This window comes from Polyodon spathula, chromosome 3 (genome assembly GCF_017654505.1).
Source record: "Polyodon spathula isolate WHYD16114869_AA chromosome 3, ASM1765450v1, whole genome shotgun sequence".
NCBI lineage: Eukaryota > Metazoa > Chordata > Actinopteri > Acipenseriformes > Polyodontidae > Polyodon > Polyodon spathula.
Window position 1 is genome coordinate 21,917,830 of NC_054536.1, and position 144,179 is coordinate 22,062,008.

A 144,179-nucleotide genomic window follows, 5' to 3' on the forward strand; every position below is an offset into this window, starting at 1 on the left:
TCAACTTGATTTGATTCCCCTGTCTAATGACACTCTTTCCAGGTGTATTCACACAGTGTGGCTGTTGATGTGTACATGTAAGTGCTGCTCAGATGCTGACCTACATTAGATCTGAGAATGATGGAAAAATCGAAGAGGAATTTCTGTTACTTTCCATTACTTCAATGTTCTATGGGAATAGCTCTTCGCTGTTTTGCATGGTTTTGTCTTCCATGCTGGTTTGGAATGGCTGTGCTGTGTAGGTATTTGCAGTGACAGTGCTCGTGCAGTAACTGGAAAAAAACAGCAGGTTGTTGAAAAAACACCAGAGTGCAGGCTGTTACACCACAAGCTGTTTGGACTCACTGAACACAGGCAAGCCCTTGTTGCAAAAATAATGCCACCTGTTCCTAAACAAAGTTCTCGATGCTGTTCACATTGTCAACTTCATCAAGAGTCGTCCAACAAATGCAAACCTATTTGGAGTTTTACGTGATGAGATGGAAGCAGATCATCGACAGCTACTTTACCACACAAGTTAGCTGGCTGTCTCGAGGTAAGGTGCTCAGATAATTTGTTGGTGCTAAGAGAGAAAGTGATAATTTCTCTTTTTGACAATGAATCTCCACTGGCTGAAAAGTGTGTACATGCTAAATGGCTTGCTTTGCTAGCCTACCTAGGAGATACCTTTGATCACTTAAATGTTCTTAAAACTTTTTTACTCTCACTGACAAAATCGAAAGCTGGATAAAGAAGCTGTTCTTGTGGTATTTTCATGTGAACCGTGGCAGTTTGGAAATATTTTTTGCACTGGATGACTTTTTGGATGACAGTGCCTTGCAAAAGAATGACTTACAACTAGGGATTCACTGATAATCAGTAGCCTACTGACATGGCACTGATTCAAGGAAAAAAACATAAACGGCTTTCGACAGTTTCTGTTATTTTAGCCGATAATGTACACCGATATTCACTCTTGAATTTCTTCCAGCACAGAATTGGTCATGCGTGCTTACTAATGATGCAAGACCACAGAGACAGTAATTTTCCCAGTGCTGTGTAACGTACAATCATCCTGCAGGAAATAAGTCTAAAAAGAGAGGCGTTTGGATTTTTTTAAAATATCTGAAGACAATAGGAAAGCGAGATGTGTGCAGCAGAACAGACTTGATGCTACATTAAATCCAAAGTTGAACTGTGAGTAAACTATTATTCTGATGCTTTTTAAAAATAAATAGGTTGATTCCTAAATAATATTGATGGTTTAAGCTGCTATTATTATTATTATTATTATTACTTAATGTACTTCAAAATTACCTTTTGTAATTTTTGTTTATCTTGCTTACTCTGCATTGGTTGTGGATGTGTTCTGCGGCATTTTGAAGCAGGAATGGATTACTGTGCCGTCTTTTGTTAAGTACCCAGATATTTGTATGAGATCTTTTTTTGTTTTTGATGAAGTCGAAAAATTTAAGTTGTGCTGCATTTTTAAGCAGTGTGTGTTTAAAACAAGAATTTAACGAAACGTTGTTGTAGTTGACATTGCGAAGGCTACATTTTTCTTTTCTACTGTACAGTACAGGTCGAAGTTATAATATGAAATGTTTGACAGCAAGTGGCTACAAAAGTTAATGTTACATCATATATATATATTTATTTTTTCTACAGAAGTGTTTTTAGTAGAACAAACGTAAAATGTTAGTTGGTGTGACTATGTTGTAAAACAAATGTATAAATTGCTGTCAAGCACAAAAATATAATACTACGTTATTCTCTGTATTCATTTTACAAATGATAATAACAATAATAATAATAACAATAATAATAACAATAATAATAATAATTTTCTGAAGTAAATGCAACAAGTAAACAATACCTGTTCATTATTGTCAAAGTAAACAGTATCTGTTTATTTTTAACATTTATAATTAGTTTAGTTATAGGCCCTATGTCTTGTTCTAGTTCAGAAAATTGCTAGTCATATTTTTATGCATTAAATTTAAAATGAGTGCATATTTAGGATTATTTAATGCGTAATAACGGTAGGTACGCAGCTTATCTGGACTGCTGGACTACCCTGGAAAGGATCGAAAAGCAGAGGGGTGGATTAGAAATTATTTTATTGCAGAAATTACTTTATGTGCTAATTTGCCACTTCCAACAGAAATCGCATTGGTGGATCTTTCTGTGACAAGACATTGACGCTCAGATTTTCTCAACAATCTTGCTAACTTTTGGATTTCTTTTCCTAGACTAGCCAGAGCTATCATCTGCAGCACTGAAAACACCCATACCGTTTTCATCTACCTAACTTTGTTCACTGAAAAACAGGTATAGGGCCTGCCTCACCAATGAAGATGACAATTGCCTTTACCTCAGCAGCAGAGCCCCATTTGCACTTTCCACAGTATTTAATGTACTATTTCATGTATGATGCTACTATCATGTACTAAACACTTTTTTTTCTAACTGTATAGCATGTATTATGCATTTCTCTGTATTTAAAGTATTATGGATTTTCTTGATGTTACCGCATCTTGTAAAGCACTTTGTGATGGTGGTCCACTATGAAAGGCGCTATATAAAATAGAGATCGACTGATTGATTGAAGGTCTTCTGTTCATCCAAACAAGCGCACCGCTCTCATTAAGTAATGTAAAATGTTTTATTTTTACTGCTGTCTATAAAAAATAGTCAATTATACTGTGTATTAAGAATAACCAATAAATAAATATTAGTTTGGTTAATACTGCCTTGTAAGTGATGTTTTATTATCAGCACTAACTATTCTGCAATAACACAAGATAGAGGGTCCTGTAGTATTTTTTGTTGTTAAAAGGGGGGTCGCAGTGCAATGAAGTTTGAGAACTACTGTTTTTTTTTTTTTGTTTGTTTTACTTTCTTTTGCTTCTGATCCTTCTGTTTGTCTTGGTAGACTGTGAGCAGAATAATATTGTTTTTCTTTTGCTCACATTTATAATACAGTTAATATGTAACATATTGTTGAGTCTATAGATATTAAGAGAACAAATGTGTAGTTTTATTAAAAGTTTTCTTTGATTTGTTTTATATTTTATTCTTGAAGTTCCCCCATGAAAATTTCTGCAGCTTATTAAATTGTATTTTGGATTTTTTTTTTGTCATAATAAAATAACCACAAATAAACTGATAATGTTAAACATACAAAATCAAACCGCCTTTATCAATCATGCTTTAAATCATTAGCATATATGCACAGCACATGGGGGTGTGCTGATCGGTCCTACAAATGTACACTATTTTAAAGAATGTCCATTGTGTAGAACAGTGGGTTCCACTTACAGTGCCTACAGAAAGTCTACACCCTAATTTTCACCTTTTGTTGCCTTATAGCCTGGAATTAAAATGCATTAAAATAGTTTTATTTTTTTCATTTATCCACACATCCTGTGTGTGTGTGTGTGTGTGTGTATATATATATATATATATATATATATATATATATATATATATAAACTATATATATCTAGATATACACACACACACACACACACACACACACACACACACACACAATAAACACACACTTAAACTTTTTTTCCCTTAACAGTGTGGAGTTTGGTGTGTAGATAAGCAAAAAAAAAAAGCCTCATTGAATGCATGAAACTCTGAGGCACTGACACAACAAAATGTGAAAAAAAGTTCAAGGGGGTTTAGACTTTCTATAGGCACTACATTTTAAATGTCTGATTATATTACGTATAGTCGATGTTAAAAAACACAATAAAAAAACGAAGAATGTATACATTTTCTTTAAAAAGAGGAGGGGAATAAATTGTCTATGATTCTGCTTTATATTTTCTATATACAGTACTAGGTCTTGGAGCTGGTTCCCATGATCAGTCTAACTTGTCCACTTGGTCAGAGATAAACTAATTAACTGGGTCGTCTGATTAGTATAATGCAATTAAATTTTGTTCAGTTCATTGGGATTTTCAAGTTCAGAAGTTAGTCCACTTGAATGGAATATGATGCACAGCAGTTCTGGTTTCTGATTAAGTTTAATGTCCATAGCACATATGATGAAACACATTTTCCCAAGTTAGCTGCTACTTTGTGAACGCCTGGGCAATCACTGTGCTGATGGAAACAGTATTTGCAGAAGATATGAACATGACATCAGCACAAAACAAGCCAGATTTATTCCCCAATCAGAGAGACACAAAAATCACACTGGACATTTCCATCAGTGTGTTCCATAAGTTTACCAACTAAAGCAACGAGATTGTTGGCATTAGGCAGTGTTTTAGCTGATTGGACAGTACTGTCGCACCAAGTAGCCAATACACACCTCTCAGCAATAAACAGACTGTCTAGCAAAGCAGAGCTCTCTGACAAACTGATTAACACAGTCATTCTGCACTCTCTTTTATTAAGGTGTGTGAAAGCCGTACAAATGGATTGCTTGTCTCAATTCGCTTTCTTGTTTTAGTTTAATGTGTCGCTTACTTTCAGTATGTTCTTTTATTCTGTCAGCGCGAGCATGTACCTCAATGCAGCAGTATTTGCAACACTATGCGTCCTCTGCCTCATATGGGCAATTTCTGCATTTGGCTTTTTGTATACTTCGAAACATTTGTTTTCTTTTCAATATTTATAAACTGATTTACATGTTCTCCTCATTCCTTGTCCAATCAAAATATTATATTTTTGTGCAAGTATTTCAATTTAGTTTTTGATCAAGCTAGTTACTACGCCCAGCACTTGTAACAATAATCAGACTGATTGGCCAACAGAATCAGGTGATAATGTGTGTGCATAGAATCAGGTGATAATGTGTGTGAACAGAGAACCAATGTGGAACGTTTGAACAACATTTGAGGGTCCTACTAATTACCAAACTACCACAAACAATCCTTAAAAATAAACAATGCATTTACTATTTGACAATCATCAATGCTAAATAAATAACAGATACAAAACATATACATAATTTGATGCAATATACTTTATTGCCTTGCAGTGAAGTACTTTACGATAAGATGTTTACACATAAATTACACCAAAGTTCCTGACACAGCCAGAAGGCTGGTTTACTGCAGGTTCCTGTCATGAAGGGGAGATACAGGTGAGAAGAGAGAAAAAACACAGGAAAAAAGGGTACAATCAATGATAAAAGGCATTTACACATAGATCACACCAGGGGTCCCGACACAGGCAGAAGGCGGGTTTACAGTGGGTTCCTGTCATGCAGGGGGCATAATGTGGAAGGAGGATAGATTAGAAATTGATGAAATAGGTTCTCAAGGATTATGTCCATTACCTGTGTTGTATAAAAATTAAGTAAGTTACGTTTTGTTATTCTCATTTATATAAACATTGAAGAGTGAAGTACTGCCCTGAAACACAATAAAGTATCGGCTCAAATGATTTTAATGCATTGATGTTTATGATATTGTTTGTGGTAATTAGGAGGACCATCATTTGATCCTCTGACATCTAAACATACTGTACACTGGGATGCAATGTAAGGCTGCTTATTACAATGTCCATGTAAAAATAACAGCATTTTTTAAAATAATTTAGTAGTCGGCAATTCTTTTTTTTATTATTTTCTCCTAATTTAGAATATCTAATTACTATTTAAGCTTGGCTCACCGCTACCACCCCTGCGCTGACTCGGGAGCGGGGAAGACGAAAATACGCTGTCCTCGGTTGTTTGCACTCCGGGCACTCCCGTCCACGGTCGGCAAGAGGAATAGCTTGGCCTCGAGGCCATAGGGTGGATCCTGCACTCCATGCGGAGGGCCTTTACTGGATGCACCACTCGGGAGCGCCCGAAAAAAAAACAGCATTTTAATCAAAATATTGTGTATTTCCAGAAAATACTGAATAGTATTGGAAAAGTCAGGTATAAATCAGTAAACACCGAGGTTCAGTTAAAAAAAAATAAAAATAAATCTGTATTTCAGTAAAATTCTGAATAAACCAGAAATGCTGAACACTAGTTATATTGCATTATTATATGTAAATACACCATTACTAACTGCATAGTGCTTGGAACAGCTCAATATTGTTATTGTGAACAGAAATTGATTAAATTGCTCAAATGCGTTATAAGTAAAGACAGTAAGGCCAAGAACTAGAAAATAATCACCACCATGACCCTGCCCATTAGGTTTAGAAAAGGAAAAATTGGTACTCATAGCAAGCGATTTTATTATTACACTGAATTATGCACAAACAACAGAATTAGAACGGAAAGTTGTTAAATTATTTGTATATACAGAATGCTCAAAATAGGAGTGGCTCTCTTCTAGACTGTTTAATTGAACTGTTAAATCTCCATCCAGACCCTAAAATAGTTAATTACAGTGGCATTTCAGAGTTACGTAAATCTAAAGTAGTCCTAACACTGAAAATGAGTGTTCAACGGTTAATACATGTGTACATCTGCTATTAAGACCCTTAACCTGGCGAAAAATAGTACAAAGACACAGCACACCAATACAACATTGAGTTTGACAGGCTAAACAAAATTCAGTCATGCAGCTTGCTCAGGTCCACTAAAATTGTCCGTACTAGCTTTGAAATCGGTCCAGCCTTTGTCTCAACACAAAAACAAACTAGCAAAACGTCGACATAAAATAGACGTGAATTCCTTATACAGGTGATTGGTAACTAGAAAATAGTGTAAATCCTAGTGTTTTACATAAAGGCAAATATATAGTCTGAACATTTTATTTAAAAAAGTCATCTTTATGAAGTTACACCAGTACTCAGTTCTAAACCCCGTACTTGACATAAACTGAGAAGGAATATTGAGAAGTAAGGCTGTGAATGTATGTACTAATTTATAAAGTGTGTTTACCTACCTGCTGTAATGCAGTACAGTTCTGACAAATTCCTATCGTTGCGTCCAAAGCGATTCCCGCTGTTTGAGAGTGAGTCTCCCCGGGCATCATGATAACAGATGACAAGATACAAACCAGACAAAGTAAAATTTAATGAAACAATATTAATTAACACTTGTCAATACTTAAACTGTAAAAAAATTCAACATCATCCCACAAACGCAACACACAACGCACACCACATTGACTCAGGACCCCAAACAAGATGCGGGTGCTCTTAAAATGCCTGTTTTGCAAAAATTGTTCGCCTTACACATTTCAGCAAATAAAACAAATAACTGATTTTTTATTTTAACTAGTGTTCATTGATGATAATGTATTTAAATTGTATATATTTGTTATTGTGTTATTTACATTAGGGAAAAGTTTATTAAAATTAGGAAAGCATTAAGGCAACTAACAACAAGGCCCCAGATGTGTCAATTTTTGGTTTGTAACGAAATACGTATACATTATGAGAGGCCTGAACCGCAGCGGGCCGGGAGAGGGGGCTTCTGTCATGGTTCGTGACAGTTCTTACATACGTGTAGTTTCACGTACGTAAGGGATGCTTTTTTCATATGTTCGTGATAATATCTATGGAAAGATATTTACGGATTTCCATATTATTATCATTATTACTTATTCATATTAGCAGACGCCTTTATCCAAGGTGATTTACACTTTCACTGTGCATTAAGTAACAAATACAATAAATAAAATACATATGTTAGAATTACAATAAATGAATAACAAAGCAGTATTATAATAAGAAGTTTGCAGAAGCCATCAGTCCAGTGGGTTGGCATGTTGCTGGTGATGCAGTGCTGGAATCGAGGGTGCTGAGTGTAAATCAGTGCGCAGTACTAGAGTGAGATCGGTGGGGTCTACAGCGCAGCATGTGATTGGTGATATAGCAGATAAATGTATCACAAGCGATGTGGCAACCTTGGATTGGAGGAGAAACAGTTGCACTCGTTAACCAAGAGGTATTGACTGATGGTATATAAGGGGACATAGCAAGGTGATCTGTTCCTTTGTTTATGGTTAAGCTGAACCAGAAGGAGTACTGTGAATTACAGTGAGTGTTTTGTTTGTTTGTTTTGTCATGTCTAAAAATTTACTTGTTTGTTATTATTAGATGGCTAACACAATCTGGAGCTGACGCTTAAGGCCAGCACTAAACCCGGACAATACTGCACTATTGTACACTTAAAAATTCTATTTCATCACAAGCACTATAAAACTCACTCTTGTAATTGTGTGTGTGTGTCTATGTGTTCTACTGTGTTTATTATTTACAGACTGTGTCTTATTTTGGGACTGCAACCCATTGTTTTGGAACAGTGCAATATACATTGCTGTGTATTGCCTGTGATTATTCTTTGTGGTCTCCAGATGAGGATTATAAAAATCAAACCCATTTGGATTGTGAACTTTGTTTGTCTTCTGTTTCATAATCACATCACCACTACACCTGCACACTGCAAACCCAGAAAAAACCCTGTAAACTGGGGTAAATGGTTTGTGAATACAGCCTTACATCTTTGAAAATGGTGACGCACTTGTGTTAAATGTTAAATCCAGATGTTTCACTTTAATTTTGTCAGATAAACCTGTTTGCCTGGATTCCAGCCAGTGCATTGAAACATTAACAAATGCATCTCTGCAGGTTCCCAGCCCAGAAAAATGAAATCATTCCAGGGTGCCTCGCTTTAATTAAAGGAGAATGAGAAGGAACTGAAAAGAGGCCAGGAATCATCAGTAGCTAATATTACATTCCACTTCAGGTTTTTTTTTTTATTTTAATTGCTTTGTTTTTATTCTGGACTAAGCTCATGTTAATTGAACAGACTTGGTAAAGTTTTATTAAATCAGTTGTAACAGATCTAAAAGGGTAAAAAGTAATTAGTACGCTGAGGATGTTGTAAAAGAAAGCTACTGTATAGCCTTATTCAGAGCACTGTGAAATCAGTACATGTTCATTTTGTTAGCACTACATTGATATACAACCCAGACAGTGACATTTTATAAGGGCACCTGGTGTGTTTGATTTAAGTTCTCTCACAAATATTTTCTCAGTTCACTAGTCCTTCCATTTCCCTCAGAACAGGTTTAGCATGGGCAGCAGTAATATGATCTTCCCCACACTAAACCAAACCACCAGAAAGTGCCTGAACTCTGCCTAGGACAGACCATGCTTTTATATGTTGTAAACAGTCTGATGGCTAACCGCTCACTGGCCTCCCTGTAAATGTGCCCATTAGTTAAGGTGACCATATGGCTCTGTTTTCAGCAGGACAGGTTGGAGGAGTTCAGGCTTTTCAACACACAACTGCATTCTGGTACGTTTTACCTGTCAACCCAATGCATTCTGGTACGTTTTGCCCGTCTCAGGTACCATTCATTCCTTTGAGAGAAGCAGGACTATGCTTATTAGAATACATTGGGTTGTGGGTTGAAAAGCCTGAACTGTCCAGCTGAACCTAGAGCTATATGGTCACCTTACCATTACTTCCCATTGTGATTGTGTTTTTAAGGCCACTTACACCAATGAATGTCATTGCTACTATCTTACCACCGACAATATTACAACAATAATCTATGAACATTTTCACAAAACAGTCTGAAACTTAGTAGAAATCATGTTCTGGACTATCCAGCTGACCAACCAGCTGCTTCTCATATTGACGGACATGTTTTCAGCCAGGAATATGCTTTGCCCCAGAAGACACGTCCTTATTCTCAGGAAATCTGCTTCAGTTGCACTTCCTGGTTCATTCCCCCCTCAGCTGTGTCTTCAGGATCAAAAGATCTTACTGGCTGAAAGCATGTCAATCAATAGGGGATGCAGCTGGTTGGTTAATGAATAAAGTGTGGGGACAATAAGGCTTGGAATCTGCTAATTTTCTTTAAGTTAATGTAATAACAGCTATCATGTTTTAAAGTTATATAATGTTTTAAAATTGCTAATTTAGAAAATATGCAGCTAATGGATGAGCAAAACAGGTAAGATTTCTGGAATTATATTGGTATCTACAGTTACTTTCATGTTCTGTTAAGAGACAGCAACCTGACCTGATACGAATATGGTATTTTGATTACAGAGATAGCACGCCAGCTGTGTTGAATGAGTTTCTTTCCCTCATTTGATCAAACATGTAGTGTTTATGTAGGGGAGAGGATGGTTTATTAAAAAGATATGATATATGTATATTATACTGTATATTTTACTGAGTACAAAAGAAACACAACACTTTTGCATGTAGTTTGCCATCACCCCTAAACAAGTCTCAGCTGTGCATCGCTGCTGAAATATGTGAAGGGTCAGATACAGAGAAGGAATGCACCAATTGTAAATTGTCCTATGTAATAAAAACCTATCAGGAATTGCTATATATATTCATTTAGATTTTTCTAAGGATGCAGTTTTAACTATGGCTATTTGATAGCACCATATTTAAAATGTAATCCAAGGGTATGTGTTGCAAATCTGTACATAGCTGCGATGCACACATTCCAACCACTGGCAGTTGGGCATTTGCTGTCTCAGCACCTACGGGATTAAGTGCCCTCCCTTTTTTGTTAAAAACAACTGCAAAGCTAACACATTTTAGAACAGATATTTGTAGCACAGAATTGTACTTAACCTCACAGTTTACATGTTGAACATTGCTCTTGTAATCAAATATATTTACTGATACTTATTACAATAATGAAAAATAGATTCAGGATGTTTGTTTTTTTTTCTCAGCATATTGGATGGCATTTTTTTAGTTAATTGAATAAGCATTTAAAAGACACTTTTTCCCTTTAATTAGCTGCAATATAGTTTAACTCTAACCAGAGGAATTTACATTTTCATACGTAATATTTTAAAATTAGGTCCGGCATTTAGGTGTTGGCAGAGTAGAGCAAACGTTGACCGAAAAATCAACCTTCTCAACGCCTTAAATGAAATAGAGTAAAAGAGTCTTAAACGGGTTCACAATTGTCAAAGAAATAGAACTGAAAATATGTGTAAATGTTCAGCCAATTCAAGCTTAGTTTTCAAGCAGGTTGAGAAGAAAACTGATTTTAATTAATAAAAATAAATAAATAAATAACAATAATATTTTGAAACACAATTATTTTTAAACACGACGCACTGCAGGAAGATGTGACAGTGTGTATGCTTACTTTTTGTTACACTGTGTACTTTTATGGTTTATTCTGTTTATATAATACACTCTAAATTTATAATAAAATGTATAATCAGATTTGAAATTAGAAATTCCCTTTAAAGACATGCTGAGGCTGTTTTGTGTTATTTATTTATTTATTTTTTGTTAATGTAACAAGCTCAGTGGGCCCTTTTGAAGGACACGTGAAACGTAGGAATTTTCTAAAAAAACTACATTAAATGCAAATGTAAACCAACATAGTTTTTAGTCTAATTATTAAACAAATTATTACACAGACCTGGTGTATAATAATTATTAAATAATGCAATTTTTTTACATTGCACTAAATATCTGCATTATTTACTTGTACAATTCATAAAATGAAAGTAAAAATGAACAGAACTAGCAACTTTTTTGGTACATTTAAGGACCTGTGACTCTTTCACTGTATTAGTTCTGGTATGCTGTAGTGTAAACACAGATTTCAGCTTTTGTGGTGGTAAGAGGGAAAGTAACAGTTTTCAGCCTTTTGTACTTTTCTGTTTGCTTCTTTTTCTAAAAGTTTACTGTCATAAATGTCATGGACAACTTTTAAATGTAATGTTTGGAATAATCACGTCATCAGAATACTGTATATTGTGCAATGTGTTGAAACCAAAGGTTGTTCTGTAAATATGAAGAACAACAAATGTCCCTTAACCCGATCACCATTTTGTTTTTAAATTCACTGTACAGGTGATAGCATACTCCACTTTGTAAAAAAAAAAAAAAATTTTTGACCGATTATGGGGGTTTCTCTGAAGGTTCATTGTATGAATTAAAGACAAACAGCAGAGGGCACTCTTGCACATTAAATTAAATGGGATGTGTACCATTCATTTAAATGTCTTTTTATTTTTGCAATTCTGTGAAAGTTATTTTATACTTATTTTTGTTATATGTGGGGATTTGTATATAACAAAGTATAGTCAACTATGGTTGTTAAGATAGACATTGTGTTGGACTAATGTACTTTGTCAACTTTATATTAATAGATAATTTCTTCTTATTTTGTGTAATAAATTATTATGAAAAATTCAGTACATACTACAGTGCAATCCATGGTTATACCCATAGTACATACTACAGTGGTCACCATGATTATAACAACAATAATAACTATAGTAAAACTACAGTTTGTGCCAAAAAACATAGTTATAAAAAAGTTTTTTATAGTAAAAACCATAGGATATTTTCATAAGGATTGTAAAGTAAGGGATAACACAGGCTAGGGTGTACATTGTGTTTCATTAACCTCCAACTGTAGTTGAGTTGGAGGCATGAAGCAAAGTAACACAACTCACAAGCCCTGGAGTTCCTTTTCAAGTAGACTGACAACCATTACCGAATGACAGTCAATCACTGAGCACATATAAAAAAGCTGCCCTATCAGGGCCCTGCTGTGAGGAGGAAGTCCCTCCCACCTCCTGCTGAAGAGGGTCATCCTCACAGTAGCATATTGTCATTTTCTCTCTCAACCCACTGGTCAGGTCACAGGTCACAGACATGTTTCTTTGTTCTGGAAATTGGCTGATTTGTTTGCTTCTTCAAGCCTACAGATTTACTCACATGGTAAGTGTAACTTTGAGATTGCTCTATGAGTCTTGTGTCAGTATTACTGATTAGAGCTGGTTTCGACCCCTCTTTTGAGATTGGCAAGCAGCTGTAATTCTCTTTTTACTACTTTGTGTAGTTAAAATTACCTTTGTGTGAGCTATTGTGGTGCTGTAGGGTGACTCCGAGGACTCGCAGCATCGTCCCCTATGCAGATTTACTCGGCCTCGACCTCGACACCGATAGACTTGGCACGACTGCTCAGCACCGACCGCGTTTCTCTGCACCGAAGCCAATGCACCTGGCACCGATTACCAGCCCGGCTTCGTCCATGCTCTTTGTGCACCGATACCGACGCCGATTACTTAGCGCCAGTTAACATCACTCGGCACCAACTCGTTGCTCGGCACCGACGTTCCACGCCATGTCAGTGCGCTCCACTGGGTCCTCCACTGGGTTCCACCAGTGTGACCAGTGAGCAGCAAAGCTCCCCAGGCAGTACGAACATTCATCCTGCTCCAGATGCCTAGGGCCAGATCACACGACCAGGGCGCTTGCAGGTAAGTTGGACTGCTCTCCCTGCCACAAGTTCTCCAAACGAACCAAGCGCAGGAGGGCAGCCCTCTCCCCAGCAGAGTCTCTCTCCCCAGGGCAGGGGAGAATGAGATCAGTGGTCCAGGGCCCTTCCCAAAGGTCCTCAAGAACCCCACCTGCCACTGTGACCAAAGATCTCCCTCATACCCCTGGATCACCTTCACCCTCTCCACCACAGGTGCAGAGGCGTAGGCATCCATCTGTGGAGGCGAGATGGTTGCCGCCTAGGTGATACTGCTCAAGGGGACATTCCCCAGGACTACTCTCCTTCCCCAAGGAGGCGCAGGCACTCTCCGTCGGGATCGCCAGAGGCACGAAAGCTCGGCTGAGCGGTGCTTCCAAGAGCTAGTGGAGATGGTGTGGGCTCAGCGGGCCATGCTGGAGACCCTCTTAAAGTCACAGGGCAGCCCCAGGTTTCCCACTCCCGCTCTCAATCCCTGGCCCTACATAGACCCCCAAGCCCAGAAGAGCCTTCCTTTACAGCATCGAGGTAGGACTGTCTGACCCACCATTTCAGTTGGGCAGGCCACAGTGGTGGGCTCCATACCGCCCCTACCGCATGTATCACAGAGGGAGGAGTTCCGGGCCTTGATGCAAGGTGCAGCTGCTGCCATTGACATTCCTTGGGCGGCAGAACAGGAAGGGAAAGGGAACCGCTTCCTGAAGCAAAATGGGCACCCACAGCAAGCTAAGACTTGCTGGAGCTGGTTCACTCCTCTTGGGGCAACCCAGCATCTGCTCCCTCAATCTCCAGAATGGCAGAATCCCTGCTTCACACCGCAGGAGCCCAAGAAGCTGGCCTAGGGACGTTCCCCACCACTGGGGACACGGTCACGGTACTGGAGCAAGGTTCCTCCTTTACCAGAGGGGACAAAGACCCCACTTGCCCATCCAAGCCCTGTAGGACTACTGACGCTATGCTCAAGAAAGCATATGCATCAGTGGCGTTATCAGTCCAGACAGCCAATGCAATGGCCATACTGGCGCTGTACCAGTTGCAGCTGGCAGAGAGGCTGCAGGAACGGGCAACTGAAGTGGATGCGGGGGAGCTACAGGCGAGAACAAGGGCAATGACCGACCTAATGGGGGAGTTAGGTCAGGCATCAGGCAGGTCTCTAGCGGTGCTCGTAGCCGCCACCGAGAAGGTGGCGTTATTAGATGCCCCTATTACACTGTGGCACACCTTTGGAGAGACCATTGATGTGAGCCTTGGGTGGTCCCACAAGGCCACGGAGGTCACTTTGAAATTCTCTCGCCTACCTGCCTACCACTAGCGTCCAAGGTGGTCTTCACAGCCTACAGGGACAACTGGGCCTGAATGCCTCCCTCCACCTCCAGAACAAGCATGCAGGAGAGCCGGCGGGAAGGGACCATCGCCGGCCAGTGGGAACAGGATCTCTGGCTGGAGACCAAGGCCGGGGCCTAAGAAAGCCGTGCCCCCTCCCAAGCCCAAGGGAGACCGCCCCTGAGGGGCTCAGCTGCCACCCCCCACCACAACCAGACTGACAACTGGACATGAACCATGGCAAGGCTGCACCCAGGACTCTGATGCACAGGCAGTGCTTATTGCGACCCTCATTATCATGATTGCAGCTCATTATTTGTGCGTGTTGAGTAATTGAATTGCTCTTAAGCTTACATAGGCCACAGTGCAAAATAATTGCTTGTCCACAAGGCAATTTGGATTTTGCAGCCGCAATTGTTTGCACTATGCCTATCTTTACATCAGCCCCTCAGTGTCTCTAACTGCACTATAATTACAGAGTAAATACATGTGTGGTTACATGGTAATTACATTGTAAATACACATTCACGTTTGTATTAATATAGTGTAATTACAAAAGAAGCTGGCCACTGATCTTTTCTTTTGTATTAAAGCAGGGTTTTTTTTTTACATTGCAATTACAAAACCCTATATGTGATTTATGTGTTGCTGCAGTGTAATTACAGTGCAGTTAGAGACTCATGTAAAGTGTTGGACAATGTTCTGTCATAAACGTGATCTATACAAATATGCTTTTTTTGGTTTTCGGAGCACTGAAAAAGAACATGTAAAATGTGATACTGTATTTGATGACATTCAGAGATACATTTTACCACAGGCATCCTGACAAATTGGCCTGATTTCATCAGCTGAATTGGATGACCACAAATTCACTTACTAAACTATTTTCCATATACTAGTAATTGTTACCCTTGGTAGCACTTAATTTAATGTCCACTTAAAAAAACATTTATTTTTTTTTGTCTTATCTTAAAATTTTAAACAAGCAAAATGTAAGTGATGGTCCAATGAACCAATTTTTTTTTTTTGTTTGTTATTTTTGCATGGTTTGGAAACATTCACCTCATCTTTATAAATCTGCTCCTGACAACTGTGGGTAACTTGTTCCTATTAGATATTTATGTGACTTGTGTAACATTGTGTATATGAATCCTGACAAAGCATATGTAATAGGTGGAAATGATCTTCCAGTTTTGTTTGATGATGACAAATAATAAAAGACTGTGCTGCTGGTGACTGACAGCACTCCTTCACTAGGGCCTTGCCCAAAGCTGACCCTAGTGAATGTTTCTACTAATTTTTTTAAACAAATACTATATATATATATATATATATATATATAAACACAGTAAAGTAGATGGCAAAGTGATGATGTCCTGACAATAATTCAAGCCTGTATGAAGGAGATGGGACCACTCACCCTGTCACAGGTACATTACTCTAAAATTGCCTCACATTAGCATAACAACATTCTTGAAAGGCCCTCATTTTCTTTATATCGTTTCATTTTCCAGACTTTATTTCAACTTTGAATTGGGTGATTTATATTATCCCGTCACAACACTCTACATTTTTGCTCAGTGCATTATAATTACCCCACTTGACTGCAACAGAGAGAGGTTATCCATTTCTGGTGGGTTCCTAATATATGTTGCATAGAGAGTGAGTCTGTAGTGCTAGAAAAACTAAATGATCAACAGAAGACTGATAGGGGACTTGGAAGGAAGTTGCAAAGCTAATGAAATGTAAGAAAATGCATTTATTGGTTATTAGAACATAAGAACATAAGAAAGTTTACAAACGAGAGGAGGCCATTCGGGCCATCTTGCTCGTTTGGTTGTTAGCAGCTTATTGATCCCAGAATCTCATCAAGCAGCTTCTTGAAGGATCCCAGGGTGTCAGCTTCAACAACATTACTGGGGAGTTGATTCCAGACCCTCACAATTCTCTGTGTAAAAAAGTGCCTATTTTCTGTTCTGAATGCCCCTTTGTCTAACCTCCATTTGTGACCCCTGGTCCTTGTTTCTTTTTTCAGGCTGAAAAAGTCCCTTGGGTCGACACTGTCAATACCTTTTAGAATTTTGAATGCTTGAATTAGGTCGCCACGTAGTCTTCTTTGTTCAAGACTGAACAGATTCAATTCTTTTAGCCTGTCTGCATATTAAGTGCTTTGGATTAACTGTTTAGTAATCCACTGAGGTTTCTTTCAGACTATCTTGTGCCTGTTGAAGCAAAGGCTAACATGAATTTTTTGTTTCCAGGTTTATTACACTGAGATAAGGTACACATTAAATACAACACTGGAACAATTGCATGTCATACTGATGTGATATGTGAATTTTTTATTTTTTTTAACTTTCAAACTGGTGTGCCTCCTCTTTACCTTTCAAGAATATACACCAGGCTTTCAGTAACATTAAAAACACAAACCAAGAATATATACATTTAAAGATCTGAGCATGGTGTGAGATTGGAAATGTTTTTTTTTAATCATTCTGACTTAGACTTTAAAGATTTAAAAATATGCCAAGTCAACGTATGTAATGGAAGACACATGTGCAAATAAAAAATATATATTTATATAGCAAGAACAGCCTCTTACTGTATGTGCACTTATTGACATGTGTAATGTGTGGCTTTGTTTTTCAAATGTAAATGAAGGCTAGGGGGAACCTCGGAGCCACACAAAAATGAAAAAAATGTGAAATACTTTAAAAACACATTGAAAAACACCAGTGCATCTGCCTGAAGTAATCTAAGAACTAGCAACACAATGGGTTTGGATTAAACATTGCACACTGCACTGATATGGCACCAAAGTGACTTGGATGATGTGCAATTACATTTTTATACCACAATACTGTAGAGTAGAGCCAATACCTGTGCAGCAGATGTTAGTCTTATATTTTAAAGACTTTGTAAAAAAACGTTGATTATACAATCATTTGTCAACAGCATTCAAGCTACAACAAAATGGTGCAACAAAACATTTTTCAAAGTCTACCTTTTCATAATTTTTTCTTTATTAAACCGAGATGCTCAAAAAAAGCTGTATAAAGTAGCAGTATTCATGGCTTTACAGCACATTTCCCAACTCTTTAATATTTAATGTCCCAAAACCCCTTGAGTGGCACCCATCTACAATTTCAATATTGTGTGAAGTTTTAGCGTGTCTAATTGCTGAAAACTTTCCAAAATGAAAAGGGAAGCTATGACAGTTTCTGCTAGGAGATCATAAAAAAGGATTTGTGTCAGTCGAGATAAGGCCCCAATTTCAGGACCCAGAATACCCCACTAAAGTATCATGACCTTACATAAAATGTTCTGAATGCTCCTAATGGTGACCTGTCAGACTAAACATTGCTTACATCACTGTTTTAAACTTCGTGGATTTACAGCCCTGACGAACAACACTTAGCCTAAGGGATGTTGTTGACTACTTGATTCTGCTTTAGATTGTGCTTGCCAATTAGTTCAGGATTTGTTTTACATAGTCAGCAGTTTGGTGGTATTATATACATAAAATAATTCATTTTAAAAGGCCACAAATCAAAAGCCATAATTCAGCTATTTCCAGCATTTTATTTATCAGAGAACTTGCTTTACTATTAATGCTTATAACAGTATTTTCAGTATGTCTTCCGTCATTTAGAAATACTAAAAGAAACAGAAAAAAAGTAGATGATAAATGTTTTGAGAAAGACTTTTCGAAACATTTGTCACTGAATTTATATATGATAATAAATGCCCAGTTTTTGCTAATTGCAAGTCTAACACTTAACATATTCATAACTACAGCATATCAGAAATATAATCAAATATATACACATTATATTGCAGGTATATTTATTGTTGGAATCCCACCCCACCCCCTTTTCGGAAAAAAAAAAAAAAAAAGTTTAATAAAAGCGATTAAACATCTATATTAGGCTATGTTTGAAAGTGTTTGTATGCACAAAGAGAGTAAGATGATTGTTTAAGTATTCATGTACAGCACATAATGTATATACATTTCACTCCTGCATTTTGATTTTGACTTTCATTTTCTAAATCAAATATAAATTAGTCAATATAAGTCTTATGTAGACCCATAAGGATTTACGTATTATTTTGTATCTTAACTTACCTAGGTTCTTTATATAGTTTAAGTCTTATATAAGATATAAGAACCATTTTTCTTTTTTTAGATCGAAACTGAAAACACTTAACCACTAAGCCATCAGAGGTTTTAGTTTGTCAATTGGAGTCCAAGCGACCATCTCCTCGTCCCCACGTTGTCTGAAGGAGGGTTACAATTACAATAGTTACAATAGTTTATTTTATCATTTATATTCAGAATACATTAGGTAGCTAAATGCATAATAAAACATAGATTTAATGGATCCAAAAATATATCATAGATATATCATATAATTTGTAAAAGTAAAAAAATAGCTTGTGGTTTGAATTGGTGGATTGGTGCAAAATCAAAACAGTTACCATGTTCAGCTGGTACAGTGCAACAGACAGATGGATGGATAAACAATTAGTGTATTCTCATTTTTTGAAAGACAACCATTAAAAAAAATGCTAATTACAATTTGGTATACACTCTGTGACTAAAGCCTTGAAGTACATTTCTTGTTTAAAAAAGGTTTTGGAAATGCTGATTTAAAAATACATGGCAACAGTTTATAAACTGAGAAACCCCATTCTATTTAGACAAACGTTTTCAACTAGAAACTTAGCACAGACATCTGTATGTTAAAAAAAAAAGAATGTAACCCTGTGGTCATGAACAAGGGAAGACAGATCATTTCTCAAGTCTCCCATGGTCCCGCCTATAGAAATTCCACATATCCCTGGCCAAACTGGTAGTCTTGGGAACAGAACCCTGGGTTTAATGGAAAGTGCTTTCCTTCCTCTCACACCTCTCATGGGGGCAAGAGTTTACTGTCGCATGGATTGTTATCTGTATGAAGGCCTTTACTGTATGTACAATACATAAATACATCTACTGTACATTGTGGTACAGGTGCTTATGTCCTACTTCATCTTCTTTGCTAATGGTCAATATGTGGGAGGTTGTCTCATGCGCTTTCATTTACAAGATGTATTAGCAAAATAAACCTCTAGACGTTACATCCATTATGATGATCCTGCAGATGAGACCCTGTCACTTTAATAGCTGGTTTCACAAATGCCAAATTAGCACTAGGACTACTGAACCTAAGTTAGCATTAGATACAGTAGTTCAAGGTTTGTGATAGTCGAGGTCTGTAGAGCAAACAGTAAGAGCATATTCATAAGCTTGGGTGTGCAACCCCTCTGGTTATTACAGTTGGCCCTTTACCCAGAGTTCCAGTTGTCAATACTAGGGTGAGAGGTATGAGTAAATCTGAAACCGAGCTGGGTACAGGCCCAAATATAATCTGACCCTGGACACTGCACTTACAAGAATACTGTAAAGTGTATTTTGTGAACTGTTTGTAGTTGTGTTTGCCCAAATAAGAAGAATGCTTGGAAGTGTTGAGTGTTGTGTGTTTTCAGCCTGCTAGCTGGAGACATTTAGGGAAATCATGAAGGACAATTATAACAATAGTTCTGTGGATCATCTGCAGTCAAGATTCATTTTTTTTTTGTTTTAGCACATTGCAAAAAGTGTAACACATGGCTAAATCTGTTGCTGTTTCTATGGAGAACATAAGACCCCCAGAATGCTCTTTTGAGGAACTCAAAAGATTTCAAAATGATTTTGAAAATGAAGATTTTCACAAAGTCTGGTATCCGTAGGATTTGTTCTGTTGCTAAAAAAATAAAATATCGTAATGCTTTTAAATTAAAACCGATCTCTCAAAGTGGTATTTCCAAACAATCAAATCTAATTATGTCTATCCTTTCAGACTAATCCTGCCTGTTTTTTCTAATATTTTTAGACATGGAATAACTCATAAACTAGTTTATGAAATGTAAAGCATGTGGGTTGAGGGTTTTTTCTCTAGACACCTGGAGGAGGTGGGGTCTTTACTAACACCATTCATTATTAATATTGAGTGGAACATTTAATTAAAATCAATTTTATTCTGCAGTACTATATTTTATATTCTACAGAAGGGCTATATACAGTGCAACTACTATACTACAAATAGCGATTAAGTTATATGAGAACAAAATTATGTTTACTAATCAGAGGAAGCCATTTGGCCCATCAGTGCTAGTCTGGTTCCAAGTAACTAATTGATCGCAAAGCTTTGTCAAGCTGGGTCTTAAATGATCCCAGTGATTCATTATAAGCAATGTGGCTTGGTAACCCATTCAATACCCTCACCACTTTCTGTTAATTTAACTGGCTGTTTATGTATTTCAAAACAATACAAGCATACATTTGAGTTTAGTATGTGTGACCAGGATGACTGTAGTGGTGACGTCAGACCCGGAAGAACAACACACAGGACAGAGAAGTGGAGTTTTGGTTAAGCTAAGTGCTTGGTTGCGCTCAGCATTTAATAAACAAAATAAAAGATTTAAACAGAAAAACAGCACACCTAAACAGGACATGGCACTTGAGACCACAATAAACAGACAAACAAAACGAATTAACACTAAACGAAACAGACACTAACACACAGCGGACAAACAGACACACACGGTGAGTGAAATCAATGAATTACTTTTCCTTCTCTGTTTTTAATTCTCTCCTCTCCACACCCATTCTCCACTCACCGAACACACAACCCAGAGTGAGTGAAAACATGCAGCTTTTATAAAACTGTACAGAGACTTGATTGCTAATCAATCATTCAATTGGAGTCTCGGTACAACTGTACGTGAATTAATGAAGTGCAATTCCCAGTGCTCACATATTATTACATTTTACCTGCACGTTAAGTGCTGCACAATCCTCGTGCCTAAATACAAATATACATTTTAAACACTCGTGCTCATAACCCATATTTATATCCCATGTATTTTATACATAAACACCAACGTTAACACACTATATTCAACATAAAACACAAAGGGGTGGGACACTCCGCCACAGTCTGCAAAAGAGAAATCTTTTTCATCAGTTTCTTTGCTACTATTTTGTCACACTTTTAGTTTTAGTAAAATAAACCTAATTACTATTATAGAAGTTTACCACATTATTTTTGCTTGCTATTTTTGCAGTTTTACTATGCTTTTCTCAGGGTTATACTATTGTATGCATTTACTATAGTTTACCCTAGTTTGGCATTTGTTTTACCATACCTCGCTTTTCCATATAATGCTTATCTATCAGCAATTTATCTATGTTTTTGTTATGGGAAACTTTTCTAAGTGTAAAGTTGCATTCTTAAATGCTTAAACTTTTTTATATTTGTGTATGGTTATTGGCATGGCTCTTCTAGCCAAAATAGTTTTGTTAAACTATATCTGTATTTCACAAGTATATTATTAGAGCCTTGAAGAAAATATGGGTAAACAGTAAAAATACAATTCCAAAGGAATATACATTACAATACTCTGTACATTGCTAGATCAAACCACAAATACTAATTTCCTTTTCCATTTGTCAAATCAGAAGGAGAGAGAAAGCCTAGAAGAGGAAGCATACCCCGATTACACTCATTTTACAAACCCTGGGGTAAGGGCATATTTATGGCTTTATATCTCTATTATGCACACCCTAATCCCCCAACTGAATCCTTAATAGAGAGATATGATACAATGCTGTGTTCGGTTCATGATGAGGTTTGTATCATAAACAAGATACAGATCATAAAAGGGAAAGGGGTATAGATAAATATAATAATTGGTTATATATGGATCATTGGACCTATATGGTTAATTGCTCAGAGACAATAGACAGTCCATGGCCATTCATCCATTCGCCTCATGCTCATAAATCAGAGGCAGTAGCTGTATCAGGTTAAAATCAATCATAATCAAACTATAGTGTGGCTGCTTCACAATCCGAACTATTGCAGCTTCTGAAAAGTAACACATTCACTGGGCAGTACTATTAGGTGGTGCCGGCTGCAGTGTCAGTTTAGGGTTAGGTTTTACGGCAGTGTCAAACTGGAAGGCTGAATAAGACCAGCAGGTGAGCCGATGTACAGTATGTGATTAATTACATTTTTTATCAAGTCATGATGGGTCTTGATATAAGATTTGAGTCTGCTGTTGAGATGGTTAAAATCAAGCAAATGAAGGAGTTTTTTGCAAATAACTTCAGTGTGCAGAGATTAAAACTTCATAGAGACATGTTTTTTGGATATAACTCAGCAGAAAAGTATCCCAAAATCCAGTGTTCATGATGTCACCTCATTTCTAAAAACTGAAGGAAATAAATTCTTGCGGAATATGCTGCCCAAGTACTGCAAATCCTTCTGATTGCACCTGTTTCATTCTATGTTACAGAATGCTCATCGTCCGCCTCAGAAGACTTAAAAACTGTCTTTGGTCATCAATGGGACAGATGAGGCTGAATCCTGTTATTGTCTTTAATGTTCATCAAGACCTTACCAGTGATCTGAATAAGATTGCAGACAGTTTCATCCAGAGTTACAGTGAGAGGTAATGTCTTTAAATTAGGACATTATTGAAGACATGTGTGTGCGTGAGTACATTTATTATTAAAGTAATTCATAGTTGTTTAATCTGATGCTGTAACTCCCAAACCTATACATAATTACTGACCACCAGACTATTTAAATTTTTATTAGAAGGAATTTAATTATTTCAAAGAACAGGCCCACTAATATATACAGAATGAGTAAACTGCCAATATATAATTACAGTAAATTAAAACAAAATTCAGATTTCAATTACAAATAAATCGTGTGAAATTGTGGTGTAAAGAATAGTTAATCAGACAAAATGCCAGTATTAAAGACAGCTCAAAGCATATTAGGAACTCTGGAGAATAGGCTGGAGAAAAAGATTAATGGTGATGCTTAACATATGCTGTGAAAACTGTCACTCTTCATTCCCAGAAAAAAAGCAGCTGATGACAGTACTATCTTGAGTGTTAACAGGCTTGGGGAGAGCTGAAACCAGTCCAGCATGCTTTTAGCAAGACACTGCTGATATCAGCCCTATTTCAGAGAGGGTACATCTGGGGTAAGTGAATAATCCAACTTCATGGGAACAAATAAACTTTCAGGCAAAGATGACCTTCACAACCTTAACTGACCAGCCATAAACCAGACCTTACCACCACTCTGTCTGGGTTAAGTTGTCAAGACGGGATGTATCTGCTTTTTCTTTAACTTTCCAGACATCTTATCAGCTTTCCCAGACAATTTTGTTTTTAAAAGATGTTAAGTTTTGTTATTTGAATGACTCTCAGGGAGTCAATGCCAGTGCAGGAGTATTATTTGACTTACTCACTCACATTAAATTGTGGTGACCCCCAGAAGGCTAAATTACCAGCCTAGATCTTAACCACATACACTAAGTCCTTGAAAAGCTCACTGTTTAGCCTCGCAGTGACTCTCATTGTATTCTATTTTACATTTTGATGTATTTTAGGTTTTGTATTTTTCCACTGAGGGATTCAATGTCAGAATCATGACTACTTGTTTTGAGTATGGGTGATGGTAGTGATTATTGATTAGTGATTATTTAGCCGCTGGTCCCGCCTCCCAAGGGGAGAAAGAAGCCACCGCCCTGTGAAAGACCGATGAAGCCATGCACTTCCTTCCCCCATCAAGGTGACTGCCTGCAATAAAGTGGTGGTTGGGAAGGTGGAGGATAGGATTGCACCTGGGATTCCTACAGCAACAGCAGCAAACTGAGTTTACCAGAGGTTTAAAACACATATTGGAGAGGGAACGAAGGAGGGAGCAAGCAATTATAACCCCTCCCCTAAATTTCAGCATAGGTCTCCAAAAGGTTGTTATTTTTTCCCTTGTTGTCTTGTTTGTTCCTAGGGATATTACTTCCCTCTTCTGGTGATGTGGTCTTAGAGAGGTTATCAGGGATTACAGGACACTTGCAAGCTATTGGCATTTTGCTTATTGTTCGGGGAATCCAGTAGATTAAAAAAAAAAAACAAAACATATACATAATGATTTGCATCAATAAACAATGCATTTGATGTATTTTAACTACCAACAAATTATCAGTAGGACTACAGGCAAGGAAAAAGCATTAGTTCTTCGAGAAGACACTAAATAAATAAAAAAATTACCAATTTGTTTTAATAATAAAGTTAAAATTGATCTGACAGCAGTGGCTCAGAGCCAAACAATATCACTTTGTAGAATTACTGTCATAAAGTATGCTACTGAAATACATTATTATCTTGAATAAGGGTTTCATTATATTTATTTAATCCTACTCTAGTACAGATAGAAACAGTTACTTTTAATTCTGGGATCAATGATAACTGTCTAGCAAGAACATGCCTGAACACATACTGCACCTGAGCAGGACAACAGTGTGGAAACACAGCATAGCAGTCTGGATCTGATGCAACAAGTTCAGGAAGAGTCCTCAAAGCTCTCTTTAAAATGGCCAAATCCTTAAAATATAACTTATTGGGCTTTTCCCCAAAAAAAGCTTTTCATTATGATCGTCTGTGATGAGGTTAGCTTTAGAATGAAGCCTGGCTATCAATTAGCAGTGAAAAAAACCTCTAGTATTACACTTTCATTTATTTTATATTTTTGGAAAATCAGTATCGGAAGTAACCAACAGCTGTCAAGTTAACCTGTGTTAGTAGGGGAAGGTTGCCTAAAACAGGATAATCAGGTAAAACGGGACACCAATGTTTTCACTCCTGCAAACTGCAGCCATCTGTTGGCAGCGAGTGTAAATGATACAGCCACCCCACATGACCATTCCCTCATGGCGGCATGCTTGTTAAACGAGGTGAGTTTGTTTGATTTTTGCAGGGTCTACTATAAAAAGATGGGTCTGCAAACATAGTGTCTGTGTCTATAAATAGTGAGAGAATATGATACAACCTTTTTTTAGGCATTACAAACAAGTTAATAAATAGTGTTAAGGTGGTGTTTGGGCGTAGGTTTACACAGTTGCGTTGTAGTATCTCTTGGAATACGATGGCATGGAAACAGGTAAAACGAGATATAGGTATACCATGTTACATGCACGCTGTGCTGAAGCAATCGCTGATGCAGCCAGTGCAACTGCACAGGGTCCCAAGCTCTCAGAGAGCTCCGGAGAGGTTCGAGAGTTTTGAAAAATATATATTTAACAGTGATAATGTGCAGATGTTACACTTTTTCCTCTAGCTATAACTACAAATAAAGGTTATGCATTGTTGTTCATTAATATGTGTATCCAATTTTACAAACATAGTGTGGGTAAAATGAGAAATGGCAAGGGTTTGAAAAAAAGTTTTTTTTGCCCACTTAATATTTACATTTTTTTTTATTTTGCAATTTTCTTAAGGTAGTACAATACCCTCTTGAGTTTTATGAACAATTGCAAAGCGATTGGTGTTTTAGGATGACCTACAGAAATGTCCAAACCTTAAATATCTCGTTTTACCCAGCCTTCCCCTACTTCATGAATATTCAGTACAATTTATGTTTTTGGTTTGTAAAATGTGGCATTGTTTCTGTTTTATTAAAACATGAGAAACACATGGAATATTAAAATTAAGTAAATGGAATCAAAAATGTTTCTCCGTATTGAACTATATCCAGATGGCACACAATCTGGAAACAATAGTGTAAAAAAAAAGTACATTTCTGAGTCACCATGCAATGTGCATAGGTGGGCAGGCATGGCTACTGCATATCTAATGAAGGCAAACGTGTTTCCAAGGCTGCGGCTCTGGGAAAAGATAATTGTAAGACTGGGACTTTTGGAGCTGTCCCAAAGGGGAGACAGAAAAGGATTCTTCATTCTGTCAGCAGGTGTCAATTTAAATAAATCATTTTACATTAAAGGCATTCTTGTTCTGCAGAAATGTAACTTTACATCTGAGCACATTAACTAGAAACATTTAAACATTCAATATGTACTATAAGGAATTAAACACACAGCAAACAGTGTATTTAAAACATGTGTTGTCATTAACTAACAATAAAAGGTACAGTTTCACATGCCTGCAGGTATTTTGGTGGTGTTTTTGCTTGAGCAAGAAACATGCTGGTTTTATAACTAAACACACATTTTGCAAAACTGTACTGCATTATTTTTTTTCACTGTTTCGCTTCTATGAAAAAAGATTAGAAACTAACATTCCTTGAACACTGGACCACATTCTACAACAAGGATTATCTATACAGACGGGATGGACTGCACATAAAAAGGAACCAATCTACGCAGAGCAAGGAACTTTGAAGAATTTTCAACACATTTAAAAGGGGGGGGGGGGGGGGAAAAAAAAAAAAAACAGGAGAGACTACATCAAAACAAGGGCAACAACTCAGGTATGATATCTATTAAATGTATTTACTAAACAAAAACAAAATGTTAGCACTTGAAGCTACTGCACTAACAAGTAACTACAATGTGGTAAGTGTTATTGTGGTAGTGATGGAGACGAATATAATATTACTGGGTAAAAACCTAGTGGGCAGCACAACAGCCAAAATTTAAATGGTAGAAATGACAAATGACTGCTTCATATTGCAATTTGTTATTTAGATTTCCAGAAAGCTTTTGACAAAGTCCTGCATAAAAGATAAATTCTGAAATTGAACATAGTAGAAAACAGAAAGAACTGATTGAGGACAAACCTCAAAATGAAGCGAGGTAACCAGTGGAGTACCACAGGGACCAATATCTCCTTGGGGATCCCTACTCTAGCCATAATCTGTAATAGTTCTTTGGCAATTGCATCTGCACTAGTGGACCTCAAAGGAACTGCCTCCGGGTATTGCGTTGCATAATCTGTCATCACTAATATATGCACATACCCGGAGTCAGAAGGTAGAAAAGTGTCCACTATGTCCATTGCAATGCGTTCAAAAGGAGTGGAAATAATTGGCAGTGGGACCAAAGGGGTGGGTCGAACTCAACCTACATATCTCTCCCATTGCTGGTATGGCAACGGTACAGGAGCAGCAGCTCTACCCCAGCTAGGGGCCAAACTTGAACTCCATGGAGAGGAGACAAGGATGTCCATTGGGGCCGGTGAGCTAGAAGGTCTCAGTCCAGGTGTTGTGGGTGGAGCAGAGAGAGGAGAATTTGAACCTTTCGACAAGGAGACAAGGTAATGCAATTGCTTACCTCCTCAGAATCGAAATTATGTGCTAAATGGCAGGGGCCATATGAAGTGATTCAGGCTATAGGAAATGTGAATTATGAAATTACACAGTACTGAACGCCGTAATGAATGTGAAATTTATCATGTCAATTTATTAAAGCCCTGGCAGGCAAGGGAGACCTTATGTATAGCCCCAGACAAAGTAGAGGATGATTTAGGCCCCTGTCTAGAGACCCCTAACACTAAAGTCATTTCGATGGGGGAACAGTTGTTTCCAGATCAGCAACGAGAGCTGCATAAGCTTATTGAGGAGTTCAGCAATGTTTTTTCTGACTTGCCCGGTAGAACTAACCTTGTTGAATATGACAATATCTCTCCCTCAGGTATCACAGTACGAGAGAGACCCTACCGTATCCCAGAAAGTTGACAAAGTGGTGTTAGCAAAGAGGTATGGGCGATGCTCAAACTTGGGGTGATTGAGCCTTCCAGGAGCGAGTGGTGCAGTCCAACTGTGATAGTGGCCAAAAAGGACAGTACCAACCAATTCTGCGTCAATTTCCGTAAGGTCAACGCTATTGCCAAGTTCGATGCTGTCCCCATGCCTCAGGTCAACGAGCTTCTAGATAGACTGTGAACGGCAAAGCTTATCTCCGCTCTGGACCTGCCAAGGGGATACTGGCAGATCCCCTTAACCCGCAGTTTTAGAGAGAAAACCGCATTTTCAACACCTGAAGTCTGAAGGACCACCAAAATGCGAATTATTTTTCCCGGGAGGGGGAGTAAATTTAGCCGAGTGTTCCTTTGGCTCCACTAAGTGGTGGTATATGTGACAGAGATCAAATGATTATTGGTGTTAGCTCTCCTTCCCGACCTGTGAGGGCACGATACTATGATTATTACCATGAGTACTTTGTTTGTTTTGTCTGTCTGTCTAAAATGTACTGTTTGTTTGTTTATTAAGAGTAGATGGCTAACATCTGGAGCTGTCGCCCATGGTCAGCACTAAACCCGGACAAACCTGCACATTGTATCACGTATAAATTTCACCTGTACTTTGTTGTCTATCTTTTCTTGTTGGATTACTGCACCTGCACTTCACCTGCTCTGCTAATTACCTCTTTGCTACAGCCATCTATGAAGGTTCTAGAATCTTGTTGCCCATCATTTGGTCCTCCACCTGCCAATTTTCATTACTCTGCAAAATGGCCAAGTGACTTTATAGCCATCCACAATATTTTCAACACAATGTGCCTGATTTATCAAGTTCTTTACAGCAAAATTCAATAATAATAAAAGACACTGCAGTAGTTTCAATAAAAATTTATTATACAATTTCTGAAAACATAAATATTTGAGAAATGTTTACAGTACAGCTGCATAATAATAATAAAAAAACCCTTTATTGTGAAACGACAGAAATGTACAGTAGTGTGAAAGTTTGCTGCTTTTCCAGTTTTTAAGTTTTCTTCTAAGGTTTCAGTGGCTTAGTTGTGTACTGATTAGGGATGAATTCAGAGTATCACTTCTAAGTATGACCCTTATATAGCAGGGACATAGCTGAATGAATATGTCTGCTTTAAGCAACCAGAGCATGAAGAAGCCTTGATAAAGCAAGCCACTGTTAACTTCACCTCTAGCACTTTGGTCACAGACTTCGCTGCTAAGAGGTTAGAGCACTTACATGAATACAAAGCAAAAATAGTAAACCATTTTTTTTCAGCTGTAGATTTCTGCAAGCATGACTATTCAGTAACAGAAATATCTGAGAGCTCAAGGGCTCAAAGTTTTGTTTTCTCTGACATATCAAACAGTAGCACCATAGTATCCACCAGCTGCTGCTGGAAGTTCTCCACAACAGTTTGTGGGGTAGAGTAATCTCTACTGGGTAGTGTAGCAAGACTGATTCAGTGGTAAATGAGGTAAAATAAATATGAAACTATTTTTTGTGTTTATTTGTAGACCCCATAAAATTCCTCATTGTCTGTGAAAATCTCCACTGTTCCCTTCACATAGAGAAAAGTCATTAAATGTTAAAATCCCCAAACACAATACAATGAACATGTTAATACTTAATGTGTGTTCCTAAAGGAGAGATGTTCTCCTGCTGCTTTCTTTAGAACAGATGCCCCCAGATGCTTGTCTATGGTTATTAGTAAGATTTACATTGAGGACTAGTATGCCTTCCAATGTCATTTAACGCCAATGTCTTTGGGTATTTTTTTTTATCCTTCCAAAGTCATACTATGTTTTCCAATGAGAAAAAAAAAGTCATGTTTAATCTTCCAAGCCTTGGGCAATAACTTCTCTAAGACTTAATCATGGTCAATGCCAGCAATAATACCAAAGTTGTTGGAGCTGTAACGTTTCAATAAGGCACTTATTTGTATTCTAGTCTGATCAAAATGTCAGTGAGTTCAGTGTTATGTGCAGGAGCTTCAATGGAAAATTTGTCTTCATGGTCGACCATGATGGGATGTTTGTTAGAGGCTTACAAATTTGACTGAGAGCAGGATTTGCAGCACTGCTTGCCATACAGCTTGTGGTTGCAAACTCCATGCTGGGGGACCAGGTAACACCAATTGAAGTAATCCTTGCATGGCACATCTAGAGATGAAAGACAAATAGGGAAATTATTTGTCAACCTCCAAAGGGAATTCATATCAAGGGACACTGATTGGTTTCCATTACAGTCAGCAGTAAAGTACCAATTACACAGAGAGACAAAGAATTGGCTGGGCATGAGGATTAAACACCTCCCTAACGCCAAGTGTGGGTACATACCTTTTTTTTCAGGCTCAGGGCAGAAATTGGTGTTACAGGCCTGAGACATAGCTGGCTTTTGATGAAGGAGGCAACCTGAGGAGGGCATTCCATGTGCCAAGCACTGCACTGAACGTGCCTGAACTCCACCTCCACAGGCCACTGTGCACTGTTGTGGAAAAGATTAAATAATGTTAGACTCCTCCTAGTATCACCATTAAAATAATGTATGTATGTATGTATGTATTTATTTATTTATTTAAATGAAGATATCTAATTCAGTTTAAACAAGATGAAGTACAATGCAAGCATACATAAAAAATCAACAACATGAAAGATGAACACATTTTTATAGCTAAAGATTTTTTAAGATGTACAGCAAATGCAATAGTACTTAAGAGGAGTACACATTCTTCTTAGTAGTGTCTTTCTAGTTTTATACTATTAGAAAATAGTATATTTAGCTTTTACAATAGAGTGGTGAAGCTAATTTTAAGCCGTTTTAAATAAGTTATTTAAATAAGTTAAATTCACCTTTAATAAGTAAACAAAACACATTTTTACTAAATTAGTTTTCCAAACCTATTCAGCTTTACAATGTTAAGATACAGAGTTTTAAAAAACATGAGGAATTGGAGTTGAGGTCAGCCCTTTTTGAACGAGTGCCCTACCTGAGACCAGGGTGAGGAGTACCATCTGGCCCGGGCACTGTTGGTGACAGTGTGAGTGACTAGCCTGGGACAGGCAGCCAGGTTGCATTCCCTCTCCAGCTGTACATCAGGCTTCTGCACAAGTTGGCATCTCTTGGGAACCAGCTCTTTGTGTTTCCCTGCAACATCCTTCTCTGCACACGTCAACAGCCTCTTCTGTATTCCTTTGCCACATGTTACAGAACACTAGGAAGAAAACAAAAACATAAGTCAAATTTAACAAGATCTAGTTATCGGAAATAAATGGAGACATCTTCAGAATGGCTTTGGACCAGAAACTGAGCCTTAGCCTTTTTTTCTTTTTGGTACATCCCCAGCTAGCGGAGAAGAGTAGAGGTTACATGTGGGAGCAGAGTAGGCAGCTCTGTATCAAATCGGCTACTGTGGAGAGGTGCAACCAACAATATAAACCTCTTTGAAGTAAATAAAGCTCTTGCACTCAAACATGAAATCCCAAAATGGCAAAATAAAACGCACATAAAACAAAACCATACAAAGATAGTCAAGGAACAGTAAATTATGTCACCTAAGTTTAGCAAACTTTTTAGAATTTTGATGTTAAAAGAGACATGTATATAAAAGCATAGATTTTACCATGGTCGGAAGCCAGTCAGCCAGGAAGTAATCGCCCTAAAGCGGCATGCGATGCGTCAGTCATGAATTGGAGGAGATGTGACTGGACTAGCTACTGCAGGGAGGGTGATTAAGGGTATAATTGTGATTGTGGTGATGTAATCTGTTCCTTTGATGTGGTTACTGCTAGAAAACAACCTGTTAGTACTCGTGAGTGAAGTGTTTTGTTGGTTTTGTAACTGTCTGTATTTGTTTTTTGTCAGATGACTAATACGAACCCGGGAGCTGCCGCTTCAAACCAGCGCTAAAACAATGACTGCGCTGCAGCAGTACTTACAACACTACTGTTAAACCATGCACCTGCACCTAGAGCACTTAATGCAAACCATTCGTTCACATAGGTCAATTATGTAACTAAGGGTCTGGTTATAACGTTAGAATGGTACAAAAGAGCCAGCATTGCCTACACATGATAATAAATACATAAAAGCTGATTTTTCCTCCCCAATTAAATAATACAATTAATTGTAAAACCTTGGTTATCACTTATTTAATTTAACTGTATTAAGATTTTCAAGACACCAACCAACTTTATAGCAAAATATCTCTTAAATGAATGATAACCATAAAGTCCCTAATAAATAAACTGCAGAGACCCCTGAATACATTATCAAAAATATATTCAAATTAACAAAATGATTAAATAGATATTTAATTTCTCAATCCATTACCTAGCAATTATTCAAAATTACAATATGCACACAGAACATTAACTCCAAAAGTAATCGGATTTACAAAGCATCATTTATGCAGAATGCAGCCCTTGTTTAAATACAGTAGATGGATTAAGGTCTTAAGTGCCTTTCCTAATAGTTAATTACATTACTGCCACTGCATAAGGTACTTTTAAATTATTTTACTGAAATGGTGTATCTGGCAGAAGCATTCCCAGTATTTAATCTAGTTGTTAAGTAAATTAATGAAACCCCTCAAGGAATCCCTAGCCTTCAATGCAATGAAAAAAAAAAAAAGATAATCTATCATGTAAACAAATGACTGAGATGCACAAAGCATCTCTAATGCATTAGCTGGTAATTAATTGTATCAAAAAATAAACCCCCAATGGATACATCAGTCAAACTAAGTAATGTGATGCATATGACAACCTCCATTTTTACAGTAGTTTTTCATTTACATAAAGACGACTTTACATTACCAAGGGACATATTTTGAAGACTGGAGTAAATGCATTGAAGACTGGAGTAAATGCATTGGAACACGTTAATAACACACCCATAGACAGCTACTCTAACTACTACTTAGTGGTATGCACAATGCACAATTCAGGATACATGTGCAAAAGACGCACATCATTCATAAACAGGTAATAACAAAGAGGCAGGATTTCCTTAGAGCTCATTTGTCAACCAAGTGCCTAATAATACTGGGCATTTAGGCAAGTCTAAATTACCAGAGTAAATCCCAGTCTTTACCTGATGAATTTTAATTACTTGAGCATTTAAAGGTAACAATTTGAACTCTTAAACTATTTTCGGACTTATTGTAACTTGTCTAGTTCTGCATGTGGAAGGGCGATGCTTAATTCCCGTGAATAATGACATATCAGATTTAATTTCAGTATTGCCTATATCTTGACATCCCCTGAGAAATAACAGAAAAACTGCTAATCTACCCAATCTGGCAGCTGTAAAGAGAGCATGAGAAATGAAAGAATGGGGTAGCATAGAGACAACTTTACTGATTCATCTTCTACAATCTGGCTTAATTTGGGAGAGGAAAGAACCAAACCGTAGTACAAAAAAGAGCTTACCTCTCTCCACGTGGAAACAAACCACAGGAGTTTGCGATTCTTCTGGCAGAGTTTCACCATGCAGGCCTCCTGGGATTTGGGTTTGAGCTCAGCTAAGCAGGAGCTGTCTGGAAGTACCTGAGCCCTTGGAGTGGAGTTAGTACTCTTGCAGACCACTGTCCTCTTCTTCAGTCCTTTACCACATTTACGAGAGCACTGCACAAAAGGAGAATTAAGTATTTATAAATATAAAAAAATATGGGAGCAAATGAATTTAGATTAGACTAAACTGTATATGAGTTACTGAAGAATAAAATGTACATCAAATGCAAAGTTATGAAATCATATATTTCAAAATCATGAAGTATGAATACATATAAAATAAAATGTAACGAAAGGAATTAAACTAAAAAAGGACAGAATTCGAACACAGCAGTATTACTTTATCTGAATTCAAGGGTTCTTCAAATTCAAGGCAGTGTTTGGTGTCTGGCAAAACACTGACATTTTCTAGACTACTGAAAATTATTAAATTCAACTGATCTTGGAAAAGGATTCATCAGATCAATAGGTGTTGGTCAATAGGTATTTAATAATACTGATATCACACCTGTGTAACTAAAAGTAATCGCACACATGTACACACACTAAACAGAAGAACAAGATAATTAATCTGGCTCTGATACTGTATATTCAGAGCAGCTGTGACTGGCGGGACATACAGGACTTTAAAAACATTAGCTCTGATACCCAGAGAAGTGCATGGAGTAAAAAAGTTGTTGAAAATGTCAACAGCTACACACACACACACACACACACACACACATATATATATATATATATATATATATATATATATATATATATATATATATATATATATATATATATATATATATAGAGAGAGAGAGAGAGAGAGAGAGAGGAGAGAGAGAGAGAGAGAGAGAGAGATATTGCCACACTTTATTTTAAAGATTGTTAACAAATAGCTTACTAATATATTCACAAATGTGTTTCATTTTTTTGAGTAAGTCAATATAAAGTAACCAGCTTACAGACTAAAATAAAGTACAAAAATCGGTCAACCCCTAAACTTTTCAACTAAAAACTGAAAAGACGATCATGTTTTATCCAACTAAAATAGTGATAGGGAAAGAAAAAAAAAAGAGATTGCAAGCTTTGGGTGTCCTTCCTGGAAACAGCCAATAAACAATGTACCCCTTAGAATAACGCTTGAGTGTTGGAACACTGGATGTAAAATATAACTTATAACCCATCTGCAGGGTTCAACATTCCTATGAGGAGAGCACCATTCACAGACATAGCACTACTAAATCTAAAAGGGAGCCTCTTTTTAATGTAGCAATCTCCAATTAGGACATATTTGAAGAATGTGAAAGAAAAAGTAAACTGATACACTCTTAGAAACTACAGATGTTTTTATTATCATAGTTTTGCATTTTAATTAAATTGCATTGAATATTTTTACTGTCTACCGTTTTGGGAAATAACCCCCCAACCTCCCCCCACACACACACTTGTGCAAGTTCCACACGCTCAGTTAAGCAAAGAAAAGAGACAGTCTGTAATTACTTTAAGAAATTAAGGTCAATCTTTAAGACAAATTGCAAGAACTTTGCCAGCGTCTGTAACTGCTGCGGCCAAGACCATCAAACGATTTGAAGAAACTGGCACTCATGAGGACCGAACAAGGTCAGACAGGCCAAGGGTGACCTCAGAATCAGAGAACAAGTTCATTCAAGTCACAAATCTGCAAAAGCGGTAATTAACTGCCTCTGAAATACAAGCTCAGCTAAATGCTACTAGAAGTACAGATGTTTCAACATCAACTGTTCAGAGGAGATTGCGTGAAGCTGGCCTAACTGGAAGAATTGCTGCATAGAAACCATTGTTAATTGTGCAGAATAAGAGGAAGAGACTTGCCTGGGCCAAAAAACACAGAAACTGGACATTTTAGGAGTGGAAGTCGGTCTTATGGACCAATGAGTCAAAATTTGAAATATGTGGGTCCAACCGCCGAGTATTTATAAGACGCAGAGAGGGTGAGCGCATGAGTTCTGCATGTGTGGATTTCTGCATTTCTTATTTTTTTATCCCCCAATTACTAATGTCTTTAAAAACAGCAACACATTTGTAATTTCCCAACACCTGAAAAATACTGAAACATTTTTAGTATTACTGAATGTCTCGAATTTTATTATTTTTTTTAATTATTACTTTTTCACGAAGGGTGTTGGTTTTAAAGCTCTGGGGACTGAAGCCCAATATTTGGGCCATTTTCTAAGGGAGCGAGACATTACTTTAGCTTCCCGTTCAATCCTGCCCTTTGTAAAATATGCATTTATGGAAACTGCAAAAATAATATTACTGCATGAATACTTTTGAAATAAGTTGGCTTTCTGTGAACCTATAAGATAGACTGGTAGTACTAAAACAAAACAAAACAACTTTGTATTTCATTCAAAACAACTCTGGATGATGAACCCCAAAAACCCTTACATTTGATCTAATAGCTGTACGAATGCTGGATCTTTCAGGGTCTCAACAGGGTTCTTACCTCAGACCAGGGCCCTGTGCTCCAGGCAGGGGGGCAGTTGTGGGGGTTACAGGTCTGTCTCCGCAATGGGACCGGCTGTGGACACTTTGTGTCAGTCACCGTCTCCATCTCGTTATAATTCACCTTCTGTGTGCAGAGGACTTGCCGGATCTGCTCACCACTTCCACAGCTGCGACTGCACTCGCCCCAGTCTCTAACATTCCAGCTGCACAAAAAGTAAAAAAAAGTAATAAGTCAGACATTAACTTTATCACCAAGACATTGTTATTTGAATACAATGTCTGTAAAAACAAGTCACTTTTTCCAAAACCCTGGAAAATAAACACCTCCCGCACACACAAACAAATACATATTAGACTACTATACTATTGTAACCTTATTTAGGAGTGTTTGAAGTTCTGTATGAAGATATTTACTATTTTTTTACACATTTACTATAGGCACCAACCTTTGTTTGTGTTTATGTATAGTAATTAGTGTATTTCCCTCCCCCTAGGGGTCTATATCATTAATCACATAAGGGAGGGAGGGGGATCCCCATATATATATATATATATATATATAGATATATTATATATAATATATATATATGTTATATATATATTATATCAGATTTGATATATGTTGATGTTAATTATGAAACTAGGAACGCTTGACGAATAGTGACTGCTTTATCACAAAAGGTAAAGTGCTAACACAGTACAGTATATTGTTAATCTTGTATTTCCATTTCAGGCATGAAGCCAACAATATGGTTAGGTCACTCATTAAATAGTTCATACTACACAAATCAGGACAGAAGGAGATATGATACCTGGACATCCCTACTTTAAATTCATATGCATCACTCTATACAGAAGTGCCATTGTCTGAGAAACACTGCACAACAGCTGCAGGGAGACCAGTTACTTGAGTCTTTTGACCACCTGAGACTTACCCACAGTCATTTTAACATAGAAGTGTGAAAAACAACACATATTAGATAACATTAATGACTCATGCTGTATATAGGTTGTTGAATCAGGTATTAAATATTATTATAATAACTAAATTTTGCCAGAGGGGAATCATGGAATTATTTCCAAAGCTGTCCTCAATGGGTGCAGATTTGTATTAATTTAATAGCAGTACAATGACAGATTTGTCTTCATTTTACTACATTAGGTAGGATTATATAATGCTACTGTAGCAGATAAGTCTCTAGTAAATGGTCCATTAATCTCAGTAAAATTATAGTAAACTCGGGAGAAGTTCAGAGAATGGAGTTCCTTGCTTCCTATTCCTGACACATTTGTTTCAATGCAAGTACATTACCTATACACAGGGTGGGTGCTATACATTTACTATTCATTACCTATACACAGGGTGAGTGCTGTACATTTACTATTCATCTTAGAAAATAATAATGAATTTTGTTGAGAATTAAAAAAAAAAAAAAGTCTATCTCCCTATAACTGTAAACAGCAGCACAGTATTACATCATAACAGGGTCGTCACCATGGTGAGAGTTGTAAACATTTGCCCTCAGCCGCCATTGACTTGCAATGTGTACTGGTTAGTTACCAAGGTTGTTTTGATAAATGTATAAAAAAACAGCACGACAAAATGATACAGTTTGTCATTCAGACTGTGATCACAATATCTGATTGAATTATGACCTTGTTTTAAGAGAAAGAGACAAGAAAAAAACTTGGCCTATCTCGGACAGGATGCTTTGAAGATAATGTTTAGTTACCCTTGGCAACGGGTCTGTAAAGAAGGAAGTGATGCTAATGTCTTCCTATCCTACAGTACCCCGCTTAGAGGGTATTGCCATCTGGTAGTAGACTGGATCTTTCTCTTTCGTTGAAACCTGATCTTATTTTGTCTCCATCTTAATCTTATTTATTTTATTTTTGTTTTCTACAAACCAACATTATGGAACTTTATTTCTCTTTATATCCTGAAACTGCAGAAAATAAAATTATAGTTTTGTAATTGAATTTTCTTGACAAGTGTATGTTATATCTTTGTGCAGTGAAATATATTTTGAGAACTGATTCTAAGGTACAATGTCAAAGTTTCAAAGAGCTTCTGTGATGTTTCCAAATATTTTTTCTTCGAATCACCAATTTGTGGTCTTAATGTCAACCAAACAAAAACATTCAGTCCAGCAACTTATTGCTGCTGGCGCCTGGAGCGAAGTAAATAAGACATTTTATTATACTATACATTATTATGGTTATAGATTTGCTTTTGTAAAGTGCATTGGTCTTAAAATCAAATTGCCTTTTACAGTCTTTCATTTTACTCCTGGACAGAATTATCTAGCTAGTAATAAATCACTACAGTAGATTATCCGATAGGAAAAACACGTTGTATAATTAGAAGCCTTGTCAACAACCAAGTTAAAGAGATCCTGACCTAATGATCACGTTTCCTTGCTGTCTGACAAATGCCCTGAGTGCAGACTTCTGGCTCCCAGCTCCAGATAGCCTGTTGGCATGCTGCAGGTATGAAGGCTGACTCCTAGCTTTTGCTTGAGGTCAGATCAGTAAGCAGGTTGAAGGCCGTTGCCTGGCTTACAGTGCCGAAGATGGAGAGAATAAAGAAACACTGTGCTGTAACCCCCCCATCACTCCCCCTCCTTCCACCCACACCACCAAAAACACAACTGTCAGCACTTCCATGCCTAACATTCCTTCAGTTATTTAGTAGTTCGGTTGCCTAGAACTGTAAAACACTTCCACATACACAGCATTTTGATACCAAGTCCCATCTAGTCTCAGCTTCCCCCTGTATGCTTAATTTATCTGATTTTTTATACAGTACAATCTAATCCAAGCATCACAGTAAAAGTATATTGCAGTTGCTCTTCCAAACCCATCCTGGAAATTGTATATTTTGAAATAAGTTCTTGATTCCATGGTTTAGGGCCTAAAGAACCCTGACTGGGATTCAGAAATGGTTAATTACAAAACAGAGTACACATCGGTGCACACACTTAAACCACAGTTTTTTTTTTTTTTTTTTTTTAGACTTCCTGATAATTACATTTTTTTTGAAGCTCTGACAACGGATGCACAGAACCTGAGCAGCTTACATGAAAACACTTTTCTTTTACGGATGATAATATTTTGCTCTACCGCTTCAATTAAAGGATCAGTTGTGAGAATTCCAGCCCTAACCTCAATCTTTACAGACAGTAGCCCTATTTCTCCCAGAAGATATGACTGCTAAAAGTCCTATAAAAAGCGGGCAAACAGATAAAATGAACATTAAAGGGAGATAGAGCTTTCTCAGCCAGCCGCCGGAATCTCAAAATACTGTACTTTAGTCATAAGATTTAACTTTAGACTTTTAACTGTCAAGCTCCATAGGGAATACATGTCATTAAAAAAAAAGAACTGCATATTCTGTACCGCCAAAGTGTTCCAAATACGGATAGGCTGAAGTTGACTACCTGTCAGACATTGTGGGTGTTAAATTACTTTTTATTTATACAGGATAGCTCAGCTTAAGTCATTCACAGTGTGTCTAATTAATTAAAGGCTAATGTGACATTGTAAAGTCCAAACACTACAATTGATGTACAGTTTTGTAAAGATAAATCTTGAAATTTCAGTATGCAGGTAGGTATTTCAGTTAATGCAGGCATTCAGGTGACAGCATATTTAAAAATGAAATACAAATTGCAAAGGAATTACTTTTCTTAAAATATGCTCAGTACAATAAAGACATTCAAAAATACATTTCAAAGACCTGTTTGTTCCCCTTAACATAATTGTTTTAAGGTGCAACTTTTTTTATTGCCAAAATATATATATATATTTGACTTATAATATATATTATATATATATATTCTCTATATATTATTTATATATATATATATTATTAGATCCAATATATCACGAAAAATATTTGTTGAAGAAGATCTTAGGTTAAATAGTGCTTTTAATAACGAGAACAAACTTCTAACCCTCTCATACATTTGAAAAATGCTTTGTGAACTGAAAACTTAATTAATCCAAAATATAAAATAGAGACCTTAGGGAAACACTCCTTAAAGTTTTGTATTTCAACCTCTTCTAACACTGTTTATTGCTAAATGAATATGTTGAATATAAAGATTGTTTAATCCTGTGTAATTTTGAGTTCTAGAACCAACAGAATAAGATGATACTGGTATTCGTCTTCGTAATGCCTTACATTAAAATGCTATTCTAACTGTAAAATATCTGGCCAGCTTATACAATACAACAGACTAAATGAAAAATAACAGGCAAATCCTATATAAAATAACATTAACAATTTTCGATTGTGTATCTGCCCATGTATTTAGTTAAATACCAATATAATTCACAAATTACAGCTCTCTGTATGCTTTTCACATATAAATTCACCAGGATCAGATGTCAACACGCAGGCAAGAAAACGTAACCATGGTTTCAGTGGAAAACTCTTAAGTCTTTAACTGTCAAGTTGGATTTCAAAATGTATCATACTTCTGATGTACATTTACCAAGTAAAACATACGGTAAGCCCTGAATATAAAAAATAAATAAATAAATTGTGCTTGCTTCACCTGAAACTGGTAATAATAATTAATAAATAAATAAATAAACAAACATATAATCTACTTATTACGTATTGTAGTAAATATAGAGCCCATATTAATATGATAGATAGGAAGGAAGGACACATTATACCCTTATACTGGTTTAACGTACAAGAGTGGGACTGCTGCCAAACAACACTCCTGAGCATGCGAAACTGATGCATCACATGCAGCATGTGGCACTGATGTCTTCTGGATAGTTTGGGCAGAGTTTTAATATCTTTCTCTGATCATGCAAACGGGATGAATGATGTCAGGACCTACATACGGAGTGGTGCCAGGTTACCATGATGTAACTACTTTTCAATCCTTGATGTATGCAGACACGGCACAAAAAACATTTCAGGAATGGAAATAATAAATCAACTAAAGCAGTACACAGAAATGTGGGCATTCCTTTATGCCATTAATCACTTGGGCTTAATTTTCCATGTGTATTGTTATATACCTAGTAGTTGTATGTTCCATGGTATATGGTATTGTACTGTGAATGCATGTACCACAAAATATAAACATATCACACCTGAAGCTTCAACAACTAACTGTACTGCACAGTGTAAACAAACAAAAGCATGAACAAAACTCAAACGTCATGCCTAACTGATATGGAAGACAGGTCTAAAAATATCTTATGCAGACATGTCATCACAGCTTAGATTTCATTAAGAAGTGGGGCTGCGTGCTAGTTTACAGCCATTTCAAACAGACATCAAGTCAACAGACAAAGAACACATGGTCTCAAAATTTTAAATAGTGCATTCTGAAATGCTTCAATCCAAGGCCAGGGGGGCGGGGGGGTTCTGATAAAGGCTAGTAAAAACATATTGAGTTTCTACCATAAAGAAAAAAATAGAGCCCTAATACCTGCCTTATATTGACCACAAATAAGAGGCATAAAATAATATTGCAATCAGAGTGCATTTTCAGGGCTCCACAGAGGTTGACCATTTTATGGAAAGACCATAAAAATCTGCACCATGGCTGAAAACCAAATGTTCGTTTCTTTGTGGCAATATTATTTTAAGACTCTTAGTTGTGATCAAGGTAAGGCAAAACTCGTGATTTTGGTAAAAAAAAAAAAAAAAGTTAACAATATTACAGGGTTACTAAAAGACATACCGTGGGATAATAAGCACACACACATTCCCAAATTCAAAGTGTATAAAGCATTCCTTTAACATAGACTCACCGTGCTAATAAAGTGGCCCCATCTGTCTTTCTATACACACAATTTGTGCAAAGTGTGTTTTATTTCATGTACTTCAAAATAAATATACAATAAAATGAGAGCCAACTAAAATTGTGCTTTCTAAAAAAGCACTTGAGACAGGTCTCCTTATAAAGTGGCTTTGCATTAGATCCTGTTACACTGTACTGTACATGTGTACTGTTTTCTACATAGCAGGAATATTGCCAGAAATGAACAGCTCCCTTGGAAAAGGCATGAAGGCTAAGGTGTCAGTCTTTTTTTTTTTTAAATGTGCTTTTGGCCAGTGTGCGCTGCCACTTCAACTAATCTAAGAGAGTGACAGGAGACTCTCACACGGTCTGTATGAAGAGCATGGAAGCCTAAGATAACTGCGGAGTAATATCAGAGATACAAATAAAAAAAAAAAAAAAAAAACATATAAAAAAAAAAAAAAAAAAAAAAAAAAAAAAAAAAAAAAAAAAAAAAAAAAACAAAAAAAAAAAAAAAAAAAAAAAAAAAAAAAAAAAAAAAAAAAAAAAAAAAAACATTTTAGATATCATACATTAAAATACTATTCATGGGGGTGTTTGCAGATCACTGGAAACAGAACTACCCTTGTCTATTGAATGTCTGCCAGGATTATTGTAGGGCTCAGTAGAATTACATAGCAAGACATGTTTCTTTTATACTTACGGGAGTGAACACATCATACCCTTCTCATCAAGTTTATGCTGATAGCTTAATTAACTTTTAGCTTACAGTTTAAGGAAATGCAATAAACAATGTGCATGCAAGTTCATTTCTGTAATCTTTATTCATTGATCATGTGTTAAATCTTTAGTAACAAAAATAGTAATTTACACACTACTGCACACCTAAGTCAATTATGATCACTGATAAAACCCAGGACTTTTTTATCTTTAAAGTACACACAGTATTGCTCATTTACATGCACAAGGAATTGATTTCATTGAAAAAAAATACTCAAAAAAAATAGAAACAGACCTTTAATCTCTATCTCCACTTACTCCTCTTGAAGAGACAATAGCTTCACATTTCACTTCCATTTTTGTTTTCTCATTTCCTATCATGTTTGCAATCAATTTGTGAGGTTCTGGGTTTTGTTTCCCTAAAATCTGCCTTTACCTAGCTTTGAGTTTGACTCATGTGACAATGTGACCTTTCCACTCTGCCAGCCTCAACTATTCTACATTTATATAAACAGAGCAGGCCGCTGTCAGAGTTGAAAAGTCATACTGTCGCATCATTTGGAATGAATGAGGAAGGCTGTTCAGTTCCAGCATCTTGGATGCTCAAGCTCAAACCCAGGTACAGGCTGATTTAGGCAAAACGATGACTCAATACTGGGGCAACGTAACCTAGAGACATTCAGAATGATTTAAAACACCATAAAATAGTGATGAAAATGTAAAACAAGAATGAAAAAATTATATTTAAAAACAACACACCACATTGTGAACAACATACTTACAAAGCTAAAAAAAAACATTTTATAATTTATTCCCAGTATCAACTATGCAATGGAACTAACTATTCACATCGACGAATCCTCAAATAAGTAATCATGAGTCATGTACCTTAGAAATTACTTTCCCAGATGCCTGCACTGTGTACGTCCAAGATAGGCATTGATGATTTAGTAAAAGCCAGCTCTATTTTTTTTTTTGGGGGGGGGGGGTGGGGGGGGCTGAAATGAATTCCAATACCCTGCTGAGACTGGGTGCCGGGGGGGATTTGGTAAGTCTGATGACCCTACATTCAGACAGTAATTCTACACCTACAGTGTTTTATAAATTTACAGGATCTCATCCCTCAGACATGGACAGCTGGGGGGCTGCCACTGCTTACATCACTGTAAAAACCTGAACACAGCACCAAATGCCAAAACGGCTCATTTTGCTGGCGTGCGCTGAATCGTAATGACTTGTAAATTAAACCATGATGTGAATGTTCCGATCTCTAGACAGACAAAAACCTGTCAGCTTTGTTAACCCTCTTTTACCAACAGCATTTTTTAAAGTATATTCACTAGTCACATCCAATTTGATCCTGCCACCACACTATTTCACTTCCTGTGCTGCCACAAGGTGTTCCAGAACACCCTGCAACGTTTAAACCGCGTTGCCTTTGCTGTGTCCTGTGTTGTCTGTATCGCAGCGTTATATTTTAAACATAATGAAGACTCTTTAATTACACATCAGGGATCATAAATGACACAAAACATTTCTCAACATTTACTCAGGTACACTCACCTGGCGAAAAAAACAAACCAAAACAACAAAAAAACAACCACCTTCTGAGGCTCTCCGTGTATCCAGATCACGCTCCCCTGTGCACCAATGCTGGTTTTCTGTTTCCACAATAAGACACTACTTACAAGCAGAGCATCAGCACTGTTATTGGAGGGAGCAAGAAATGGATACACTGCAATGTTTAGAAGAAAAATCCCGTGTTCCTGAGTAAAAGTTGAAAAAAATAAAAATCATCTTATTTATTAATCTGGAATATGTTGAAAAATATGGACAACAAGGGATGCAGCAAGGTAAAGTAATATGTTTCTTGTAAACACTACATGGGCTTCTGTAAGTAAGTTGTACACTTACAGTCAAGCGATGTATTTGGGGTCAATTTAATATTTTTTTATGATGTTCACTTATAATTAAGGCAATGAGTTTGTCACGGAGATCACGAAAATTGGAAATTTGAAAAAAGTGAAATCTTGGAAATGGATGTAGTAACACTTTTGATTAGGCATTTTCTTTATTTCCTTTAAAAAATGCAGAATAGTGCATTGAAAATTCAAATCTGTGAGTATCTGTAAATTATTTGGTTGTTTCACGCAGCATTTTAAAGGTAGTAAGTCAGCGAATGAGATAGCTGAGGGAGCAAACATGTAAACTGGTGACTAAAGTGACGCACGTCGCAAGATTGCAGATTGCGTACTTCCGATTTTTCGCAAAAGGGTTGGAGCACTGTTGCCAACTTACTGAATTTGGTCGCAAAATCTAGCGACTTTAACAGCTGACTTGGCGACAATTTTTGTCAAAAGCGACTCGCTACAAATCTAGCGATTTCCAGGACAGTCATCGGAGAATATAAAACTGGCAACACATTTAGATTATCCTGTATTAGCAACATCCTTTTAGAATCATTGTCAGGGTAGTTAAAATGAAATCCAATATTGGCCTGCCCAATTTGAATATGCAAGAAAAGTCAATGTATCATTTGCTTAGCAACAGGCTTAAGGTTCTAAACAAACCAGCATCATGGCGTCGCCAGTGGTAAAGTTGATTTGAAGTTTGATATTTTACATTCGCAACCATATTACCTATGTTTCAAACCAACTTTAAATATGAAGCTGAGCGGTTAAACTTTAACTGTATAAATAATTTGTGAACATCTTGAAATATAACATTTTAAAGATGGTGCTTCTGTTATTGTTTTATTTTATGTAAATATCAGGCTACCATTTTTATTTTTGTTAGCTTTTTTTGTACACAGGAGACATGGAATGACTTCTTTAGAAGGCTGAAAATATTGCTGTTTGCTGTTGCTGTTGATGTCATAAATATATTCTTCAATATTTGACGCAGTTCTGATATTGCATGAACTTACTCGTGTTTCTGCTGCCGGGATTTTTATTGTGACTCAATAAAGACATTTTTAGCTGGAAATATTGAATGTGTCTTTTTTTATTTTGAAGTTTTGTTTTTGCAGTTACAGATGTGACAAACTTTCCAATTCTCTTTAGGGTTTGGAGAGCAGCCGGCTGATTGTGATAAGTCTGTATTCTAAAATGCATCACGTAGCCTATTACATTTGACGTTAATATATCAACAGCAGTTTCAGGCCTTATGTTTATGTTTTAAACCAAATCTTGTACTTTTTTAAATCTTTATTTAAATTTTTCATAGGCTGGTTTATGAAATTTAGGCTGGGAACCATTTTCACATACTTCTAGATTTAAGACTACACTACTGCATTACTATGTGTAGTTGTTGGTGTGTCTATGTATTATGATTGTTTGGTTTAAATAGCGATTTTCTGAGGCTGATCTGGTGACTTTCAGATCTGAAAATTTGGCAACACGGGGTCAGAGACCCTCGACTCCAACCAGAAATTATGTCTGAGTCTGAAGTATGTACTGCAAGTTTTGTAATCTAAAGTAACATTTAAACTGGTCAGTAGTAAAAAGCAACAGTCTTTCTATTATTATTACTTTATTTAGCAGATGCTTTTTTCCCCCAAGATGACTTACAGAGACTAGGGTGTCTGAATTATGCATCTGCTGCAGAGTCACTTACAACAAGGTCTCGACTGAAAGACTGAACACCAGGAGGTCAAGTGACTTGCTCAGGGTCACACAGTGAGTTAGTGGCTGATTGGGGATTTGAACTGGGAACCTCCTGGTTACAAGCCCTTTTCATTAACCATTGGACTACACAACCTCCCAAGCTGCTGCCTTGGCCTTAAAAAATATTGTGTTAAGCAAATAACTACGCACCTGCACTGAGACTGAACTACCACAAGTGACTTGTTCAGGGTCACACAGTGAGTCCGTGATTTGAACTGGGGTCTCCTGCTTACAAGCCCCTTTCTTTAGTCACTGGACCACACACCCTTGTGGTTTTGGTGTACTATTTAAAAGCTCTTGTGTATGTTGATGTAGCTGAAACTACATTACTTGGTCAATATCTGTGAATTCTTGTTTTTTTGCTGCACCTCGCCCATGAAATATACTAAAAATGACTGTGCCAAAATCATAGCCTTAACCATAATTATACACAAATGTGGCTAATGGTGTATTCCAAGAGAGACTTTAGCTTGTTTTCAAAAAACATTTTTGTTTTGGGGTGTGACCAAATGAAACATTCCAGAAAGCAAGGTGGACATGTCATTTAATATAAGCAACCATGTCACGTTTTCTCACTAGGAGAAATTTGAAGGCAAAGGTCAAACAAAAATGAGACATTTCCACATTATAACTGCAATTAACTCCTATTAGGGAAAGTGATAGCTTGTTTACTGAAACTGGATTTTTCTGTTTCTCGTGAATAGCATTCAACATGCCAGCATCAACTGCTCTGGATTTTTCCCCCACTTGCGATGTAAAGAACCTACTGCCATTATGCTGCTGAACATGCTTCTTTCATACCTCGGAGGGCAAGCTTGTGCGTTACAGGAGACCAGTCCAGTCATAGGCCGAGTCTTGGGGTTACAGAAGGACATTCTCACTTGCACGCGTAAGTTGCGGTAACAAGATGCTTTCGTGGTCATCTGGCCTGCATTGAGTAACACACAAAATTATTTATTACCAACATATCATAATGAGAAGATCATCTTACAATGTCAATCATGGATTTGCTTATCTCGGTCATCCTCTTACGCAGGATAAAGAAGACGAAGGTAAAAGGATTACATTATCATTCTGCCCCAAAACAGCTGTACATACATGCCTTCAGTGAATTTAACACTACATTCACCTACTGATTGAATCGTTTTGATTTAGTGCAGGTACCTGAAGTAAACTAGGACCGTTAGAATTAGCCATCTGCCTTGTAAACAAACTGGAAGCTTGCAGCCCAGACCCATTATTGACCAAAAGTGGTTTATAAATCACAAATAATTCCTTCCATATCATTGCTTAAATAACACTGTTTACACAATTAAGCATTTTGTTTTGGACAGTGTGGTAAATTACAGCAGAGGTTAAATTACTGCACTAGGCAAACAGAACAACCATTAAACACTCAATCAACACCCTATTTCAGGCACAGCCACTTTAATATGGAAGGGCCTGGCTTCACAATTGTACACAACAGCAATACGCTATCACATATTGTGACACTTCTGTTTAGCTGTACTGTTAGAAACATAACATACAATAAATCGCCACACATGTTTTATAACATCTTTGTGAGGTGTCAACTTTAGATAAAACCTTCTGGAACTAAATTATTTTATTTCCGTGGAGAGACTGGTATCAGATCCCCAAATTGAAGGCTAAAGAAATATGCAGTATTTCCACTTGTGCTACCCTGCCTTCTCTTCTGTGAGAATTTGTCAACGAAAAAGTCGACCACAAAGCCAAAGCACATTCAAAACAGTCTGAAACCCTGCTAAGACATGAGGACAAAGGATGGACATAACTTCTGTGCACTGATCCAACCTGACAGCTACCATATTGAAATTAAAATAAAACTATTCCTCCATTTAATCTTCATGAAGTTTCCTCCATGTCCATAGATCACTAAAGCACGCTGATGGTGCAATGCAGGGGAGTTCTGTGCTTCTCTTCTAGAAATAAGAACTGAGGTCAAAATGCTTCTATTGCAGGGACTGAGAGTGACTTAACTGGGAATCTGATTCCTGTAACAGGAGCATTTTAATTCCTTGCAATCATGTCTGCAATCATGTCTAGTATGGTACACAGCAAATACATTAAACTCCTTCTATAGTAAACTAGTTTAAATATTTAAATCTTCCACTATGCCTATTGTGCATGATTTTTAGACAGCAGGGATAAGAGGTGATTTTAGAATGGTTTGGAGACCATCAACTCAAAAGACTCAAAGGTGTTAATGAATTAAACAGTAAACCTAAAACTCTTACAGTATTTTTATGCTTTTGTTTTCTATCATATAATTTTGCAGGCTTTACATGTACCATTTTAACAACTTATAAAGCTAATAATAAAACAGTCAGGCAAACTTGCATGTCCTTAAATTAAGCATCTTCTAATCAATCTCAAGTTTCCCTTGAGAGAAAAAACCTGATAAATATGGCCCCTAAAGTTCTACATTTTGTACATAAAAGAAAGCAATATTTTTAAAACATGCACTTAGGACCAATCACCCCTGTATTACAGCACATAAAACAATTGTGCATACACATAATCAGGATCCTAATAATCATGAGAATTATTTGTAGTATGTATAAAATCAACAGTTGAGTAGATTATACCCAGTTGACCATGTTGTAGGGAGTTACAGACTAGCATCAGAGCATCAGGTTAAATTGTGGTGGGAAAATTATAATGTTGCTACTGCTATGATTGTTTAGGGTTTCCATGCTCAGGTTTAAATGCTATTACAGGTTATAAGATTTAGGTATAATAATAATGTATTATGTACTGGTAGTTGTCTTTGAACATACTTCCTCTTTTTTGCTGCAGGGCAAGCGGCCCCTATAAGGAATGGAAAAATACTGACTACAAGCTAGAAAGAGGAAGTTCTCTTTATTTAGCAACCGCAAGCTGCATCCGTGACAGTTCACAGAAATGTCACCGGCTTAGTCAGAATAGGTATTGTTGCATATGATTGGTCACATCTTAATCTTCCAAGCTGTTGCTATCCGTGAATATTGAGTTAAGCTTCTGTGATTGGCTCGCAATAGCTGTAGGTTACAAGGTATATATTATGCTTACTGGCTCTGCATATTCAGAGCATAGCTTGGTATTCCTAACACCTGCGTGTGTTGAGTGTGCTTTCAGGTTTGCAAGCCTTGAGTAATAAATTTTGTTCGATTCGACCTTGTTTGTCTCACTGAGTCTCTTTCAGAAGTTGAGTGAAAAACTTCTACCACAAAACATTCTGAACAAATGCCCTGAAAAAAGCCATTCTAGTTTGCCATTTGTATCTGTTGCTTTAAACTGAACACAGGTGTAGACATCCTATGTCCAAAGGTTTTTGAAAGGTCTACGGCCTGAAAGGCAAAGTGAATTTACTTATTTTGGCTTTGTTCTTCATGTTCTGTTGGACCTTAGGCAACTCCCAGAAGCTTTGAAGACCTCTGTAATTATAGGCCCTTGTGACAGAGACAAAATTATTCTTAATGATACATCTCCCTCCTGGCCTGTGAGGGCGCTGTGTAAAGAGAACATAGTGCTCTGGACTGGATGGCCAGACAATTCATTCCCAGTGTTAGGCGGAATTTGGTCATTAGAAAGGGGGCAGAGCTCTAGTACAATAAATAATCGACCCGGAAGGGAAACGATGTGCAGCTGTGAATTGGAGGAGCTGTTGCACTCAACAACCAAGTGGTTATGATTGATGGTACAAAAGGGGACTGAGCAAAGTGATCTGTTCCTTTGTATGGTTAATGGTGAACCAGAAGGAGAATGGGAGAATTATTATCATTAATGTTTTTTTTTTTTTGTTCTGTTGTGTCTAAAAAACAAAACAAAACACTGTTTGTTATTATTAGCTGGCTGAACAATCTGGAACTGTATAATTTACGATTATACTGTATTTACAGTATAATCGTAAATCTTGAAAAACTACTCACTTCTAAATCTTTTGTAGTCATTTTTGTATTACTTTAGTATAAATACATGTTATTTTGGATTCATATGTTGTTTTTTTCGGACTTTATGTGAACGAAAAGACACACATTTGCCCGTTTTCCCATTGGAAATAGTGATATTTTGAAATATCACTGTCCTGGTCACAAAAGCAAAGTTTGTGGGGAATAATAGCCATTTTCTATACTTTTGAGGCATAAGCAATTAGGAAATAACACTTACTATCCAGGAACAAAAATTGTGTTACATAGTGTTATTTTCAAAAATAGCATTTAGCTTCTTCAACCCTTCTGCCTCCCATGGATGCCCAAAGGACTTCAGAAGGGAGCATGACTTACAAGTCAGATACCATGATTTATTTATTAAAAATGCTGGTACAAAGACATTACCTCCCCCACAGGACACTGAGCACTCAGCTCGGACTATGGCCCATGTGTAGTTGTGCTTTGGTAACATCATCTTATCACCATCTGGTTTTGGAAGAGTGTATTCCCAACCGACCCCTGGATTTCTGCCCTGAAGGAGAATCTGCATTGCAAAAACATATTATCAGAAGGTGGTTATTAATGTTTGATCTCTTTCAAGTTTTCATTTTTTTCATAACTTCTTAATCTAATGTTTCGTCCCTGTAACCTAGCACATCAAATTTACATAAAAAAAAAAAAAAGAATGTATACATTTAAAAACCGGTAAAATCTGATTGGACTTTACAGTAGTGGTGCTGGCTTGGGTTGGGTCTTCTGAATGAGGGGGGCCACATTTGGAAATGCAAATCTATGGTAGATACAGTGCCTTACAAAAGTATTCAGACCCTCTCACAGTTTTCACATTTTGTTGCTTTAAAGCTTGCAGTCATGACACTCTGAAGTAGGAATTAATATGCGTTATATACACAACCTACTCCACACATTCAAAGCAAAAACAAAAAGATAGAAGTAAATAGATAATTAATATGAACTAAAAATGGAAAAGTCATGATTGCATAAGTATTCAAACCCTTTGCTGTGGCAAACCTAAATTAATTCAGGTGCACAAAATGACCTTAAAGAGCCACACAATTAGCCTCAGTCTGTGTGCAATATTAGTGGTTCTCATGATTTCAGAATAAAAACACCTGTCTCTGTGAGGTTCCTTGGTCAGGTAGTGAAGTTCAAGAAAAGACTCAACCATGAAGACCAAGGGGCTTTCAAAGCAAGTCAGGGATAAAATCACTGTAAAGCACAGATCTGGAAAAGGGTACAAAAAAAAAAAAAAAAAAAAAATCGAAGTCTCTGAATATGCCTGTGAGCACAGTCTAATCAATCATCAAGAAATGGAAGGTGCATTGTACCACACAGACACTGCCTAGATCAGGCCTGGGACTGGGATCCAGTCTAATATCTCCTTGGTCCAGCGATGGTCTGTTCTTCTTGCTACATTTCAGTTTTTTTCGCTGTTATAATAACACTGCATACTTTTGTTTGTGCTCTTATGCATTCATTCCTGTCTCTTCTTGTTATTCCCAGCATGCATACTTCCATACATTGAGTCATTTGTAAGTTTTAAGTCATTTTTGCATTGAGGGTCCAGGTTTCGCATCCGTAACTTAGCACTGGCAGCATGCATTGGTCGAAGACTTTCCTCTTGAGGCATAAGGGTAGTTTCACTTTAGAACCATGCTTAATCTTCCAAAGGCACTCCAGCCAGTTTTTGCTCTTCTGTTGATTTCACACACACAGATATAGAATATCTAGAATATCTTAATATAGATTTAAGGTATTTCTCCATGAAACCACTGTATGGTCAAGTTCATAGATTTGATTTAGATTTACAGTACTGTATACACAGCTTACAGGATTTGGAACCTATAGGGATCCACTGCTACAACAAGGGGCTTCCCATTAACAATATATTTTTAACTGCAAAAAGAAAATAATTTCCTGCACTGGAAACAAGCCAATTTGTATTCATCCTCTACCTTGATACGTTCTTTTGTCAACACACCATAGCAGCGATTAACACAGAAATAATTAAAGAAACTAGTAAAACATGGCTCTATTTTAAAAGGGACAGTTCTCCTGCAGGTGCTGTGCCCAAATGCTGAACAGGTGTGTGTGTGTGTGTGTGATAATAAAATCAGTACTGTGATAAATAGGTTGTCAATGTGACTTTTGAACTTTGTTCTTAGAGAGGAAATAAAAATATTTTAATCAGTGTGTTGCCACCAGTCTTCTATAGACACCCCCCCCCCCCCCCCCCATGTTAATGTTTCCCAATGTTGATCACTACCAGATGCCAACTAATTTAATAATGTATGATCATGCAATTCCAAACTATCGTTATTTTCTACGACTGAGATACTGATTTCTTTAAAGTTGAAAGTTGTTTTTAATAAAAGGGGACAGAAATATAATTAAGTCACAATTAATCGTCCTGCAATGTCACAATCAAATTGACCTGGAAAATCTCATGCTTTCCAAAAATGTCTCTGTTTTTTTTTTTTTTTTTTTGTTAAAGGACCCATATCATTGCAGTATAATAGAGGATTATTTCATATTTAAAGAAAACATTCATGCAAAAGCAAAGATATCATGCTTCTCTAAATCAGCTACTTTTAAAATAGAAAGTAGAAGACACATATTAGATTTTTTTGGTTTTCATATTTTACTTCTAAATTGATTTAAACTAAACAACGACATTTCCTGTCTTGCTTGTTGGCAAATAAGAATTTTAATATGCTATTCATTTTTAACAGGCACTTTTGGATTTGGATTGCTGTGAATATATAAGGTTCTATAACACATACCTCTACCACTAAAGTCTCGTTTGTAGGTCCTGTGGCCGCGAGACTCTCGGGTCGACTGTACGGCCTCTTGTAGTCAAACACAGTCCCAGAAAATGTGTGCCTTCCAGGCCAGTCTACAGTCCAGTACCCGTTGAGGTAGTACTTGTGATAGGAGTTTCTCACCGCCAAGTAGGAGGTGGAGCTGTTCATTTCATACACGCGAATGCTGCGGGCTCCTGCTGGAATGGTAACTACACTGTGGTATTCTATTAAGAGAAGGACAGGTATTTCAAACCGTTAGAAAACACATTAAAATGGTACCTGATATTATATTTTGTTCTGAGTAAAACAACAAACTGCTGTAAGTATTAATTTATTCACCAGCCAATTGTACACAATATCCTTAAAAGAATAACACATAGTGGTAAAGCATTGTAAAGCTCCATGCAAATTAGGGGAAAGCATAGTTAACAATTGGAAAAACCACAAAATTACCTTAGTACATTTTTATATGGGATATGATTTGTTGCTTGGAATCTATATTCTATATCCCTGGTATTTATTTTTAAAGGTTGCTTGACTCAGGAACGAATAACATATATATTTTAAACCACATCAGTTGTTCTCGTTACCTGTCTCACATTCAGAGCCAGCATGTGGTCTACCATATGTATGTGAAGCAATATCTAAGTGCATACAGTACTCACGATTTGTGTAATGCTGTTTGTGGTACTGGCCCTTGGACATTTTACAAGTTGAGTTGTTGCCTTTGCAGACACCACAGGCATCCAGCACAGCGCTGGAGCCCAACACATGGTCACAGCCAACAAGCTGCAAGAAAGGAACATTAAAATATTCATAAAGCATGAGAGTCAGAAAAACACAGAGAAATATATTTCAGCTGTGCTTAAATGTGATATATAAAAAAAAAAAAAAAACATGAAACTGATACAAAATACATCGTATAGTACTCCTTGCTAACCCACAGCTTACTTTCAATAACACATTCTTTAAGAACATGTCTTTATGCTTGTTTACCACTTGATAGAGGTGCACTTTACACCTTTATTCATAAAAAAAAACTGACTTGGATTGCTTGTTAACATAACTTGACTGTACTCCACCCTTAAAAAGTCTTGGTGTTTGAACACTCTTTCACTGATTAAAGGGCTGTAACAATCTGGCTTCTACATTCACTAAATCCCAGTAAAACAACTGTTTTTCTCAACACCCCACTCTTAATCACATTCAACAAAGCTGCTTGCCAAGCACTGATGAAATGTGACAGGAGAGAATTTATTAAATGCAGTTAATCCACAACAGATAGTAGTTAAAACACAATTATTATAATAATGAATAATAAGTAATTTGAACCAAGGGCAAGCTCTAAATGGAATCAACTCCCCAGTAATGTTGTTGAAGCTGACACCCTGGGATCCTTCAAGAAGCTGCTTGATGAGATTCTGGGATCAATAAGCTACTAACAACCAAACGAGCAAGATGGGCCGAATGGCCTCCTCTCGTTTGTAAACTTTCTTATGTTCTTAAATGCTGCAAACCGTAGTTTGTGTTTGTGCTTGTGGCAGGCTGGCGAGTGGATAGAGGCCCAGAGACAGACTGCAGTTCAAAAAAATAACTATTTTATTATAAATAAACAAAAATAAAGTGCACAAGGGCAAAATAACAGATACTCAAACACAAATAAAGCAAAAACAAAACTCACAAAAATAAAGTTTCCAGGCTGGGCAATGCCTTCACTGGATTTAGAAAATTCAAAAAACCACAAAACAAACACCAACCTGCTTCCTCAGCTCCCTCCTCCCAAATGAGAAGCAGAGGCCTCCTTTTATATCAGGTGGCTGGGCGTTGATTGATCGTTAATCAACCTAATCAACTAATCAACCCCAGCCACCTGAACATAATAAACTCAGGCAGGCAGGGGAAGTTAACCCCATCCCTGCCAATTTAAAAGGGCAGAGCTTTGCTCTGCCACACACCTCCCCCCATGTACAACGTACACCGGCCGCAATCGGCCAACTCCCCCCTTCCCCCCCCCCCCCCCCCCCCTCCTCCCCCCAAGAGTCCAATTATGTCCCTTGGGTGGGCTGTTATGGTGGGTGGTGGTGGGCGGGGTTGATGTCGGAGCCCCCAAGCCTTCTTTGGTTGAGGGGGCCCCGAATGTCCAAGGTAGCATGGCGACGGCGGCCCGGCTCCCTCTGGTGGCGGAGGCGGCGACGGCGGCCCGGCTCCCTCTGGTGGCGGAGGCGGCGACGGCGGCCCGGCTCCCTCTGGTGGCGGAGGCGGCGACGGCGGCCCGGCTCCCTCTGGTGGCGGAGGCGGCGGCGGCGGCCCGGCTCCCTCTGGTGGCGGCGGCGGCGGCCCCGGCTCCCTCTGGTGGCGGAGGCGGCGGCGGCGGCCCGGCTCCCTCTGGTGGCGGAGGCGGCGGCCCGGCTCCCTCTGGTGGCGGAGGCGGCGGCCCGGCTCCCTCTGGTGGCGGAGGCGGCGGCGGCGGCCCGGCTCCCTCTGGTGGCGGAGGCGGCGGCGGCGGCCCGGCTCCCTCTGGTGGCGGAGGCGGCGGCGGCGGCCCGGCTCCCTCTGGTGGCGGAGGCGGCGGCGGCGGCCCGGCTCCCTCTGGTGGCGGAGGCGGCGGCGGCGGCCCGGCTCCCTCTGGTGGCGGAGGCGGCGACGGCGGCCCGGCTCCCTCTGGTGGCGGAGGCGGCGGCGGCGGCCCGGCTCCCTCTGGTGGCTCAGGCGGCGGCGGCGGCCCGGCTCCCTCTGGTTCTGAGAGCGGCGGCGGCTCCTCCCTCTCTGGCTCTGAGGACGACGGCAGATCCTCCTCCCTCTCTGGCTCTGGGAGCGACGGAGGCTCCTCACCCCTCTCTGGCTCTGGGAGCGACGGCGGCTCCTCACCCCTCTCTGGCTCTGGGAGCGACGGCAGCTCCTCCTCCCTCTCTGGCTCTGGGAGCGACGGCAGATCCTCCTCCCTCTCTGGCTCTGGGAGCGACAGCAGATCCTCCTCCCTCTCTGGCTCTGGGAGCGACAGCAGATCCTCCTCCCTCTCTGGCTCTGGGAGCGACAGCAGATCCTCCTCCCTCTCTCTCTCTGGGAGCGACAGCAGATCCTCCTCCCTCTCTGGCTCTGGGAGCGACGGCAGATCCTCCTCCCTCTCTGGCTCTGGGAGCGACAGCAGATCCTCCTCCCTCTCTGGCTCTGGGAGCGACAGCAGATCCTCCTCCCTCTCTGGCTCTGGGAGCGACAGCAGATCCTCCTCCCTCTCTGGCTCTGGGAGCGACAGCAGATCCTCCTCCCTCTCTGGCTCTGGGAGCGACAGCAGATCCTCCTCCCTCTCTGGCTCTGGGAGCGACAGCAGATCCTCACCCCTCTCTGGCTCTGGGAGCGACAGCAGATCCTCACCCCTCTCTGGCTCTGGGAGCGACAGCAGATCCTCCTCCCTCTCTGGCTCTGGGAGCGACAGCAGATCCTCCTCCCTCTCTCTCTCTGGGAGCGACAGCAGATCCTCCTCCCTCTCTGGCTCTGGGAGCGACAGCAGATCCTCACCCCTCTCTGGCTCTGGGAGCGACAGCAGATCCTCACCCCTCTCTGGCTCTGGGAGCGACGGCAGCTCCTCACCCCTCTCTGGCTCTGGGAGCGACGGCAGCTCCTCACCCCTCTCTGGCTCTGGGAGCGACGGCAGCTCCTCACCCCTCTCTGGCTCTGGGAACGACGGCAGCTCCTCACCCCTCTCTGGCTCTGGGGACGACGGCAGCTCCTCACCCCTCTCTGGCTCTGGGGACGACGGCAGCTCCTCACCCCTCTCTGGCTCTGGGAGCGACGGCAGCTCCTCACCCCTCTCTGGCTCTGGGGGCGACGGAGGCTCCTCACCCCTCTCTGGCTCTGGGGACGACGGCAGCTCCTCACCCCTCTCTGGCTCTGGGAGCGACGGCAGCTCCTCACCCCTCTCTGGCTCTGGGGACGACGGCTCACCTCTCTTTATTGGAGTGACCGGTGGATCTCCCATGTCTACCGCCAGGTAATTAACCACCATGAGAGCAACCTCTGGGAAGGATATTGGGTGGTGTTGTTCCTCCCACTGTTCCCACCTCTCCCCATCTCGACGCCACAGCGTGTTGATAACTATGGGGAGATCGTGGACGAGGTCTGCCTCAGGGTGCATCAACCAGTCCCAGATCTCCTGGGACGGTGGTGAAGGTGGTGGTGCTAGAGGTAGTGGGGTGGCCCCTGATGCCCGGGGTGAACAAGGCACCTCTTCCTGGGCCTGGTTGTAGGGGCATCCTGCCCAGTTGTGGCCGTCCTCCTCACACCGGCCACACCAGTTTGCCGGTGGCACGTCTGGGCAGGACCGCCAACGATGGTCTTCCTTCCCGCACCAGGAACACCAGGGGAAGAGGCTGGCCGGGTCCTCCAGCGGTGGCTGCAGCAGCTTACATTTCTTCAGCTGCTGCTTTTTTCTGCCTTTGCCGCTGTCTGCTCTTCTTTCCCATTTTTTTTTTTTTTTTTTTTTTTCAAAAAAAAAAAAAAAAAAAAAAAAAAATTATCCCAAAAATTCCACCAAACAAAACAAAAATACTGCTCTGAGCCTCTAGGTGGCGCTATCCCACTTCTGACACCAAATGTGGCAGGCTGGCGAGTGGATAGAGGCCCAGAGACAGACTGCAGTTCAAAAAAATAACTATTTTATTATAAATAAACAAAAATAAAGTGCACAAGGGCAAAATAACAGATACTCAAACACAAATAAAGCAAAAACAAAACTCACAAAAATAAAGTTTCCAGGCTGGGCAATGCCTTCACTGGATTTAGAAAATTCAAAAAACCACAAAACAAACACCAACCTGCTTCCTCAGCTCCCTTCTCCCAAATGAGAAGCTGAGGCCTCCTTTTATATCAGGTGGCTGGGCGTTGATTGATCGTTAATCAACCTAATCAACTAATCAACCCCAGCCACCTGAACATAATAAACTCAGGCAGGCAGGGGAAGTTAACCCCATCCCTGCCAATTTAAAAGGGCAGAGCTTTGCTCTGCCACAGTGCTACATTGATTTTAATTACAGTGCACTCTGTTGATAAGAATCACATCCGTCCCGGGTGTTTTGATTCTTATAGGCGGATGATTCTTAAAAGCAGACTGATATGATTACTGTGGTGCAGAATCGAACTTACTACAAGAATGATAAGAGCTTGTTCCCTGGTTGCAGTGTAATGGGTTGACCACAGCTGCTTTTCCTTAACGAACTATGGATAACAGTCGGTTGGTTAACTACTTGTTAAAGTTAACCGATAGCCGATAGCTTTGTGATGGAGGTAAAGAGGCGTAAGGAAGCAGAAGTAACAAAAAGAAACCAAAACTCGAGTAAGAGATCTAGTATTTGTTCCACACAAAGTACTGTTTGGTTAGTGCTCCAGATGAGAGCTAGGTTTATTTTTTGTTTTATTAGTGGTTGTTTCGCCACCACAGTGTAAAAAAAAAAAAAAAAAAATAGAACCAACACCAGTTTAAAACTGTAAATCAAGACTCCAGCCTGATAATTTACATTGTCCTCGGTCACTCTGTTGCATTACAATTACCAAAAGTGTACCATCAGCAGTTTAAATACAGTATACAGCTGTCAATGGTATGAATCACTGAGGACAATACATCAATACAAGTATTCGTGGGTAAGCAGCTTGTTATATGATCACGATGATGTTTACTCACGGCTGCAGAATCCTATTTTACTACAGTAAACTTGAGAAGTGATCGTCTCGTGAGGGTGCCTGGTTTAACTGCCATGTGGTGTTACGTGTAATGGCCTTTGAATTAAAATTACATTACAGTACAGTATTTTACTGTCAGGACTACCACTGCACTTAAGCATCTGTGGCTTACTTATTTTATGTCGAGATACAAATCTCAGTTTTCCATGAAGCAGAGCTGCAAAGCTCTGCAATCCCCCCTGCCCCCCTCCTCCTCCTCCTCCTCGCTGTGCCCGGCCGCGCCGCAATCCCGCCCTCTCTCCATGCATATCACACACTAACACTGCTGTACTCAGTATGTATTCAATGAATATGTATTCACTTTATGGAAACCAATTTTCACTAACAGAGAACACAAAACAAACATACCTGCACAATGCAGTGGCGCAATCATTGTTTGATTACAAACAATGCAAAGTTTCCTGCATCACTGCACTATCCACGCTGCGTACATGCCTAATCACTCTAGATGTGATCAAATTCAAAAACAGCTTTTATTGTCATTGTACTTGATCAAATACCTTATTACATGTAGTTAGTTTGCTGCAAAATGATTCTTATAAGCAGATTGCTTGATTCTTACAAGCAGATTATTTTACATTGGTTGGGGTGAAAAAACAAATCAATTAAAAATAAAAACCTGAAAAGTCTTCATTAGATAAGTATTCACCCCCTTTGCTATGACACTCCTAAATAAGCTCAGGTGTAACCAGTTGCCTTCAGAATTCACACAATAAGTTAAATGGAGTCTATTTGTGTGCAATAAAAGTGGTTCACATGATTTCAACTTAAATACACCTGTCTCTGTAAGGTCCCACAGTTGGGTAGTGCATTCAAAGCAAATACACTACCATGAAGCCAAGGAGCTTTCAAAACAACTCCAGGATAAAGTTGTGGAAAGGCACAGATCAGAGGAGGGGTGTAAAAAGATTTCAAAGGCACTGAATATCCCTTGCAGCACAGTCAAGTCAATCATAAGAAGTGGAAGGTATACACCAGAATCTGCATAAAGCAGGCAGTCCTCCCAAACTGAGCAGCCGGGTAAGAAGGGCATTGGTCAGAGAAGCCACCAAGAGGCCAATGACAACTCTGAAAAACATACAGAGGTCCATGGTTGAGATGGGAGAAACTATCCATGTGTCAACAATAGCTGAAGTACTCCACAAATCTGGCCTGTATGGAAGAGTGACAAGAAGGAAGCCATTTCTGAAAAAAGCCCATGTAAAATCCTGCTTGGAATTTGCAAAAAGGCATCTGGGAGACTCTGAAAAGATGTGGCAAAAGATTTTGTGGTCTGATGAAACAAAAATGGAACTATTTAGCCTAAATGTAAAGCATTATATCTGGCGCAAACCCAACACAGCACATCACCCAGGTAACACCATCCCTACTGTGAAGCATGGTGGTGGCAGCATCATGCTATGGGGATGCTTTTCATTGGCAGGGACTGGGAAGCTTGTCAGGGTAGAGGTGGAGTGGCTTAAAAACAAGAAAGTGAATGTCTTAGAGTGACTCAGTCAAAGCCCTGACTTGAATCTGATTGAGAATCTGTGGCAAGACTTGAAGATTGCTGTCCACCAACGATCCCCATCCAACATGAGAGAGCTTGAACAATTTTGGCAAGAAGAATGGACGAATATTGCATGATCCAGATGTGCAAACCTGGTAGAGACTTACCCCAAAAGACTTACAGCTGTAATTGCTGCCAAAAGTGGTTCTACTAAGTATTGACTCAGGGGGGTGAATACTTATCTAACCAAGACATTTCAGGTTTTTTTTTTTTTCATTAACTTTTGTTTCCCACTAAAAATTCTCTTGCCTCCATTGAAATGCATCAAGATTTCAGGTTGCAACACAACAAACTGTGAAAACTTTATTTACCTCGCATACTCCGTCAATGCACACATTTGAACTGCTCTCTGAACATGAAGTACCATCTTTCACTTTACTTGAGAGGGCAAAGAAGAAGTCAAAGCCTTCTGCGGAACAATACAGTTTACACAGCTCCTGCTCTGCGATTAAAAAGAACAAAAAATAAGACACAACAACAACAACAACAACAACAACAACAACAATAATAATAATAATAATAATAATAATAATAATAATAATAATAATAATAATAATAATAAAGTAGTTGGAGTATTCTGCATACCCTTATTACTACTAATATTAAAGTCAGCGGCTATCCCCAGTGAGTTCACAGTTAAAAAAAACAGGGCATTTTGTTTGAAGTTAATCTACTACCAGTAACTTGCAAATTGTGTTCATGACTGCCTGGTGCAGACTCCTGATACCCTCTAACATGCTTCAACATAACGTGCCCAGAAAGAAACAGATTTAATTGGTAGTTTCAGTGGCATTAAGTAGTGGCATAGTCAACATGCAATGCACGCTTCTAGTTCATGGTTCAAACTTCTATGGTATCTAACAAATACTATTCCATACTATAGGGGCACAGGAACTGAATGCTAAGCGGGCAAGATAGGACCTTTTCAGTGGCACTTGGCACTTCACAGCATCCAGTTTAAGAATGTCTGTGATGATTTCAGGAAAATAAAAAAGGAACACCTACCACTGACTTGAGTAAATGGCTTCCAGTTGTAATACCAGCCCCTGAACTGCTTGCTGTTGAATTCTGCACACTGTTTGGTCCGGAAGTCAATGCTGCCTAAAGGGCAGTTATGAACATTGCAAAGTTTGTATGCACGAGAAGAGCCCTCACAGAACTTCCCACCATACATTGTACTGGTTAAGAAGAAAAAAAAGAGCAAACATGGAAATGTAGTTCAACAAAATGATTATGATGGCATAAGCTAAAATGTAGTTTATTTACAAAAGCAATATTTATATTGTTTTGAATTTGCATTTTTAACACATGGAAAGTATACATTATAGTATATCATTAGAAAAATAAAAAGTTGACATGTTATCGGGTTGTTTGGTGAACGTTGAAGGAAATTAATAAATAACCCAAGAAGAATAAAGTAGTGTAACATTATCAGTGTACTCAACAATATTAATACTGTACAAAGACACACAGTACATAAAGATAACAATCTAAATAGAGGGTTGGTTAATTATTAAATTAATCTAGGTCGTTCTAGGGGAAAATATATAAATTACACAACAATTAGTGGCAGTTCAGGAACTTGTAACGCTACTACATTTTCAAAGGTAAAGCAGACTTGCTTCACTCAGCAATATATATTGAGTCCTTAATAGTTAATATAGCTTTGTGTGTCCTGTACAAGTCTTGGTTAATGTTTAGATAGCAAGCAGCTCTTGCAGGTGTGTTTCCTGAGGCACTCAAGCACTAAATCCCTTGGCAGGCCAATTACATTCCTCTAATAGAGCTAAAATGTACCTGCTGCTGGCTCAATTTTTAACTAATTAGGTTTGTTGCTTGATAGGATCTTGGCTGCCGAGACTATAAAAAATGACAAAAGATCCTAGACATATTGGTATTTTATTGTCACCTTGCAATATTCTCAATGAAAATGTTACAGCAAATCAGGTAAAAATATGGACAAGATGATTCAAAACTTACCACAGCAGCTAACTAAAAATATGCATTTAAATATAAACGATATTGACAGCATGTGATGCACCTCTACTACTTGCCAGAGCTCCTCAAGCCAAATAAACCTTGAAGGCTTACAGAACACACTGTGGTGTTTTCAAGAAACTCCAGTAGTTTATGGCATAGGCTCCCAGAGCAAGATATGGATAGAGGTGGCATGGATTACCTTGGATTATTGCAGTGCCGCTCTCGATAGGTCACCCCTGCCCCACAGCTTCTTGAACAACTAGACCAACCTGACCAGACAGACCAGTGACCATCAACAGAGCCAGGGCCTTCATCTCCATGGTTCAAACACTGACCACGTCGACACCACTAGGACAGAGCAGTAACAATACATAAAACAAAGTTTTCTACATTGATAACATTTTACAACTGTACTTTTTTGCCATAGTTTATCATTATGTACTATTGTACTGCAAAGAATACATGGCCAGCCTTTGATTTAAATACTTGTGTTGACTGTAATTTATTTGGAGAAAACTTCATTACCTTATCATGCCAATAAGGCTTTCAAATTAAAATTAACAGCCCACACAAACAATAAATTTGGCATAGTGCGCTTTTAGATTAAATTCTAGATTTGTATCTAAAGCAGCATCAAAATAGCTGTCACCCATTAACCCAAATGCCAAAGCTGAAAGCACAGACTCAAGTAAACAAAGAACCGTTTGAAAATAAATAGTCTTGTGATTCATTCTCACCATATCAGGCCCACAAACAGTGCCCTCAGCAGCTGGCATGAACTTGGTCTCACATTTTCTGCCAACCCGGTGGCACCACAATGCTTTGCAAATGTCCTACGTTGAAAACAAAAACAAAAAGGCTATTTACTGATTCAAATGTTTAATTTACTTTTCTAAGCCGTCTACACAGACTATCAGATCTTGTATTTTATAACAATTACAGTACTACCGGTACACTCGTTACATGAGCAAAGAGGGGGAAGGCTGAAGTTGCTACCAGGCCACCATGCGATGATTGCCTCGACATTGATCCACTGTAAAAACAATCAGCATTCTCAACGCTGCTGACAGGCCATGAACAGGTAATAGGGGTGAAGCCTTTAGTAATGCTGAGAAATATAACTTTCAAAATGCACCATTGAAACAGATCGTAAAAGTAGATCTCATCTTGTTCTTATACCAACATAGGGCTCCTTCTTAAGTTGCATTTTTCAAGTAATTGTTTGCTTGCCTCATGTATTATTTGCACTTACAGTCTTGATTAAACACATTCTGTGTGCTGGCCACTAGGATAGAGTTGCGTTCAGCTTAATTTTGCCACAATCTTCATTTTGATATCATTCTGATATCATACCTCCCTGCCAAAAAACATATTTTATGGTTAATTATCACCTGCACCTTTCTATCATTGTAAATTAGAGCCAGGTGCAGGTATTTAAAGAGAGCATTCTTCAGGGCTGCTGTGTGAAGAGCCAGAATGTGTGTCGTATCCGAGGTAAACAGCTTACCTGTCCTGCAAGCTAGTCAGGGACCTGAATAAGTTTAGGTAGTGCTTGAAAAGAGCTAGGTGTTTGTTTTCATTTTTGTTTATTTTGATTTATTAAAAGTGCACGCAAGACTTAAATCATAAATCTTCTGTCTGGGTCTGTGATTTCAAGGGTGAAAACGAACCTGAGCTGTGAGACTCCATTCCATATATATATATATATATATATATATATATATATATATATATATATATATATATATATATATATATATATATATAAACACACACACACGCATAAAATCACTTACTGAGTTGCAGACATGATTCAGCTCTCAAAGTAGTAGAATTTATCAGAAGGAACCAGTACTAAAATTAGCAGTCTGAAAGCGGAAGCCTGGAAGGTCCAATTGTGATAAAGGTTATGAGAACTTTTCCAAGAACAAGCATTTTGCTATTCTATATCTGAGTTCTCACAAAGTAAAATAAGGGAATGTTGGCTGTTAGAGGGGCACAATATTTCAAAAGAAATGCTCAATAGACCACAAAACCCTAGAGCATTATATTATTTCACAAACAAGGATCTACTGTAGGACTAGCACAAAAAACAAAACGAAAAAAAAACAAACGATGGAAACATCAACATTTGTGTGTGTGTATTGTTTCCACAGTTGCTACCAAGGGTGGGGGGTTCTTTCTTATTTAAGAAGAGGCAACAAACAGAACATGATTAATTGTGCTCAACTAATTTCTGCCCAGACTTTCTGTTCCTAAGTCACATCACACGACAGGCTGTGAAATCACAATGACAACATTTGAATTTTTTGGACAAGAACCCACCTCACAATTAGATTAGATGGACAGGCAAAATCCCTATTACAAGCTGGCTGGCGGGTTTGTCAAGCTATTTATTATTATTTGTTTGTTTAGCAGACATCTTTATCCAAGGTGACTGTAACAGGGAGAGATCTGTGCTGACTCTACTGGCGTGTTCATGGGCTGCAGGAAGAGGGCGGCAGTCACCCAACAACCGCCTGTGAGTCATGGCAGTGACACGGGGAGGTGGGAAAGTGGGTTTGTGGACTTTCCCCCTCTCTGAATGGCTGAGAGGCGGGTCTTGGGTGATTGTTGGTCCTATAAAATAACGCTCTGTTGTTTCCTCAGGTCTGCCCACTTAGACGCGCCAAGAGTGCGGAAGCTTTGATTCAGGACCGGGAATCAGCCGGGAGAAAAATAAAGATTCACAGCGAGACAGAGAGAGAGGGCGGGGAATCCTTGGGCAGACCCCGGCGTATTGTAAAAGAGCAGGCTAGATAGCCGATAGAATAGGACGGTGATCCGGGTCGTGCGGGTAGCGGCGACCGGGATAACGCTGCCAAGTGCAGCACCTTTTATTTGTAGTTTTATTACTGTTTTATTTTCCCTTGTTCTTTTCGCCTTCTGTTTTCATTATTATTTCTTTGGGCACCTGTGAGTGCACTTGCTGTTCGTGTACCAGCTGTGGTATTTCCGTGGTGCTGTCTATCATCGTTGATAGGCAGCCCACGGTCAACAGTGCCCTCTGCCGGAGAAAAATAAGAACCAGTCCAAAATAAAACTGGGCACCTGTGTGGTGTTTCCAAGTACACCTGTCTGTCTCCTGGTCAGTGAATTACCCACACCCCTTCCACACGTGGTGTCAGAGTGGGATTCACTGGCACTGCCCCAAGCAGTGCAGCTATGGAGGGAGCAGACTAGCGATGGATGCGACTCAGTTTGCCGCAATGATGGACCTCCTGCGCCAGACGCTCACCTGGCAATGGAGGGAGTTGGAGAAGTTTCAGGTGGGGGCGGTTGGTGAGGAGTCCGGGGGGGGAGGTCGCGGAGCCAGCGCAGGGGTCTGGCTCGGCTACCTCTGCTCGGGACCGACCTGACCCCAAGTTGGAAGCCATGGGAGCTGATTTCTTAGCTCGCTCCCGTGACTTCCGACTCGAGCAAGGGCGTGACGAAGTGCTGGGCAGGCTCTTTGACCAAGCAGCGGTGGTTAATGGTCGGGTGGTCGAGCCCAGACGCGCCCCACGTACCCCCACTGAAATTGATCGAGACCTACTGTACCGTGTTGATAAATTACCCCAGACCGGTGAAGTGTGTCATCAGTTGCTCATTCCTCAGCCCTTTAAGGAGGATTTGTTGCAGCTGGCTCACGCTATTCCCCTGTCTGGTCATTTGGGAAGGGATAAAACTAAAGCAAGGCTTGTGTCACGGTTCTTCTGGCTGGGGCTGGATGGTGATGTTAAGCGGTTTTGTGAGCGTTGTGGGGAATGTCAGAAAGCCAGCCCTAGAGCCGTTCCACGAGCCCCGCTGGTGCCTTTGCCCCTAGTGGAAGCTCCATTTGAGCGTATTGGGATGGACATAGTTGGGCCACTAAAAAGGAGTGCGGCAGGATACACCCACCTACTTGTCATTCTGGATTACGCTACGCGTTATCCAGAGGCAATTCCCCTCCGATCTATGTCCGCTAAGTCTGTTGCCAACGAGCTTGTGAAGGTTTTCTCCCGGGTGGGGATTCCCAAAGAGATACTAACCGATCAAGGCACCAATTTTATGTCCCGGCTAATCCGCGGAACATGTAAGCTTTTGGGAATTAAGACCATTAGGACCTCGGTGTTTCATCCTCAGACCGACGGTTTGGTGGAACGCTTTAATAAGACCCTTAAGAACATGTTGCGCAGATTTATTCGTAGTGATGTGCGTTACTGGGACCAGCTGATTCCTCCCCTTCTCTTTGCGATCAGAGAGGTTCCCCAGGCTTCTACGGGGTTTTCACCATTCGAGCTGCTGTATGGGCGGAGACCCCGGGGCGTGCTCGACCTGGTCAGAGAGATGTGGGAGGAGCAGCAGGACAATTCGACCAATACCGTCCGGTATGTGTTGGACCTGCGCAAACGTCTTGAGTCTGTTGGGAAATGGGCGCATAACAATTTGCAGCAGGCACAGCACAGGCAGGAGACACAATATAACCAAGGAGCCCGGTTGCGCACATTTCAGCCGGGGGATAAGGTACTTCTCTTATTACCCAGTTCTGAGTGAAAACTCTTGGCTAAGTGGCAAGGACCCTTTGAGGTTACACGCCAGGTTGGGAAGGTGGACTATGAGATCTGCCAGCCGGAGCGACGGACAGAGAAACACATTTACAATATCAATCTCTTAGAGCCTTGGTTATAACCAGAGGTGTTGTTAGTGGCGCATGCAGATGATGTCACGGACCTGGGACCTGATCTTTCTGTGTTGGCAAGAAAAGGATCGGTACAGATTGCTGAGAATCTGACACCAACGCAGAAATGTCAGGCTCGCGGTCTGGTGGCGGAGTTTCCTGACGTGTTCTCTTCCGTCCTGGGGCAGACTCGAGTAGCCCATCATCACATTGATATTGAGCCGGGGGCGCTAGTTCGCCAGAGGCCATACCGTATACCTGAGCGTAAAAGACAGGTAATAAAAGGGGAAATTGACAGAATGCTGAGACTGGGGGTAATAGAAGAGTCCCAAAGTGACTGGAACAGTCCAATCATTTTAGTCAATAAGCCAGACGGGTCAACTCGATTTTGCATTGATTTCAGACGAATCAATGAGAAATCGAAATTTGACGCTTATCCAATGCCCCGAGTAGATGAGTTGCTGGAGCGTCTAGGCACGGCTCATTTTATGACGACACTGGATTTAACGAAGGGGTACTGGTAGATACCCCTGACTCCGGAATCTAGAGAGAGGATGGCGTTTTCGACTCCCTTCGGGTTGTACCAATTCAGGACCATGCCCTTTGGGTTGCACGGAGCCCCCGCCACTTTCCAGCGGATGATGGATCGCATCTTGCGGCCCCATCAGCAGTACGCCGCTGCTTACATAGATGACGTGGTTATCCACAGTGAGGATTGGCCGAGTCATCTGTGTAAGGTAGCGGCGGTGCTGCAATCCTTGCGGGAGGCGGGGCTCACTGCTAACCCAAAGAAGTGTGCCATTGGGAAGAGTGAGTCGGAGTATTTGGGGTATCGAGTAGGGGGCGGCCAGATCAGACCGCTAGTTGCTAAGGTGAAAGCCTTGGCTGACTGGCCGGTTCCTACAACCAAAACCCAGGTGCGCTCTTTCTTGGGACTAGCGGGCTATTATAGAAAGTTCATCCCGAGTTTCGCTACGCTCGCTGCTCCCTTGACAGACCTCACCCGGAAGGCTGCCCCAAATACGGTTCAGTGGACGGAGTCGTGCCAGAGGGCCTTTCTCGCCTTGAAGCGGAGGCTGTGTAGTAAGCCAGTACTATGCAGCCCGGATTTTGGTAAGAGGTTCACCCTGCAGACGGATGCGTCAGAGACAGGTCTCGGGGCAGTGTTGTCTCAGGAGGTTCGGGGAAGCGAGCACCCGGTCCTGTATATCAGCAGGAAGCTCCTTCCCCGCGAGAAAAATTATAGCACCATCGAGAAGGAGTGTCTCGCGGTAAAATGGGCAGTCGAGTCACTCCGGTACTACCTCCTGGGGCGACACTTCACCCTGGTTACAGATCATGCCCCCTTAGCATGGCTTCACCGGATGAAAGATAGCAACGCCAGAATCACACGGTGGTACTTGGCCTTGCAGCCCTATGCCTTCAGGGTAGTCCACCGAGCAGGAAAGCTGCATCAAAACGCAGACTTTTTCTCTCGGGAAGGCATGGGGGTGTAAGATTTTCGAATGAACCGGTGGTGTCATTCTGAGGGGAAGGATATGTAACAGGGAGAGATCTGTGCTGACTCTGCTGGCGTGTTCATGGGCTGCAGGAAGAGGGCGGCAGTCGCCCAACAACCGCCTGTGAGTCATGGCAGTGACACGGGGAGGTGGGAAAGTGGGTTTGTGGACTTTCCCCCTCTCTGAATGGCTGAGAGGCGGGTCTTGGGTGATTGTTGGTCCTATAAAATAACGCTCTGTTGTTTCCTCAGGTCTGCCCACTTAGACGCGCCAAGAGTGCGGAAGCTTTGATTCAGGACCGGGAATCAGCCGGGAGAAAAATAAAGATTCACAGCGAGACAGAGAGAGAGAGCGGGGAATCCTTGGGCAGACCCCGGCGTATTGTAAAAGAGCAGGCTAGATAGCCGATAGAATAGGACGGTGATCCGGGTCGTGCGGGTAGCGGCGACCGGGATAACGCTGCCAAGTGCAGCACCTTTTATTTGTAGTTTTATTACTGTTTTATTTTCCCTTGTTCTTTTCGCCTTCTGTTTTCATTATTATTTCTTTGAGCACCTGTGAGTGCATTTGCTGTTCGTGTACCAGCTGTGGTATTTACGTGGTGCTGTCTATCAACGTTGACAGGCAGCCCACTGTCAACAGTGCCCTCTGCCAGAGAGAAATAAGAACCGATCTAAAATAAAACTGGGCGCCTGTGTGGTGTTTCCAAGTACACCTGTCTGTCTCCTGGCCAGTGAATTACCCACACCCCTTCCACAGTGACTTACAGAGACTAGGGTGCGTGAACTAGGCATCGGCAGTCATGCATCATTTACATATAACAACGTCTCACTCGACAGACGGAGCACAAGGAGGTTAGGTGACTTGCTCAAAGTAACACAGATTCAGTGAGTGAGCCAGGATTAGAACCGGGTATTCCCATATATCTCATAGTTAAAATGGCAATGGCAAGAAAAGAATTTAACCAATACTAAAGTAAAATATGACATGTATAAATTCAGTGTTAGCCTAAAGAGCAAGTAGGAGGGTTCCAAAAAATATAGCATTACACATCCCCACGTGTTGCTACAGCTGTTTAAATAACATACCTGTCATTTTTCTTTTCATTGTTAACATCCTGACAACTTAACTGTTTCAAAACTATTTTCAAAATGTCCGCTCTAGCGCACTGACAATGTAAGGATTACTGCTCACCACAATTCATGATGTTGTACATGATTTTTTTTTAGTTTTATTTTTTTTTATAATCTCTCTTCCTCCAGTGATTTAGAGGATATATCTCAAAACCCAGTGCACTAGAGAGGCCATTGTGAAAACAAGCTTTGGAACAGACTTTTAAGTTATAAAAGTATAAAAAGTTGTCAGGATGTTAACAATGAAACAAAAATGACAGGTACATTATTTAAACAGTTGTAGCAACATGTGGGGACGTGTAACGCTATATTTTTTGAACCCCACTACTTAGTCTTTAACTCTTTCCTAGTCCTTTTAGCAAAACAAAAAGGTGTTTTTATTTATTTATTTATTTAAAAGTAGGCCTAGTTTATATGAAACCTTGAAATAACAAAACAATGTGTGGTGAAAAGTTAGTCCCAAGGCTATATATGTAGACTGGCAACAACTGGTTTTCTTAAACACAGTGGATGCATATTTTGCAGGGCTCTGTAACTTTATACTAGGATCACAGTTTACACCCAGGGTTAGACCCAACACGGTTTCCCATTGGCATTTATTCTGAACTCAAATTTACTGTGTTTAAATATATAAGGATGTTCCAGGGTTTACCTACACAATGTTACTCTGATCAAAGTCAAGGGGTAAGCAGCCCAGGATCCAATAAAATCTAAAGATGTACAATCCCCTGGTGATCTTGTGTGTGTGTGTGTGTGTGTGTGTGTGTGGGTGTGTGTGGGTGTGTGTGGGTGTGTCTGGGCCAAGTCTCAGCAAGGCTTGGGGAAATCATAAAAGCCTGGCATTTACAGGGAAACTTCCCAGCCTCCACCCACACCAGCGAGTATGTGAACTCTACAACCTTGTCAAAAAGAATAGTGGAAAAAGGCCAAGCTGTCAGCAATAATTGCTGCCCAGACAAGATGTCAAAATAAATTTAAAAAAAAAATTAAATAACCAAATTCAATTAAACAAAATACAATCCATTTTCAGGAATTAAAATGGGTGAGTGCAATTATGAACAGTCACAACTATTTCACCAGTAATTATCATTTCAGCTTCATTTGGGTACTATATGACAGACATCTCAATTTTAATAAGTAAGACAAAGATTTCCTATTATATGTTTTCTTTATTGGATGACGAACTCCATACAATGTGAACTCCTGGTCTCCATGTCACCAAGAAAAAAGAGAAAGGGGCACAGGAGTGTGGGATATATGTGTGTGGAGTTCATCATTCAATGAAAAAACCATATTACAGGTAGTCTTCGTCTTCTTACCTCGTCTGATGAACTCTACACTACGTGAACTATACCATTATTCTGATGTAATTTTTTTCCCAGCTGGTTAGAAAATAAGACACCCTTCCTCCCGTTGGCAGACCTTTTATTTGAAGGGTTTTGGAGGGGGGGGGGGGGGGGGGGGGGGGGGGGGGGGGGGGGGGGTGAGGTTCACAAGGAGGTAGAGTCTACCTCCCTCTTTATAATAGCCACGTCCTGGTCTGAACTCCTGGCCACGTTGAAAGCAGCCCTGCTTGTTGAACCATGGTTGGTGGCTGGTTTCTGAATGACCTTTGTCTATTGAAAGAAAACCCTGTTGCACGGCGCACCTCTCCCTGTACGAGAGCAAGACCAAATCACCTGTCTAGCCTCCATCATGTCAGTTAGGGAATCATTCAGGCTGCTACCAAATAAAAGATACCCCTGAAAGCGTATCTCCAATATTTTTATCTGGGTGTCCACACAGAAAAATGAAGAGAAAAAAAATCCTAGCCATCCTCAAGTATAATCAAGATGCAATGCTCTCTCCTTGCCTTTTTGAAATCCAATGTGCAGAGCTTGGCCTTTTCCCCAAACTGCCACTTGCACTGGGTGTCTGCATCATACAGCTCCCCTGGAAGCTTATCCGGGTACTTGTACTCCCTCACAGACTTGGGCTCATCTGCAAGACAGGTGGCCTGGGCAGAGCTGCAACAACAAAAGAACAGATTGTAGGTCTTATGTCCTTAAACCAGCATATAAAATCACAGAAAGTGTGACAGTAGTATGATGTTCCAGAGTTAGCTGTCATTAACCCTTTTCACTTGTACCACCTCCTCTTAGTAAGTGGTCAAATCCTAAGGTGCCAAATCAATGGTTTTAACATAGGTTTTTTAAATATTGGTTTTGCATTGAGCATTAAATACTTAATAAGATAAATTATGTATAGGTAATTGTTTAATAAAAAAGGCATGTTTTTCTATGTCTGGTTACATTTATATTGTAATACATCACTACTCACTTTATGAATGTGCATCGGGTAACCATGTGCGGAAATTACATTTACTGGTATTTGGGTTCAAACATCTGTATCTATGTATCTGGGTTGGCACTTTCTGAGGTTTTCTTTAGAAGCTTTAAAAGAACTGACAGTATGTATGTGTTTACATATGGAATAATAACCTAGTTGCTTTATTTTTATATATCTTTCATTCACCAACTTGAACAACTAGCCGCATTCCCAGGACCATAACTAAAATCATATGAATATTTTGTGTCAGAGGTTATGGCCTAACAGGTAAAGAAATCAACAATGCCAACAACAATTAAGCAACAATTAAGTGGAAGAGAAAATGTATTTCTGAAGTGCACTTCAGCACCCTACACCAATCACAGGAATCCTCCAATTCATTCTTTGCCATAATAATGTTGGTGGTTGTACAAAGACCAGTCAAGCACAAGTGGGGGAAAAAAGGACATAATGGCACAATCGTTATCAATAATATGCCGTGGATGTTGCCCTTTTTTAAAGCTATTATCACTGAAGAATAGCCAGACTTCATTTCTCAAGACTAAAACCCATTTTCTTAGCTCTTATTAGCACTGTTAGAACTACTACTGCCATGCTCTGCTGCTAGACAGCGAGTTTGAACGACAGAACAGGAAGTGATTAGGAATCAGGAAGCAAAATAAACTTTTTGTCTATAGCATTCTATTTGAAATATCCTGGAATAGGCCAGTGATGTTGCTAGGGCTGATATTTATATCTTTATGTCACATTTAAAGTAAATTAAAAGAGATACATGTAAACTCATCCCATCAATGTAATTGCTTAATTACAGTATGAATGGCCTCTTTCATGGACAAACAAATCTACTGATATACCCATCAACAGCCACCATACTTTATGGGGCTATGATAACAATGATTGAGCTGGAGAACAACTATCTTCATGGGTATATTGAAGACGTGAAGCAATGTTGTACTTTCGGGTCGGCCCACCCACTTGTGACAACAGAACACATCCTTGAAGCGTACCTCCGGACACTGGAGAACTACTTCAAATTCTTGCACTTAAAATCCAATGTAGCCAAAACTGTAGTCTCCGCTTTCCACCTGAACAATTCTGCGGCCATAAAATCACTCAGTCACTGTAGTACCCTGCTTGTGCAAGACTGCAAACAAAGGTACTTAGGAGTCACCCTCAAATCAGACTAATCAACACTAGGATTGGTCCTATCGACAGCCAAGTATTGCTCATCCATCTGGTGTAACAACCTGTACACACGGTTTGTCGAAACACAAATCAGCGCTGCTCCAAGATTGGTCAGTGGTGCACTTCAATCTACACCATTACTGATCACTGCCCAATACACACTTTTGCAAGAGGTACAAATGGAATCCATTTGGCGACTCCAGATGACATTGAATGAATTTCAGAAATTCAATATATAGCTAGAAGCTTGCTCCATTGCTTTTCAAATGCCATTACAGAGTGAGAGAGATTGTTTAAATTGCATATGTAATAGTACCTGGTTTTATTTCCTTAAACCGTTGATAACTTTGTGCATGGGCTAACTTAACTTCAAAATAAATTGTGTCTACTATTCTTTATATTTAATGGTCAGGGTTGTTAAGTCAAGTATTCAAACACCAGAAAAGTTTAAAAAGGATGCAAATTTGCATAATCATTTTGGACAAAGTCAGTCATATATGACTGACTTGGCCCAGCTAGAAGATGAATACATCCCTTTTCAGTGTGCCGCTGCAGAGATGAATTTCCCATCTTTTTGCTGTCATATTTCAGTAATATTTTGCAAGATTTGCACTGTACAAAGCGACATGGACTTTTATTGTCACTAAATACAACAATGTACGTTTTCCAAACAGCGGATTTAGACGTGAACATTTCCAGCAAGGGAAAGTTCCTCTGCTACAAATTCTCCTGTTGATAGTTTTTTTTTTTTGTACTCCATTAGCCTCATATTTTTAATGTAGAGCATCTCACCTTCGTACAAATTCCTGGTTAACTGAGGTGCATGTTAGAAGTCCTCGCCACTCAGGGCAGCACTTCACTTTAGCGAGATATTTTTAGACAGGCAAAAAAGTATGCAGGAGCTGAGTTTTAGGAAGCACTTGCACACAGAGGAAGAAAAAAAAAATCCTCACTTAAAATTAACTGGTAACACACTAACCCGACCCAACCCAAGCCCGAACTATAATTTACAAACTACACCCGACCTGACCTGACCCAAACCCAACACTGATTGTCGGATAGCAAGGCTCTAGTGGTTTGGAAAGCCTACCTTATTACATAGACAGACACTGGCTGTAATACAAGACAAACCTGGAAGGTATGACGGATGTTACTTACTGCCTCATGTGTATGTAGTTTACAGCATGATGTTTTAATAGCTAACCGTATCAAGATTTTTGTAGCAATATTCTCTTGTTTGCTCCATATTTACTGAGTTTGATTGATGAACAAAAATTAAAATAAAACATTTTCAAACTTGTTGTTAATTCTAAGTCTCTATTTATTTACAATGAATGACATTTTGAGAGGTTGTGACACGATGGCTCGTGTGGTGACATCAAGCCAGGAAGTAATTGACACTCAGACAGCACTGAGGTATGTAAGCACTGCTGCGCGTTTAATAATAATAATAAATGAAAGGTTTAAACAAACACGAAATACTTGTGCAAACAAAATGGCACAGTGGGCAAAATAAACAGACAGACAGACACGGAACAAAACAAACAAGTATACACAGCACGAGTATCAATTGCTTATATTTCTCAGTTCTCTTTACTCACGTTCCGCCTCTGAACGCACTAACCCTGTTCAGTCAATGCTGCAGGTTTTTATACATGTGGCCGTCTCCAAATTAGCAATAAATTAACCTGGAGTCTGTCACGTTCTACACAAGTTTAGCATGGATGGGGAATTTTAACCCCATCCATGCTGTAAAATAACAATAATAAAACATTGTGTTCTTACAAACTAAACAATACATTTTTAAATAGCAATACAACACAAATACAAAATACAAAATAATACACACACATACACACACACACACACACAGGGGCAGGGTGTACCCTGTCACAGAGGTCTATTGAAATATGTCTTGTTCTCAGTTGAGTCCTTGTGACAAGAGACAGCATATAGACTGCAGTACAGAGCAATGTGGATGGTTTATAAAATGACTGAGCTCCTCTCACATTAAATATCTTTAGAAGGTGTTCTGGGTGACTAGGATGAAGAAACCTTGTTAGAAGGCATTACTGCCTGGTAGGTGAACATGTTAGGAGGGTTACCGTCAAGAAGGCTACGGCTTACCATACAGACAAGACAATGCCTGATAAATCAATGTTATTGTGATTAGAAACCAGTAAACACTGCATTTGTTACATCTTTAATCATTTATGCCACTGCCCTTTAATGGAGAGTCTACATTTCTCATAATTATAATAAACCAAAAACGGAATGTGTACCTCAGAAACCTGCGAAGATATTGCCGACTGCATGCAGACCATGAAAAGATCCCATTGTGGCCAGCCAGTGTTGGAGACATGATGTTGCCTTCAGACTTTTTGCAAACATTTCCTTCACCATCATGAATCATGCCAAAGCTTTAAAAAAAAAAAAAATAGAATCTGTGTGAAGAAATTTTATCATGGTAGCATTGATCTGTGAAAGGGACATACAGGGAAATACTTGGGTTTAATATAGTTTTGTCAACGGGGAAATACTTGGGTTAAATATAGTTCACAATGAAAGGATTATTTTTCTTCCAAATTGTCATATTTAATGTTATATTGTATACATGTACAGTAATATTATGGTTTGCAAGATTAAGGTGGTGACAAATGGTATAATATCAACTGGTACACAAACATCACAACACGTAGGTGTCCCCAAAAGATTGTTTCTTTGATAAGAAGTGAAATTGACAGGCTCTTCTCAGTTGCTATCAGCTGTTTAGATCAAGAACATACAAGCACCCTAATAATTTACAAGGCTAGATTATGCCCCCCCTTCAAAACAGAAAATAAAATTTGAATTAATCTGTGCCATCAAGTTTGAACTAATATGTAAATCCTATGATTTTGCCAGTAATAATCTAAACTAATAGTCACCCTACAATATTTTGCACTTTAGAATTGTAGGTGCCCAAAATGCATATCTTCAAATAATTCAATAAAGTGTTATTCTACAAGACACCTCTACTCCAGTCATACATTACAGCTAACCCAGCCTTGTCAAATCTCAGATGAATAAATCTTACTTATGACCCGATTCATGTGCGATAGTGAAAGCCAGTCCAAGTCCAGTGTCTTCGTTGATAGTACAACTGCGATATTTACTGCACATCCCGCTGATTGGTGCAAAACCTGAGGGGATATCATTTGATAAGTTAAATTATGCATGCATGAAACCTTTCCTAACCTCTGCTTAAAGAGTAAGTAGCGGGGTTCCAAAAAATATAGCATTGGATATCTTCACGTGTTGCTACAACTATTTAAATAACATATCTGTCATTTTTCCTTTTATTGTTAATATCCTGACAACTTTTTGCACTTACAACTTTAAAGTCTGTTTCAAAGCTATTTTCGAAATGTCTGCTACAGTGCACCAATAGCGTAAGGATTATTGTCCACATTGTCAAACAGGTAACAGCAGTAGCGATCCATGGTGTGGTACAGAACAGAAAAGCCAGAGCAATTGTTACATTTTTTTTTTTTTTTAGCTCTTCCTGCAGTGATTAATAGGACAGATCGCAAACCCTAGTGCACTAGAGCAGCCATTTCGAAAAGAGCTTTGAAACAGACTTTACAGTTGTAAGTGTAAAAAGTTGTCCGCATGTTAACAATGAAAATTTTAAAAAAATGCAGGGGCATATATATTTTTCAGAACCCTACCTATGTAATTTCATTGCACCTTTTTACTATGTTTTTAATCAACCATTCTGAATGGTTTTCATGATTTAAGGCACATGCTGAAAACCAGAGTCATTTATTTACAAACGCATTTTTATCACGTCGCCTTGCACTGCTCGTGACCTTGGTGACCTTTTGAGGAAGTTACTGTCTGTGTAGTCAAGGGGCTATGTCATATTAATACCTTAAAGTTTAAGGCATTCATAAACCATTGTACCTCATTGACATATGCTAAGATAGGGACAGAACATCTTTCTGGGATCCTATCCTGAAAGGGAAGTCATCACCCAAGCTGTTCTTTTACAAATGCTAAAGAAGCTCATCCATAAAACAGATGAAAGACACAGAACTCTAGCAATGAAAAGTCCCCCTTACCTTACAGGTCTGCAACTCGCTATGTTAGCATGTTGAGCAGAGGACATACTAGCCAGTTTGTATCCCTTTCAAAATCTACATCTTTGTGTAACTTACTGAGTCACATTCAGACTCTAGCCCCAATGACCATAATATTAATCTCTAAGTCCCTACTTAACATACAAGTGCCAAACAAAACAAAAATAACACATGTCATAATGCTGTAAATATGGACACCAATATCCCAAGACAGTTGGGATGGAAAACTGAAGCAAAGTGTGCTCTCCAGAATTACACATTTGTGAGGTCCAGTCTTGGATGAGGTAATCAAATTAGAAATGATTGATTGCTCTTTTTCCAAGTTGACATTTGCAGGTTAAAAAAAAAAAAAAAAAAAGGTTTGCCTAAAGTGTCACAGGGCTCATTCTTCCAGGAGCAGATATCCAGCCCGGTCAGCAGAATGGCATGGTCGTGGCGGCTCCCATCCTTCCCACTCAGCCCTGACTGCCACTTACAGAAGCTGTTCAAAGTGTGGTCGGCATGGTGATTGATGACCAGCCCTGCCTGCCGTGAATCCCACCGCCAGCACCACAAAAAAACAAGAGAGAAGAAAAAAGGAGAGATCACTATTTATTCATTTCTACTTCTTTTCTTGCCTTCAGTGAATAATTGTCCAGAAAAAGTTAAAATGCACAGGGACAGACAGACATAGAAACCGCCTCGACATCCTTGTTATGGTTCAGCAGCCAAGGTAATGCTTCATGAAAGAAGAAACAGGCAGGCGATATTGTGATCCCCAGTGAGCCCTGGATTAGGTAATCAAGTGGTGCCTTGCAGACTCAAAAGGCAAATGGGTGTACAGGACAGTAAGCATTATCTTATGTAAAATAAAATTAAAAGCAAGTGTCAGCTGGTAATGGCTAGGACAAAACAAGAGAGCACTCTTTTTTTTTCCACATTCTGCAGCAAATGGTTTTAAATTCATTAAAATTAGCACAGGTGTACGATCTACAAAGATAGCTTTTGCTCCCTACTCCCACACCCCCCTTAACAGGAAACTGCATGGCAACGATCCGTGTGATTGAACAGCCAGTAATTAAACTGTCACTTTAAAAGCACAATGCCATTCAGCAAGCAAATTGAACAAGAAAAAAGCAGAGCTAGGGATTTTAGGTTTAAAGGGAAATTAGTCTTAGAACTGTGCCACCTAATTGTAAAGCAAGCACTAATAAATGTTTATAGGGTGTACAAATCCCCTTGCGATGTAGTACTCTCTGAGCACACATGTAGTATACTTTTAATATGACAGTAGTACACTGTTAGCACACCATGCATGCTTGTAAATAAGCAGGAATCATAGCAAGAACCTTTGGGTTCTCACAAAGAATATAATTCTGCCTTGTTGGGCAATTACCCCTCTCCTTAAAAACAAAGTTAGTATCCAGGTACATTATTTGGAATACATACACACATACCTGATCGTCTTCCAAAAGTATGAGGCCCACAATTGCAATATTTATGTTTCCTCCTATTGTTCCATCTTTGAACAGTGCAGACACCTTACAGAAAGAACAGGTTAAACATAATTCAATCATGGATGGGTTGCTTATGCCTTGCCTTTGAAGAATATGTATTGCATTTCTAAAAAACATTTCCGATAACATGGCCAACAGGAAAAAAAAAAAAAAAAAAAACCTCAACAGTCTTGAGAATTTGATTCCCAAAATTCTGTTCTCAAAATGTCAGCCCTGTTAAAACATTGCTAGTTTTTCCAGTTTTCTCACCTCTCTGTCTACTTTGAGTAGTCTGGTATGACTCCTCATCAACTTCCCTATGCATTTTTAACATAAAGCAATGTTGTATACCTTCATAATTTTCAGTGTTGCATTTGTTATCTGTTTATTATTCAAAGATATGTTATTAATCATCAATTATTACTGTTTGACATGTTTAATAAAGTAGATGGCAAGGTAGATGGCAGTATAAAAATTACCATGACGGTAACACTTGGGGCTTACAATCCTGAAACAGTAAGTTTGTCAAAGATTTTCCATTGTAAATCTTTAACAAACCCACTACTTGCACATCCCTGGTGATTTTCCAGATAACGTTCATAAACACTGGGCCTTTAGTTAGCTGGAAATGTAAAACACTTGTGTCTAGGTCTGTATTTTACCTACTTCTAAACTGCCCTTGTATAAGAGTTATTGGATTTCACTGGCAGGAGACAAGTATCATTTCCTAGTCTGCAACTTTATTTACCTTTTCTGCACAGCAGTGCTGTGTAAATGGGTTTATTTATACTCTGTCTGCCATGTTAAATGACCCACACAGCTTTCTTGGTGACCCACAAGGTATTAAATATACCCACACAGACTGACTTTTTCAGTGCTACCCTTGTAATCTACTGCTATTTTGATTGCTCATCTCGAGTGGTGAAATGTTTTGATCGTTGAAGTATTTAGAGGGATATTTAAAAGAGGGCCACTGTACTCAACACTCAGATGACAGTACCAGCATGGCTAGACGAGGTGTCATAAAGCCAGGATCAGCTGTTTTACAAGGAGCCTGTTTACCTTGTCTCACCACCAGTATCAAATAAGTATCACAATGCCCATGTTTGGATCCAGCAGTGCCGGTATGATTTGTTTCTCAAAGCACCTGTAATGCTTGCAAACAAAGTGCAATGAAATAGCATCAGGGCTTGATTTGAATGAATCTGCAGCTCCTCTAATCTTTAAATGGCAGCTTAATCTTTTGATCAACTTTTGTCTTACCTTTTTGTGATACTTTTCAAAGTTTCTGTTTTAAAACATTCAAGCAAAGGTTTCTGTCATGTAGATATTATAACTGAGTTGTATTAACTTCATGTGAGTACCAAACCTATAAAACGTTAGGTTATTATCATAACCCTGGTTCCCCGAAATAGTCAGTCGTGAGTCTATATAGGCAATACCACGTGTCACAGAGACGGCCGAAGTGGGCGGCGTCAGAACCAGGAAAGGTAATGAAATATACAAAACACAGGACGGATGAAATGAAATGATGAAGACGCCTGTTGGCGCCGGTTTATTACAAAATAAAAGGTTTACACAAACACGAAAAACACAGGACACGGCACTCTACGCCAAAATAAATAGACAAACGAAAACAGACTACTACTACTAATTTCCTCCGTCTCCAATCCCGTTCTCCGCTCACCGAACACCCAAAACCAGTATGTGCCAACGTGCATCTATATATAATATTGTGCTGGGATTCAATTACCAATTAATTATTCACTTGAATCCCAGCACGTGAATTAATAAAGTGCAATTCCCCGTGCTCACATATTACTACATTTTACTTGCACGTGAAGTGCTGTGCAATCCTCGTGCCTAAATACAAATATACATTTTTAAACACTCGTGTTACACAGACCCGTTTATATCCCGTGTACCAATGTCTATACACCAACATTTAAACACACCACACGCAACACATAACAGATAATATACACAGGGGCGGGCACTTTGTTACATATACCCCCCCTGTGCAAAGCACACATGGCCTCAATGGCCACCTCCCCCCTTAAAAGCCCAAAAGTCCCGCCCAAAGTCCTTGGCCAGGACCAGAGGCTTCCAGGGGCCCACAGGTCGTAATGCTGTCAGCAGGGTAGCATTCTCCTGCCAGGGTAGTCCTAGCAGCGGAAAGGCTGCTTGGGGTGTGGTCTCCTGACCTTCCCCCTCCTTCGGCGCCGGCAGCTCCCCTTGGTGGGGCTTCAACCACCGTTCTTCCTGCAGGGAAGAAACTGCAGAGGGAGCAGGTCTCCGGACCTCCCCCACGATCTCCGGCGGAGAAACTGCTGCTGGGGTTGGCGGTCTCCAGACCTCCTCCCCCTTCTCCGGCAGCGAAACTGCTGCTGGGGTTGGCTGTCTCCAGACCTCCTCCCCCTTCTCCGGCAGCGAAACTGCTGCTGGGGTTGGCGGTCTCCAGACCTCCTGTCCTCCGGCAGCGAAACTGCTGCTGGGGTTGGCGGTCTCCAGACCTCCTCCCCCTTCTCCGGCAGCGAAACTGCTGCTGGGGTTGGCGGTCTCCAGACCTCCCTTCTCCGGCAGCGAAACTGCTGCTGGGGTTGGCGGTCTCCAGACCTCCTCCCCCTTCTTCGTGGCCGGCAGCTCCCCTTCGTGGGGTTCCGGCCACAGTACTTCCGGCTGTGATGCGGAGCGGCGGGCAACCCCAGGCGATGCAGAGCGGCGGGCAACCCCAGGCGATGCAGAGCGGCGGGCAACCCCAGGCGATGCAGAGCGGCGGGCAACCCCAGGCGATGCAGAGCGGCGGGCAACCCCAGGCGATGCAGAGCGGCGGGCAACCCCAGGCGATGCAGAGCGGCGGGCAACCCCAGGCGATGCAGAGCGGCGGGCAACCCCAGGCGATGCAGAGCAGGCATCCTTGGGCGAAGCGAGGCTGGCATCCTTGGGCGAAGCGAGGCTGGCATCCTTGGGCGAAGCGAGGCTGGCATCCTTGGGCGAAGCGAGGCTGGCATCCTTGGGCGAAGCGAGGCTGGCATCCTTGGGCGAAGCGAGGCTGGCATCCTTGGGCGAAGCGAGGCTGGCATCCTTGGGCGAAGCGAGGCTGGCAGTCAGGACAAGCTGGGGTGCGGGTGTTGGCCCTCTTTTCGGCCACTGCAGCCGGGAGGTTCTTCCCCGTGCTTCCCTCAGCAGCCTATGCAAGGGCTGCTGAGGACCGCCAGCATCTAGTCCTGGTCCTTCTGGTGAAGGGAGAGGCAGCTCCTGCTCCTCTCCCCCTGATGGAGGTGGAGGCAGAGGAAGCTCCAGCTCCTCTCCTCGTGATGGTGGGGAAAGTGATACCAGCAGGCATTCACCCTCTGCTGGTAGACAGGGACCCAGCAGGCATTCACCCTCTGCTGGTGGACAGGGACCCAGCAGGCATTCACCCTCTGCTGGTGGGGGAAGTGATACCAGCAGGCATTCACCCTCTGCTGGTGGACAGGGATACCAGCAGGCATTCACCCTCTGCTGGTGGACAGGGACCCAGCAGGCATTCACCCTCTGCTGGTGGACAGGGAGGCAGCAGGCAGCTCCTGCTGCTCTCCCCCTGCCGGTGGAGGTGGCGGAGGCAGAGGCAGCTCCTGCTGCTCTCCCCCTGCCGGTGGAGGTGGCGGAGGCAGAGGCATCCTGCTGCTCTCCCCCTGCCGGTGGAGGTGGCGGAGGCAGAGGCAGCTCCTGCTGCTCTCCGCTCCTGCCGGTGGAGGTGGCGGAGGCAGAGGCAGCTCCTGCTGCTCTGCTCCTGCCGGTGGAGGTGGCGGAGGCAGAGGCAGCTCCTGCTGCTCTCCCCCTGCCGGTGGAGGTGGCGGAGGCAGAGGCAGCTCCTGCTGCTCTGCGCCTGCCGGTGGAGGTGGCGGAGGCAGAGGCAGCTCCTGCTGCTCTGCTCCTGCCCATGGAGGTAGGAGCGGTGTGTAGTCTCCTGGTGGTGGAGGTGGGAGCGGTGTGTAGTCTCCCCTTGATACAGGGGACTGGTGCGGCTCTCCCTCACTTGCAGGGGACTGGTGCGGCTCTTCCTCCCTTGCAGGAGACTGGTGCTGCTGTGGAGACAGTGGTGGGACCTCTGCCTTCCTCTTCCCCTTTCCCCTTCTCTGCCACCTCCTCACCTTCCTCTCCTGCGGCAGTTCCTCCTCTCCTTCCTGGTAGGGGCAGCGCACCACCGGGTGCCCAAACTCCCCACAGGCAAGGCACCAGCCCTGGTCCTCCAGACCACCGAGGAACTCCTCCAGGTCCTGGCAGCCATCTCTCCAGTCCCAGCCTTCCATGTTTTATTTTTTTTTGTTGTTGTTGCTGTGGTTTTTTTTTTTTTTTTGTTTTTTTTTTGTTAAATTTTTTTTTTTTTTTTTTTGACAAAACACCTCTCCTGGTCTGACGCTTGGAGGCGCTGTTATCCCACGCAGGACACCACGTGTCACAGAGACGGCCGAAGTGGGCGGCGTCAGAACCAGGAAAGGGAATGAAATATACAAAGACGATGAAATGAAATGATGAAGACGCCTGTTGGCGCCGGTTTATTACAAAATAAAAGGTTTACACAAACACGAAAAACACAGGACACGGCACTCTACGCCAAAATAAATAGACAAACGAAAACAGACTACTACTACTAATTTCCTCCGTCTCCAATCCCGTTCTCCGCTCACCGAACACCCAACCACCAGTATGTGACAACGTGCATCTATATATACTATTGTGCTGGGATTCAATTACCAATTAATTATTCACTTGAATCCCAGCACGTGAATTAATAAAGTGCAATTCCCGTGCTCACATATTACTACATTTTACTTGCACGTGAAGTGCTGTGCAATCCTCGTGCCTAAATACACATATACATTTTTAAACACTCGTGTTACACAGACCCGTTTATATCCCGTGTACCAATGTCTATACACCAACATTTAAACACACCACACGCAACACATAACAGATAATATACACAGGGGCGGGCACTTTGTTACACCCAGAGTTACAACCAGATAATCAGCGCGCGTTTTACAGCCCTTAATTTTTTTTAGTTAGGGTACTTGTATCTTATATATATATATATATATATATATATATATATATATATATCTATTTGCAATATGACATTACTGCCTTATCAAGCACTACAGTCTGCAATTTTGAATACTGACTTTGGATACTGTTTTATTGTAGAAACTTGTTTTTTTTTTTTTTATCTTTTGCTAAACTGCATTGCCTTTTACGTTTTACGCAATTCTGTGACAGGGTAACATTTAGATTTAATTTTGCTGTTGGGTCGTTAATGGGGAATTTTACATACTGCTACAATACATACCGAATTTAAAAGTATGTACCGCATTATAGTCCATGTGTCCACAGTCGACTCTTCTGGAAAATACTTCCTCTGTTGAAAATGTTCTATATTTTAAAACACAGTCCTTTCAGCTATGTATTTTTGACATCTTTTTTGTGTTCCTTGAAAAAACAGACAAGGGCTGGAATGGGCCAAAATTCAGATATTCGTCACACTTGTTTAACTGTCACTGAAGTCAAAATTGTATAGGGTTGGATACACGAGTGCTGATTGTAGATTTGTAAACATTACCGAATGGGTATTTACCTCTGAAAGGCCCAAATCCTTTGTATCCTTGACGCAGCCTGTGACACAGTCGTGACCCCACCCCCAAGGGATCAAAAGGACTGCGCTCAACGATCTCAGCACCATTTTTCCTTCAAGCCTGCTGCAATCACGGATGCAACCTCAGAGGTTAACCCTTTGCAGTCCTATGTCGGACCAGGTCCGACATTACAATTTTCCCTGCCCGACATCATCAAAAAGACATCAAGCACAGGTCTAGTCGTTTTTTCTCCGGAAAAAAACAAGAAAACCTTTTATTGGCCAAGTGAGACTGATAGGAGCTGAGAGAAGCCAAAAGAAGGGGCATATCTGAGCAATACACATAGCCTCTGCACCACAGAGATAACATGGACACAAACAAAGGAGATAGCTGCTTCCTCATCCAGTGCTAAAAGAATATCACAGACATTTGCAGAGCTTTTTGAGATGTTATAGTAATAAAATAATGACTAGGATTGCATTATTGAGGAGTTTGGTGATAAAACGAGTGATCAGGAGAGGATTTATCAGTATGCACGACCATGTATTTGAAAAATACAGCGAACAAGGGGTGGGGTTTGGCTGGGGATGCAGTACTGGGTGTCCTTGCTATGCAGTACCTTTTAAACCTGTTTTACTCTGAAAAATAATTATTTTAAACAGCAAGTGTAAAATAAACAGCGTGTGTGAAAATAAATTGGACCTGACGTGCCTGACAAGCGCTCAGTAAATGGACCACTAAGTGTTAATGTTACATTTCTATTTCAAGGAGCCAGGGTTATGATAATAACCTAACATTCCCTTTCAAGTATGAAATGTAACGATTACCTAATAGGGGAGTGTACCAAAGCAGTCGCAAGGGCAACATTGCAGAACTACTAGAATGCTACAAGGGTAAGCCAAAAGCGGCCTTATGAGTTACCACTAGGAACCCAAGTAACAAGTAGCTACGGTGAAAAAATTAAGGGAGAATTTCACCTCTACACCTGTGTTGTAAGGGTTGACTGGGAAGCCACCCATAACACTCTAGTTCCAAAACCAAGGTTCTGAGGATGCACAACATTCAGTCTGTAGAACCTAGTAAAGGTATGGGGAATAATCGGCAGGAAATGGGCCAGGCCCAGTTTTTCCACATCTTGAACCCTGTATAGGGTGTCCATCGACTGGAAAACAGCAGGAGCTGTTTCCAGATGGTCCCAGGAGGATTGTATTTCATGGAAGAAATCCAAATTAACTGGGGGCATTATGGAAGAGGCATCAAAGAAGGATTGCCTTGTCTCCCCTGCTAAGTTGCAGTGGCCCTCCTGAGCAGCGCCATAAGCTTTGCCAACAGGGAGAGCTTTACCGCTGGAGACATGCTGTCAGACTCCACATCCTCAGACTTTAACATCAGCTCCTCATTGCCCGCCTCCTCAGAATCGCTGATGGACAGAATATCCTCCTATGGCGAATCTGCGCTTGTAGCCCTGTGAGACCCCAGAGGGGCAGATGTACCTGGTAGCGGCGAGCACATCTGTAGCAGGTGCGCAAGGACTGTTCCCTGATGGGGAAACAGCTGCCCATATTTTCTCCACCTGCTCCGAGTCTGCCGATCACCTGGAACAGCTACCCTTCTTCCTCTTCTGGGACGAGGGGAGGGAAAGGCAGAGCTTGAGGAGGATGATGAAGAATGTGGGCTACTTTCCTGGAAGCGTCGTTTGCTCTCCATTAGCGCAGTCATGGGGTGAGGACGCAGCAACCTCTCTACAAGCGGGTGAAGGAGAAGAGCGCTGTGCAAAGATCAAACGCCGAGCACTCTTTAGAGTTGCGGGACAACCTCATCTCATGGGCATGAAACTAGCAGAAACTGCAGTTAGCTAGCACCTCCTTGGCATGTTCTGGCCCAGGCATGAAGAGCACATGTCATCCTTGTCCTCCGTAGGCAGATTGGCCTTGGATCTCACAGGGTTTAACCCAGAACAGGTCATTTCTGTACCGGTTTGGTGACTTTAGCATCAGGCCGGTACAGAGCAGTACCGATTTGGTGACTTCAGTACAGGGACGGTATCGTGTTCGAACGGGGTTGGTTTGGTGACATTAGCACCGGGTTGATACTGGTACTCGTACAGTGAGGTACCTCGGTCCTGGTTCGGTACCGGGTCAGGAGTGGTCGGTGACCTTGGTTCCAGCGGTACACATCCACCTGGTCGCAGTTGCCACGGGTGCAATACACAGGCAATGTACAGTAAAAGCCACTCCAAAACCACTCAGTCGGTACCAACACGAGACTGAGGGAAGCCTGCTTGTCAGAATAAAGTGGTGGTGATGCTTTTTAATAGCTGTTCACCAAAGCAGCATTGAGTCACTGTGGTTGTGATACACCAACAAAAATCTGAAGTCAGTGTCTGGTTCTTGCACTGCTCTGCTGAGCCCAGCAGTTACTCTTACTGTATGCGTGTCACTCACCAAGTTACAGACAGGCCTGCATGCAATATCTGTAAAACAGAAATAAAACAAAAAACAATGAAAAAAAAAAAAATATATATATATATATATATATATATATATATATATATATATATATATATATATATATATATATATATATATATAAAACAAAAAAACAAAAAATAAAATAAACTCCAGCTGGAGCTATGCAGCCTGGGGGGAGAGCACAAAGTCAGCCGACTTAAGATGCTGTGACCCCTGGGAAGAAGCGACTCAAGCCACAGTCCTTTTGATCCCTCGGGGGCAGGTTCACGACTGCGTCAGAAGCTCAAAGGCTCTGTTTTAGTATACAATATTCAGGATTCGGGTGTTTAGGAGGTAAATACCCATTCGGTAATGGTTACATTTTGTACTTGAAAGGGAACTTAGACACTTACCATGTTTAGTATAGTCAGAACATATGTAGTTATATTTTCATTTCCGTGATTCTGCATCATCTTTCTATCCACCACCACCAGGGTCTCCACATTCAGCTTCTTGTTTCTCTGGGACTTGAATATGACTGTCCGTTTGCTTCTGGACAGGTATGCATATTCATCTGGCAAAATGTAGACGTCCTCCTCTGGAGGTTTAGGCATATCTGATTTACAAGACAGAGTTGAAGATGTTACACAATATACATACTATACAAAGCATATAATCCTGTTGAAAAACAAGTAAAGAAAAAAAAGACAGGGGCAGTGCTTTAAATCCAATAACACAGTTTTACCTTGCTAGCTTGCTGTTGAGAAAGGTATGCTCTTCCTAGGGTAAAAGTCCATTGTTAACCAATTGTGAGCAGGGGCAGGGTATAAACTATAGCAGGTTGAGAAGGGTACTCTCCATCTTGGGTGAAGGGCTTAGATGCATTCAACCAATTAGAGATCTGCCTTTCCACTAGGCTCTCTATGTATTAGTGAGCAGGAGTGGGATAGAAGAGTCGGTCTTGGTGAAGCTGACTTAAGTCACATAGCTACATAACTATCATGATAGTGACAGTCTAGTTCTAAGGTTTTTTCATAATTGATTTTGTTACAAATCCCTTTTCTAAAAAAAAAAAAAAAAAAAATTATATTAAGTATCACAAATACTTAAGGAAAAGGCAGGAGCCAAGATTCGATTTTTCATTTTGGTATCTAGCCGATTGACAGTTTTACTTGGTAAGCAAAGCACAGCCAGAGATATAGAGTATCACAAATACATTCGGCAAACGTTTGGGGGAGGAAGGGTTTCACAGTTCCTCTGCTGCTACCTCTGTCACATGCTGCAGAAGACATGCCACAGAAGCCAATGGTTGTTAACCAAATGTGATGCTGTGGGTGCTTGATTTTCTGTTATAACAATTAAGCAAGGCTAATTCACCAAGGTCAGTTTTAGGTTAAAAGAATCATATTCAAAACATTTAAGTGACTTGTGATGATGTATTTCATTGTAAAATGTATTTATGACTGTTGCTTACTTGCAGTTTTCAGCTCTATGCGTACTATCAGTGATCATGTATTGTTTTGAATTAGATAACCAAACTTATAACAACGATTATTTTGAAGTAACCTGTGCCCTATGAAGAAAAGGATGCCCACATGAAAGGGATGTTCTCAGCCTTTTAGAAACTACTGTAACTAAGGGAATCAAGATGCAGGACTCCGATTTTGGGCAGTTGCTTCACACAAAGAAGTGTTTTGCTTTTTAAAGCTGTCAAACAAAAACTGGTTGCTGGTTGACAAACAAGAGCAGGAAAGCCATGCAGGACTTGCACCAATGTTAACCTCATGTGCCGGGTTTGGCCTTTACAAGAGAATAACTGGCCAAGCTTATACAGAATATATTTATCTTAACACCAGCGTAACCGTTACCTGTTCTCCTTCAACCATGTGCCTTTAGTGAATATAAGAAATATATCAGCAAGAAATAGCACATGCTGCAGAACAAATGTGGTATTTACTACATCCAAGAGAGGCAGGGTGTTGCTGGTGGACAGGTTCATGTTTAAATTCTGATGTACCAGCTGTACTGGGAGAGGAGACATGTTTGAGAGCTCTATTGAGGCCACAGGGAGTCTCTATACTAAGAGTTTTAAAGAGTCACCAGGATGTGATGGCAAACAGAAAATGATATACAACGTGAATTGAATAAAAATACACTAGTTAAGATTAATATTGTAACAGATTAGCAGCAGCACTGTTCACAGCAGCGCAGTCAGAGACAGCAGCTGCAGCAGGAACAGGGGGGTGGGGCCTCTGGAATGTGGACTGAGTGTGTAAGTTCCCATTGGTTGTGTTATGTCTCTATTTGTGTCAGTGTGGTTCCTGCCTGTGTGTATTATGAATAAAAGTGCCTGTTCATTTTACACGCTAACTCCTTGTCCTTTCCTTAACTGTTGTAATGCTCTACATTGTACTTGGAAAACATAAGAATTCTCTTACATACATTTCTTGCGCCTTCCACAGAAATGTTGCTTCTGCAGCTGCCCATGCTTGTAGTTGTTGTGTGGATGTTGGCGACGAGGCTCTTCACTGTAGTATCCCATGGCTTTAGGTCTTCTAGCAATTATAACCTCATTGTCTACTAAGTGCCTCTGGCTGTCTGTGGACCTCTTGTAAAGGATGTGAGGCTGGTGGCTGGTAGGAGCTGTAAAGTTCTCTTTAAGTGCAAGGTGCTGAGGTACAGGCTTCAGAAAATAGTCTGCATCCCGTGTCCTTATTAAACCTGACTAGAAAAAAAAAAAATTATATTAACTGACTATTGCAATATTATCATCACCTAAAACATCTCTCTTCAAATAATGCTTTTGGTGTAGTAAAACAATGTCATGTCACAAAGCAACGCTGTGACAGACTTCAGTGGTACGAATGGATATTGCCCAAACTAGACATTTGTTAGTTCACCAGTACAGTATGTTCCTCATGCATTGTACACTATCATACAAAACTGATACAAAAGTTGCGTTTATATCAGTGTTTAATCAAGATTCTTGCAAAACACACTTATCCTGTACAGAAGTGAATTTACAGCACTGTGGCAGGAAACACTGGCTTAAAATGTGCCTTGGTAATGACATGTAATGCAATGTATATCCCTGATTGCAATGCAAAGAAAAGCCAATGCAAACAAAAGAATCGATTTCTTATTTTTTCAGTGCAGTAATGTATTTCTTGAGGTTTAACCGAGACAGTCGAAATAGTGGAGACATTATGGTAAAGCTTTCAAGGATCTAGACATCATGCAGACTTGAGGTTTCTTTATTAGAGTGATCAAACACTAGCTAAACCTAAGCATTCACTGTATTACACACATCTTTAAAATCAATGCACCTGGTGATTATTGTTTTTTTTTGTTGTTTATTCCCCTGAATTCTGTAGTTCAATATCAATGATGGGAACTACATTATTCTCTTTACAGAAGAAACTCCCCTCCATTTGTCAATGTTCATACATACTATAATTCCTATTTTTTATACCTTGCGTACCACCACTTTTTTTGTCATTGTTTGGTTTTGTACTCCACAATGAGTCATTCCAGTTAAGGTGGACCCAATCCTGGGTAAGAGTTTCCTTCATTTGTGGTTAATGATACATTGTTCTTGTTCTTCTTCTTCTTCTTCTTAGGGTTTCCGAGTAGGAGTTGTTGTATGTATAAGACAATGAGTGCAACATTTTGAGTTGTGTCTCTGAAGGTGAACGAATAACACTTTAGCTAGAATGACCAGTGTTTAAAAACCACACACACACGCACACACAGACACACACTCACACAGTTTATCATTAAAATCATGGGTCATATTATTATTATTACTATTCTTCTTCTTCTTCTTCTTATTTTCTCAAAATAATTGTTCTTCCTTACATAAGAAATCAAGGGAAAACTTGAATTCTTTAATATAACTGCACATTTCAACATAGGTAAAAATTACTACAAGACTGGTGGCACAGTATTTTTTTTTTGTTTGGTGGCTGGTATATATATTTCAAAAAATTTCGGATATATATATATATTGATATATATATATATATATATATATATATATATATATATATATATATATATATATATATATGAAATCAATATTATTACGGAATGCCTTAAACATGTACATAAATTCAAAGCAATCATTACAAAAGAAACAGCACAGGGTACCTAACAATGCCTAATAATACAGCTAACTACAGCATAAGAAAAAGCTTATGGCGTTACAGAACTTTGTCAACTAGGAAAAGAAAATTGGGCCATAAAATAAATATGCTTTAGCGGGTGATGAGTTTCATATTAAATAAGCATTGCTCTAATTCCTGTGTGGCTTATTTTACACATTTCAACACCATAGACTTGTGGCATACTATATGCTGCCTAATGCAGGGCCTCACATAGTAGCACCTGTACCACAGCTTGTATAAAATAACCCCTATATGACTGTAGGTTTTTAAAAGTAAAAAGAAAAAAAAAAGTTACAAGTATTACATGTGTTACAGTAGACTGGCAGTGCATACTAATTCCTAAAAAACACCTGGTTTACCCTGTTTGAACTTGGCCTGCAAGTCTGAGTGTTTTTCTATCCTGCCAATTTAAACCACAAGAAATACCTAGTAACACGTTACTTTTGATCCCGCTGTGAACTCATCTAGTCGTTTGGGAAACGTCTTAACCGATTTATACAATGTAAAAAGATGTTAAAACATCCACCTAAAACAGGTTTTTGGTACAGTAAGCAAGCTACATGGATTTATGTTTTTACTAATGAGTAAATACTTTTTTTTTGGTTTCCTTTATCTGTCCCATGCCTGATTAACCATAAGACACCCAGGCAACATCTGGTGCCATTACAAAATTCCAAAATGTATTCAAACTTTTTTATTTTTTTTTATTTTTAGATCTGCATATCTGACAGCAGCGGAACATGAGTAAGGGCAGATATGTACTATGCAATATGTTCTCAAAGTATGATTGATGATTGTGATGTAGAACCAAACTGTGGTAAGCTGATAGCTAAGCAATTAAAGCTCCAGTAAAGTGAGCCTGGCGTCACACTAACGTTATGCATGGCTACTTCTACCACCTGATCAGGTTTTTCCATGTTTTAGTTTCCAGTGCTGTCATAAGCGCTACATACAAAAACAAAGCACAAAAAATGCATTTACATTTTTTTTAAATTAAATAAACAAGACAACACCAGAGCAAAATTAAAATGTATGACTAAAATATTTACCAAAGAAAAAACTGCACTGCTTGGGAATATGCAATTCTATTTTATTCTACTACTCACTGGCGCTGCATTCTTTTTAAATGAGCATTTAACAAAAATAAAAAAAAAACACCTGCTGGAGTGCAATAAAGTTTACTATGGCACCTATTTATAGGTCATCAAAAGGGGTGCCAGCATGTTAAACATTCAGCTGACAGTGACTAGTTTTATACAGCTTGAATGGGAATCCCAAGATCATTTTAAGCTGAGGCTGAAATTCTAGGACGGGATCATGGTAGTTTTCCCAATTGATCCTGTCTGCCAATTCTATGTAAACCTCAGAATGACACATATGATTTTCAATTGGGACAGGGGCTAAAGGATGTGAGCAGTAATACAAATATATATGCTGTAGGTTTATTCAGATAAGAAGTCATGCTTTGTGGGTGGGTGTGTGAGTGGGGGTGGGGTGGCAGGTATTACTATCAATGTGCGGACAACATTTGTATTAATCTTATATCTGTAAGGTTTAAAGCGGATGGGTAAGTAGCTTACTCTCAGTTGTAAAATACTATTAGAAATCAGTGACAGGGATGAGACCTGATGCTGGGATCTGGCTCCTAAACCTTAGCTGCACAAACTGGGCAACACAGTCTTACAGTTAATGTTTAGCAGCTGTTCCTCAGGAACCAGTGGCTCAGAGGACTGCAACCCTAAATCCAGTCTTTTGCCTCTGTGCTGCTGAATCATTTGGATATGAGGTTAGAAGGCAGTATAAAGAAACCTCTCCAACTTATTTATTAAACTCCTAGTAGTTATGACACAATGTATTTATGCTTGAATATGCATCTGTAACATCTGTCTACACCCCCTTGAATTTTTTTTCACATTTTGTTGTGTCAGTGCCTCAGAGTTTCTTTCATGCATTTAAATGAGGATTTTTTTCCACTTATCTACACACCATACTCCACACTGTTAAGGGGAAAAAAAGTTTTTACTGAGAAAAAAATTATATATTAAAAATATAAAACTGAAAGATCATAAATGGATAAGTCTCCACCCCCCTGAGTTAATACTTGGTGGAAGCACCTTTGGCAGCAATTACAGCTGTGAGTCTATTGGGATAGGTCTCTACCAACTTTGCACACCTAGATTTGGCAATATTTGAACATATTTTGATTACATGATGTTCTTTAAGAAACTGTTCAAGCTCTGTCAAGTTCCTTGGGGAGCGGTGATGGACAGCAATCTTCAAGTCATGCCACAAATTTTCGATTGGATTTAGGTCAGGGCTCTGACTGGACCACTCAAGGACATTTAACTTATTGTTCCTTAGCCACTCCAGTGTAGCTTTGGCTGTGTGCTTTGAGTCGTTGTCATGCTGAAAGGTGAACATCCATCCCAGCTTCAGCTTTCTCGCAGAGGCAGCAGGTTTTCCTCAAGGACTTCTTTGTACTTTGCTCCATTCATTTTCCCTTCTATCTTAAGTGCCCCAGTCCCTGCCGATGAGAAACATCCTTATAAAATGATACTGCCACCACCATGCTTCACAGTAGGGATGGTGTTCTTTGGGTGATGCATTGTGCTGGGTTTGCGCCAAACAACGCTTTGCATTTAGGCCAAAAAGTTCCATTTTAGTTTTGTCAGACCACAAAATGTTTTGCCACATGGCTACAGAATCTCCTGAGTGTTTTTTGCATACTTCAAATGGGATTCAAGATAGGCTTTCTTGAGTAATGGCTTCTTTTCTTGCCACCCTACCATTCAGGCCAGATTTGCGGATTGTTTGGGATATTGTTATCACATGCACACTTTGACCAGTCTTGGCCATAAAAGCCTGTAGCTCTTGCAAAGTTGCCAATGCCCTCTTGGTAGCCTCTCTGATCAGTCTCCTTCTTGCTTGGTCATCCAGTTTGGAGGGATGACCTGATCTAGGCAGTGTCTTGGTGGTGCCATACACCTTCCTCTTCTTAATAATCATCTTGACCATGCTCCAAGGGATATATAAGGCCTTTGATATTTTTTTATACCCATCCCTTGATCTGTGCCTTTCAACAACTTTGTCCGGAGTTCTTTTGAAAGCACCTTGGTGCTCATGGTTGAGTCTTTGCTTTGAAATGCACTACCCAGCAAAGGGAACCTACAGGAACTGCTGAGTTTATCCTGAAATCATGTGAATCACTACAATTTAACACAGGTGAAGGCCACTTAGCTTGGTGTGTGTGATTTTGAAGGTGATTGGTTATACCTGAGCTAATTTAGGATTGATATTACAAGGGGGGGTGGACACTTATCCAACCAAGCTATTTCAGTTTTTATTTTTAATTAATTTTCTACAAATTTCTGGAATATTTTTTTCACTTGGAAGTTGTGGGTTAGGATGTGTAGATAAATGAAAAAAAAAAAAAAAACATATTTTAATTAATTTAAATTCCAGGCTATAAGACAACAAAAGGTGAACATTTTGAAATGGAGTGTAGACTTTTCTAAGCACTGTCTCTCTGTCTGTCTGTCTGTGTGTGTGTGTCTCTCTCTCTCTCTCTCTCTCTCTCTCTCTCTCTCTCTCTCTAAGAGAAAGCTAGGGAAAATAATGTGTTGTATTTTATACCCTAAACCTTGTTCAGTAAGGGATACTTTTATGAAATATTGTGTCCATTCATACACACAAACTCATCTTCAAACCCATCAAACATCATTAAAAGATCTTTTTTTTAATTTTATTTTTAAATAAGTCATCAAGTGACTTGGGGAAGCTTGGAATATAAGAAAGTTGAACTATTCAACAGTGAAGCTTGTTGGTTAAGAAAATTCATCTGGGGACAGTTTGTCTCATCGCTCTTGAGTAATCCCTAATGGTCAGGAGCTCAAAGAGATTTTCAAGGCTTGGCCTCACCTTCAGAGTTCAGTAGCTTGGCATCTTCTGTTGCTTGAGGTTGACACTGGCTTGAATGAGTCGCAATTTGGAAAATAGTTACTTTTTTAGCATTGAAAGGTTAATATAATCTACATCTTCAGAAGTGTTAAAAACTGTGAGATAGCTGCAACTACAACCAATCAGAAGTGTAATGAAAAATAACAGATTTAATCAAATCCAATCAACTTACACTTTACTGTAATTCAATGGACTGCTCAAGAGTATTATATATCAAATTAAAAACATCCTAGGAGTAGGGGACTTTTGTATCTTTCTGTTGCAGATGCATATCACATTTTTTTGCTACTTACACAATCATTTTGTGTTTAAAATTATCATTTCATACCGTTTTAAACTGTCAAAATGGAAATGGTGTGTATCTGTTCTAAAATGGCAAACTAAACAGTAATCTTGGGTCATCAAATCAAATCATATGCAAACACATGTTAAACCAATATGGCCAAAAGGCTTGCATCACCCTATAGAATTAAATCATTTTGCTTCATAAAGTCGAACGAAACCTGCTAAATAATGTTACGTTAGCTTATTGAATTACCTTCTGCTTTGTCGTTTTCCATGTACTTAATGAAAAACTGACAAATTGAAAAATGTGACATTTCAAAATCAACATGAAATATTGTACTACTATTATGGCTTCCAGTAGACTTCTGCGATACCGTTTTGTAGTTTTTTTGATTACATGATGTTAAAAAAAGATCTAAATTACGTTCATATATTTTTTTGTTTTTAATTATATCTGAATCCTAAAAATCTTTTGGTCATAGATGTACATATCAAACCCAAATTGACAGGGATTTTGACACTTTTTGTGAAGTGCAACTTTTATCAGGAAAAAAGTTGTTTCAGTGGATTTTTCTCAACCATGTTTTACTAATAAACCAGTCCATCCTCCTATTTTTGCATTTTAGTCCAATATTTTCTTTTACAAAAAACAGTAACTCTTAAATCCCTGTTGGGATTAAAGCAAGGCTGGATGCCTTAGCTTCTGCCAGAAGTTCTCTATTCAAAGTGAATTTATGCCCAGGCCTTAACAACATGGCATTATTCACATGTCTTGGCTCTTCAAAAGTCAGTAGGAATTAATGACTTTATATTCTTAATGTCTTAATGACCTCCAGCTGGGACCCTCAGCTTCTCTCCAATCCAGGAATATCACATAGTAAGCTATAAACAGCTTGGATCAATTGTGTGCAACATCCTTAGATCTTTACAATATATATTTTTTATTTCTTTACATTGATGGACATCTTGTTGGTGTTATTGCTGGTGGTGTGTTTTTTTTGTGCAGTGAAGGGGTTTTGTGTTGTCCTTCTATTTTGTCTGAGCTCCTAAAAACCACAGGATATCATCTTACTGTATTTACATAACAGCCTTACATTCTGAACATCAGCATCAAAAGCACCTTTTGACCTCTTGTCTAGGAGAAATTCACAATTTGGCGACAGTCCACAGCAAATGTGCCCACCACCCCAAGAGACTAGACAGTAAAAACACTTTTCAGGTGCGTAAATGTCAAAGTTCTCATTCATTTTATGCCACTGTTGACCAGGAACCCCATCAATATGTCAGGTTTTAATTTCCTAAGTCAACCTAAAACATCAGAAATATATATATATATATATATATATATATATATATATATATATATATATATATATATATATATATATATATATTTGTTTATGTTATGTTAATCATCTTTTTGGGTTCCTCACAATGGTTACCCTTATGCATTGAATATGTTTATCTATGTCTTGATTGTGCACCAATCCTCAGCAAACTTGTATCCTACACTCATAGCATCCTACTGAGTAATCCTACTCAGGTTAGAATAAACTTACCTTTAGGCTTAATTTCAATTGCTCTAGTACCTCTACTCTACCCAAATTCAGCCTCACTGAACAACATTACATTTGTAATAAAATACAAATTCCGAAACTTTAGATGTTATAAACTGACCCTTTCAGGTACTGTGCGATTATGAGGACCTTCTGTGCCTGCACTGATTTAGTGGGTACACTCAGAACTATCACTTACACAATCGTCACCTGCTGGACATACATAAATTAAAGAAAAATGCCCTTGGATAGCAGAGTCTGATCCAAATTGACTATGGATTTAAGTCATTACTGAACTTTTTTTGTTTAAAGTTTACTATGTACGGATGGGTGAAACTGTTCACTATATTATCCACAGGTAGTTTGGTGTATATCAAACCGTATATATATATATATATATATATATATATATATATATATATATATATATATATATATATATATATATATATATATATATAGATGGGCTTCAGTGAGTTGCAGGAAAATAATTCCATCTAGGGTTTCTGTGATGTCAGAAATTACGGGACCGAAGGTCAAGCAATTTATAAACTGTCACAGAAACCTCCAGACCTCAATCTCCAGTTTCTCAGAAATACGAATGTACCAGCTTTTTTTTTTTTTTTAAATGTATTCTCATTTTGTTGATCATTAATGAACATGTCTGTACTGTGGGTGTTGTCGAGTGATTGAATAAGAGACATGTTGTGTTTGAATTGAATTGAATTGAGTCGAATGGGTCAAAGTTCAAGTATATTTTCCTCTAGAGGAATTATCACTTTTTGATGTCACTACTGTGGTATTATGCCTTTTTTCTCCAACTTGATCAGGATGAAAATATATCCTTCATCATATATATCATGAAACTTTTCAAACCAACTAAAATGTTGGTTGCATGTATCTTTACAAAAGCATATTTTTATTTTTCTTGTTTTTTGTTTCACATTCCTTTGGCAAATTTACTCACCATGCCTTTACATGTAGAAATTGCTACTGAAGAGTTGATCTTCGATCTTAACGACCCCTGATAAAAGCAAAGGTCTTCATGCTGGTAAGTCTCCACAAATGTAGTCCCACTCTTTCCCAGTGTCTGTATTGTAAAACCAGGTGCAAACAAGCTACCTGAAGACTGAAGTTCTAAATGAAAGTCCTGCCCTAAGCCATGTAGTCTGAAATGAACAGACTGCTCTGTCCTGTTCTGAATGGATCTTTTCCTTCTGTGGTGATGGGCGACTGCGTGAGAGATGTATTTCCCTTTGTGGTCGACTTCATATGGAGCTACAATTTCATATTCTGTGGAGCACCAATAACATAGAATTAGGATCACTTTAAGCATCTGTCAAGTACGAAGACGATAAAGCTCAATGAGTAGCATGAAAATGTTTTTAGCTTACAGCCTACAACATATTTGTAAGGTCAAAGTTCACGTCACAAGCAGGGCACACATCAAACAAGAGTTTTAGTTAACATTTTCATCAAAAGTGGACTGCTCCCTAGAAATGAATAAAATATTGTTTGCAAGATTAATACTCAATCATCACACACACACATGCATTTTATCCAATATAATTAAACTTGTGCTTTCAGTTCTTGAAACGTAGCAAATAGATAGAAATGGAGGAGGGGTTGTAAACTAAAACAGAGCATCCCCAGGGGCATAATGTAAGCATCTCTAATGAACAGCTAGTAAGAATTAAGTTAACTTATTATGGAAATAGGGAATCTGTGTAATTAATATAGACATTAATGAAAACTATGTGGCATACAGTAGAAAACTACAGACATGAAAGGATCATTTTTTCCTGTACAATGTCCAAGATCGAACTTGACCTTGAGAATGATAAAATAGTTATGTACGAAGTATGAAGCCAATATCCCTAAATGGGATCTCCATAATACTGAAAATATTAATTTCTCTGAAATGACAGTTATCTACAAGCTCCCTTCATGGTGATGCTTAACCAGCGCGTAAATGTAGCAAAACAATACTGCTATAGTAGGGCACAGATTGAGGGTAAATTGAACTGCAGGACACACATAAATTGTTCAAATGGTGCTTCTTTCATGGATTATCAGTATCATGGTATGGGAAGGATCTCTATTTAGGAGCTAAGGGCTGTGTTGTGGTGTCCTGAATAAACATCTGAATGAGATCTTATTGTAGTCTCCTGCTTCCTGTTTGTTTTTTCCCTGAAAGGCTAGAATACTTTACAGTTATATGTGTAAAAAGTTGTGAGGATGTTAACAGTGAAAATAAAAATTACAGGTAGGTTATTTAAACAGTTGTACCAAAATGTGGAAATGTCGGACGCTATTTTTCAGAAACCCACTACTTACTCTTTAGACAAGAAACAATTGGGACTTCTTTCCCAAAATATTTACTGCTTTTCTTTGTTGTGTAATAACTTTATATGTTGACTTTACGATGTTCTGTAATATCTTTATAGAAAAAAACGCAATAATAATAATAATAATAATAAAAAATAATAATAATAATAATAATAATAATAATAATAATAATAATAATAATAAAACAAAACATAAGCTTATATATTGTAACTTTACATTTTAACCAAACTGGGCAATATAATGATGCTAAGAAATAAATTACCACAAACATGCATTTGTACTGAACTACATGAATTGCTCCACTGTAATTATCAAACAGCCACTTCTTGCTGCTGTGTTTTAAAACTGCATCGAACTTTGAAAATCTACTTCTTTTAGTCCAGCTCAAACCACAGAGAACAAAGTAATTAAAAATGATTTTACACACACACACACAAACAGCTACTCCAGAAACAAGTTCTGATAGTTTAATCCACAACAGCACACCATTGGATTAAACGATTCAAAACACAAGGAATTAATTACCTCTGTCAAGTACAGTACTATGTCGTTGTTATGGTCCAAGGTCTTCAAGACGCTAGATGGCACACTAGTTGTAATGAGTTAAATATCTCTGCTGTAATCATTCAGCAGCACACTATGTGAAGACTAGTCAATTTGTTAACCGACAAATGTTAGGAGACGTAGTGAGAAGCAGGCAGCATTAAGACAAGCCTCCTAATAATACAGCTAATAGGTTCATTAAAGAAGTTGTCTTCATTGTTGCCGATACACATCAAAACAGTCGTGTATTCTCTTTTTGACCCTCCTGCTGCAAGTGATACAATCGTATATTCTTCCAAGGTTACCATTTCAACACATTTATACAATTCGTCATAAACTGCCTAGTAGTTGGCTTTAATTATAAATATTCTGCACTGTAAATGTGTAGTGCATTTGAAATCCCCAAAACATGAATCGACTCCCATGTGTAGGCATTTTAAGGTGCCAAAACCTGCCAGGAGATCTGAACACATTCTCGCTCTGTTAGGTCGTTTTCCCTAAGTGAGCGAACACCCTGCGCTGCATCTGTATCACATGCGTGGATGCTTCACTCGCCGAACTGTATTTCAGGGATTGATGCACGTTTACCTGCCTCGTAACGTATGGATTTAAATAATTGTACTAAGCAATTGGTTTTGAAATACAAAGAATCTGAAACAATATATTATGCTTCTGTGTACCTGCTCGGCATCCAAGAGACCCTGGTTCCGTATGAAAACCAAGTAAACATGTAAATTAATCTAGCGCCTTTCTTCTGAATTGCAATATTACAGCTAGATGGGATCAGCGACCTACAGAATGTATGCTAAAGCACTGGATATGTACTGGGGAATTTACAATGTGTGTTTGCTTGTTGTGGTAGAAACTCTGTTGTGTTGTCACATGCTATAGCGCAAAGCTCCATTACAGAAGCACCGGTTGACATGATTTGTAATTTAAATAAACCTATAGAAGAATAGCGTTAATGTTGTAGACTATGGTACAAGCTCAACGGGAAAAAGACCAAACCCAGAGAAGACTCCAAAACTCGTGTGCATAGGTACTCACCAGTACTTTGTGCCAATTCTAGGAACTCCAACAGGTTGGACTGACAGAGAGACCTATCGCTATTGTCATCTTCATGTCTGACTTGCACTGTCTCACTGGCACACTGGTATATATTGGGAACAGAATATATTTTTAATATTAAAACCAACGAAAATCTCAATGAATTGTGATGTTTTAAAATGTATTGTTTAGTTATTAAATTAATGATTTGCAATGTCTACATCACATGGTTGAAAACAACTCTGAAACACACACACACACATTATATATATATATATATATATATATATATATATATATATATATATATATATATATATATATATATATATATATATGCGCAACCTTCCGTTTCCGTTGTTAATTATTTAAACTGCATGGTTTAACTTACCAAATATATAGCCAATGTAAAGGTAAACTGCAATACAGAAAAAGCTGTCCTCAAATGTGTCCTCTTTCCTAAAAAATGCAAGAGAGCCATTTCTCTCTCACTCAGTGCATCCAACGCTGGTCAGCAAGCTAAGCAAGTTCCTCCACATACAGGATGAATAGGAAAATAAAAACCATCAGGACTTAATAATGTTTCTCAGGTAGACGTTTAAATATTCAATGTTACTTCCAGTATTGCAGCATTGGAGCAAATCGTGTTTTTGCTTCCAACTTCTCTCATAACACAACGCCTTTCTGCGCGGCAGTCAACACGCAGGAACTTTCCAGGTAATTTTCATTGACAGTTGTCGTTTCCACTCAGTTTCCACTCATCGAACGTGTTTTAGTCTGTGAGTCTTTGCTGCTGCAGATATTCAAATTTTACTTGGGTGGGGAGAGAGAAAACAAAACAAAAAAACAACATCCTTTTATTTGAACTGTGAATAAAGTTGTCGACGGCCTTTTAAATATACATATGCCCGTAGTGTGGTGAGATAACGCTTTCAGATATATTTAGCTTTATGTGTTAATAACACCTCAGTGCTGTCGCATTTGAGTGTATCTCTCCTCTTACTCTCTGCAGAGCACTGTCTGATAATCTCGCTCTGCCGGCTTTCAGCAGAGGACAGCCCATTCAACCAATCAAATCCACAACACCTGTATCAAGGCACTGCAGAGGGCGTAACGCATAAATCTGCTCCCAAGCCTTGCTTTAACCCTTACGGGTACAGTCTGAGCGACGTTCTTATACTGATGTATTTAGATTTGACTCGACATCTATGTTTATGTGTAACGGATGCATTTTTTAAAATTTTATTTTACTGTCCTATTTCAGACTTAAATCATATAATAAAGAAGAATGTGCAAATCTATTTTATGGTACATTGTATACGGCTTGAATTAAATGTTTAGCATCTGTGTAGTACCCAAATATTTTACCAAGGTTATCATAACATTTCAAATATTAATTATTTCCCCTTCAGTTGTATTTACTACATTCTCGTGCTGCCTATTGGAATACAAAAAAGCAAAAATGTCCAAACAAAACTGAATTTGCATGTATTGGATTAGGTGTCACACTGTTCAACCATTACACACATTATACAAATATTTTTTGCACTGTATCATGGTTTGTATGGCAAGTCAAATTATCATTTAGAGATATTGTTAAATATTTGAAGATATCTAGTCTAAATCATTTTAAGACATCTAAGATGCATTTAGAGATATCTCAATTATTTTCAGATATCTTTAAACACAGCTTTAAATAAGAGATCTAAAATGCATTTTCAGATATCTTTAAATCATTTTCAGATATCTGACATTAAATTTAAGATATCTGAAAATGACTAATTGTTTATTCAGAGATATCTCTAAATCATTTTAAGATATGTCTAAATACATTATTGTTCCTTTAGAGTTATCTCTAAATAATTTTAATACACCACAAAATAACTTCCTGTTCATTTAAAGATATCTCTAAATTCAGATATCTTCCAAACAGTTTATTTACAGATATCTCAAATTAATTTAATATATATCTCTAAACATTTCAAGATATCTTAAAACGCACTTCGAGATGTCTCTAAGTGATCATTTGGCTTGCCATTTAGTTTGGACCCTCTCAAGTGCAGTGTTCCCAAGCATTTATCCAAACTGTTGTACAAAAGGATTCCCTGGTTGGGTGTTTTTTTTTTTCATCCACAGGGGGCAGTATCCATACAATCCTTATGTTCCTCAAGACAACACAGTCTATTACATTCTCTGCAATTGGCTGCAGCAAATCTATGAGAATATGAATTACAACACCAATGCAACAGCGACCAGAGAGTCCTCTGACGTATACCCTGCCACTGCAACCAAAAGCTTGTTTGCCTTTTTTCGCTATGTCTTTCTTCATCAGTATACTGCAAAAACCTTCCTAATTACTTGACAATTTGGTTATTTATCTATCTCAATTAAGTTATAAATAACTGGGGTCCCAACATCAAACCATGTGTACTGCATGTAATTTCAAGATTTCATTTATGGCTATTCTCCGTTTCCAGTCTTTAGACCATTTCCATTGGATTTACCCTCTATTCCTTTTTATTTAGTAGTTAATATTTCCAATGTTTGGTGATTTTGGTCATTAGTAACTGACTTTAAACTATACTGCATTCCTTTTTAATAATATGTGCAAATAACTGGATAATGACTATTGACTAATTCAACATGTTCTCAAACTGATAAATTAGAATGCCCCTGATACCACACGAATCAACCTGAATTAATTACCAAACTTGAAGGTATTCCAAACCTGTTAAACAAAATGGATACAAAACAATATTATTTTGTGGGTTTAGAAAATAATAAAAGGAAGTACATAACCATGTATAACCATAAGAGCAATTCCAATGACAAATATGAATGTTGATGGATATATACACACACACAGGAATAATAGATTTATTAAAGGAGAGGGTTAAAAGCGTAATATGTTTTTAATAGGAAGCTTAATCCTAATACTTATTTTTTACTCGATTTGAGGCGTGTGACATTTTATTAAAACAGTGTTTTCTTGGTCTGATGTCACCACCAAGCCATCCTATCCACACAGGGTCACAATAAAGTAATATATTTATTTTTATGATGTGCCGACAATTATATTTTTACCATTTGAAATTTGCCAGGAATAAATTATTCAGTAAAAACAATGATCTGCATCCAATTTACATGGTCAGCAGAAAAATGTCAAATAACATAACTCAATGTTTAGGCAAACAGTTAAGTCCTTGATCCCTATTAGGATATTTTTTAACATTTGGTTTCCCATTATTACATCATAAAAACTTACAATGTTTTTGTCAGGTTTAAAACCATGAACAACTGCATAAAATAACAGGTATGGGAACATGTAGCTTCCATTAGTGACCATCTTATTATCAAAAACAAATCCAGATGAGTTCCGTTTCCAATATTTTTTAATATTTTGTGTATTATAAGCAGCTTTATGGCATGCTGCTGAATTATAGCTGCAAGTGACAGAAAATGAAACAGATGCCCTCCCTCTGGAATCTGAACAGCTTCATCCAAAGTTGTAATATTCAGCTGCTGATTTACTGGAAATAACAAGCTGATAATCATTCCTTAGATGTCAGAACTAATAAATGATAAATGCTAGGAACAAAGGTTCATCTTTCAGTCCCATACATTTTATAGAGCTAAAGGCTACAGCATGCAGGCAGACTTGATGAAAACTGCATTTTTTTTTTTTTTTAATATTAGTAAATTACAGTTGCTGCACAAATTTGCACTTTTTTCTGTTTTATTAACCTCATTTGAACTTTTTACATACACCCTTATGTTTCCCGTCACACTTTACATCACATATGACATCACCAATGACGTCGGCAATGACATTACTAAACGCATGACAAATTGTCTCCATGGCCATATGGACATAACACTGGGAAATCATAGTCCTTGCGATTGGTAGCTTAGCACATGTTTCTCACTGAACCCACACCATTGAACATTCAAAATCAAATGGTACAACCTCAGCCATCACAAGTTACACAATTATATGCAGCAGCTTTACTATAATGTTTTATTTTGTAATTTTATAACCCCATGGTATACATTAAACTCTGAACAATAAATCATGAAATGTTGGCTTGTCCTCTAAGGAGAGACCATACTGTATGTTGTATACTTTATTTGAACAATTGAAAAAAAGTTGCCTAGAATCTATTGTGCAAAAACATCCACCACAGTGACTGACACCCTGCAAATTGATTTGTCTTCAAGTTAATAGTCATATTTTTTTCAATATCCGGAACAGATTACATCTTTATTGTCTGGAAAGTTGGACACCTGTGGAGCGTCTTTGGTGCTGCAGACTGCTCTTTTGAAAACTGCGCTGCCAACTTGGGATATATTCAGTGATTAACTTGATTTACAAAATTCCCAACATCTGCCTGAGATCACGGACTTCCCTTACCATATCACTATAAATTTCAGCTGTCCCATTTATTACGCAGTTTGTACTAGTAAAGTAAAACCATGTTAGGATGTTTTATTCATAACGTGTTCACCTATACAGTTCATTTTAAGGTACAGCTGAACTACTGCAGACTGTGTTGTTAAAGATGGGCTCCTCCATTTCTATTTTCATTTCTCAGCAGCACCACAACTAAGGACTGTTTTTACTTGTTTGAACCTTTTGTCTTCTAAAAGAAAGTGTTGTATACTTTGAAATTCAGCAATGGCTCTTGTAAATTGTTAATATAGTCATGTGTCTGTGTGTGTATATATGGCTCATGTGATGAAGTATATCTTTATATTCTTTTCATTGTGGGGTAGCGGTGTCTCCATACACCACAGTGACACTTCAGATGTAACCCTACAAAATATTACATTTTTTATATTCAGTTTGGTTCTATGGGTTATAACATGCTTAAAATGATTCTTTTTTTATATTATATATGTAATTAACCATCTATAAAGTGTAAATTATAAATTAAAGAATACATTATCAGGGAGGCACAGTAAAAGTGGATTTGTGGGATTGCACCAGTAGCGGAAATGTGATTATTAATAAGAAATGAACCATCTACTAAAATATTACTGCTATCCCAAAATACAGGGACATTGAACTGCAACGTGTTTGCTCTTTGAGAATAATGTCTTGTTTCTTTCTATATCCCGCTTACTAGCCACATTAAACATTTTTAATACAAATAATCTTGGTTTTCAAGTATAAAAAAATCCAACCTAGTTTGCTATTAATTCTATATAATTCTATTATTCTGTTCATTATTATTGATATGTATTTATTTTGATTTTTCAAAATAATAACTGTGATAAATATGTACAGCTTTTGTTTGTGGTAAAGTGGGCTTCGGTCAAGGACAGTCAACGGAAAAACACAGACCCAGAAAGCTGCATTGCGCTTTCCAGACTTTTATCTACAAAACAAACAAAATGTTTAAGCAAGCTAATCATTTAAATCATTAAAAAAACACTTCAAAACCAGCACCCAAGCTATGGCAGTAACCTAACCTCTCTTTCAAACTAACTCTCCCCTAACTTTAATTCTCTCTCCTTCTCAGCTGTTCTCTGCCCCACAAACAAACATTTTTGTTTTTATGGCATGTGGGCAGGGGTTAATTGGTAAGCAATAAATCATTTACTACCTGGCCACATTCCATACTTTTCTAACGAACTTATTAAAACTACGTGACTGTGTAAACGGTGGCTGTCTTTGCTCCAGGCTGTTCACCCACTCTTGAGCCAGCCATAAAAACCCATATTTTAACTTGTGCACGGCCTCTGCCCTGCCACGATGTTAAAGAAACCAATTTCATAGTGATGTTTGCTGACAAGATAAAGCGTGTGTCCTTTGGCCTTGCTGCACTCCTGCTTGCCTTCTTGATATAAAGGCCTTAGTTTTTATTTTATTTTTTTAAATCTTTGCTTATATTAGGTTCTGCAAGACTGGAGATGAGAAGGGTCCTTAGTTACACAGACGCTCCATAGAAACAGGTAGGTCAAAACTACAGCAGCAGTTTGTCATGATGGGAGGTCCTTTATTGCCTGTTCACCAATAAGGAGCACAAAGGTCTTTTAATTCTTAAATCCTTAAAGTGACACACAGCATACAAATCCTGACATAAAAAATGAAATAGTTATGAATGAATTATAGCTTATAGCCCCATTTATATAATGTAATAGTTGTGTATAGGGTGTCTTAATGGACAAGGGATGTCATTTTAAAATTAAATTTTAGCTTAATTTTGCTGTTCTGGAATTTTGACAAACCTAACCCTTGTATTTTCAATGTGGAAACACATGAATACATACGAACATATACATACACAATATCAATAGTTACTTGTGTACTGCAGAAGATTTTAAGTTCTTATTTTGCATCCTAATGATCAATCAAGATTTGCTTAATTGTTCAGAAGTTGCTATTTTTCATTGTGACATTAACAAATTCAACTGGAAACTCAGTAACATGTTTGAATTAGAAAGGAATATAAAATACAAAGCTACTCACTATAAAATGTTTAGATTAACAACTGGCCTGACACTTAAGATTATGAATGATGCTTTCTTCTTTTGCATTATCCTGTTTATTAACACTTCAAAATGCAAGGCATGACATAGGTTACATCGGGCTAGAGATACTGTAGTGACTGAGCATCACAGCCAGACTATTCCTCATCTCTCAACCAGAGAATGTTTATTCCACTTGACCATTTTCAGAATATTTGAGTAAAGATTATAGTATACCAGTAAACTGTCAATATAAAACTTAATTGCTTACAGTATGTAAGAAATATTTACAGTATTAAAAATGAACATGTAAAAAGTACATAAGTGGAAACTTGGTAACATGTTGTTTGAATTAAAAAGATGAAGCAAGCATTCACTAATTGAATTCTTAAAACACAGTTCAACAACTTGACTTTGTATCCGTATGGATTTTGCAAAAAGGAAAGAAATGTTATACCTGTTCTTAAATCACTGCATAAATCATGTTCTGATATAAATACAAAACAATCAGAGCAGCAAATGAACATGTTATTTGTGGCTTAAAATGTACAATATAACAAAGTAACACAGCTGTGTGAGTTTATCAGCATGGATTTCAGTGTGGGTTTTCTTTAGTGCAAGTCTTCAGTATTAATACTGTCAAATCTTGGACAAGCTAAACATAACAAGGAAATCGCACCAGATGAAGACAGCCTGTGGTGTGTCTGTTGATGTCCAGATGACCTGTCAAGAAATCTTGTCATATTACTGCTTGACAAAAGATATCCGACGAGGATACACCTAAATCCGTTCACTTTTGGCCAAGCTATTTTTCCATCCTAAATATACCAGCAAAGGAAGCTTCAAGAAAGAAAATATTCAGGCATTTTCTGCAGTAGGGATGGCATCAACCTTTTCATTACAGGAAATTCATTCACTTACAGTCATAGCATGTGTGAAACTTGTAAGCCTGTGAACTTCAAAAATATTTTACATATATAAACACCTGCTAATTTAAAAGAGTACAGTAAGTAGCTTCTGTGTCAGGGTAGCTGTGACAAGCTGGTGAGTGGATAGAGGCCCAGAGACAGACTGCAGTTCAAAAAAATAGCACTTTAATTATAAACACAAAATAAAAGTGCACAAGGGCAAAAACAAAGGGATTGAAACACAAATAATAAAACACAAAGCACAACTTACAAAAATAAAGGTTTCCAGGCGATGCCTTCACTGGATCAAAAAACCCAGCAAGCACAAACACCAGCTTGCTTCCTCAGCTCCCTCTGCTCCCTCAGCTCCCTCCGCTCCCTTATGGAAAGCTGAGGCCTCCTTTTATGTCAGGCGGCTGGGTGCTGATTGGTCGTTAATTATGCTAATCAACCCCAGCCACCTGAACACAATAAACCCAGGCACGTAGGTGAATTTAACCTCATCCCTGCCAATTTATAAAGGGCAGAGCTCTGCTCTGCCACAGTAGCCAAGTAGATGACGTCCCCAGACCAGAGAGCTGACAGAGACACACACACACACAGGTACTATGGGTGAAAAGAACGCTGTGTCGCCATTTTTATTAAACAAAAATAAAATAAATACTTTAACAAACAGAGCAAAACAAAAGGATGAACAAAAATAAATCACAAATACTGACACCACATAAACAAGTAATGTGCTGGTCTGCCCAGCACGAGTAGCAATTACTTGCTTTACTTCTTTCTTTCCGTTTCGTTTTTAATTTTCTCCCCTCTACAGCGTGCACTTAATTACATCACTCAAACAATAATTCAATAATGATAATGAAATCATACAATATCTTTCTTTTAAATAATAATACATCACCAACCATTAATTAAATACACCCGTTCAAAATAAACAAACAATACATTTTAAATCTTAACAATCACCCATGTTTTTAACCACATAATAAATTTATTTTACACGCAAGGCTTTGCCATGCCCCCTTTTATTATGTGCAGGCCTTTCCTTCTAGGTGTAAAGCGGAAGCTGGCTCTGTCGTGAGATCGGAGGACGTCCACGAAAATGTCAGGTCTCCTGAGCTTTAAAGGTAATTTGTTTCTGTATTTTGTAGGATTAAAGCTGTAAGAAAAGCAATTGTCTTTGTCCTTCAGAAGCAAGGTGAATTAGTAGACATGGCTTTGCAGTTTTGAGGAATTTAACTTGAAGAAAGTTGGAAAGTCAAAACAGCAACTTCTCCAGTAAGCAGCATTTGAAAGCATTAATAGAATTAACAAAGTCTTACCAATCTTATTACCTCAGAATTGCATTTAGCTTTGTGAATGTGTTACTTGATTTCCCAATGTCTTTTGAAGTAATAATATAGACAGCATAATAAGGGGTATGTACTAAGATGGTTCAGTTGCAGCGCAAACATATCGCAATTTGCATTTTTCTTCCAACAATTCACAAAGTACACATTCTGTCATATGCATTAAATTCTGCACTATAGTATGCACTATAGCATGGCCCCTACCTTTACCCCCCCCAACTAAATCATACAGTAGCCACTGGCTAAACCGGACATGCTTGTCCGACATAAAGAGGTGTCGGGTTTAAAAAAGAAATACAATACAAATCGCACACACATACATTTATAGTGCTCAGTGTATTTTAAATGAATAAATCATTATGCTGAAATAACACTAATGTTTCTTGAGTAGGCTACACATTACATTATATAAAAATATAAATCTGTACATTACAGCAGTAAAATCAAATGAATACCTAACACAAAATAGGTCATGGCGCAGCATTGACAAGTTATGATACTCACAGGAGGACAGTCCATTCTCATTAGTACGAATTTCAAGAGACCAGCAACAAATTTTGCATTATACCATCAATTCATATTATCACGAGTAGCCTATAAGCCAAATGTATACTGTCAGTTTTTATTTAAGTTAGTCACTGGTGCAGTGCTACATTGTGCACAATTACAAACCACCTGCACATTAATAGAATAGGGGTGTTCCTTATTCCTATACAGATGTTCAGAATGAGCTGGAGGGGTATTGCTCCCAACACGTTGGGGAAACCCAAAATGTCATAGAAAATGGTTGCATCTTTTACAGTATTAGTTCAACACAACTTCCATCTTTCACTGGAGGACACTGGTATCTTGTATTTGAAATGTCTTTCAATAGAATTGTAAATTATTCTTTGATGTTAATGGCTGCTGATCTCACCAGATAAGCAGTTTAACTGTCGCCATTAAATTAGGGATGTGAAGAGGGTCCATTACCTGTATTTGTGGACATCATATTTTTATTAATATTTGTTATTCGGAGCACAGCTGGAAGTGGGCAGGGCCATGTTTTGTGGGCATGTTTAAGTACTTTGTGGTATATGAGACTGAGGGATGCAGTGGTGACGTCAGATCAGGAAATGAAACCGAAACACAAAACATATGGGGCTAAACTGAGGCACAAGACCGCTCAGCTTTTTATTAATTAAACAAAAAACAAACAGTTGAACATGATACACAAACAAAAGGGCACTCTGGCCAAAGTAAACAAACACCAACTATAATACATTTTTAGTAAAACAAGTACCTTGGTTTGCTTACTGGTAGCATTTGCTCTTCTTAATTCTTTTCTGCTCTGAGCCCGGTGGTGGGTCTTTTATACTGTGGCTGGAGCTTTAATTACCTATTAAATGATTACTCGTTATACAGTGCTCACCCTGTATAACGCTATAGTGGGAAGCCATAGTTACAAGACCATGCTATCTGTGTTCCGCCTTATAACGAGTATAAAAGGGCTACTGTAATGGCATTATGGAGCAAATGGGAGCCACAACCCTACCGTGTTATAACCGATTCCGCACTATAACGAGGCGCATTATAACGTGTGTTTATTCCAGTTTTACTGTAAACTGTGATAAACACTGCAGCGTTCTTAAATAAGCATGATTATTTCCCCCAAAAACAAGACAAAAGAGCATTGATTTTATTTTAGTGCAAACTGAATTCTGCTCTGAAACAGCCTATCTCACATGCAAGTAATTATTGTTTTGATGTAAGATTATAGAAAATTACACAGCTGTTCAATTAAGTCAAAATACTAGTCAAGCTTTTTTAAAAAAAAAGTTTTAAGAGTGCAAAGAGAAGAAATCCAAAAAAATCTGTTTTTATTCATTATTTGGAAAAAGGCAATTTCTGCTACAGATACAGATATAAGATACGACAGGGGGTGGGTTAACATGAGATAACCACACACTTAGGGCTTAGAACCCCTCAGTGTGCAGTTATCTCATGTTAACCCACCTCCTGGAGTGCCTTAATGTTATTATAAATCAAATTTAAAATTACTATATTTATTTACTTTTTAAATTTACAGTATAATCGTAAATCTCGAAAAACTACTCACTTCTAAATCTTTTGCAGTCATCTTTGTATTACTTTAGTATAAATACATGTTAATTTGGATTCATATGTTGTTTTTTTCTGACTTTATGTGAACGAAAAGACACAAATTTGGCCGTTTTCTCATTGGAAATAGGTACATTTCGAAATATCACTGTCCTGGTCACAAAAGCAAAGTTTGTGGGGAATAAGCCATTTTCTATACTTTTGAGGCATAAGCAATTAGGAAATAACACTTACTACCCACACCCCTAATTTAAATATTGATGGACCATTCATTATATCTTGCAAAGTCTGCAGAATAATGAAAAAAAAAAAAAAAAAACCCATCTGTTGTAATTATACTATTTTGTTTACCAAAGTATAAAGTCTGGCCTGGATTATTTTCTTCGAAGTAGAACATCTAATGGAAGTAATATGAATTGTTTGTTTGAAGCTTGGTCCATCTGTGGGGGGTCATCCAAGCATAAAGTCTGCAAGCATTTAGCTTTTGTACTGCGAAATATCAACTTGTAATTCTCTTGGAGATAATAAAATACAGCTGTCCTTTTAGTAATCATTTTAGAATGGCCATATATTTAAACATATTATACATTGTTATAATAATAAAAAATAAAAAAAAAAGTTAAGGAAAATAAAACACAAAGTTACTTGCTCATAAAAATACTTAGGACAGTGGTTCCAAGCTTGAGCCAGCTTGTACAGCACTGAAATATTGTGTGACACACTAATGACTATTAATGAACAAATATATTAAGAATATGATTGGCTTGGTTTAGATGCGCTTGAAAATCAACTCAACAGTCATGACTGTGTGATGTTGTCACGCGAATACATCGTGAAACAGCAAAGGAATGTCCTTTTGGCAGCGTGACTAAGGGCAGGGTCAGTCGCTTTTTCACGATAAAAATAGCTGTAAAAACCTATGAAAGAGCAAGGGCCGGTTGCACAAAAAAAAGTCTTCACTTAAGTCTAAGACTAGTTTAAGGTAGTGAAATTGGTCTAATGTAAGACCTTGAGATAAGCCTGTTGCACAAAACAAAATTTAGTAGGTCTTACGTAAGACTGGGCTTGATTTTTTCGAGTCTGTTTGAAAAAAAAAAATGGCTGGAGACGGCAAAGTGAAGAAAATTAATTTTAGCGAAGAAGAAAAATTGAGAATTGTAGAAAAAGTAAAATAAATAATATTGGGGAGGTTAGGGGTGTCATTAGAAATTCGAACAAAAATAAAGCCCTGCAAGAAACTACTGGACGGGTAAATGCCATCAACCCAGCCGTAAATCACACTGTAAATCAAAAAAGAAACAGAAAAATCTGCCGGCTGAGGCCAAAAAAGAATATTAAAAAAATAAACCAAAAACTGGAGGCGGTCCTCTTGGAAAACTTTCGCAGTTACTTCTTTAATGCTTGATATTTATGGGAAACATGTCCCATTTTCAATGGACTTGAAGGGGGTGCAGAGATGGGAATGGAAGATGCCACAGTGATGATAACAGCAGGTAAATTAAAAATAAGTTAGTGTCTATATTTTCAAATACCATTTGAATTAAAAATGTATCCAATCGGTAATATTCCTATATTCAAAATCCCACCCTGTTCTAGTGGAGGTCTTGTGAAAAAAAAAAAAAATCAAGACCGTACAAATCTTGTTTAGGTAAATACAATAAATACATAAATAAACTTCAATGTTTTTTTATAGAACCGTGCAGTGAAATCATGTATAGATTATCGTGGCATCATAACGACTCAATGGAAATGCAGCAGGACTCCTTTGAGATCCACACTACGGCGAGTAAGTTTTTATACGATACAAAGCACACGTATCCCAAGAAATGAATTGCTCATTTTGACAAAATTAATATTACAACTAAAAACAAATAACACAGCATATTGGTACTCACGTTGCAGTGACGAAACCCATTCAGCTTTAAGGAAAAATCTTTGTATATTTTCTTGATTGGTAAAGTTTTTGTACACTGTGCCTAAGCGTCCCCTTGTTTATCAATAGTTAAACATTTCAAGCCATGTTGGCTTCTATAGAAACAGATCCCCCCCCCCCCAAAGCCTGGTGAAAGGGAGGCTTAAAAAATGACTTAAATTTAAGACAGGGCTCAAATTAAAACTTTTGTTGTGCAACGGGTCTTCTTTATTTTCGGCTTACATTTTAAGTCTAAGTCCAAGAAGTGGTCTTAAAAGCATTTAATACCTTTTGTGCAACCCCCATGAATCCTGCTTGTGGCTCACAAGGTTTCAACAGTCGAGATCCTGTTTTTCTGACTTATTATCACTTAATCTCCAGCAGAAAGGCAGTACAAAACATAGACACGCCTCAACACACACACACAAAGACTGTACGTTTATGGACTACTTCAGCACTAGAGCACCGTCCTGGTTACACTCACACCTACCACCACTGATACATTTTAAACACCATCAATATTAAAATGAAAGACAAACTGTCAAACATTTTATTCTGTCATATCAAACATCTGCACAGCTGAAACGCCATATTTAAATGAACAATTAAACATAAAAAAGTTTTATTTTCTAACTTACCACATATAAAAGACTACTTAAAAAAAGTTTAGTTTTTAATCTCAAATGAAAGTAACATATGATTTATCTTGCCTGTGTGTCACTCACCGCACAAAATCCAGGTTGAGCTGCTGCTGCCTGTAGCCTTGTAGTTTTCTGAGTGAAATGTTTCTGCTGAAGCTCTGTGGCTGGCTTGTACAAAACGAAGGAATTGATGGCTGCCAGGTCCAGTAGAGATAACTATATATATATATATATATATATATATATATATATATATATATATATATATATATATATATATATATATATATATAAAAATTGAATATTGAAGGTTATATTCAAAATAAAAACATGTTTTGTAAAAGGCGGTTCTAGTGTTAATGATATGTAACTTTTAGATGTTCCTCTTCATGGCAACACAGGAAGCTCCCTCATGATATTCAGAGTCATTCTTTTCCTACTTAGTAAGCAGACACGGACATTTAAATATACACTCCCCTCAGTGACTATGTGTTGAGTAAACTGCATTGGTAAGGACGATTTTTTTTCCTAACTCAGAACTGCATAGCAACGGATTTCCTGAAAAGTACGGCAAACTGTCATGACTTGTGCATGTACCATTGTGCCTCTAATTGGTAGCCAAAATTGACCGATAAATGTGGAATGATGGCAAAACAATTTAGAAATGTTCCTGATGCCTCATTGAATGTTGTTGATGTTTTATTATTTTTAAAGTTGTGTTTTACGTGAATCGCTGATGTATGCCTTGCAGACACATACATTTTATGGTTTTGTAAAATGTATGTTGTATTTACTGCTGCCTGTTGTAAAAGAGGCTTTGGTCTCAATGGGTTAACTTCCTGGTTAAAGAATGAATAAATACATTTAAAAAAATAAATGACTGACAGGTAAAATTTTATCAAACAATAAAAATAACTAAAATGTAAAATAGTGAGAAGGTATGTGTAACTAGTGTGGGTATCTGCTGAAAGACAAGAGAGAAACATAGAGTTTGTAGTTGAAACACCACTCAGGTGTCCAGGTTTTATTGAATCAGTTGCAGTGGTTGGTTGCCGCCACTAGGGTACCAGTAATGGTAGCCCCAGTGCAGAAGGATATACACAAACACAGGACATGACAATACAAAAATGCAAAACAAAACAGAGAGAAAAAAACAGCTATAAAACAAAAGGTGGCCAAGCTCGGGCTGTGCGTTGCTCCCTCTAAAAGGGAGATCCCGCACGCTGAACTTTCTCCCTACAAAGTAACTAAACTTTGGTGGGATTAAAATTCCCATAAATTAGAAAATGATTCAGTACCGTCAGCTAATCAGTTTCCAGTTCTAGCGGGCTCTAATCAAGCAATAGAGTCCGTCGATGCGGGCTCTACTGTGTGGTAGATGACCGTGACTGGAGTTATGCGTCCCGAGCCGAAAGCGAGGGCGCTAACGAAAGTCAAGGTCATCTACAACACGGTAGAGTTCACGTCGAGAGGGCTCTATCGCTATTACAAAACATTTTTTTTTTATTTTCTCTTTTGAAAACACTTTAAAACCTTTATTTACCTTGAACTTCTAATATTTCGCCGGGTAACCTTCCACTAAGGAAAATAGTTATTATTCAAATTATTATTATTTAGCTAACATATTTATTTATTGGGGTCTTGCTCTTTCCTAGTATAATTTATCTGGAAATGTGGAATTGTTGAATTGTCCGCGTAGTATTGAGTCAGACTCAAAACTTTCTGTTGGAGGCGGGGCGTCATTCAAGCTGACAGGGAGTGGATTGGCTAGTGCAGAAAGAAGTGAAACAGGGTTGGCAGTTTGACTGGCTGGTTTTGAGGGAGGGTGTTATTTGGATCCAGCTGATGACATAACTGTGGACCAATCATGTCTTTCCTGTTGTTTTGCTGTCCAGTAGCTGCGAACTGAGCCTTCCTTAAGGTGTCCTGTCACAGACATGATTTCCCTTGTCTCTAGACCAGCGTCAGAAAGTATGTTTAAGTAGCTTTTTATGTTATGAGATTAGAATGTTAAGGGAAAAAGCTAGTGTTCATGGGTGGATTGATTTAAAATTTAATTCACAGTTAAGCACTTCAACGTTCCAGCGGGCATCTATGCAAAATAGACGCCCGCTAGATCTGGAAGCTGATTGGCTGGTTGCACTCAATAGTTTTCTAATAGACGGTAATTGACCGCTGGAACGGCTCAGCACTAACTGTGAATCAAATTTAAAATCAATCCGCGCAAGTGCTGGCTTTTTCTTTTTGACTTGCTGTATTTGTAAGCAAGGTTCATATCTATTGGACAGTAAATACTAAACAAAGACACAATTGGTCCAAATTAATTTTATTATCCACTAAAACCAGCCAGTGAATACTTTGCATCAACAAAAGCAACCAATCCTGTACCTGCAAATGCCGAGAGCCAATGTCTATTTTAATTAATTTAGTTAATTAAATTAATTCATCAGGTGAGATCAATATTTCATTTTTATTGCTGCTGCTGCTGCTGGAAATCCAGATTCACAAAGATAAGTGGTTGAAAATAGAAGCAGCACTTTCATTACCTTGGCACATAGCAAGGCATATTCTCTCTTCACTGATTTGCCAAAACGCCATTATTGATTTTTGTTGAAAAGCATTCATCAGTCTGATCACACACAAGTTCAATCACCAGGTTATCTGCAGCATCTTTGTGATTATCTAAAAGGCACTTTAATTTGTTGGACATCATTCTTTTCACTGCTAAAACAGAAGTAAAGCCAAAAGAAATTTAATTTGGGTCATATTTCCGTGATCTGCTCAAAGACTTGGATGTAAATGCCTTAACTCCATCACCGTCGTGTTTCCTCTTCCACGTAACAAAGGCACCCATCTTAACAAAGTCCTTGATAAAGCTATTCCGATCAACCGCACTAACACCACATCTATTTGCCAATAAATCTCTGGTACGTCGCTAAAGTGTCCTACTGTATATTGAAATGGTTGTATTTCAGTCATTGCTAATGACACGCCCCCTAAGACTAATTGAATGCATTTTTACATGCATTGGCATAGAGTTTTAATGCCAAAAAAAAAAAAGCCCACGACTAATGTAATATATGGCATGACAATTTTGGCGACACACCCGAGTGTCACGGCACACAGTTTGAGAAACACTGTCTTAGGATCCCAACTGACCTGACATTCTTATATTATTATTTTTTTTTTTTAACTTACTGTGGAAAAATATAAAACATCTTATATTATGTGGTCATAACATAAAAAAAGCAGGTACGATGACGTACAGGTTTTTAGACAAAGTAGATGAGATTCTGAGTTTTCAGACAATCTACATACAATAGCGTTGTTTGTGAAATAAATCAGGCTCCACACAGGCAGTACGATTCAAATCAAGCAGTTTATTTAGTACAATAAAACAAAATAAAAGGACCATTGTCAGCCACGGACCACATCCAAAATAAAATAATAAAACCTCTTTCCCTGTCTAACTCCATCTGTCCCACTCTGCGTTTTGCTTGTCCTCGTCTTTTTTCACAACTCTTCTCTCAATTACCACCCTCACAACTGTTCTATTACAACTCTTCTCTTGACCACCACGCTCGTGCCAGCACATGCATCCCCATTTATACCCCACTATCTCCTGCCCCCTTTTCCAGCACCCACCAACCTGGGGCATGCAAGAGCTGAATGCCAGCCCTTGGATTGGTGGACCTGGAGAGGCAGGCATATGTACGCCTCCCCCTGCTAGCTAATGGTGTGGAACACATAAACAATCACAAATGGGACAGTGTATGAACAATTGCCTTGAATTAATAACTATTTGTGATATAAATGCAAATCTGGACTAATCTCTTGGATTAAGTTTTGATTACATGACAACATGACCGCATGTTGAACTTTTAACTGGAGCAACTTATGAGCACACAACACAAAGGAGGGGTAGTGAGCTCTCTGACCAGTGGACTTTAACTGATACCGACACAAAGGGGCTGTACAGGATCATAAATAGATTGTAGTATCCGACCAGGATTTATGGAGGAAAAAAAGCTGAAAACTGCGGAAAGAAGGATCATGAGCCCATTTAGTCATCCCAGGCAAGTTGAGGAAATCCACTGACTGACACAATTGAAGACAGTTTTAGGGGTAATGTATGGACCTTTACTTGAAAGTCCTATAAGAACTGTTAACTTGCAGTTAGAATTTTGAATTGGTTTCTGAGTCTCACTTGGCGCCATAACAGAAGTTAGCATGAAGCTGTTACCTGTGGACTGCAAGAAGATTCTGTACTCTGCAATAAACTAACATCCCAGAAAGTTCCGTGTCGGACTCCTGCTGGAAGGAAAGACAGACGTCTGCAGGTCAGTTTATCTACACATCAATAAGAACCATTCCCGGCTCCTGTTTTAGCAGTAAAAACACAGCAGATTGAGAGACTGTGTCTGCCTTCGAGGTGAAGAACTCAAAGAAAGAACAAAACGCACAGGCAGTGTATGAAACCCCTACTTGGGTTTTGGAGATAAAAAGAACACGCAGGAATTATGCAGAGCCCCAACTTGGGTTTGAAGATTTGTTGCAACAAAGTGAAACCTGAACTAAAATGGAAGATTTATTCAGCAGAACTTTAGGTTTTCTTCAAGGAACCGTTGAGTATAATTGCATTACCTTTCCCTTGTGGGACTAGAGTTATTAATTGTAATTGCAAACACGTAAAAGTTGATAAAATAGTTATGTTAATTTGCGCTTTTAATCTGCGTATGAAAAACCTCAGAGTTTGAACCATGTTAAAAGTAACTATAAGCTGCTTAACTCATATTTTCATATGAAATGCTTGTTTGAATGTGTACTTGTGTAATTGTTATTGAACAATTTTAGTCCAGCATTGTCTGTGCCCTATTACTACAGAAATTGTAATCGATTAAGCTTTGTTTTGCATGTAAAATATAGATGCATTGTACTTAGCAAGGGTTATTTTTGCCTGTAAGCAATAGAGGGACTGCCTGTATAGCACTCTCTATGTAGGTCAGCAAGGAACTGTCAGCAGAGTGATGTCATCACAGGCTGAAAAGTCTGTGCAGGTTAGGCTGAGATTGATACAGAAGAGTTAATGTACTGGAATGAAGTGTTGAAACTGGACTGAATGGCAGGAAAACAATATTTCACTTGATCTGTATTTAAATGCATTGCTGTGGAATTATATATTGTAAGGTGGCAGGGTCCGATTCCCCCCTGCCTAAAAACATGTGCAAATGCATATTTTGTTTAATTGCTTTAGTTTAATTTGATTGTTAATTGTTATATTGGTTTCATTTTGTATAGCTATTCTAGACTATAGCCTTCTTCATCTCTTGCAGTACATCTGGTGGTCTATTCTCACACTGTAGTATGGGTACTGTAGAGTGATTTTCTGCAGTTTCCGGTCATCCCACTCCAACGCCAAATGTGAACAGGCTGGCCATTTTTCGGGTTTGTGCACCTTTAAAAATGTGACCCAAAGAAGAAAACTTTGTTTTTAGCGCTTACACACACCAATTCAAAATACAAAACAAACAAATAAACAAACAAACAAACCCCTAGCTCCTTTGGAGCACTAACTAAACATATACAGGTCCCTGACTAACATACAGGACAGCTAAGCTGTTTACCTGACTATAACAAGAAAACAAAACACTGATACAAATTTCTGTAAAACCAAAACATAGGTTTTACACAGACCTTTACGACTTCCAGTCGGGCTCTTCACTCCATAGCAGCACTCTTTAAATACCCTGCGCCTGGTTCTAATTTACAATTACCTCCAGATGCAGGGGATAATTAACAATAAAACAATTAACAATCAAATTAAACAAAACGTGCATTTGCAAATGTTTTTAGGCAGGGAGGAATCTGACCCTCCCCCTGCCACTTTACTAATATATATATATATATATATATATATATATATATATATATATATATATATATATATATATATATATATATCCAAAAATTAGTATTTACTCTTACTGTATTGGTGTGTATCCTGGGTCACTGGGTCTGTAAAAACAGTTAACTGTCTTCTTGACTTTAAGAATGTGGTCAATCATTTGGAGGTACTGACTGTTAAATGTATCACTATAAATTGAAAACATGCTTTTTGCAGAACTGAAAGGCTTCTTTGTTTGTTTAGGGCACATTTTATAGGGTAGATTAAACCCTAATACAGCACATGCTCATTGTTGTTATTATTTTTAAATACTGTAAATATATTTTTTATACTTTGTCAAGTGGAGATGTTTATATTGTTTAACTTAACAAAACCAGAGGGTGGATGAGTTTTTTTCTTTCACACTTATTGCAACAGACTAGGGCACTCTTTTTCATGGGTCACTGGGATCTAATGCAGGGGTTAAGAGCTGTTCTTAAATTTGAGAAGTCACTTAGCATGCCAGTGGCTATGAAAACAGACTGATAGCACACTAATCACTATTAGTCTTGAAGAAAAAACTTAAATTGACCCTGCTTTTTAGAAACACAGCATAGGTTAACCATTTTAATGTACTGTTATGTGAGTTTAGATTGAGACCCTAAATAATGGATTAATCTTTTGAGCTGAATAGCTTTTGAGCAGATTTTGTTTTACCCATTTTTCAACCCAATTTGAATGTCAACATACAGCTGCAACCCACTTACCACTCCTGTGGGTCCTCTACCAAGTTTGGCAATGACCATGTTTGAAAGCAGTGAGCACCTAATTACATGACTCACCCTGCACTACAGAATAGTGCCTTTACTTGATGAACCACTGAGGGCCCATTAGTTCAAATGGTTTCTTATCATAAATACATACTGTAAAACCGCAAAAGGAAGACTGGAGAATCGTGGTACCAGGTGCATTAAAACTGTATGTTATCCCAATTTGTTTACATTACCTTCATTTATCATCAAGTTGTCAGTATGTTTCACCATTACGTAGTCATTCTCCTTTTAGCTGCCTGACCGGCTGAAAAAATATCTTTAACCCCTTTATCTGAAAAACAACTCTTTGGCCATGGCTTTTTCGAGAACTTAATCGTTGTAACATTCTTGAAAATCAGGAACAGAAATTAATAACAAGGCAAAAAGAAAATCAAAATCTGATTGGGCTTCATGTTTTGTATCTTTTAAAATTCAAGTGCAAGTTATCTGTTTTTACATTGTGGATAGTGGATATTTATATTTATAATCCAGGGCTGGCAATTGAATGTGAAACAAGCAACGTTATTGGTTGAGCAAGGTTCCAGCTGTCCATATATTGGATGGATACGGGCAGTTGGAGCCTTGTCACATAATCTAAATCCCTGCACTGCCTAACTCTGACAGAAATACAATGATTCTTGGTAGAAAATCTCCCTCCCGACCTGTGAGGGCACTAAACAACGAGAACAGAGTTCTCTGGGTGGGCTGGCCTGACAGTTCTTTCCCAGGGTTCAAGGGAGGTCGGCCAGCTAGAAAGGGGGTGTAACTGTTGCATTAACGCATTGACCCGGAAGGGAAAAGACGTGGCAGCCGCAGATTGTAGGGGCAGCTGTACTTGTTCATCAAGGGGTCATGTGTGACGGCATGAAAGGGGACGGAAAGACTCAATCTGTTCCTTCGCTATGGTTTGAGTTTTGAATCTGTAAGGACCGTGAGAGACCTCGTGAGAAATGACATATCGTGAGGGTTTTGTTTGTTTGTCTGCAATTGTCCTGTTTTGTAAATTACTAGACGGTTAACATGATTCTGGAGCACAAAGCCGGAACAGCACTGCACTACTGTCACTGATAAACTGTCACCCACCACAAGCACTACTGCATGCACCCAGGATTGGTGACCGTGTTGGTATTATTGTGGGGAGGATATTTGTTTGTATTGTTTGGGACTGCAACCTGTTGTTATTTACTCTGTGCATCATATATATATATATATATATATATATATATATATATATATATATATATATATATATATATATATATATATAATAACTCTTAAAGGTATCTGTGTTCACTAGATCTGCTTGTAGTCATCGTGAACTTGAATGACGAGATTAACTGCTCTATATTTTACTTTATTCGAGAATTAATATTAATAAAAACTAGAACTAAAATGAGAATTACTCTTAAAGACTGTGTTCACATATTTAAATTAAATAAATAAGAATTAAAAAAAATATCCATTTAGCATAGGTAAATATTATGTACTGACTCCTGCTCTTATTGTAATTTACTCTTGTAAGCAAACATTTATAAAAGTTAACTGCTCTTAGTCGAATCCGCTCTTAAATGTAATTATTTACTTTATTCTTTATTTTGCTCTTATTTGAATTTGATCTTACTTTCTACTGATTTTACTGTACTTTATAACTGCTCTTATCTGTAGTGTGATATAGTGTGATATTTTGCAATGTGATTCTTTGTATGGTGACATTGTATACTGTAACTGTAAGTTGCCCTGGATAAGGTTGGCTAAGAAGAAGAAGAAGAAGAAGAAGAAGAAGAAGAAGAAGAAGAAGACGACGAAGAAGAAGAATATACACATTTTCCTTAGAACCATAGCTTCACAATTCTGAGCCTTATGGTAGACTTTAGGTTAATGACATCAAAAATATTCAGCCAAAATGTTAAGTACAGTACATTTTCAAAATACTGATATTAAATCTTGCCCATGTTTATTATTATTATTATTATTATTATTATTATTATTATTATTATTATTATTATTAATAATAATAATAATAATAATAAGAAGAATAAGAATAACAATTTTATTAGTACATTTTTGAGGGCACAAATTATTTGAATTTGAACTTGAAATTGCAGTAGGTATAACATTTTTTAAGAACAAAATTACAATACACAGGTATTTGTGTACCATTAAAAATAGTCATTTAGGTATGCATTTATTCTGCAACATTATCTTGGTCTGGTCAATCTTTAATTCCATCAACAGTGCATTGTTTTCACAAGACATTTGTGCAAATTAAGATCATTTTTGCTTTACTTAAAAAAAAAAAAAAATGTAAACAACTTTTGTCTTCATTATGTTGTTTAGCATTATAAGATGTGGTAAGTATTAAAAGATGAAGTCATTTTTTCGCTTCATGGCAAAAGGGTCTCAAACATTTTCAATCTTTGTTGCCTAAAAATAAATAATCATTATGTTTACATAATACTAAAGCCAAAAACAATAAGCATATTAAAGAGAAGCCAGCCAGCGAGATCTGAACATGGCAGATGTGTGACATTGGAGTAAGAAACTTTAAACTTGGTTTTGTTTTACTTGGTCTATCTCCCTTCATTGCATGAGGCTTCAGTCATAATTCAACCTGACGACCAAAAGAATGGAAGGGTGTTGCCATTCATCCCCCGGGAAGAGGAAATACTCTAGACTGTAAAAAAAAAAAAAAAAAAAAAAAATAATGTAAATTTAACGGTCAAATGACTGGCAGCAGAGTTGCCAGTCAAATACCTTCAGAATAATTGGTATGACCGTATAAACTGAATTACAGCAAATGACTTAAATGCAATATACGGTCACACTTTCTAAACTGATTTACAGCAAGTAACCTTAAAGCCAAACATACGGTCACACTGTATATAATGACTGTAAAGCATTATTTTATGTATGGGCTAAATGTCTGTCCATGTGTGCCCTGATCTACCTGTGCCTTACCTGCATGTTGTCCGTGTGTCTTCCCAAAGCATACTTGTCTGCGCCTGTGATGACGCCTCTCCCATTCCCTGTCTGTCTTTCTCTTTGTATTACTTCAGTCTGTGTTGAGCACTTTCCTTGGCACATGTGTCTCAGTATATTTATTCTGGTCAAACCCAGTTGATAAGGGAATGAGCATTTCAATGTAAAGTGGAGCGATCAAAAAAAGAAGCCAAGTTAGAAAGAACAATTGTGTGAGTGTTGGGCCCCAGCACCTTTCCAATTTTGCCTATTTGCTTGATGATTGACAAGGTTGCCCCAGTTGCTTTTCCTAACTTGGGCTTGTGTGTTTGATATCACCACTTTAAATGGCTGTTGCCTTTTTTTCTAACTTGTTTCTTTATACTGACAGTGTTTTTGTTATATATGTCACTTCATATTTTTTGTTACTTCATAAAATAATGAATAAAGCGAGGGAAAGATTTGAGAAGGTGTATGGTAAATAGACAAACAGACAAGACAAGAGAGTAATAATCAATTGTATTTGGAGCAGGGGAGCGGAGCAGTGCAGTTTCTTGAGCGGATATTTCCGGCACGCTCCTTTACAGCACTAAGCACGGTTTTATTTTTGTTAAATATATGTTCGGCAATGGGTTTTGGACACAGATGCAGTCACTTTACATTATTTTCCATCATGCCTGTGCATGGTAACCACTCATTTTCCAGTTTCAAACCACAATTAGGCACTTTTATGTTTTGTAGACTTGATAATTGCATTAAAAAAAAAAAAAAAAAAAGCTTTTATTTTTCTTTTATATTCAATGTGATTGATGTGGCATTTTATTAATTATGATTGATATATATGGTTGATGTATCTACTATAGATACTAATGAGAGCAAAACAAATACAAAAGAAAAACAAGGGAACCGCAGATCTTTTCAAGAAAGCTGGCAGACTTTGTGTAAATGGATTTTATATTTTTAAACGCTGCAATAACAGTTCTGCTTGTGAAGCATCCACACTATAATTTGACAGAACAGGTGATTTATTTGCACTGTGCAGAACCTTATTTTCCCACTGGTGCTTGAGCCCTGGAGAACTCACGGAATCACCGCTTGTGCCCCTATTATCAGTGATTAAAGCCTGGTTTTCAAACAAACTGATTATCACTCACCAGTACTGTATTGGTATAAGAAAAGTGTGTTTTTAAAAAAGTAATTTCAGCTTTCAATCACTTAAAATATGCTGACGATAATGTAAACAACACCAATCTACAGACAGCGAGTCCCAAGCTTTAAACGTGTTACTGTTTATAGATAAGAACTCAACTTTATTATGAATATTGTGTTATTATGTTTTAACATACTATGATAGTGTTCATTATGGTAATTGTTTGTTTATTAGTGTTAAAATGTTTAGTAAAACGTGACCTATTGTTTGACCTCATTAGTACAACTGGCCCCCTTTGCTAATGACATCTTTAGTCAGGGTCGTCCAAGTATAATTCTCCACATTTTTGTAAAATGACTTTACACTTACTTCTAAAGATGTAACGCGTTTCAGTAAATTAAAATGATAAACTTGTGTTTAACGTGGTGTATATCGTGTTTTGAGGACAAAGGACATTGAACATCAGAAAGTAGGCACTGTGATATGGCAAGCGCATCACACAGGGTGAGGCAATCCACACACAGGCGGAGGGCAGGCGCGAACCTGTGACCTCTCGCACTCCAGCATAGCACGATACCGCTGTATAAAAGAGCCTGCTCCTTTGCAAGGAGTGTGTATCGGGCTTATATCTATATATGTGATTACGTCACCTACCAGCCCTGCTGCTGCCTTCCCCCGTGCAAGCTACACTCTCCCCTGCCAGCCTCAAGTCCACCCCGGACTTGCTCACCAGGCTACAGTCTGACGAGTGCGTGCCGGGGTACCTGTGTCCACTTCTTACACCAATGTAGTGATCTCGGTTCCCACAGGCAGGCGCATCACACAGGGCGAGTCAATTCAAACACAGGCAGATTGCGGGCGCTAGCCCAGGACCTCTCGCAATCCAGCATAGCACTGATACTGCTGTACAAAAGTATATGTATTATACTTTCGATCCCCCTTGTCTTTTCAAGACACCGGCCATTTAACGGCCATCTCCCTTCACCCTTAAAAGACCGCCCACCCACAAGTCAATAAGTGTCAATTTTCGCCCTCTTCCACAGGCGGGCTGGTCTCCCTGGCGCTTCCCAGGAGGGACCCCACCGAGATGACTGGGGCGACTGCAGCGACAACCGGGGCACAGGCGGCTGCAGCAGCGAGCAGAGGTCCGCCACCGGGGACCGGCGCAGTGAACTCCAATCACCCAGGGGGAGTGAAGCAGTGACCATGGGGAGGCACAAGCGACGTCTGGGAGCTGCTGAGAGACGTCTTGGTGCTTGGGGAGAGCGGAGTCGGGGACCAGTGGAGGAACTATGGCCGGTGGTGCAGACTCCTGGGCTCCAGGTCTAGTCCAGGGAGGTCCATGCATACTGGCAGGGTGTCCACGAACAAGGGGCAAGGGACTGTACCTGGCAGCGCCGGACTGGGTCGCTCGGGTGGTGGTTGGGGCTGTGGTGGAGGTGGGCTCCTCACCTCCTCCCCCTTGCTTGTTGCGTCTTCCTCCGGTGCTGGAGACAGCGAGGCTTCTCCCTCAAGCGCTGGAGACAGCGGGGCTTCTCCCTCAGGTGCTGGAGACAGCGGGGCTTCTCCCTCAGGCGCTGGAGACAGCGGGGCTTCTCCCTCAGGCGCTGGAGACAGCGGGGCTTCTCCCTCAGGCGCTGGAGACAGCAGGGCTTCTCTCACCGGCTTCCACTTCTGGAGCAGCAGCTCCAGCTCTTTCGGCTTTTAAATCCTCCATCTAGACCGCTTATGTGCACTTTTTAATAAACACAAAACACAAATAAACAAACAAAACCGAAACAAAACTTAACTCCGTTTTGGAGCTCTGACTATACATTTATATATACATATATATATATATATATATTCCTGATTGTGGAGCTGCATTTGTGCCATATACAAATGTGAGAAACGTCATCCGTGTGTGTGTGTGTCCATCTGTCTGCGGTTATTGTTCTTATGGAGTTCTACGGTAATGCACCATACAGCGCTGTGAACATGGTTTATATTTTCTGCACTGTTAAGGATAGTTCATACACTAGTACAGGATGGTCCGTCAGCCCCATCGACTCACTCATATGTGAGCTCCCTATGAGATATCTGGATACAAAGAAGTCCTGTATAAAGCTAATTTGATATGAATCATATGCAAAGTTTGAAATGTATGCATTTTTTCAGGACCAAACAATAATAATGAGAAAAAGTCTTCGAAATTCAATTAGATAACTTCTCTGAGCACTTTACTTCGGCTTTTTTGCATAGCTGGAGATTTTTTTTTTTTTACTTGGGTCAAGGTATATGATTAATAAGGACAATTAAATGGTATTCCTTTCTGAATGTACAATACATCTTTTCATCTGCAAATAGCAACACAATGGGGGAAAAACAGCTAGTTTATTTACTTATTATTATATATGTTTTTTAATACCATTTTGACTGGAGCGGGGGAGCAGAGCAGAATGAAAGAGTCGAGCGGAGCAAAGAAAGAGCGTAGCAGAGTGGAGGTTATTATTATGAGCACAACACAGACACTCGCCATAAAACATGTTGTCTTTAACACAGGATTTGCACATCACATGAGAGTAGAAGTGAGTAAACTCTGTATCCCTTATATGAGAAGTGGGTAAACGATATATTGCCCAAATTCAAAGTGAGTAAACACCGTTTACCTGCATATACCCTCGACTACACCACTGAGTAAAACTCCAAAGAAAAGTTGACAGTACCTGGTATGGCCAAGCAGTCTCCCATCCAAGCACCAACCAGACCTGAACATTATTATTTTAATTCTTAGGAAATACCCTATCCAGGCCAATTTACAATTGTGACAATTTTTTTTTCTTACATACAGTTACTCATTTACACAGTGGGATTTTTACTGGACCAATCTAGGTAAAGCAACAGTGTGTCCCCTACCTGGGATGGCACTCGCAACCTTCCAGTCAAGAGCACAGTGCTCTTTGATGTAAGATAGTTACAGACTTTTGGTACTGATACAGATGGTAATTCTAAGGGATTTAGTTTTGCTGCTGCAACATGATGGAAACAGCAAAACTCTTGGAGCTGTATAGAGACGCACAGAAGTTTCAAACAAGTTTTTCTAACTTGTACGAGGAACTACCATTCCTCTCAACATGGTAGTTTCCAACAAGTTTTTCTAACTTGTACGAGGAACTGCTGTACCTCTCAATGGAGCTGTATAGAGACTCTTGGTAGTTTCAAACAAGTTTAACTTTTAACTTTTAACTTTTTTTTTTTTAGCTACTTTTACTGTACTGTATTTTTTTTGGTCTTTTTAGACATTATAATTCAAATATTTGATATATATATATATATATATATATATATATATATATATATATATATATATATATATATATATATATATATATATATTACTAAAGCTTTTTTTGGGTTATTTACCCTTTTTTACTGACATTTTGTAAAGTGTTGTTTTATGATCGTATACCATCATATTTACAATGATCTAACATTATAGTTTAAAAAATGTATTTTACCTTCATTTTTATAGTTATTTAACTTTCACATTTACGGACATTTTCTACAGTGTATGGCAGTGGGGAGGGGTGGTTGAGGTGGAGGTTAATTGAAACAAAAAGACACACACAGGTCAATTCAGCAGGGATAGCATAAATTGCATGTTTGTCACAGTTCTATACATTTCCAGGAGCATGTTTATACACCCATTTATGGTATAACTATGAGTTCCCAGGAGGTATTGATATAAATTACCATGGTGTTTGAACAATTTCAGATCAGATAGTAAAACAGGTAGGGTGAGAGCAGTGTTGGTTACACAGTGCAGTGCACATACATTCTGCTGCTCAATCTATGTTTAACTGATTAAACCGTTTTTATTACACATGAGGATATTTGTTATATTAAAGTACAAGCACAGCTCTAAACAGCATTTTATATTTGCAATACTGCTTGAATGTTACACTTCTGGTGATTTAAGTTGGAGACAACATATAGAAGTAATCTCCCAGAGCCAAAACAAAAAAAAAAAAAAAAAAAAAAAAACATCTGTTTAAATTTATATTGTGTCTGAGGAGGGTAATGGTGTAATACATTTAGGTTGTGGACTGCAGAATGCTGAATATGTGATAACTCTACTTACATTAGCATCTGTACATAAGGGTTATACCAGTAACAAATTGTAATAAATACATACCAAAATCATGTGTTTTGTGTATAGAGTAGATTTCAATTTCTTTTTTTAAGTTAATTATTATTTATGGTGTTAATATTCATTGAAAACAACAATATGTGATAAAATTGTAGTAAGTACTCACAATGGGAAAGATTTTGTTCTTGAACACTGTATACAGAGGATACTGAATAATTGTTTGTGGTATGTGTTTTATTCGCCACAGGAGGATGTCCCTTTAAATCACAAGTGGTTTATGTAAGTAAATCCTCCTAAGGGGAGTGTGGAAGGGGTATGGGTAATTCACTGACCAGGAGACAGACAGGTGTACTTGGAAAAACCACACAGGTGCCCAGTTTTATTTTAGACCGGTTCTTATTTTTCTCCGGCAGAGGGCACTGTTGACCGTGGGCTGCCTATCAACGATAGGCAGCACCACGGAAATACCACAGCTGGTACACAAACAGCAAATGCACTCGCAGGTGCTCAAAGAAATAATAATGAAAACAGAAGGCGAAAAGAACAAGGGAAAACAAAACAGTAACAAAACTACAAATAAAAGGTGCTGCACTCGGCAGAGTTACCCCGGTCGCCGCTACCCGCACAACCCGGATCACCGTCCTACTCTATCGGCTATCTAGCCTGCTCTTTCACAATACGCCGGGGTCTGCCCAAGGATTCCCCGCTCTCTCTCTCTCTGTGAATCTTTATTTCTCTCCCGGCTGATTCCCGGTCCCGAATCAAAGCTTCCGCACTCTTAGCGCGTCTAAGTGGGCAGACCTGAGGAAACAGCAGAGCGTTATTTTATAGGACCAACAATCACCCAAGACCCACCTCTCAGCCATTCAGAGAGGGGGAAAGTCCACACACCCACTTTCCCACCTCCCCGTGTCACTGCCATGACTCACAGGCGGTTGTTGGGCGACTGCCGCCCTCTTCCTGCAGCCCTGTGAACACGCCAGCAGAGTCAGTACAGATCTCTCCCTGTTACAGGGAGTAAAAACTGTATATTAGTATTTATTTATTTGGCAGGCGCCTTTATCCAAGGCTACTTACAGGTGTTACAGGGCAAGATTAATATTTATCTATAGTATCGTTTACAATAAGTGCAATAATATGACTCAAATACAATATGAACTAGGATGCAACAAGTAAGGATTACAGCAAATTATATCTACGATGACATAATAGTAATGCAATAGTGCAAGAATAGTGCATTAGCTTAGGATCCAATAACATGGTGCTTAGGTCAGGCAAGTCCATAGTAGGAGGGGTAGATCAAGAGATCTACAAGTGCATAGTAGGAGGGGTGGAACAAGAGATCTACAAGTGCAGTCTAAACAGATGGGTCTTGAGGAGACGCTGGAAGTCATTGAAGTGCTCAAGTAGCTGATTCCACCACAGAGGGGCTAAGAAAGAGAAGGAGCGGGCACGGAGGATGAATAGTGGAGGCAAGGCATGACCAATCGGTCTGTAGAGGAGAGGGCGAGAGGGGGTGTAGGGATATTAAATCAATTCATTCTGTGATTATTTTATCTGGTAGATTTTTGCTTTCATTGTCAACATATGCTTCAATATAGATTCATTTCGAACCCTGTTTATGGTCTCTTCGCAATCGTCTTTTTAGACAGAACCTTGAGCTCAGTCTGTCAACTGACATCCTCTCTGTTGTTTCCTACTGTTATTGGTGTTAATGAAGGAGCTACAGGCTGTTCAGATACATCACACACAGGCAAAACTTTACCTGGCATTTCTTGACTAAACTTGTTCTCAGGGACATTTTAAAGTTGTCATAAAACACATAATCAGTGGCAGTATTGTTTGACCTAATGAAGCACAGCTCTGTCTTAAATTGCAGCAGCACACTACTGGATTGGAACGTAAACAAAGACACATTCAAAACTAGTGCCATTGACCATGTTATTCCACTCATGTTATCCTGTATCCCATGCTTGTGATATAACACATTTATAACACTACAACACCTGTCCACCAAATCAGCGTTTAATATTTTCTTCAGTTACAACGAACAAACTACAACAATTATTTACTGGGAGAATAAGTAAACACAAAGCACAGCCAAGCTCTAAGTATTATTATTATTATTATTATTATATTATTATTATTATTTTCTTATACACAGCAATGAAATTGAAAATTTAGCATGCCTTTTGAATGTTACGACCAATTGGATGAAACCCGCTCCCTTTGATAAAAAAAAAAAAAAAAAAAAAACTTATTACAGTTTTCCAAATTCACCTGACAGTACAACACCAACATGACCACTCTAACCACTCTAGGTTTTACAGACAGACATCTTTCTTAATTCTACTCTGGTGACTTCCAGCTATTTCCTGTCTGCCAGCTGTGTCTATGGCCTTTGCTGGCCTCCTGGTGTCAAACAGCAAACGTTTGAAAAACATATTTGAATAAAAATATTCATATGAAGGCAAAAGCTTTATTTATTTATTTATTTGTTTATTGTATATAGTTTTACGATAAAACACTCTGTCACTATTATTTGTTTCAGATTTAAAGCAGAGATTAATTTGGGCATTGTTTATCAGTAATGTATTCACAAATTGTTACTATTATTATATGTTATATGTTGTGTGTGTCATATAGTGTCATCTAGTTCAATTTAGCACAAAGCTGAGCTACTCTAACTGTGAAAAATAAATCACAAAAACCCTCTTGAACTTTTGACCACAAGTTTATACCAAGATTAATAAGTACCGGTAGTTCTTATGGAAATAAGGATTGTAAGGCTATTACAATGAGCAATGGGGTTAACAATATGTATTTATCTTCATCATGTTGCCACCTTAGTCTGCATTTCAAAATATATGTGGAGAACGTTGTACATGTTGCATTGTATGACATAGCATTTTCATTTAGAAAGGAGCTCTGTAATATGGACACAAATCATGACTGAATTCCTAACATTTTTACTACGTATAGAAACCAATTAAAAACTAGACTTGAACAAAGTTACTGTATACAGGCGAGCTAATAGTATAGCCCCTATGTCAATCAATAGGCAACCTGATACTGATATAACAAAGTGGATAGTATAAGAATAATCCAACAAGTCAATGCTACAGTGATTGACACATTTTTATATATACCATGTGGATTAGCTCACTGCATTGCAGCACTGAGCATGAAAAACGTTTACAGTACACTATGGACATAGCCCCCATGGAATAAAGAAGTTTAATGAGTTTTTACAAGAGGTTGATATTAATAAGTTTATATTTTATATAATACACCGTAACACATCCTTTTAAGAGACTGATCCTGTAGTTTCTCATTTTCAATCACATAGTTGTACAGCTATGGCTTGTGGGGTACTGTATAATCAACCACACATTAAATCAGTTTATTCATTAAGATTCCTGTTAGAGTTCTTGCTTTCAGAGTCACAGTAGAGAGGCTATCATGTATACATCATTGGCACAACAAGCAATCCCAACATCCAAAAGCGATTGATGTAATTTAAACAGCAATTTTAACCACATTGCTCATATCAGATGAGTAAATGATAACCGACAGCTTTCTAATCTAACCACTGCATCTTCAGTGCATGTTTTAAAATCAGCCTATAAAGAAATAACTTTCAATGGATGACATGGTGGGCTGTTTCTAATAAGCCTCTCCTTACAAATGTAGAATCAGAATGTAAGCATTTTGAAAATGTCTTGTTATGTGTACTACATCGACAAGTAGGGTTACTAAAAGCACTTGGATAAAAACATATTTGAGAAATGTTTTAACTTGAAATCTTTCTTCCTTTTTTTTCTTGTGTATGCTTTTGCTTTTTAGTATTACTAATTCTACTAACATGTGCATGTGTAATGTGATTGGTTTCAAGCTCTTTTTTGCTTTGTGAGGATTTTGGTGCTCATGGTTTTCCTACACGGATTGGATGTGAGGCTTCCCTCATTGTACCACACCAGGGTGTCTAACAATAAACAGAAAACAAATAACTAGCTATTTCCAGGCAGAATTAAGAGGCCATATTTCATGCAGTTGAATACACTGCAGCTGGACACATTGCAAACATATAGTGGTTGACATACTGATAATATTGCATTACTGCTAGAACGATTCGCCTTCAGCTAAAATGTGTACATGGAATATCATAAGTAGTGACATACTTTTCTGTGAAAATATAAAAGCCATACATGTGGATCAGAGTCTGAATAAAGTATGTTAGACGTTGTTGCTCACCATTTAAAAATGGACTTGGAGCTCCAATTACAATCTGTGCACAGCTTGTATATTCATCAAATGGAAATGTTTGGGTTTACGTTTAATGATGGCCTGCTGGTGATTGCATTATAAAAATAAAAATAAAAACCTACCACATTTTTGTTTAATTTGTGTTAGTTTAGGTAACAGTTTTTCTCTACTTGCTACCCTATGATCTACTGCACAAAAACACCTTAAGCCCCAGGAAACAGGGGTTACGGGGAACTCCATCACCAGCAGACATCTGAAAAATCATGGTTGCCAAGTGAATTTTGGGAAGAGTGTAAAAAAAAAAAAAAATCTCATAATTTATCCATATGATGGGCACCAATATCGCTATATATCAATATTGTTGATAGTGCTAAAAATACCAACACAGTATAATAGTTTATTTTATATTAAGATACAACACACCCTATAGATACCAATCATTGTCAGTCTCGTAGGCAAACACCACACTGTGGCAGAGCAGAGCTCTGCCCTATATAGATTGGCAGGGATGCGGTTAAATTCCCCTACCTGTCTGGGTTTATTGTATTCAGGTGGCTGGGGTTGATTGGAGTAATTAACGATCTAACAGCACCCAGCCACCTGACATAAAAGGAGGCCTCAGCTTCCCATTAGGAAGAGGAGGGAGCTGAGGAAGCAAGTGGATGGTTTTGCGTACTATTTTTTCAGTTTTCCTAGTAAATAGCTACTGCAAGTTTTCTTTTGATTTAGCCAAATAAATACAGAAGAAGCTGTTAACTAAACTGTGCTTGCTTTCACAACTATACATATTGCTGATATAGGCTGTTACATTTTTCTATGGTGAAAGAAACTTGATTGTTGTGACAATATCAATGGCAGAACATAATGAATCTTGGCTTCATTAGTATCCAACAAATATTATAACTGGTGTAAATTGAGCTGGCAAATACCTGTTTTAAATAGATCTGGTTTTAGTTGTTGAAGAGTTGTTACCTCCTCAGGGTAACATTAGGGATGTAGTGGATTGAGGTAAAATATCAATCTTTTCCTTGCTGATCATTGGACATATTGTTATCGAGGGACGAATAAGAAACTAGCTATTCCATTGACGATTTAGTGTGGTATTGGAGATGCCTAACGTGTTTGATATTTGTGTGATTTTGATCTAAGGTTAAAGTGAGTTCCTTACCAGAACCATCGCTTTGCTTAATTTACCAGAGCTGCATGTACTTTAGGTTTGTGAGTACCATATAGAATGGAGCAAACTCTAAATAAATGTATAGGGTATTTCCTCATATAAGTGGGTATTCAGCACATGCATCAACCTCTTTCTAATCCAGGGTTAAGACGCCTGAATTAACCTGTGTGTGAGATTTTGTATTGCAGGCATTTATGCAACAACAGGTTTATCCTTCCCATGAAAAAGTGAAAGTTATTAAGCAGTTAATTTGTGAGACCACAGGAAACACTAAACAGTTGAACAATGTGTCTTGTTGTGTGACATGCAAGAGTAGGTGGATTTTGTTTATTTCTAAAATTGTTGGTTAGTTAATTGCTCCTATTATCCCCTTTATTTAAGGTCAGCATCGTAAATTTTGAAGGGTGAGGCATTTCGGAAGACTATTTGAGAGCCTTCAACTCATCACAGTACTAGCAGGTGCCTAACATCAGTCCTAGAAAGTGTCGGTTGTTGTACACTGCTTTATCTGTTTACTACAGAATCAGTTTGCTCCATTATCTTTAATATCCTACTGAGAGCACTTGGTGAAATATTATATCTTGTGATAGTCTGTCTGTCTTTACAGCCTTTTCTTCAAATATCAAACCAACATGTGTACACTTCAATTGAATGGTTTTAGGGTTAAATCTGGCAGTCTCACAATCTAGGCACAATTAAGCCTCTGTTTAATAATCTGGAAGGTTTTCAGTCAGAGGTCCAGTTTAATAAGCTGTCTGAGAATTTCAGGGCCTACAGACTTCTTTGTGGCACTCCGCCACCAGAAGCGGACTGACCTCAGCCATAAAAGTCTGCTTAGAATAGCGATCCCATCATAATAAGAAGGATGCTGATACAAAGTGACGGTGGCTTGGTACAACTTATATGCATGCTTTTATTAAACACATGTCTCATTGGAAATAAATGCCACTACATCATAGTCTGAAGTCAGCTACTGCATTGTGATAAAATAAACCTACTCTAAAACCCTTTGAGAACAAACTTAGGCACAGAATTTACAAACACATGTTACGAAAAGGAAAAGTAATGTGTCTCCAAGAATCATTTGTGATGAACATCCAGAGTCAGGTTTTATTGCTATCATTAAATACTTAAATATTAAATAACGTATTAAGACCTGGATTAAGTTATTTCGGAAAAGAAACCGAAATCTTAGAGCCAGCTAAAGATGACGACCTAAAGAAAGTATTATTATTATTATTATGATGGATACTACTACTAATCATAATTATTTATTCAGTTGAAAAAAAATGAATTCCCATATCTAAACATAGCAACGAAATGATAAATAGGCCTATATTTTATATTTTTGGAATGTGGGTCCTGCAGCAGAACTTTCTTAGTTCATTATTAACTTTTATTGTTGTTTTTGTTATTTGTATTATTTTGAACATTTAACTGCAGCCACATTCTGATAAATTCAGATTACTTATAGTTTATTGGTGGTGAGGGGTAGAATAGAGAACTTAGACATTGGTTTCCATGCGTGTTTAAGCTCGAGACATTTGCTCCAAAAAAATGTCTCGCGTAAAATGCTTTTCTGGGTTTCCATTCACTCAGTTTATTTTACTCGAGTAAATCAGGCTTTTCACTCAACATCATACAAATGATTGTGAAAGGTGAGGGTTGATATACATTAGCTATACGGTTTCCATGTTTCAACTAATTTATATTGCCACTCATTTATTAAAAACTCTGAGGTATAAAATTAAACTGACTAACAGGTATTGCAGGTCGCCATGGCTAAAAACTGTCAGACGTTATATATATTTCCCTGTAAGACAGCATATAGGGGACCGGGTGATGCTGCATATAACCTGGCTTAGAAACTCTACCCGTCCGGACGGCTGACGGCTGCTGAGGAACACCAGCTTGGGCAAATACGGGTAGTGGGCACTTGAAAGTGAGGTGGCAAATACTGATGAAACTGATTGAAATGCAGCATTATTTCATTCCCAAAATGGTCACTGCCTGCTGTATCCTGTCTTGATATGTTTATGAAATTAGTTCCAGTCTGCTAACTGAAATGTGCTACCTCCAAGTCTGCCAACCTCAGCATGGTCGCAACTACAGTTTATCAAAAAAATGTGGACACCATTTCAACCTGTTGCGAGAGACTGATGACTACCTTCTGTAGATAAAATGTGGTTTACTCTTTATAGGTTCTGACTTCCATAAAGCAAACCGCTTTTTAATTACACGCTTGACTTGTATGCATGCGTGTGAATCGCTATATTGTTTGAGGAGGAAGAAACCCTGCTGTTAAGATTTCCAGTACTGCTTTCTGCCCTTCACACCATGGTGCCCTTTGTAAAAGTTTTCCATGGCATTTTTGCATGGTATTTTTGCAATTGTGTATGCTTTTCCCATGCATATACTATGCATTTACCATGGTTTGCTGTCTTTTAATATGATTGACCTTACATCATTATTCTTTAGAATGCTTACCTATGCTTGACTATGCTTTCACTGTGCTATGCTTTTAGTATGGTAAACTTTTATAAGGAGCAGCTTACACAAATGCAAATCATTCTATACCACTAAAGAAATAGATGGTGAAGTGTATTTAAATAACTAGGACAAAACTAAATTCAGCATCCACACCAATAGTCAAATTAAATATAAATATACCCATACAAAATGTAATCACATTAATTCTGATTAAACTTAATACAGTTGATAAACCAACTGTAAATATACAAAGGTCAACATAATGCAGGCAATTAAAACACATGAATGCACTTTAGTGGTGTTCTCTATTCAGGATACAAGGATATAAATAACTCTCTATCCCATCCTATCCTAGATCAAACTAGCTATGTGAGGAAGCTTGCAACAAATGGCATTAGGAATCAAAACAGCAGATTGCACTGGACAAACTCAAACACCAGCTGGCAAACCACATGGCAATAGCATACTTTGACCTAGCCAAGGATATACAGTTTTAGTAGATGCTAGTCCAGTTGGCTTGGGAGCCATATTCAGCCAGCACACTCCTGCCAACAATTTGACTCCAGCAGTAGTGTTTGCTCACCCAGCGCAGCACTATTCACAGGCAGAAAAAGAAGCACTGGCAATCATTTGGGTCCATCTCTATCTGTATGGCTCTGACTTGATCTGATATGATAATAACTGACCACAAACCACTGGAACTTATTTTTAACAACCCAAAAGCAACACCGCCTGCAAGACTCAAACGCTGGAGTTTACACTTGTAATTTACAAAGCAGGTAAGGACAATCCTGTTGACTATATGTCCAGGCATCCCACACAATGCATGAAGTCATGCAAAAAAAGGGTCACAAAAGATAGCTGAAGAGTACATAAACTTCATTGCGATCGTACTGCCTCAAAAGCAACGGCAACAGCTGAAGTTTAAAGAGAACAAAACAAGCAATCTTGCAGGGTCCAACCTCAATGCCCTTAAAGCCTTCTACCCTCTTCGGAAGGAACTCACTGCAAATGCAGAGGTTGACATCTTACTATGAGGATCAAGACTCATAATACCAGTTTCTCTGCAATGCAGAACACTCACTTTAGCCCATGGTCATTTACTATGAGAAAAAATCTGGTTCCCAGGCATTGATAAGGTAGTAGAAATCTGAGTCCACAACTGCAACCCTTGCCAAGCCTCAATGCCACAAAACAGGACTGAGTCCCTGCAAATGTCTGAACTTCCTAAAGGACAAAGGATTCAAGTTGATATTGACTTCACAGACCTTTTCCCACTGGAGACTTCTTGCTTGTGCTGAATGAGTATTTTAGATATATAGAGGTAGAAATAGTCAAGTCTAGATCAACTGGGGAAAATATTTTCTTCATATGGAATCCCACACATCATTAAATCAGATAATGGACATTTCAGGAATTCCAAGACTTTTCCCAGGGCTTAGGTTTCAAACATAGAAGGATTACGCCATACTAGTCAAAGCAAATACAGAAATGAAGTGTTTTAATGAAGACACTTAAAAGACCATTTCAAATCCCTGGCTAGTGAATGAACCTTCAAACCTTTGGACACAGCCCTAGGTTTTAGAATATAGATTCAGAGTGAAACGTGTGATGTGTTCCTTGATGTAACAGTATGACATATTTAACTTTATAGCCTGTTTGTGTCTTCTTTAAACTCCTCAACCCAAACACTACACTCATAATAAATTAACTGAATGTTTTTTAAAGTATCATTTTCAAAAGTCATTAGTATGGCTTGATATCTAAACCCCTTTTTAACTTTACCTGAAAGCTTATTGCTCACTGTGGCAGGCTGGCAAGTGGATAGAGGCCCAGAGACAGTTTGTAGTTCAAAAAAATAACTATTTTATTATAAATAAAGACAAAAATGAAAGGGCACAAGGGCCAAAATAAAGCAATTTAAACACAAATAAAGCAAGACAAAAAATCAAAAATAACAATTCCCAGGCTGGGCAATGCTCAAACAACCAAACAACCAAACAACCAAACAACCAAACAACCAAACAACCAAACAACCAAACAACCAAACAACCAAACAACCAAACAACCAAACAACCAAACAACCAAACAACCAAACAACCAAACAACCAAACAACCTGCTTCCTCAGCTCCCTCCTCTCAACTGGGAGGCTGAGGCCTCCTCTTATGCCAGGTGTCTAAATGATAATTGATTAATTACATTAGTTGATTGCTCCCACCTGGGGCAATCAACCTGGGCAGGGAGGAGAATTTAACTCCATCCCTGCCAGTATTTCCAAGGGCAGAGCCCTCCTCTGCCACACTCACCCATTTATATTGTATAATAATCACTGTAGAATCCTTTATGTGTGATATAAATGATATTATTAGTTTATTATTTATTAAAACCATATTAACCTTAATAGGCTAGAGATTGTCATTCAATATGTTTATGACATGGCCTGTAAAACAATCAGGACACAGATTAGTGGCAACATGTAAACACATCTGAAAGCATTGACAATTTGTGTTAAATGTGATTGATTATTACAAGTTGCCAAATGTCAATCAAAAATGGTGTATGACACGTACCACATATGTATGTGGTTGTATTTCAGATAAATTATCTTCTTTTTAAAATCCAATCATAATATAATAGGCACACGGGTCTATTCAATAGACTTACATGAAAACAGATCTAAATACATCTACAACATCATTAGTATCTCCTTAAAATGTTCGAAGCATGTTGAGGCAAAGTAGAGCAATATTAAGTAAGCAGTCACCTTATTTTCTGAGGTAGAAACCTGTAAATGTAATGTGAACTGGTTAACTAATAATGATATTTACATTAATAAAATTATAGAATATTATTTTGATCTGTCACTCAAGCCTAACCACTGAATTAGAACTAATAGGACTTCCAGAGGTCACCTTGGCCCAAAAGTGATAAAGTTAGTCTGGAGATAGATTTATTATTTGACATACATTGGCCAGACCACAGACTATATGGTCTGTTGGTAGACCGAGAGAATATTACATACGGCTTCACATGTAGGATTAAATGGACCCAGCACAGGGGTAAGAATAACAGTTTGTAATAGTTGAAAACTTACAGTGCCCATAACTTTTGGCAGTGAACCCGAGTAATACAGTGCTGTATAAAGGTCCAGAGGCTAAATCAGATAACTATCTTTGGTTCAGTTTTAGTTTTGCATCCTGCCTGATGCAGTTTAGGCTCAGTTGCCGATTTTGAATTCATGAACAATTTGTTTAAAAATTGCTGATTTAAAAATCAGTGAACAATTTGTCATCAAATTTATAAAGATTATTGTAGTATCTCTAAAAGAGAGGTGCAATGGCCTCATGGCCAGTGGATATATATATATATATATATATATATATATATATATATATATATATATATATATATATATAGGCTGGCCTTGACTGGAGATCATTCAAGTCATCAGAATTCATTGGAGACTTATCTTCAGGGTTCACTAGCTTTAACAAAATTGTCTTGGGTAACAGAATGTCACCCATTATCCTACACTATCAGTGGGTTGCATGGTGAAGCAACATTGAAATTGGTCGTTTCAAAGTAGAAATGGGGGGGGGGGGGTTTTTAAAACAAATAAAAAAATTAAAATAATAATAATAATAATAATAATAATAATAATAATAATAATAATAATAATAATTTGCTCAAAACCTATCCCATTCCAATGTGGGTTGTTTGTATATACTGTATGATAATACAAATTTATTAAAAAAAAATATTAATATTAAAGCTTTATATCTCTATTTCAAAATTCTAAAAGGAAATTAATAAATTCAATGCCAAATGTTTTGACTAGACATTGAAAAAAGCCTATTAGAAAACGATTGAGTGTGAACAGCCTATCAGCTTCCAGATCTAATGGGCTTCTACTTTGCATAGATGCCCGCTGGAACGTTGAAGCGCTTAACTGTGAATTACATTTTAAAATCAATCTGCACATAAATGCCGGCTTTTTCCCTTAACATTCTAATCTACACCTAATCTGATAACATAAGGAGCTTGATTTAAACAGCATGCTTTTGCTCAGTGCCCGTCTGTATGGCTATGACTATGGCTATGGCCATACAGTAGCCTCGAAAGCCTTGAATGGTCTGGCCCCATCCTACTTAAGGGGTCTTTGAGTTCCTGTGCGACCTCTCTGATTCCAGGATGCTGGGCTGCTTACTGTCCCAAGAGCTTTTAAGAATAACACAGGTGGTAGAGCATTCATTTGTAGGGCCCCTGTACTGTGGAATGCTCTCTCAGGTTTTATAAGAGAGGCCTCAGCTGTTGCAAATGTTAAATCAAGATTGAAAACCTATTTTTATGATCTATGATTTCCATTTTAATCTGACTGTCATTTCTATTTAATGTGTATTTATTTTTTTACTGTTTTTACTGTTCCAATTGTTTATGTACTAGAGTTTTATTGCTGTTTTTTTGTTGATGTTTTCTGTTGTTTTCTGTTAAGCACCTTGAGATAACTGCCATGAAAAGCACTCTATAAATAAAGATAGATTTTTTTTTTTCTCAAAGGGCTCGAGAAACTGCGACAGGAGACCCAGCAGGCATGGACAGGGTGACCGGAGCACAAGCTCTGACTGCACATCCTGGCAGCCTACTGCTCTGTGCCTATCCTGCTTTGACTCAGCAGGACCAGTGACATCCCACTACTCACACCAAATGTAACAGGGCGATGTTACATACGTGGGTTTTCACTGAATAATACCTAATCGGACAAAAAGCAGTGGGTGTCGACACGCCACACAGGTTTGCCGATTTAATTACAATACAGGCCCCGATGCTAGGGTACCAACAATGGTAATCTTAGTGCCAGATTTAATAAAGAAAAGAAAGCAAAGCTAAAAATAAAAGTTTGCCACAAAAGGCGAGTGCTAGTCTCACTAAAAGAGATGTCCCGCTCCAGGAACCTACTAAACGACGAAAGTCTTTCTATGCGTAGTTTGGGATCAAATCCCCTAAACTAACCTATTGCTGTTGCTCCTGAAAACCTGGCCTCCCACAGACTCGTGGATCCTGGCCGTCTCCCAGTTCAAAGGTTCCGTAGTGGTTATCCTGTGGAGTGGACACTCTCCTCCTCAATGTAAACAAAGCAAGCTTTCACTCAGCGCCTGTCTGTATGACTATGGCTGTGCAGTAGCCTCAAATGCCAGCGCTGCTGTATTCTTAAACAGGCTTAGGCTCCCCAATCAGCTCAGCTCCAGGCAAGCCTTCCTGTTTACTAATCAGCAGTGCAGCTGAACCAGTGACAGAATCCTCTCTGTCACATTGACACGCAGTATAATCGTATTAATATCCCGTTTCGCTAACTTAAAATCATTTTACATAGGCACTTGTGTTCTCTTAATATGAAATAGAGGATGTTCCATAAATATAAAATTCTACTGTAAACTGTTTACATGAACTGCTCTTGTGCAACCTTTGTGCAATGTACTGCAGAATTAGCTTTGCAGTACTTTTGTGATGCCACATAAGATGTGTGTTCATGTTTCTGTTGGTTAGTGTGCCACACTCTATTAATGTAGATTTGTTTTTTATTTTGCATTTTAATTTGAAAAAATATCACACAAATATGTAAAACGTCACATAATCAGGCTACCTAATTCCTTTAATTTAAATGTCATGGAAGCAGAGAATTAGCCACCAACTCCAAGAAGGGGTTGTTGCAAAGGCACCAAATGGGAGGAATCTAAAACTAATGCACAAGATAAAGCTATCTGATCTAGTCTAGTTAATGAGGCCTTGTGGCAGGTTGGTTTCGTGGTGACGTCAGACTCGAAAGAGAATATACACTGTGGTACGTTTTAATTATAAATAAGCAAAATGTTTTAACAAAATACAAAATAAACGGCATGATGGCCAAAACAAATAGGCAAACAAAACAGATACGAAACAAAACAAAACAAAACAAGTATCTTGCTGATGTATAATCAACACGCATAACAATGGTTATGTTTAAGCTTTTAGTTTCTCTTTCACTCGTGTCTTGTTCCACCTCTGAACACACTCTCCTCCATCAACCAAAGCTGCAGGTCTTTTATATTGATGTGGCTGTCCTCAAACTGGCAATCAATTAGCCAGTGTGAAGATAATAACACAACACAAATACAAAATAATACAAATCCACACAGGGACGGGGTGTACCCTGTCACAGGCCTGATGAAATGATCGATTGACAGGACTCACCATTATCTCACTTCTCGAACCACACACATTCACAAATCTATTTAAAGTGTTTTGTAAATTGAGTTTTGATGAAGTAATTAAAGTTTAAGATTCATGATACTGTTATTGAATGTTGTTGGCTTCTTTAGGGAGCCTGAAATGCATTTATATATTAATTTTATTATTTATTAAATAAATAAATAAATAAATAAATAAATAAATAAATAAAATAAATAAGGTTGTGTGGCAGAGCAAAGCTCTGCCCTTTTTAAATTGGCAGGGATGGGGTTAACTTCCCCTACCTGCCTGGGTTTATTATGTTCAGGTGGCTGGGGTTGATTAGTTGATTAGGTTGATTAACGATCAATCAGCGCCCAGCCACCTGATATAAAAGGAGGCCTCTGCTTCTCATTTGGGGAGAGGGAGTTGAGGAAGCAAGTTGGGTTTTTTTTTTGTTGTTTGGAAAGTTTGAATCCAGTGAAGGCATTGCCCAGCCTGGAAATTGTTATTTTTGTAAGTTTTGCTTTTTGTCTTTCTTTGTGTTTAAATTGCTTTGTTTTGGCCCTTGTGCCCTTTCATTTTTGTGTTTATTTATAATAAAATAGTTATTTTTTTGAACTGCAGTCTGTCTCTGGGCCTCTATCCACTCGCCAGCCTGCCACATTTGGTGTCAGAAGTGGGATAGCGCCACCTAGAGGCTCAGAGCAGTATTTTTGTTTTGTGGAATTTTTGGGATAAATTTTTTTTTTTTTTTTTTTTTTTTTTTTAAATGGGAAAGAGCAGACAGCGGCAAAGGCAGGAAAAGCAGCAGCAGCTGAAGAAATGTAAGCTGCTGCAGCCACCGCTGGAGGACCCGGCCAGCCTCTTCCCCTGGTGTTCCTGGTGTGGGAAGGAGGACCATCGTTGGCGGTCCTGCCCAGACGTGCCACCGGCAAACTGGTGTGGCCGGTGTGAGGAGGACGGCCACAACTGGGCAGGATGCCCCTACAACCAGGCCCAGGAAGAGGTGCCGTGTTCACCCCGGGCATCAGGGGCCACCCCACTACCTCCAGCACCACCACCTTCACCACCTTCCCAGGAGATCTGG

At 38.7% G+C, this 144,179-nt stretch overlaps 1 protein-coding gene and 1 long non-coding RNA gene across 2 annotated transcripts in view; both read right to left on the reverse strand.

Annotated features, from left to right (window-relative positions):
- LOC121312860 overlaps positions 1 to 7,059 on the reverse strand; it is a 10,393-nt gene extending 3,334 nt beyond the window's left edge. Inside the window, exon 1 of the long non-coding RNA XR_005949911.1 lies at positions 6,834 to 7,059. This is a non-coding gene — a long non-coding RNA (uncharacterized LOC121312860). The remainder of the gene's footprint in view (positions 1 to 6,833) is intronic.
- A 21,953-nt stretch (positions 7,060 to 29,012) lies between these two features.
- LOC121312861 (A disintegrin and metalloproteinase with thrombospondin motifs 16-like) lies at positions 29,013 to 101,611 on the reverse strand. The gene is made up of 23 exons (XM_041244713.1): positions 101,023 to 101,611; positions 100,632 to 100,734; positions 97,660 to 97,985; positions 89,171 to 89,453; positions 87,142 to 87,344; positions 78,625 to 78,708; positions 77,554 to 77,713; positions 76,144 to 76,249; positions 75,350 to 75,487; positions 71,407 to 71,560; positions 62,982 to 63,077; positions 62,444 to 62,592; positions 61,270 to 61,442; positions 60,576 to 60,706; positions 53,648 to 53,771; positions 52,962 to 53,206; positions 50,566 to 50,704; positions 47,030 to 47,156; positions 36,068 to 36,272; positions 33,511 to 33,705; positions 31,068 to 31,292; positions 30,418 to 30,565; positions 29,013 to 30,240 (listed from the first exon to the last, which is right to left on the reverse strand). Exons 1-23 carry the CDS (start codon positions 101,110 to 101,112, stop codon positions 30,125 to 30,127), a joined length of 3,720 nt encoding a protein of 1,239 aa, XP_041100647.1. The 5' UTR covers positions 101,113 to 101,611; the 3' UTR covers positions 29,013 to 30,124.
- Between the last annotated feature and the right edge of the window lie 42,568 nt (positions 101,612 to 144,179).

Bases quoted from the DNA above. Each gene is read 5' to 3' on its own strand.
- LOC121312861 (XM_041244713.1), bottom strand. From the start codon at position 101,112: ATGGCTCTCTTGCATTTTTTAGGAAAGAGGACACATTTGAGGACAGCT. The intron at 97,986-100,631 runs GTGAGTACCTAT...GGTGCTCCACAG, and splicing joins AGAATTGGCACAAAGTACTG to AATATGAAATTGTAGCTCCA. The intron at 75,488-76,143 runs GTAAGATTTATT...TTTTTTTTAAAG, and splicing joins GCACATGAATCGGGTCATAA to CTTTGGCATGATTCATGATG.